The sequence below is a fragment of the Gorilla gorilla genome, chromosome 1, assembly GCF_029281585.2.
Source record: "Gorilla gorilla gorilla isolate KB3781 chromosome 1, NHGRI_mGorGor1-v2.1_pri, whole genome shotgun sequence".
Lineage (NCBI taxonomy): Eukaryota > Metazoa > Chordata > Mammalia > Primates > Hominidae > Gorilla > Gorilla gorilla.
In genome coordinates, this window is record NC_073224.2 from 183,391,751 (window position 1) to 183,535,929 (window position 144,179).

The window sequence follows — 144,179 nt, forward strand, 5'->3', positions numbered from 1 at the left end:
CTCTACTAAAAATACAAAAATAGCCGTGTGTGGTGGCACGAGCCTGTAATCTCAGCTACTCAGGAGGCTGAGGCAAGAGAATCCCTTGAATCCGGGAGGCGGAGATTGCAGTGAGCCAAGATTGAGGCACTGCACTCCAGCCTGGGCGACAGAGTGAGACGCCATCTTGGGGAAAAAAAAAATAGTTATAAGCAAAGAGTTGACAGTGAAGTTAATTCTGTGCAGGAATGAAGAAAGTACTCAGAGAGGAGGTGACATTTCAGAGGATACTAAAGCAAGAGAAGCATTTCCCTAACTAGAGGAGGAAAGGGTATGCATTATAGGCAGAGCGTGCAGGAGAGCAGGGGTGTGGAGTGTGAAAGGATTGTACCAGAAAGGGCAATTGTACCAGAAAGGGTTGATGGTGGCTGCATATAAAGTTATCAAAACCCAAAACAAGTCAGTGTAAGAAAGAACATGATTCATATAATGTATCAAAAAGCTACAAATATTTCCATTTCTGAATGCACACAAAGAACCACCTGGAAAAAACATCCATTTATTGTCCACTGTGCCCAGGTCCATGCTAGGCACTATAGAAGATACAAGGGAAGGCCCTTGCCCTGGAAATGTTTATTCTCTATCTGGAAAAAAGATTAACTCACATAAAATAATTAAAAATAAGATGCCAGCCTCTAAGGAAAAATGTTAGATTGTCTGAAACTCAAGCAGGGAGCATTTTGGCTGCCCTGGAATTCCCCATAGTAGTAGAATTACTCTTGGTGCCAAGAGAGGGGTTGCCTGAGACTCCTTCACCCAGAAAAAAGGTAATTGCTAACCCTCATAGAGCACTTCCTATGTACTGGGCACTGTTCTAGGAGCTTATACGGATTAACAAATTAAGTCTTCACAACCACCCTATATGAAAAGGAACAGTTATCTCTAGTTACATACAGGGAAACTGAGGCACAGAGTCACAGGATTGAAATCCAGGAGATGTGGTTCCACAGTCGTGCAGTCTTTTTCATTTTAGTATTCTCAAAATCTAGCATAGTACCCGCTGCTGGATGTTAAGATCTTAAACAAACAACTCGTTTTCCTTAAAAATTATATTTTCAGGGTAATACAATTCAAGTCACAATAAAGACCTGAAAGCCTCAGGTTTGTAGGTGAGGAAAAATGCATTTTAGCTGTACAGCCCTAACTTTTACTTGACCCAAGGCCTGCAAGAAAATGTTTCTTTTTATTTATGTATATTTTTTCTTTGGTGACAATTTGGTGTTTCTGAACGCTAGGGGCTCCCGGTTTCTCTGGTTTGAGAGTAACTTTTCCTTTTAGGACTTTTTTTTTTTTTTTGAAGGGGGTGGGGGAAAATGTGGCCTTAATTATCCTACGTCTTAGGCAGCTTAAGGAAGGGGCTGTGCTTTCGGAATCCCATCCGAGCCAAGTAAGGAGGTCCCTCTCTCTCTCTCCCCCCACGTCTTCTCTTTTTAAAGGACCTCGTGAAATAAAAGTGCAGAAAACAAACCCAGGCGATCACAGCAGCAGCCGCCGCGGCAGCAGCACCAACAGCAGGAGGAGCAGGAGGAGCCGGAGGAGGAGGAGGAGGCAAAGTTAGAGTTGGGGCTGGCGCTCCGGAGTTGCTGGGCTCAGCGCAGCTCCCATTCATTAAGGAACCAGCTGCGGAGGAAGGTGGCCGAGCGCCCGCGCTGCCCACTCGCTCGCTCGCGCACTCAGACGCGCGCCAGAACAGCGCGCCCCAAGCTGCGCAGCTCTGCAAAAGTTTCTGCTCGGGATCTGGCTCTCTTCCCCTTGGACTTTCGAACGATTTAGGGTTGAGAGAGGAAAGCAGAGGCGCGCAGGAGGAGCAGAAAACACCACCTTCTGCAGTTGGAGGCAGGCAGCCCCGGCTGCACTCTAGCCGCCGCGCCCGGAGCCGGGGCCGACCCGCCACTATCCGCAGCAGCCTCGGCCAGGAGGCGACCCGGGCGCCTGGGTGTGTGGCTGCTGTTGCGGGACGTCTTCGCGGGGCGGGAGGCTCGCGCCGCAGCCAGCGCCATGCAAAACTACAAGTACGACAAAGCGATCGTCCCGGAGAGCAAGAACGGCGGCAGCCCGGCGCTCAACAACAACCCGAGGAGGAGCGGCAGCAAGCGGGTGCTGCTCATCTGCCTCGACCTCTTCTGCCTCTTCATGGGTGAGCCCAGCCCCGCTGTCTCTCGGCCCCTCGGCCCCTCGGCCCCTCTTCCCTCGGCGCGCGTCCCAGCCCAGTCCGGGGCCGCGCAGCGCCGCGCCGCGCCGTCAGCTCCGGGGGGCCCCCGCAGCCTTCCTGGGGAGCCTTCGCGCCGCCCAGGCCCGAAGCCCCCGCCCTCCCCGATCCCACCGACTTCTTGGCCTGTACTTGAGTGGGTCTGGGCGTGCTTAAGCGTTCGTGGGCAACTGTTAAACCAGCTCAGTAAAAGTCGTCTCCACGTTGGAAGCCCGGGCAGAATCCCGCGGAAGGTGTGGGTTCGTCCTTTTAGCGTAGGGGAAGTTGGTTGAGCCGTGCTCTACAGCCAGCGTATAGCTAGCTGGTCGCCCTCCATCCGAGTGAAATGGATCGCCCCGAGAGTCGGGCTCCTGCCTGGAGCCGAGCTGCCTTCCCGGCGGCTGTATGTAAACATCCAACCCTTCCGCCTTTGCTGCCCAGGCTCGCCAGACTGGCTAGCCGGCCTTTTCACTTGCTTCTCTCCTGTAGGTGCTTTCCCCGGGCTTGGTGCTGGGCACGGCTTCAGCAACCACTTGAGTGCCTACTGTGTGCCAGGTGGTAGGCGGCTTCACGGGCATCAGTTTTAGCTCGCCCACTCTCTGACTTGGTGCAGCAGGGGTGATGAGCCCCATTTCCCTGATGGGCACATTGAGGCACTGGGAAGGCCAGCTGCGATCTTGTTTGGGACCACAAATTTAATTGCGCTCCCAGAAAGTTGAGGCGATGGTCCACTTCTGTTTTCCAAAGTCGTTGGAAGCCACAGCTGGAAGAGCGGTGGGAGTTAAAGGAATTGGAGTGGGAGGGTGAGGAGGATTTATGAACTCGGTAGGGGAGGGAGAAAGCGCTTCACACGAATGAACAGGACTTCCAAGGTTGAAGTCAGCCTAGGATTTTTTTTTTAAAAGCGAATCATGGTGTAATGGAAAACGCACAGTACTTGTCATCAGAACACTGCCACTCTTGCCACTTGCTGGGTGTGCCACTTAACTGCCTCATGGGCCTCAGTTTCCTCAGCAGTTGAATGAGTGGGTTGAAGTAGATGCTCTCCAAGGCCCCTTCCCGCATTAAGAACTCGGATTTGGTCCAGAAGCTGTTCTGCCAACTCTGCTAACTGAAGAAACATCTGTGTTCCCAATTCAGTTCCCTTAAAACACAGCTCCTGCACAGACTTAAGTCCCCTTTGAAATGGATTTGTCCATGCAGATTTTGCAGACCAGAGACTTCTTAGGCTGGAGTTATACCTCCCTGGTATTCATGACTCTTTCTGTAGCACTGTCCTTACTGTGCAGTGTCCTCTTGATGGTCCATAGTAAAGAAAGATAGGATTCTTAGAGTTTAAAAATAAGAACGGCCCCCTTCAGGTAAGAAGAGACAGCTGAAGGTGTAATTGTGCTCTGTGGAAGGGTGGAGGGGTGGAAAGGAAGAAAAGTCACTGTAGTTAAGGTGGCACATCCCATTTCCACATCTCTCAACATTAATTCAACATTAAGATGCTATGTAAAGGAATTGTCACTGGGGGGCCTACCTTCCTGAAGGCAGCTGGCTTATTATCATGCACAGTGGGACAGATTACTACTTAAAGTCTTGTAATCAAGCTGTTGAATTTTTAAAAGACCCTCCCTGGTCCCAGGGGAGTACAAGGAAGCACTAAACACATGGAAGCTGTTTGCTGTAAACTTGCCTGGAACTCCCTGTGTTTACTCAGTGTGTTTTGTTGGTGGCAGGGTAAGCTCTTTCTAGAGTGCCTGTGCAGGATACCCTCCTACCTCCTACTTTGTGATTAAGAAAGCAGAGCTAGAACATGCTTGACAGCCTTTGTACAATTTCCTTTCCACCCTTGTGATTTTAGAAGGCAGTCCCAAGAGATGGTGTCTTATGAAAGTGAAAAGGAAAGAGATGTAAAGGAATTTGCAAAAAGGCACAACCATCAGCTATAGTTTAGCCAGGGATGTAAAAACCCAAGCTACTCTGTTGTACATTGAAGGTGTAAAAAAGGTGTGTGTGCCTGCATGCATGTGTGCACATGCACGTTTCAGTTCTTCATTTGCCCCACTATCCCCCGTCCCCCCAAAGCTAATATTCTAACCTGTTTATTATATTTATTCACTGTTGGTCTTATGTTTGAACAAAATGATTTCGTTTATCTCCAAAAAGCAATAAGGTGTCAGGACCATGTATTTTGTTATAGAGGCACATAGCTACTTGTTTTAAGGGGTGCTTTGCCATTAAACCATGGCAACATTTTCAAAGTGACTTATTGATCAATGTTTCCCCTGAGCACAGGCCAATTACAATATCACTAATTAAATGTCTCTCAAACACCTTTAACAGGAAAAATTCTTTGTAAGAGAAATATTTAGGTGAGATATTTATGCAGGAGAACTCTATTTGGCTTCCAAAAGAAAAATTAATAGCACAACATGTGATTTTAATATTCCGCACACCACAGTCCTAAAAAAAATTGTTTCCACTTTTTGCCTAAGACCGTCAGTATAATTTAATTTTTATATAGTTTATTGATCATATGGTCTGGATTACAGGGCACTAATATATTAAGAAGAGAGACAGTTTTCTGTTTATTCTCTCACAGGAATATATACGAAACTTCATCTAGTATCTGGAAAAAATAAAAGCTGATGTGCTATGTCAGTGTTATGTAAGTGGAAATATGCAAGTAGTTTAACTTGTTTCACATACCTTTTTAGAACGTTAAATTCTTGGTGAAAAAGCAGAAGTCTACTCTTGTTTGAAAGCCAAGACAATCTGGTGTCAAATAACACCAGTGGGAGTTTACCTTTCATTGGACAGCTATCTTTACCGATTAATTGCTTTTAAATACAGTTATGAATCTTTGCGTGATAGTTTTCCTGAAATTGATTTTGTTTTCCTTTTAATTAAGTAATATTTATCACCTCCTGGTTTTTGTACATTGATTGTGGTGTATGGGGTTACAGGAGAGCGACAGACGATTCCCAGGTAAGAAGGGAGGAACAATTATTGTCTTTCTAAGCTCTGTTAGTCTCTTTTTTATATAAATTCATATATGCATGCTTTAATGCAACCCCTATGAATAAATTATCTCCATTTTATAAACCAGAAACCATGTCTCAGAAAAGGGAAGGATAGACTAACACTGAAGTCGATTTGAATTGATCCGCAATTCTCAGTTTAGCATGAGTGGAGTCCTTTCCCCACCTGAAGAATCTTGAAATTAGGTTCTTATCAGAAAATTCTGAAGCTCGGTTTGCAGAAAGTTCTGCCTGTCCCGATTTCCCAGTTACCCATTTGCACCAAAGCAGAAAAATAAAGTTGGTCCCAGTCTTCCAGTCAGTGATACAGAATTTGGGTGGTCAGCAACCGTGCTATTTAATTTGGTTGCTCCACCACGTTTTTGGATGTTTTTTGATTTCCAACTAAATGGTTGGGCTAAAATTCTAGAACTGGTTCTATATATGGGATACATTAGAGTCATCATTTATTATTATTTACTTTAAATAGTGAGAGAGGGGCAGCATGGTATAGTGAAAAAAAGACACTTAAGAGTCAGAAGCTTCAGGTTTCAGGTTGGCCAGTGCCACTATCGAGTTGCATTGTGTGGATGAGTTGGTTTTCTGTGTGTCTCAGTTTTTTTCCACCTGCAAAATGACTGTGTGGGATTATGTCTATTATTGCCATTAAACATGCGGTGACCGATTTCTAGTAGAGGCTTGACATTAGAGACTTGACATATGCTGAATGTCTACCCTATGCATCTACTCTGCTGAGCTCTTCATTATATATTAGCTCTGTGAATCATCACAAACTAGAGACAGTCATTATAGTCTTGTACTGCCACTGCACTGTACAGCTTTGGAAAAATTCATTTAAATTTTCTGAGTCTCAGTTTCTTTACCATTGCGAAAAAGGGAAGGAACTAGACCATCTTTCAGTGTCCTTCTAGCTGTAACAATTTTATAAGTCTAGGCTGGTAGATATTGTGATGTAGAAACCTACCCACTGCCCCTCTTAGACCATTTGTCATTAATTGAATTGTTATATATGTATGACCAAAGAATTAATGTTGAAAATTAGCTTAAGTTGGTGTTAATTCTGGAGGGGAGGTAAGCACTGCTTTTACTAAGGTTAAGGCAATACGTTGAGAAACTGACTAGATTTTTCCTACGCCGGATGTGTCCTTTCACCTGCTTCCTGAAATTTACATATTTTCATTAATCAACCGGTAAATTGCCTAGCCAACCATCCTTCGTAGATTAAAATAAAGAAAAGAGCCTCGTTGGGTGCAGTGGCTTACTCCTGTAATCCCAGCACTTTGGGAGGCAGAGGCAGGAGGATTACTTGAGCTAAGGAGTTCGATATCAGCTTGGGCAATATAGTGAGACCTTGTCTCTACAAAAAAATAAAAAATTAACCGGGCGTGGTGGTGCAAGCCTGTAGCTGTAGCCCAGCTTCTTGGGAGGCTGAGGCAGGAGGATACCTTGAGACTAGGAGTTGGAGGCTACAGTGAGCCATGATTGTGTCACTGCACTCCAGCCTAGGATCATTTAGTAGGTAAGCCCTGTTGACTTTTCTAGTATGGTTAAAAGCTTTTTATTCACTGTCCATAATGGTTAGGGTTTTTTTTTTTTTTTTTTTTTTTTTTTGAGGCAGAGTCTTCTCTGTCACCCAGGCTGGAGTGCAATGGCGTGATCTTGGCTCGCTGCAACCTCTGCCTCCCGGGTTCAAGCGATTCTCCTGCCTCAGCCTCCTGAGTAGCTGGGACTACAGGCACGTGCCACCATGCTTAGCTAAGTTTTTGTATTTTAGTAGAGGCAGGGTTTCACCATGTTAGCCAAGATGGTCTCGATCTCCTGACTTTGTGATCTGCCCACTTCAGCCTCCCAAAGTGCTGGGATTACAGGTGTGAGCCACCGTGCCAGGCCCCTTTTCTGCTTTTAACCCTTTTGATTACCTGTCAATTTTAGATTCTTCCTTTACCCTTTCCTGTGCAGTTGTTTGGGCTAGGAAGCCCAGTTGGTCACAGCGTGATGCTAATGAGACCGTAGTCAAGGGCTTCTTCCCTGTGTAGGCAGTTATATTTATGGAGAAACCCTGTCCTGTGTGTCAGTTCAATCCAGTACACGTTATTTGAGGAGTAATACTTCGTTTTGGGGTTGCCTATTACACCAATATTTCATAAACTCACCTAACATGGGGCCTATCTGGTATGAAATACAGATTCTCGGACTCTTCTCCAGGATATTCAGATTCAGCTGGCTTTGAGCCAGGACCTGGGAGTCTGTTTCATAAACACTGCCGGTGATTCTTATCAGGCCAATTTTAGAATCACTATGTTGTTTAACAGCTGATATCTTAAGGGCAATTTAATTATGTAGTAGGCTTTTTGTCCCTGCACTGAATGTTCTGGCATTTTCTGCATTGTTAGGTTGTCTGTACTTTTTTTGTTTGTTTGTGACCAGTGCACCTGTCTTTTTCAGTAAAGATAATCAAGTTTGCATGAATTCTTCCGAATGGAAAATTACCCCTGGATGCAGACCTGAAGGTGTCCTGTGTCTTTCAGTGCAAAAACTTGGTGTTGTTTCTAATGCCAAGAGGCTAAAATCTTTATGTATTTTCTGGTTGTAAACCGAACTCTATGTAATTGAAGTTGCCAGCCATGTGACCCCTTTGGATAAATGAGGTGTTAATTTTAAATATTTTCTTTTGAGATATTGAAGTTTGTGCATGAGTGCAGGGTGAAGCAGGAATAAATTAGATTCCTAAATAGAGCCTTTAGAAGATAAAATAAGCTTGGCAAAGTAGTGTAGAAACAATACAAGCTTTGGATTTCCCCAAATCTGTGTTTGAATCCTGACATAAAGCTAACAGCCACCTTTTGCCAGTACGTAATTTTGGGCAAAAATTATTTAACCTCCTCCAGGCTTCAGTTTTCTCATCTGTAAAATAAGCAAACCTGGTAATACGTGTTTGTTGTGAAACCCAGGTGAGATAATGAAACTGAAAGCATTTTGAAAAGTTCAAAATCACGTTATCATTATCAGGTAGGAATGAAGTTGCTATTGTTCTTCATAGAGTCGAATTTTCATTTTCCTCCCAGTTTTCTTACTCCTCAATGGTTCTATAAAATCCTCTTATTTCTTGGCAGCAAAGTTGCCTCAACTATATTAAGGAAAAAGATTCTGAGAAGAATCCCAAGAAAACACCAAGCAGAGTGGACACAAATGTTTTCCATTAGCTGAAGAAAAGCAGTGGCAGGTTTCCTGACCCTTTCTGGGAAAGTCAAAGTGCAGGAACCTCAATAGGCTTTGGTGGTTGCATTCTTCCCCTTTGAAAGGGAGAAGGCCATATTATCTTGAGAGAAAGACAGATATGCCTTAGGAAGGGTGGGAGAGAATTTAGACACGTGGTCTGTTTTAGGGTCAACTCTCACTTGGGTCATTTGTGTCATTCAACAGCCCAGAGGAAAACCAAACTAAAAGAACAGCAAGGCCAGGCGTGGTGGCTCACGCCTGTAATCCTAGCACTTTGGGAGGCTGAGGCAGGTGGATCACCTGAGGTCAGAATTTCGAGACTAGCCTGGTCAACATGGTGAAACCCCGTCTCTACTAAAAATACAAAAATTAGCCGGGCATGGTGGTGTGTGCCTGTAATCCCAGCTACTCCGGAGGCTGAGGCAGGAGAATTGCTGGAACCCAGTTGGCAGAGGCTGCAGTGAGCCAAGATCACGCCACTGCACTCCAGGCTGGGTGATAGAGCGAGACTCTGTCTCAAAAAAAAAAAAAAAGAACAGAAATGATTGGAAATGATCGAAACGCTGGTCATCTAGGGGACCCTCTGTATTTGCTGAGGAAGGAAGGTACTGAGCTAGGCTACCGTATTTATTATACAGGCCAATCATGTGGTATAGAGACGATCCCTTTTATAGATGAGGGAACTGTAGCTCAGAGATGTTAAGTAACTTGCACAAGGGTACCCAGCTGGAAAGCAGTCACCAACTTTTCCAGAGCTCTTGTCAGGTTACCTTGCTGCCCCACTTTTCAATTCGCAATTAATTGATTGCAATTAATGCAATCAAAGCAGTCTTTTTCATTTCTTTCCATTTTATTTATTTTGGTCTTAAGGATATTATTGGGCAGTGGAGTAGACAGAGTAATATATAAATAATTGCAAAACAGCTTAAAGCTTGATGAATAAGCTTCTCTGTAGACATAATAAAGAGAATACCATTGGAGAAATTCCTCATTGCCTAGATTCATGGAATCTTTAGAATTTGGAAGTACCTTGGAGATTTCATTATCAACGATACCAAGGTCATTTTTTAATGTCAGTTAGAAAAATAGGCCTTTTTGAGCTGGGGAAGGGAGAGAGGTGTGAGGGGAATAGCACGGGCTTTGGAGTCAGACTGGAGTTTGCTCACTATTATTAGCCATAGAAGCCTAAGCAAGTTTACTTGATCTCTGTGATGCCTCATAAATCCTCATTTACGAAATGAGATTTTGTGTGCACTGTGACGTGGTGGGGACATGCCTAGTACAGTGCCTGGTGCATAGAGACACTCAAGAGGTAGTTGCTGCAGTCATTATCATCACCACATCCTCGTCAATGCCCTTGGTTCACAAATGGGAACTAGAGGTCTTGGTTGGTTAGTAATTGTCCAGTGATAGTGAAAGAGGAGGACCTAGAACCAAGGTCTTGCCTTTCTACCATTCTGCTTTTCGGATGTGGACTTGTTGGTTTGAAATTTGATGTTATTCATGAGGAGAGTTCCCCGGAGAGCTCTCTCTCTTGCGTGCGTCAGTAGAAAAAGGAACAAGACAAACAGATTTAACTTTTAATCCATATCAGTGGATGTTAGCTGAGTGAAGCCAAAGATACATGGGACAAATGTGAAGGACTAGGCAGTGTTTTGAAATATTACTTTTCTTCAAACTGGTATTTTTTCAGGAAAGTACTTATTACCAAGATCACTGCTGAATGAGTTGAGCTGGAACAGGTGCCACCTTTTTCAAATGATGTATCTCAGGGGAGAAAAAAGAGACTCCATGTTTTCAAAGTTTTTGCTTTTTATTTTATTATTTATTTATTTATTTTTGCTTTTTAAAAGCCTCTCAACAAACTCTCCTTATTCTCATGTGACTGAGGATGAAACAGTCTCAGATTAAACAGACTTCTCAAGGTCACGCATTGTCAGTGCCAACATTCAAAAGAAGGCTAGGTCAGGTTCTTGAACATCCTTGTGAAACTATTCTTCCCTTAAGTCTGGGTTAAATTATAAATTATGATCTGCATTTAAATTCCCAAATTTAAAACAAACCAAACAAAACAACGCACTTCAGACTCTTTTGGAAACCTTTGAAAGGAACTTGATTTCTGTGTACTTTGAAAGTATATATTGCAATCAAGGTATTGGTGGTAAGTGTGTTTTTGAGGTTTGTCACAAATTAACAAAATTATATGCCTAAAGAGTTTTGCAGAGAAATGCAAATCATTGTAAGCGCCTTGTCATAATAAGTAGTGTGCTTTGGTTCCTGTTTATGTATCCCTAAAACACATAATACACTATTACATTGACACGAAGGAAGCCATTCTCATTGATGGTTTCTTTATATTTGGCTCCCAAATTAGTTTGTGGTATCAATCAGTATAATTTCTAGAGAGCCTATTAAGCCTGTGTTTGTACCTGTCTTTCAGGTATAAGCCTTGTCTTCTGCAGATGATTCTTGAGCACCTACTATATGCCAGGCGCCAGGGTTTCCATGGCCTTAAGGAATTCCCAGGCTGGTGAAAGTGGAACAGGCTTTTGCCTAATGACAAACACTATATAAGTGATGACTTTGGAGCCTTAAGGGAGGGCCTACTCTAGCAGCACAGTGAAGAGAGATGAAGCTTGCCTGAGGGTGTGGAGCTGGGTCTTGCAAGATAAATAATAGCTCACAAGCCAGGAAGGGGGAGAAGGTATTGCAGCAGAGTGAAGTACAGGTGCTGAGACTTGGAAGCAGGGACGTATTTGGGAAGAGTGAGTAGCTGGAGGCTGGAATGTCAATATTGTGTGTTTGTACTGTGCGGGGGAAGAAAGGAGGACATTGGAGATGAGGCTGGAGAGATAGGTTAGAGCTAGATTATGAAAGGGGACTGGGTATGGCAGGCAGCTAAGGAATTTGAGTTTTATTTTGGTGAACCAGGAGAGCAAATGAAGTTTTCTTTTTGTTTTTCTTTTTCTTTTTGTCTTGGAAGATTTCATAGAGAAACCTACTACCTAGGAGTGAAATTGCTGGGTCCTATGGTAACTCCACATTTACCTTTTTGAGGAACTGCCAAACTGTTTTTCATAGTGGCTGCACTATTTTAGAAATATCTAAAGGCGGCTGGGTGCAGGGGCTCACACCTGTAATCCCAGCACTTTGGGAGGACGAGGCGGGCAGATCACGAGGTCAGGAGTCTGAGACCAGCCTGGCCAACATAGTGAAACCCCGTCTCTAACAAAAATACAAAAAATTAGCCAGGTGTGGTGGCGGGCGCCTGTAATTCCAGCTAATCAGGAGGCTGAGGCAGGAGAATCACTTGAACCTGGGAGGCAGAGGTTGCAGTGAGCTGAGAGAGCCATTGCACTCCAGCCCGGGTGACAGTGCGAGACTACATCTCAAAAAAACAAAAACAAAAAACTAAAGGCTAGTTACAGTATGTAAGAAAAATACAATAGTTTTATAAAAGACCTTTGGAATGAACATATTCATGGAAAGATTGGAGGAGGGAATTAATTTAATCTTATTTGGGTTTGGGAGAGATGACTGGATTTGAGGGTAGGCAAATGGGAGGCAGAGGAGCTAAAGACCAGTGGGGTGGCAAGTGCAAGCTGAACTGAGGGTACTGTGTGGGAGCAGAGAGGGCTGGATAAGAAAGACGTGATAGGGCCGGGCGCGGTGGCTCACGCTTGTAATCCCAGCACTTTGGGAGGCCGAGTCGGGTGGATCACAAGGTCAGGAGTTCAAGACCAGCCTGGCCAAGATGGTGAAACCCCATGTCTACTAAAAATACAAAGAAATTAGCCAGGCATGGTGGTGGGCACCTGTAATCCCAGCCACTCGGGAGGCTGAGGCAGAGAATTGCTTGAACCCGGGAGGCGGAGGTTGCAGTAAGCCGAGATCACGCCACTGCACTCCAGCCTGGGCGACAGAGCGAGACTCGTCTCAAAAAGAAAAAAAAAAGAAAGACATGACAGGTACTTCCTGAACTCCAGGTTGGGAGCCTCTGAACTATGGTGAGGCCACTCCTTCCAGAAACACTTTAAATGCAGGATTTATAGGAGATTTATGAAATCTATTAGTAAATGCTTTTTTATGTGCATAGCCTTATTATGAAGACGAGGCTGTGAGTTATATTCTTTTGTTGTTGTTCTGGACTTTTTAAGTTTCTCAAATGCCCCTTAAAATAAGTGGGCTGTAAATCCTCTTGGCTTAGAGAAAGGGTTTTTCCTGGGTTGCAGTGGTATTTTTTTCAAAGAGCTTTATTGAGATATTCACATACTATGCAATTCATTTCTTTAAAGCACACGATTCATTGGTTTTTAGTATCTTTTCCTTTTTTTTTGGTTTTTAGTATCTTCACGGTTAGGTTAACTATCACCACAACCAATTTTAGAACATTTCGTCACTGCAAAAAGAAACGATACCCACTACCAGTCACTCCCCATTTTTCCTCCACCTTCCCACATCTTATGGCAACCACGAATCCAATTTCTTTCTCCATAGATTTGCCTGTTCTGAATATTTCATGTAAGTATAATCATATAATATGTGGTCTTTCGTGACTGGCTTCTTCCGCTTGGCATACTGTTTTTAAGGTTCATTCATATTGCAGCATGTATCCTTCATTTCTTTTTATTGTCAAATAATACTCCATTATGTAGATATAACACATTTCATTTTTACCTTCACCACTTGATGAACATTTGGGTGATTTCCACTTTTTGGCCATTACGAATAGTGCTGCTATGAATATCCATATAAATGCTTTCAGTTCTCTTGGGACTGTATACCTAGGAGTGGAATTCCTGGATCATATAGTAACTCCATGTTTACCTTTTTGAGGAACTGCCAAACTGTTTTCCGTTGCGGCTGCATCATTTTAGAAATACCTTAAGATTGGGCTGGGCGCAGTGGCTCACGCCTGTAATCCCGGCACTTTGGGAGGCCGAGGCGGGTGGATCACGAGGTCAGGAGATTGAGACCATCCTGGCTAACACAGTGAAACCCCGTCTCTACTAAAAATACAAAAAATTAGCCAGGCGTGGTGGCGGGTGCCTGTAGTCCCAGCTACGTGGGAGGCTGAGGCAGGAGAATGGCGTGAACCCGGGAGGCAGAGCTTGCAGTGAGCCGAGATCGCACCACTGCACTCCAGCCTGGGTGACAGAGCGAGACTCCGTCTCAAAAAAAAAAAAAGAAATACCTTAAGATTAATGCAAACATGTAAGGGAAACAATGCCAGAATTTTCCTGAAGATTTGGAATTAACATATTCATAAAACCACTAAACGTCACTTTGTATTTAGAGGGATTTTTCACAAAGAAACACGTTTTGAATCAGTTTAGTGGTGCCACTGGGTTTAAGATGAGTGAGCAGAGAACAATAAGCTGACTGGGAAATCGATGCTGGGTGGTCAGCTAGACCCGCTCACCCACTGAGTAGCACTTCCACAAAGCAGGCTGTGACTGTGACATACAGACTCTTGTCTCAGCAGAACAAAGAATGGATCTTCAGAGTACTTTGAAAACAGTTAAACATGCTAATAGTAAAACCTGTATATCCCTGGGATCTGCTTTACAATATTTTAAAGGCATGAAATAGAAACCCATCTATTTTCAGTTCCTGATGAGGCTGATTTTTCACCCTTTTCCCCACCTCTGGATATATGGCTGTGTATCTGTAGTTGTCATCTTAGGAACTAAAATTACCATGTATCTTTTAGACTCATGTGCTGGATGCCAAGAAATATTAAAGAATATAAGACACAAATACAAATCCTGAATAATGAGGTGAGCTATAAATGCACTAAAAAATCAAGTTGTAAGTATGTGAAAATTAAACCTCAAATATTACGAAAGGGTGAGGAAAAGGGATCCCCATTTATTGTTAGGTGCTTCACATGATATCTCACTTAACCTTTTTAATAACAGAATAAGGGAAATGTTTCAAACCTGGTTTTGCAGCTCAGAGAGGGTAAATGATTTGCCCAAGTTCTTACAGCTGATATGTATCGGGGCTGGAATTTGGACTCAGGCTTGACTAAATAATGACGATTGCTGACATTTATTGAGTGCTAGCTAGGTACCTCTCACCAGGTTAAGCAGCGTGTGTACATTCTCTTATTTAATCCTCCCAATGAGCCTATAAAGTACTTGTTACTATTGTCTCCATTTTACAGAACGGAGGTAAGAGAGGTTAAAAATAACTTACCAAAGGTGGTGCAGTGAGTGAGTTTGAGAGGTGGGGTCAGACGTCTGCCTGGTGAGGTCATTCTTAACTACTAGGCCCTACTGCCTATATTCTCCACGTGTTTCTGAATCCCACGCTTTTCTCCACTACTCCATGCTGGCTTTCGCATTGGCAACCCCTGAAGCGTCACCCAAAATGAGTTGGACTAGTGGTTCTCTGGACCTGTGAAGGTTTGTTAGGTCAATCATGGGGCATCCTCTGCTATTTTCAGTACTTCAGAAATATCTAGGCATACTGAACTTTCACCAGTGATTAACTTGTCAAGCCTAACTCACAGCATCAGCCTCTGCCTAGACTAGTCAAAGTATCAGCATGCTGTGTTTGTGATGTGAATGACTGCTGTCAGTTCACTCTGGTCTTGTTTATTTCTGCTAATCATGAGATGAGACACTTTTTGTGCTTGGATTAGCAAAAATAAATAAACGATGTGAAATATAGTTTACTTGGTAAGTACGGATGTCTTCTAGATGTGTCATAGAGGGGCAAGAATTAACTATGAGGGATTTTTGTTGGTGAAAAGGCTGGACACCCTAGAATGGACCATCAGCTCTGAATTTTGAGGTAAGGAAGACCACTGGGTCCTGGATCCTATAGAAGGCTTTCTAAAGAAAGGAGGGGCTTTAGGCCAGGCGCAGTGGCTCACGCCTGTAATCCCAGCACTTTGGGAGGCTGAGGCGGGCAGATCACCTGAGGTCAGGAGTTCGAGACCAACCTGGCCAACATGGTGAAACCCTGTCTCTAATAAAAATACAAAAATTAGCCGGGTGTGGTTGTGGGTGCCTGTAATCCCAGCTACTCGGGAGGCTGAGGCAGGAGCATCGCCTGAGCCTGGGAGGCAGAGGTTGCAGTGAGCCGCGACTGTGCCACTGCACTCCAGTCTGGACAACAGAGGGAGACTCTGTATCATTTAAAAAAAAAAAAAGAAAGAAAGAAGGGACTTTAGGCCTTTTATCATTCACATCAGGCAGTGGTAATGGGTCACTCTGTTTGTGACCCTTTTTGTACCTTAGGCTCGAGCTACTGTCCTTGTGGTTTGGTGTAACCTTTAAGTCACATTGAAAGATTTTGAGCTTCTCTGGTTAGTGGCTGCGGATGCAGCTCCTTCATTAATTGCAGTACATGGAACTTCTACCAGTAGCCTCTTCCCCACAAATGACCCACATTGTTGTAAAGTTAGGAACCACTGACAGGAAGTGGCAGAATGCGTCTCAGCCACACAGCAGATTTCATTAGACACTCTCCCAAAGTAGCTGTTTGGGTCAGTTTGGCCTCAGTAGGTTTATAGAGAAGAATGGCCTAATCCATTATTTCTCATTGTTACATTTGTCTTGCTGTCATCTTAGGCTTAATGGATGTTTTGATTAGAAGCACAGTGTCTTCCTTGGAAGCAAGTGCACATATGATCAGAGAGAGGAACTTCCAGCAAGCTGAGATTTTAAAAATATTTCCAAAGTTGTTACCAACTTACTGGAGAATCTTTTGTTTATTGGGTTTGTCATTTAAATCTGTCTGGAGAGTAGCAGCTCCAGTGACACCGCAGGAGGGATGGTGGGCTGCACTCACCTTTGTGACTGATTGCTTTGAAAGGTCAGCTCTATAGATGTTATATGAAAGCAGAATTCCTAGGGACTGGCTGGGAAATTAAAATATACTTCTTGAGTCAAAGCATTCAAAATACAGGGCTTTCAATTCGAGGGGAATAATAAGCTGTCTTGATTTTAGGTTTAATTTTCCTAAGGCTATTAATGGAGTTGAGGGACCTTTACTTATGATTTTGCCATAAATTTGTTGTTGCAGTTGTGCTTGCCCTAGCTGTGAAATCCAAGGATTTATTATTAATTAATAATCCCTTTTACTGAACAATCCTACCAAATGATAACGTTTGCATCTGAGAGTTTGAATTTATATATTCTTTCTTGCCTCAATTAATTTTTCTCATTGTAGATCTCCAGTTACCTAGCCCCTCAAAGCAAACAAAACATCAGTACCACCACATGCAAAATGTCATTGTTCACATGTCAGTTGGAACAAAGCTGGGAAACTAACCTTTTTGAGCATTGACAGCATAGTCAGACACATCCACGAATCTCATCAAATCATACAAGCCTGAAGGGGAGGTATTCCTCTAACTGGTTTTATAGATGAGACAGTCGTTGTGCAGAGAGATTGAGGGGCTTGCTCAGGATCTTGGGACTAGAAAATGGTGGAGCTTGTAGGCTATGACCCAACCAACACCTATGCTCTTTCCTCCAAGAATTAAGATTGCAATTTGAATTTTCACTATTAGTTTCAATAATGAGCATATGAAGAAAGCAAGCAAGTCAGAAAATTTAAAAATGGAATTATCACACCTTGTAAAGTGTTCAGATTTGACTTGAAGTTTAAAGTCTTTTGTCCATTTCAGTATTTCCTGTTTCTTTTTAAATCCGTAGAGGATAGACGTGAACTCCAAACCTTTACACTGGAAGGGAGAGGCATGAACTTTACTGAATACTTCATATGTGGCAGGCAGTGAACTAGGGGCTTTTCATACGTTATTAACTCACTTGGATTTCACAACAACACTATGAAGGTGGAGGTTGAAGTTCATTCTGTTTTTCTCAAAACTTGGTCAGCAATGTCTATAGCAATCCTCATTGATGGGTTGGTGACACGCTGTTAATAATTCAGCTAATCAGTAGCAGAGGTCATTTACTAACATTTCAGGGAAAATGCTCTGCTAGAATCTGCTTTGAGCTGGTCACTTGGGCCATCTATCCACTTTTACTGAAAATATATCAGAGAGAATCTCAGTTCCAGTTCTGTAGAGCCTTAGAAGAAAAGGTCAGGAGCCATGGTAGGAGAATACTTGGCCAATTTTCTACAGAAATGGAATATCTTTTCTGCAGAGACAGCAATATCAGATTGTATTGTTAATTCTTCTTATCAGTCTTCTCCAAAGGTGTTAAAAAGCCAGGGAAATGAAACATTTTGAGTGAAGGAGCCTGCACTTTGGAAAACGCTCCGTGTATTTCCCAGGCTATTGTAGGGCCTGTATTCAGTTGGGATTTGAATGGTGGTGTGATTAGCATGAAAGCAAGTGTATAAAGTAGGTCTTTTCTCCCTTTCCTAAAAGAAGTTTTGTGGCATTTCTTTTTCTGACAGAGTTGGCATGAAGCTTTGACAAACACAGACCCATGGAAAAGTTAAATAGGACTTAGAGTGGGTCCATTTTGTACAGATCCTTCACACTTAGAATGCAGAGCAGGAAAGCAGCTGGCAAGAGGCCCCTCAAACCATAGGAATCATAGCAAGGGCTCTTCCTCCACTGTGGACCAAGGATGAATAGGAAACACCCACAAGACCAATGGGAAAGTATATCCTGGGCTGTTGATCATTTTCTGTATTACCAGAAAATGACAGATAAGCACATGCCTGTGAGTCCACTGCCTATCTTATCTCTCTCCCAGTATTTGTGGAGATAAATACAAAGTGCTGAGGGAAAGTCTAAGAAATATAAGAGGTGGAACCTGCCCTAAGGAAGAAGGTGACAAGATGAGAAGATGGACACACAGATGGAAAAAACATGGCCAGGTGTCGTGAACTGATAATTAAATGAAATTTTAAAAATATAGAGTCTAAGAGATAGCTTGATGCTGATCTTGCCTCCAGTCTCAGCTTTGCTAAATTAGCTGAGTGACCTTGGGCAAATGTTTTCTATTTTATGAATGATAAAATGGGGATGATGATTTGTTCCCTGCCTACCTCACAGAGCTTTTGAGACCAAATGGTATAGTATCTCACAGGTATAGAAAAATATTTTGCAACTGCAAGCTCTTGTTTGTACAATGAATATTTTTTTTTGTTGTTTCTGAATTTGCTGTCTCTTCTCCATTCTTCCTTTTCGACTGCATTTTAGGCACATGCTATCATTTACCCAGATCTGAAAAAATGTCTTTACAGATTTTATTTCTAGGTTGATAGTCTCTCCTCCCCCATGTATTCTTTATGCAGTGAGTCTACAGGATCATTTGTTACTACTACAATCCCGATCACATAGGCCTGTCTCTTCAGAACAGGACTTTCTGACCCCTTGTTGACTACAGAATCCATTTCTCAGCGTATTTGAGACTCTTCAGAATCTAACCCTAACCAAACCTTTCAATTTCTTGCTTCTCATCCCCTCTACCCCACTCTCTCCCAACCCCTTCACACCCTTCTCCCAGACATCTCCACTCTGGGGCTTTTCCAGGTCCTTTTCTACCATGCCATTCTTTCTCTTTGCTTGGTATGTGCTACTTACTTCCTTTTTTTTTTTTTTTTTTGAAACGGAGTCTTGCTTTGTCACTTAGGCTGGAGTACAATGGTACGATCTTGGCTCACTGCAACCTCCGCCTCCCAGGTTCAAGTGATTCTCCTGCCTCAGCCTCCCGAGTAGCTGGGATTACAGGCGTGTGCTACCATGCCCGGCTAATGTTTTTATTTTTAATAAGGGCAGGGTTTCACCATGTTGCCCAGGCTGGTCTTGAACTCCTGACCTCAGGTGATTCACCCGCCTTGGCCTCCCAGAGTGCTGGGATTACAGGCGTGAGCCACCGTGCTCGGCCAAAAAAGAAGCTACTTACTTCTTGATAGTCACTTCAAATCCTGCCTGCCTCCTCTCTGAAATCTCTTCTAAATAGATTTTGAACTCCTTGTACATAATAGGTGCTGAAAAATTTTCGTTGAAAAAAAGTATATAAAGTTATTTTAGAAAATATAAACAAGAAGTAAAAAGAAAAATAAAAATTTTGTTGCCTATAACACCACAATCCTGAGGTAGCCACTGGTACAGTTTATCTTTTCTATAAATAGTTGAATTATTATTAAGTATAATTATAAAGCTAAACACTGGGTGCTTAAGGCCTGCTTCCTGTAAGTCAGTGTGATGAAATGGAAAAACCCTTTACTTGCTAGAGTTTGCAGCGGTCAATAATAAAGTATTAACTAACCTGAGAGAATTGAGAATATGTAACTAACCTAAGAACGGCTAGGTATTTTACATTCAGTTTTGCATTCATGTGTAGTATTTTGAACTTGTTTAACAAACAAAATTTGTGCTAACCATGATAGCTTCTATTAAAAAAAAAATTCTAACCTACCCTAAAAGCTAGGGTTGTATTTAGAAGGCATTACTTTTTTCATCCTCCTCTCTTGCCTTAAAGAGGGCTCTGGGCAGGGTGCAGTGGCTCACGCCTGTAATCCCAGCACTTTGGGAGGCTGAGGCGGGCGGATCACAAGGTCAGGAGATCAAGACCATCCTTGCTAACACGGTGAAACCCCATCTCTACTAAAAATACAAAAAAAAAAAAAAAAAAATTACCTGGGCATGGTGGCAGGCGCCTGTAATCCCAGCTGCTCGGGAGGCTGAGGCAGGAGAATGGTGTGAACCCTGGAGGCGGAGCTTGCAGTGGGCCGAGATCAGGCCACTGCACTCCAGCTTGGGCGACAGAGGAGGACTCTGTCTCAAAAAAAAAAAAAAAAAAAAACAAAAAAAAAAGGACTCTGAATGGGGAGAGGAAAACCCCCTGAAGGGAAAACATAGGCAAGGTGGGAGACAAGAAATCTGAGTTTACATCTTAACTTTGTTACTAACTGCTGTGGTCTGAATGTCTGTGTTCCGCCAAAATTCATATCCTGAAACCTAATCACCAAGGTGATGGAAGGTGGGGGGGCTTTAAGAGGTCATGAGGGCAGAGTGCTGGTGAATGGGATTAGTGCCCTTATAAAACAGGCCTGAGGGAGCTTTTTAGCCCCTCTGCCCTTCCATCATGTGAGAACACAGCTAGAAGGGGCCATCTTTGAAATAGAAAGCAAGTCCTCACCAGACACTGAATCTACTGGCACATACTTTCAGTGATGCTGAGTTTATTCCATGGAGGCAGTTCTAATTGTTCAAAAGGTTATGTTGATATAAAATCAACCTTCCCATAATTTTAACCCAGCATCAGCTATGTTTGGTACAGTTTTGGTAATTAGTAGCATTAATAATAGTATCTATCAATTTTATAATTAAAAGCACCTGAATAAATGATGGTGATGAGTCATTTCCACAAATTTGCATTGAGCACCTTTAATGCACCAGGTTCTGTGCTGGGTGTCGAGGTCTAATGATGAATGGGGAGAGGTTTCAGTCCTTGAATCTTCTGGAGTAGATGTTGGGCAGGTGCAGTTCTAGAAATACAATGTATACTCTGTATAGAGGTAGCCGAGTTGAAGGGATTATTAACACTATGTTTGAGGGGCTCTGGGGGAAGGCTTCTGAAAGTGGTAACATCACGGTTGTTTGGACAGGCAAATTAGCAGAATGCTTTTAGGCACCATTGTCAAGGAAGGGACTGCACTGAAGAATTCCCTTTAGCAGAATGGTTTCTTTGCCTCAGCTCTGCCCAGTACCAGTGACCATCCTTTAGAATAATCTTAGAATACAGGAGATGAAGGGGACAAGCATCAAAAGTTCTTCCTTCCTCATCCCCATTTTCCAGATGGGAAAACCAGGCTCAGAGAAATTAACTGTCTTGGAAAATGAGTAAAATATAGAGAAAACAAAACTCTTACCTTGTGCAGGTTCAAGTTCAAATCCAGTAAATACCATAGTTTAAAGCATCCCTTTACACAATGGATTTGGTTATTTTGCAAAACAGATATTAGCCCCATGTGTCAGTAATCTACAGTCATTTGTACCTTAACATAAAATGCCAAAGCACAGTAATATATTCTTAGTGTAAAAAAAAAAAAAAAAAAATTCAAGGCTGGGGGTGGTGGCTCACACCTGTAATCCCAGCATTTTGGGAGGCCGAGGTGGGAGGATCACTTGAGCTCAGGAGTTCAAGACCAGCCTGGGCAACATAGTGAGACCTAGTCTCTTAAAAAAAAAATTAACCATATGATTATGTTTAAAAGGAATAGCCCCTTGCTTACTGTTCCGCTAAATTCCACTCCCCAGAGGCATCTATTGTTAACAGTTTTTGGTTCTGCTATCCTTATTTTGCATGCACAGGTATTCTCATTGATAACTACCTTTATCCATATTAGTCTCCTTGCTTCCTGGAAGCAACACACAGAAATCTGTATTCCAGCCTTTGTTTATGCTCTTTCCTCTGCTAATGCACCCGCTCCTTCTTCTCTGCCTATACAAAGAGTTTCCATTCTTTAAGCTGGGTTCTGCTCACCCTACCCCCTCACTACTCCAACCTGAGGTAATTTCACCTCCTAATCTCAACCCATTCCAGCTCTGGCACTAGTTAGTGACCTTAAACAAGTCACTTGAACTCTGTTCGTTTAAATTTTCTTCCCTAAATAATGAGGCAGTTGAATTAAATGGTCTTTCAGAACTGCAGAGGTCATCAAGTATAAAAGACTCTAGGACAGTGCCTGATAGTTGGAGGTCTTGACTGTGTTGAATTAACCCTGTCACAAGGTACAAATAGGAGGAAAGATGAAGAGATTCACCACCACGAGTTACCACAATTTTAACCCAGAATCAAAGTTTTGAAGTTTAGGAGACATTGGAACACAGTGGAAAGAGGATATGTCTTAGGGCCAGACAGTTCTGGGTTCCGATCCTGGCCCCATCACTTGGTAGCTTATAACCTGGATCAAATGTTGTAGTAAACTTCAGTTTCCTCACCTGTAAAATGGAGACAATGATTTCTACTTTACAGGTGTCTGGAGAGAAAAAAATACCTCACAGACAGTGGGCTCTTTGACATGAATATACCCTGACCCTTAAGTGTTTAGAAACTGTTATCTGTCATAAATAATTGGCAAGCTTTGGAACAAATAAATGCATAAGAGAGTGCTACCTGGGTTTATAAAATGTGTAAGTACAAAGTATGGATTAGACATAGTTTATCTGATCTTTGAAAAGTTACCTTGGAGTCCTGCCAGAGAATCATATGGCAGCTGCACAGATGGAGCTACCTTTCCATTTGTGCTTACTAAAGCATGTGTTTTCCAGTTGGGAAGGAAGATGCTGGAAATTTGTCTTTAATGCATTCCAGTGTTGGGAGACGAAACCTACCTGAGAGATTGAGCAGAGCTTATTAACCAATATCATTTCAAATTAATTAAAACTATCATCTTAATTAAATACCAGAGAACAAGAAGTTCTCAGTCTTCTGGTAGCAATGAAAGACCAAAGAGTCAATCTGAAGTTGTTTTTGCAACTCTTAAAATAATACTCCCTCTCCTCCCTCCCGTGAAAAGAGTTTCTTAGCTGTAGACATGCCCTCACATTGAGGTTTCTGAAAGCTGTTAAGGACCACAAACCTGCTGGCAAAGCCTTCTGCTGCCAAGGCATCAGAGTTCTCAAAAGCAAGGGGGTTCAAGCTCAGGATACGCTGATTTGGAAAGAGAGCCCAAACAAAGGGCCTTTTGAGGCAAGAAACTGGGCTTTGGCTGCAGCGCAGAGCAATATGGGGTTGGAAAAGCGCCCTGGGGACTTGCAGAGAAGAAGGACTATGAGATCGATGGAGGAAGTATAAGGTTTCTCCATACAGTGAGGGTTTAGATTTCAAAACCCTCGAAAGTTGGTTTCAGAAGCTATCTTTCCTGTCAGCTTCACCAGCATGTCTATAAAATGTGGACTTGACAACGTTATATGTCTTTGAGCAGAAAAGGGAAATGATCCATGGAGGTACATACACATAACCATTCTAGTAAAGATGTCTGACCTGAAAGCCAGTGGTTTTCTTACAAGACCCAAAGCAACTGCATTCATTAGTGCATTCATTCACCCACTTAATTATACGTGTATCAATTGCCTACTGTATGCCAGGTTGCTATAGCTATGAAGTTAAAAGATACGATTCTATCAATTCTGATTCAGCTCAAAGAACTCAAAATCTAGTTGATCAAAACTGGAGGATTGAAGTAAAGGAGACAATCTTTCTTTCTCTTCCTTTCCTTTCCTTTTTCTTTTTCTTTTGAGGAGGAGTCTCGCTTTGTCACCAGGCTGGAGTGCAGTGGTGCGTCCTTGGCTCACTGCAACCTCCGCCTCCCAGGTTCAAGCGATTCTCCTGCCTCAACCTCCCGAGTAGCTGGGGTTACAGGTGCCTACCACCATGCCCAGCTAATTTTTGTATTTTTAGTAGAGATGGGGTTTCACCATGTTGTCCAGGATTGTCTTGATCTCTTGACCTCATGATCCACCCGCCTCGGCCTCCCAAAGTGTTGGGATTACAGGCATGAGCCACCGCGCCCAGCCTCTTTCTCTGTCTCTCTCATTTTTTCTTTCTTTCTTTCTCTCTTTCTTTCTTTCTTTCTTTCTTTCTTTCTTTCTTTCTTTCTTTCTTTCTTTCTTTCTTTCTTTCCTTCTCTCTGTCTCTCTCTCTCTCTCTTTCTTTCTCCCTCCCCTCCCCTCCCCTCTTTTTCTTTCTTCTCTCACTATGTTGGCCAGTCTGGCCTCAAACTCTTGACCTCAAGCAATCTATCCACCTCAGCCTCCCAAAATGCTGGGATTACAAGCGCGAGCTACTGCACCTGCCTGCCCAGGGACAGTCCTTCTTGATAAATACTTCACACTACATTCACCTATACTGTCCCTCCCTGAACCACCCAGACCAGTTTTTAAATTTGGCCTTTCCTGAAGTGAAACTTTTTTTTTTTCTTTTGAGACAGGGTCTCAAAAACCCAAGTCATTTTTGACACTAGCATAAAAATGTTGCTTTTTTCTAAAGGTAAATTCATTTATCATTATTGATGCTTTAAACTATACCACCTAAGATTTGGAAAAGACAGGGAACATCACTCATAATCTACCACAAATACTATTGCCATTTTCCATATTTCTTTTTACTCATGTTGATTTTGTTTCAGTTATTAGGTATATATACATATGATCTTCTATGTTCTAATAGTCTTCATAATTAAAATTATTTTATCATTACTTGATCAATGACCCTTTAACATCATTCATAATGAAGTATTCCTGTATCTTTGTGTAATCTCACCTCTCTATATATCTCTGTGACCAAATTCCCCCATTTTATAGGGACACCAGTCATATGGGGTTACAGCCCGCCCTAATGCCCTCACTTTAACTTCTATGAAGACCCTATCTCCAAATAACTTCATACTCTAAGGTGCTGGGGGTGACCACTTCAACATGAATTTGGTGGGAGAGGGCACAATTTACCTTTAAACCTCTTCTCTCTACCCCTCAAATTATGTGTGAGGAAATTGAGGCCCAAGCCAAGTAGTTTGATTTGAATTTAGGCCTGACTCTAAAATGGTACATTTTCATCACATCCTGTTTCCTACTCATGAATAGAAAATACTGTGAACCGGGGGAAAAAAATGTCTTCCTCGATCTGAATTTGATTAGTGTGAGACTGTTTGATGGTTATTAACTGCTAAATTTAACTAAGTTTGGCCAGTTGAAGCCTGCATCATCATGTTATTTAAAAAGCAGGTTAAGCACACACACTAGACTTACCTAAAACTTTTTATTGAATTTAAAGTATGTGGCTCACACGTGTAATCCCCAGCGATGTGGGAGGCTGAAGCAGGAGGATTGCTTGAGCTTAGGAGTTCAAGATCAGCCTTGGCAACATAGCAAGACCTTGTTTCTACAAAAAATTAAGAAATTAGCCAAGCATGATGGCCCTTGTTAAGCATGTTTCACAAATTGTTCTGTTCAGGGACACAGTGACCTAGAGGCTAACTGGCATGCCAATAATTCCCTGGTAATTGGACCACATTCCATAGTAAAAGTAGGCAGTGTTGGATACTTATCATCGATTTTTGTCTTGTTTCTTCATCTTGGGTTTTTGGGTGTTTTTGTTTGTTTGTTTTTGGTTTTGTTTTGTTTTGTTTTGTTTTAGTGTTTGGCCTTCCTTCTCCTGCGTAAGTGATTATGGCAAATTGCACACACACACCCCAACAGGCACTAGGGAAGGCCAGAACCAGTATAACAATAACGAGCTAATGTAACCAGCCAGCCCATGGTCCTTACGGTGTCCATGTGCAGGGGACAGACAAAAGTCCCCGGGGAAGTCACCAAGCAGGAGGGATTAGATGGGGCCGGTTCAGCTGCTTCCATGATGGAGGAGTGGAAGTGGCAACAGCATTGGTTTCAGCCCTAACTGAGATTGAAGCCTGTGAGTGGTGTTCCTCGGAGTTGTGCAGGGCATGGCCACCTCTGTCCCTTTCCACTAAGTATCATTTGGCAAATTAAAATTCCTTTTCTTAATTTCCTCACATGAATACAAAATAACATTTGAACTGTGATCACCACATATACCCCATTGCTCCTAAGTCTGTGCTCTGTTCATCGTAGGTGCTTCATAAATATTTATTGGGAAAAAATAAATGAATGAAGGGAGAGTGAAAAATACTGCGAAACAGAGATAGGGATTGACTATGAGTGTGAAGTGAACTTGGGAAGTTCCAAGACACATTTTATTTAAACCAATGTGGAGTGCTAAGAAAATCCCCAGTTATTTTCCTTTAGCTGGAAATAATGGAACATTGAAAAGACATTGGTATCTTTAAAACTCTACATAGGCTGTTTCCCTTGCCTGCTTTAAAGGGAGGGAAATACTCTCACACAGAGACAAAGAGCTATCCTAGTCATCTTTCTTTATTCTAATGTATTTTGAGAGAAGACCATGAATAATAACAATACTTTCCGTGGATTGAGTATACTTTATATATGACACTGTATTTCTTTTTTTTTTTTTGAGATGCAGTCTTGCTCTGTCACCCAGGCTGGAGTGCAGAGGCGCGATCTCGGCTCACTGCAAGCTCCACCTCCTGGGTTCACGCCATTCTCCTGCCTCAGCCTCCCGAGTAGCTGGGATTACAGGTGCCCGCCACCACGCCCGGCTCATTTTTTGTTATTTTTAGTAGAGTCAGGGTTTCACCGTGTTAGCCAGGATGGTCTGTATCTCCTAACCTCATAATCCACCCGCCTCGGCCTCCCAAAGCACTGGGATTACAGGCGTCAGCCACCGCGCCCGGCCATGGCACTGTATTTCTAAACTTCACAGTAACCCATCAAGATTGATTCTAGCCTGTTTTACAGATGCCCTAGAGAGGTTAGCAGCCTGCTTAATATCACAGGACTAAAAAAAAAGGTAGATCTAAGCTTTAAGCTTTAAACACAAATCTATTTGACCCCAAAACCTGTGCTTTTTCTGCTATCCATATTCTCAATCACCCACTCGAGTCTCATAAAAAAAAAAAGCCAAAGTCGGGGGGAAAAGCCAAAGGCTTGATGACTTGCATAATACGTGGTCAGTATGTGAAATAAATAATGGATCTCTTTATGGGCCAAGACAACACTTGTCTCTTTCCTTCTTACAGAAGGCACATCATTCCATATTCATACGAGTAACATTTACTGAGCATTTTCTGTGTGCCAGGCATTGTATGAACCTTCTTCGCACACTCGGTTTTATTCCTCCCACATCACTGTGAGAGGTTAGTTGGCTTGTTTTAGGTTAAAATTAGGACCGAAGTGTATCTGACTCCAAAATCCACATACACAACTGTATACATGCTACTGTTTGCCATTGTACGTCAGTTGCCAGTGGATAGATTGCCCTTCTCTTGCTATTTAGTGCGAATTTAGTCTTAGGTATGGTCCTGAATATATGTGTTAAGATAACCTGAGGGAGTCTATGTAGGGAAACTCCAGCAATGAGTTTCAGAGAGGTGTTTGAAGGGAAGAGGCAACCAGCCCCAGATGCTCTTGGAGAGCAGGCAGTGTTTATTTGAGCTGTGCTGTCCAGGACCTGGTGTGGTGTCATGGCTGTAAGAGGCCTTAATGCACCTCATTCAGGGTGATGGGATGTGTCTCCAAGTGCAGAAGGCTTTTCCTTGGAAAGGTGGTTGGTCACACCTGGGTTAGCAGGAGCCAGCTAACTAAAGCTCCCATACCCCAGTTTATCTTCCACATGTCTGGCTGGCAGGGTGTACTTTCTAAAACACAGCCTTGCCGTGCCACTCCCTTCCCCAGACATAGTCATATTTTGAGTCCCTGCTGGGATATCCAGGACTGTGGAGAGGATAAATATTAAACATTGGCCCTGCAGCTAGGAAATCAGTCTTGTTTGAAAGCCACACACATGAATCATATTTTTAGGACTGATTAGAGGTTATTTAGGCCAGCATTTCTCAGAATGCTCTGAGGAAACCAAGTTCTTCTGGGTTGCACATCTCCCAGGTAAAACTTAACAATAAACTCTGATGAAGGCCCTAGGATGAAATGTCCATGTTGAATTTGCTTTGGGACATGACCAGCTAGTCTAGCCTCTTCTCTTTAATACAGGCTCAGCGAAGAAAAGGGACTTTCTTCATTCGCAGAAGAATCCAACCTTGAACTCCTGAGACCCCCAGCCCAGGACTTTTTCTGCTGCGCAGAGGGCCTCTGCATTTTACTCCCCTCTTTCAGTTTTTGTCTTTAGGCAGTCCTGAGGCACATATTTTCTCCTGTATCTTGAAGCCATATGTTTCTCAGGCTTTTCTCCTCTTCTAAGATAGGCTGCTAATGTTTAGCATCTGAAATCATCCTGTTTCTTTCTTAAAGTTGTCCTGGGAAAGATACTGGAAAGCTAAGTTCCCAACTAGGCTGATGAGAAAGGGAGAGGAGAACTGCAGGTTTGAGTCCTCACAGGGTCCCTGTAGGGGAAAGATCAATTTTTCTATGAGAACCAGGAGCTCTCTGAGGGCAGAAACCCTGTTTTACTCATCTCAGTATTTCCCACTCCTGGCACACAATAAGGTTCTCAGTAAATATTGTATATTCAGTGTGGTTTAAAATTGTGTTGACTTGGTATATGCATATGTAAATTGCATGCTATGTAAATTATATATCAATTTTTTTAAGCCCTTTTATTTAAAAATGAAATTTTTAAGTTTTAGAGTAGTGATTCTCAAATCACCTTGGGATAAAATCACTTGGAGGTCTTATTAAAAATCAGAATTCTCATGCCCTTCCCCTGAAATTCAGGTCAAGTAGATCTGGGCAGGGCCCGGAATCAGTCTATCTATCTATCTCTCCTTCTTTCTTTTTTTTTTTTTAATAAGTGCCTCTGATGGTGAATGGCTAAATCTGAAAATCACTGTCCAGAGGGTAATCCCCAATTTTACATTTAGGAGGCAGACATGAAAATATGCCTTAGCCTTCAGGTCTGGAACCTTAAAACAAACAAACAAAAACCAATGTGCATAGGAATATAGAAAGAACATATCCGGAACAGTCAGCCAGTAATACCTTGTGTCAGATGCAAGGGGCTATGGAGAGAAATGATTTGCAAGCCTAATTAGACCTGCTCCCCAGTTCTCAAACCTGCAGCTCTAAGCCTTCTGCTAATTGGCAGTCCCTTAATAGATTAGGACTTGGCATCAGGTTTGCATGTTATTATAAACCACACACAGAAAAACCCAGTGGCTGAGGAACTCCTGCCAAACCCTGGCCTGGGTTTTGTGAGGCTTTTGAAGTGCACTGGTCTTTTCAGTATTTTGTATAGTCAGTGCACTGAAAGGCATCAAACCATTTCTTTGGATGGGATTTGCGAAGGGCAAGTTTGTTGAATAATTAATTCGCCAAGACCTATTCTATCATCTTGATGGACAAGTAGGAGCTCACATATGCCGTTTGCTCTCAGAAGTACTTGGGGTATGATAGGAGAGATTGTTTCTCACGGATCCTGTCCCATTCCCAGGCATCTTCTCCTTCCCCTTCATGCTTTGAGTGGGGAGGGGAGGAGGAAACGTGTGTGTGCATCTGTTCCAGGCAGGCTGCTTACCACACCATCTCTTCTGCCATCCTCATGTCAGCTCTTCTAGACTGCAGGACCTGTCTTGAAGATGAGCAAACGAAGGTCCTGAGAATTCACTAATCAAGTGTCACACTGCCACGACTTGGCAGAGGTGGAAGGGGAGGGACTTGTATCTAGGTCTGCTAATTGCACACCACCACCAAACCAAACCAAACCAAACCCAGAAAGCCATTTTTGATTTCTCTGGTGTTCGCTTGATTAACATGGGCTGTGAAATGGTTTTCTGCAGTTCACATTGTGCGCAAGGATACCTGTGTACATCTGTGGATAATATGTATATACTGTAAGTGCTTCCCTCCCCCTCACATTATATTATAGAGTTTCCATTCTGAGGTGAGGCTACCCACGACAGAGTACAACACTGTGCAGTAGGACAGGGAGGGAGGGTGGAGAGTGGGGCTTTGCCAGAGTTCGCAAAGGCCTATGGGTTCCCAAAGCCACAGTCAAGTATTCCTCAGGCCTTTGAACAATTCCGGGGGCCTTGCTCTCCCCTCTTGTCCTTCCAATTAGATTCCAGTTGGGGATTCTTCCACTTCTTTTCAAGGCCACTTCCACAAAGGGGGAGCTGTCATGGAAGCTGATATTTCCATGAAAACTTTCCATTTCTCAGGCAAACATACCAGGCAGCTCTCATGGCAATACCATGGTGAAGGGGAATAATGTTATTTGGCATTTCGCCCTTTAAAAAAGTGTATGTGTGGGGGTGGGTGGGAGGAGGAGGATGGGCAGAGAGAACAGTGGGGGCTTTGTAATTTACTGCAATAGAGGGGTCAGGTGGGCTGGGTTACAAGGGGAGGAAGGGCATAGAGAAGGCCTGAACCCCCCTTGGGCTTCGCAACCCTCTTCCTCCCCTCTGCCTGATTCACACGTTTTGAGAGGTTGTAAAGGGCAAGCTGGGGAGTTTTTATGTTTTGATTTGGAAGAGGGACTCTAGACATTCTGTCCCTCTGAGAGAAGCTGGCTCCTTGCTGCTTTGCAAGGATTAAGGGCCTGGCTTCCAGAACCATTGAAGAAACATCCCAGGAACTACCCTTTTCTCTCAACAGCTGAAAAATGCATTACCCAGCAGTGGCTTCCTGGAGAGTTCTGGCAAAAGAGCCTCCCTCTGGAACAATAGGGTTCCTATAGCAAACCACCTAGGAGTTGTTTACTGTAGCCAGTTCTCCCAGTGTATCCAAATGCCTTACATTTTGTTATTCCCATTCTGGTGGGGGAAGGGGCGGTGCTGCAGGAGCAACTGAGGATGGTCCCAGAGTACCTGGATTTCTGACTACAGGAAGCAGCTGCCCAGTTTGTGAGTGGCTCCCCTCCTTAGCTCCAGTTAAAAGCACCTAAAGATAGAATATCTGGTGGCTTCACAGTTCCATGGAAAGTCAGCTGGACCCAGCGTCCTTTTCTGGCCTACTTCTCTGTGGCCTTATCACTATTCTTCATTTCCAGTCTTTGTAAAATCAAGCTCATACTCCTTACCCGGAAAGGATTATTGGTCAGAATAAGGGAGGTGCAGCAATAAAGTGACCAGGAAAGTGTCTAGCGGTAGCTAATGTTAATTCCCACCTCCCTCCAACCCACCGCCCATTTTTGCTGATGCCTACTACTTCAACAGAGCCAAGAGCTGCCAAACATTCGTTCAATTTTTATCTGAAGGTCTGCAGATTTTGGGGTGTTTTCTGGAGCTGTTCTTTATCAATGAGCATCTTTGAAGTCCAGAGGTCTCTACTCAGCCAGTCTGCCTTCACAAACCTAAAAGAAAGTTGAGTGCTCCTCAGTTACCCCAGCTGGGACAAAGGTAGGTGGTGAAGCCCCTCTATCATGTAAAGATGCTATGGAAATGAAACCTTGCTTACAAAATACTCTGCAGTCCTTGGATAAAGACGAAAACTCTTAAAATTAGAAAGGTCCACAAGACACCTGGGAAAACCAGCCCTTTCATTTTGCACATGAAGAAAATGAACCCCAGAGAGCAGTTGAGGAAGTGTGATCCTGTGATCACACTGGTAGTTGGTGGCAGAGCTAAAACTGATGGTAATAATAACATAAAGTTATTACTTAACTCCCAGACTTGCTTGTGCAGTCTTACTGATATCAGACATTTCTTCATTGAACCAATGACTAGTGTTGACTTACTTTCCCTGCCAGGATATTGACGGAGCTGATCCACCTTGGACCACTTGAGGTTTCCATTACCCAGTAGGCGAAAAGAATGGCCACACAGAATAGAACGCCTCCAGTGGATTTCAATTTATTTCATTTTACAATAATCCTAGTGATGACTAAAGTAGAAACCTTTTTTCCCAAGTAAGAAAATTCTTCTGGATTTAACAACATTAACATCTTTCACTGCCAGTTCGCTTCCTTTTTAGCAAGCATCTTTTCAGCATCTATTGTTTTAGGAACTAGACAGGCTCCCTCAAAGTACTTTTCTAATTTTTTTCCTTAGCATTAAAGGTTGGGAGATAGTAAGAACTGAACAAAGCAGCAGTTTTGTTAACTTCTTGGGAAGAAAACCTTTTCAGTTCTGGATCTTTTTTTTTTGTTTTTTTTTTTGGTATAGCCTTAAATTGGCTATACCAATTGGCATTCAAATGACATGGCATTCAAATGACAGCAAGGAGTATTTCAAATTCATTTACTGGATTAGTCAGTAAATAGGTATTGCATGCCAGCTGGCTGCCAGGTCATGTGCTGAGGGTGTCCTCAGTGCTCTCACTTTAGTAATGCCCCTGTGGAAGTTCTTGTCACATTGTTGATGGGTGGTTGTTCCCAGAGTATGCATTTTTAGGGGGGCAGAGACCACATCTTATTAACTTCTGTAGCTCATAATTCTCCCAGTGAGGAGTTTCCCCTTCAAAAGAGGAATTTTCTCCCTCATTTTCTTGCCACCCATTGCCATTTGGAAAACTCAGTGGGCCATGGAGAAGCCTTAGATCTCTGGGAAAAGAAGTTTGAGTTGTACTTCAGTTGGGTATTTTGTAATGCCATTTACTCCCTGGATACTTCTAAAATGAAAATGTAGCCTGTAAGGACAGCACAGAGAGAGGAAATCAACTACAAATTAAAAAGTGATTAGTGAGTGTTTAGGCAGAAGGTCAAAGGGATTAGTTTGGACTTCAAACTTTTCAGCTTTCAAGGTTTGTATTCAGTTACAAAATTACATCCCTGAATTATTTGTGCAGGTGGCAGCTGTCAGATTTGAAGAAAGTTTCTGTGTTTTACAAAAGGAACATTGACAGGACTGGGAATGGGGAGTGTGCTCCCAGGGTGAGGGTTGTCCTATCCACAGCACCCTGGAACGGCTCCAGTCTTGCTCAATGCAAGTGACAGTCCTTGTCTGAGCTGACACAGCCCTGTCCAGGTTACTCCAACCACCTTAGTGAGGAAACCAGTCAAGCCAGTTGATTGGCATCATGTAAACAGCTTGATAGTAGATTTTCAGGACTGGGAAGGAAGAGAACTAATCTTTGTTAAATACCTGCCTTCTGATATTTCATCCTCACAGCTTTTCAAAGTGGATATTGGCATCCTCTTTTTAGAGTTGAGGCTCAGAGAAATTAGGCAACTTGCTGAAGATCACATAGAGTGTCAGTGGCAAAACTGGTTTTCAAACCCAGGTCTGAGTTGCTTTCTTGAGATCTGTGCTCTTCCTCTTACTTGGAGCTTTCTTTAGGGCAGAAATTCCCAAGAGGATCCCAGCAAATGGGTTAGGGGTGTGCTGAAATGGATCCCTTAGCCCTTGGGCAGCTGGGCAGGGTGGGGCATGGCAGCTGAATCACTGAGCAGCAGTCTCCTCAGCTTGCCTAGGAGTGCCCTATAGAGTATTTTCTAATAGTATCACTATGTGGAAAAGGCTGGAAACTGAAGATAAGTGTCTTATTCTTAGCCATCCGCCCTAACCACCCATCTGAGACTTGAAGCTGGTTAGGATCCCTGTAAACAATTCCTGATGGAATTGTCTACTCTTTATTAGGGTATGGGATGTTGTGCTGTTTTGGGGGATTGCATTAAAAAACAGGATTTGGGATGTGGGAGAGATTAGGTTAAAATTTAGAAAGTGGGGAGAAAACGATCCACAAGTCCTAGAGTGTATTTGGTAGGGAGCCAGGTCTTCCAGATTTTGGTTTGTTTCCTATGCATTTATTCAGTACACATTTGTTGAACTCCCACTATGTGCCAGGAATCCTTCCTTGTATCAGGGACACAGAGATAAATAACGTGAACCCTTTTCTGAGGATCTTAGCTAGTGCAGGAGATTTATGGGAAAGGAATAATTACGATGTTAGACAGTGGGGGCCCTCAACCTTCCCATCTATTAAATGAGAACAAATGACATTAAGATCTCTTACAGTTCTAAACTTTCATCAGGATATTACTGATATGCACCTAACTCCATTCTGAGTAAGATTTATGATGCCAACAAATATCTGATGGACTTTAATTTTTAACTCCCTTCTCACCTTGCTTTTATTTTTTAATCTTTAGAATTAGTGGGCTTCTATCAGAAGATTGTTTTTGTTTTGATTTTAGATAGCTATTGCTTTTAAAAATAAAACTCTCTGATATTCCCATTTAGTATCACATAGAGAGCTATAAGTTGGGTCCACTGTATCTTCTGAAGCATAACCATGCAATTTATTAAGATAAGCTACCTTACCTGGCCAGTAAGGTAGATGTTCATTTTGACCTAACCACCAGCCTCATGGAGTCAATTTGGTAAGGGCTTTCTATTTCAGCAAGGCTTTGTTTCACATCCCTGTTCATTTTACTGTGTGACCTTTGGCAAGTTACTTAGCTTCTAAGCCTCAGTTTCCCCATAACTAAAATGCAGAAATGAACTACCTTGCCCTGGTGACTTGACATGATCTTTGGGTTTATAATTGAAAACATAGATAGGAGGCTCAGTCTTGGGTTAAGATTAAGACATACGCATAAATCCACACACACACATAACCATATACACATATATATACATGTCTAATGTGGCCATTACTTACTATGGGAGACATTACGGAATCGAGTTATTTCTATTTTCATAGGTTTATCCAAGGGTCATTAACCAAGGACTCTTACTCTCTACAGCAAGGATAAAGTCAAATGTTTACAAAGCCAGGCAATTAACATAGATGACTACAGTGGACCAGGTATAAGAAAATTGACAGTGCAAGCTCAATGAGAATGGCAACCCACAGACAGCCTTCATGTCAGGGAGATAGTGGGGAGTAGGTGGCTCCTGGAGAATGTGTATATGCTTCCTGCAGGAAGGCAGCCGCTGTTATTACTGCCTGCATTGCCACACACTTTAGAGCTGGTTTAAGAAGCTGGGAATCTGGATGTTATCTGCCTGTTATTAAATGTTAACAACTAATTTAAAACATTTTAAACCCTAGGTGGGCCAAACGGAACATCTCTACAGGCCAGATTTGGCCATGGGCTGCCAGCTTGTGACCTTTGACCTAGATCGCGGGCCATGTAGCTCAGTGGCATACCTGGAGTGCCCTTGGATTGCTCACCAGGGTGATTTTGTTCTTGCAGGGCCTCCCATAATGCTCACCTCTCCACTTTTGGCACTGCATCTGGCTCCAGTCTTGCCTTTTGACTATCTCGAACTTTGGCTGTCCCTGGTGTCTGATGTCCTGCCAGTCCACGTGTTGTTTATTCTGCCACGTAGACGGGGTGTTTTGTGTACACCTGGGTAGCATGGCTTGGATGGGAGTGCACATGCTGACGAATGAATTTTTAACTGCTGGAAAAATAAAAATAAATGTATTTTTCTCAACCTTATTATAGACTTGCCTCCCATACAGCATCATGTGATCTTTTGAGAATATATGGCAGGGTTCCCACTGTGATATTTCTTCCCTATGTCAGGGTTCCGGGTCTTGCTAACCACTGTCAAAGCCCCATTTGTCTACCCAATCCCAAGAAGTTCCTGGAATTATAGGACTTTATGAGCATGCTTTTCCCTGCAGATTAGATTGCGTATGGGAAGTGGCTGGTGGGCCCATGGCTACTTGCATGAGCTTTGGACAGAAATCTGGTCACATCTTACCCCCACATAAAAGCTTTTGGTGGCTCCCTGTCACATATAAGAGCAAGAAATAACTTATTTTATAAACTACATCTTAGTCCTCCTAATCAACTCGGTACATTGGGAATTAATGTGCCAACTCTTATTGTACAGTGACAAAAATAAAGTTCAGAGAGTTAAGGTCATACAGCAAGAATGACAGTTGATAGGAGTGGAATATGAAATCTTGTCTGCCTGACTCCAAAGATCATGATTAAATTGGAAAAAATAAAGAAGCAATTAATCCTGTTAGAGTGGGTTACATGGCTAAGTAAATCCTTTGTTGGAGAGATTTAAGTCTTGAAGGATATTTAAGTCTTGAAAGATAAATAGGAGTTGTTTTAATTCAGATGTTAAAGACATTACTTCATGGAGTTTTTAGGAAGATCAAATGTGATGATTTATGTAAGAGCTCAGAAATACTTTGCATGGATGGGACTATTGCTGTGTCTTAACTCTGGGCAACCGTGTTGCAAATGAATGCCTTTGGGTCATAAGGGAGACTTATGAGGCAGAGAGAGAGTGGCTGGATCTGTATGGTTCCATCTTAACATCTAAAGAGGAGCCTTGGTTTCTGCCCTTGTCCACTTTCAAGAGTTTCGTAGCTGACTTTCTAGGTTGCTAATATGTGAATAGACATAGTTCATGTATCCTTAGCAATAAAGGCTAACTGGTCCCATCTCTGAATGAATTCTAGAGTCAGACAGTTCTATTATGTATCTTGTTTATGCCTCTTATCCTCAGAGTGGATACTGAAACAAATTACAACCTCTCTGACCCTTGGTCTTTTGTCTATATTGTAATAATTAATTTAGAAAATTGTTTTGAGAATTAAATCAATTGATGTATCCAAAGCTCCTAGCACATAGTGGGTGCCCAATAAATGTATACTTACTCTCCCTTATTTAAAGAGGATCCAAAAGGAAGGAGGTCTTGGGAAGTGACTCAGCTTTACCTGGGATGGAAGGATTATGAGTCCTGTTGGCTCTGGTAGTTGTGTTTCACTAGAAATAAAACACCTCATTTGTGAAATATATAATGATGACAAAAGAGGTTTGGAGTTCTTTCAATTAAAGATATGAACCATGAGTTGCTGGTCAGTTTGTTTTATTTGCAGATGAATGTGGCAACCCTTTAAAAATCCAACAGAAAGGGCCGAAACAGCTAGAGCTGGGGATTTTAAGGAGGCTGATGTTAATTATTTTAAAAATAAAATGTTTTCACTGTAAGCACTTTCAAATAAGAATGGACATCCAAAGTTCTTTTTAACGCCCATGGTTAAACTAAAACAGATTTCTCTTTGTCATGGAAACTGAGACTTTCAGAAGGCAGGGAACTCAAAAGCACTGCAGTATTTTACTCACCTTTGTTTTCCCCAGCACCTAACACGGTACTCAGTACTTAGGAAAGAGCCATACTTGTTTGTTGAGTTGGACTAAAGACCTTGATTTGGGGTCAGGAAACCCAAGTACTAGGACTAGATCTGCCACTGGTTTCTCCATTTCTACCACGTAGTTGCTTTTGGTTCCAACAGTCTTCTTTTTGTGGAGAAAGGGCCTGAACTTTCCAGTACTGAAGAATGAGCGATTGCCAAGGAAGACCTCTAGACCCAGAATATTGCGTGTTCACACCAGCCAACAGCAAGTGTTTTTCATGGCAGCCTGTTTCAAAGGTAGAAAAATGCCTTCATAGTAAACTTAGTTTTGTCTCATCTGGATTGTGTCCAGTCTGAAAATCTGGACAAATATCGTAAACCAAAGAAAGTTTGCACACTTCTAAGACCAGTAGCAATTAATTACTTTAAATAGAAGCCCTGTCACTTACAAGCAACATAAATATTTGTATTTTGAACCTCTAAGTAATAGTTGTGTTGACCATTCTGGCCTTAAGTGATTTAAAAAAATCAGTGAGTGATATTTTAACAGGGAATATGTTTATAAAGAAAGGGAGGGTCAGGTCGTAGAGTAAGAAAATATAAGCCAAAAGACAGACAGATGTGGGTTCAAAACCCAGTGACCAATTTACTCACTTGGGGACCTTGTACCAGTTATAAAACTTCTGGCCTCAGTTTTCTGTTGGGTATACATGAAAATAATAACCCACAATGTTTCATAGCTATCGTGGAGATTAAATTAATTAATTCCTAAAGTCTAAACTCCTTCAAGGTCCAGGGTCTTCAGTCTATATTTTGAATAGGTGGTCCAAATTGGGACCATTGCTAGCTCTGCATTTTAGGTGAACTGATGAACATTTCTGATCCTCAGTTTTTCCATTTGTAAGATGGGTAGAACAGTACCTACTCATAACTCTGTACTGTAGGTAAGATGTATAAACTTTTTATCACAGAGTTCTTTTTTTTTTTTTTTTTTTGGAAACAAGATCTGGCTCTGTCACCCAGACTGGAGTGCAGTGGTGCAATCTTGGCTTACTGCAACCTCCGCCTTCTGGGCTCAAGTTATCCTCTTACCTCCTGAGTAGCTGGGACTACAGGCATGCACCACCACACTCGGCTAATTTTTGTTTTTTTGGTAGAGATGGAGTTTCATCATGTTGCCAAGGCTGGTCTCGGACTTATGAGCTCAAGCAATGCAACTGCCTCAGCCTCCCAAAGGGCTAGGATTACAGAAATGAGCCACCGCAGCTGGCCTTGTCACAGAGTTCTAATAGCTGCCCAATTTGAGTAATTATGCTATACCAGATGCCTATTTTTGTGCAACCAGTATTATTTTGTGGATAGATGTGTAGGCTTTCTGCAGATGTTAGTTTAATTATTATTCTCGCAGATCTTGGACTTCACGTATTTTATAATGACTATGGATTGTTTTGAGTGGAAAATTGAACAACTCTGGAAAATGACATGAAGGACCTGGTATGTAGAAGACATAAAAGTCCTCTCCTGGTGCTCTGATTTTGGTCAAAAAATGCAAAGATTCCTTCTTCACCCTTCCCATCATTCTCTTCTTAGCCTCACCAAGGGCTTTCTAAAAAGCACTTTGTGAGAAGGAGGCTGTGTTTAATTTTGTGCAAAGGTGAACTGTGGCTGCAGGGAGCAGGGCTTTGGGGCCAGGTCACTTGGGTAACACTTCCCACATGAGTTTATCAATGGGTGGGCCACAAAAACTTAGTCTGTGTTTTTTTACACTCCACCCCCAAACCACCCAACCTGCCCCAGTGTTAGTTTTTCAAAGCCAGAGAAGTTTCAAAGGCCTGAACCCAACACAGGGGCCTTTCTTCATGCTTTGATTTTATGCCCATTAAGTGTTTGTCAGTGAGTTCGTATTTCACCTCCTCTGCAACCTACACATCCCAAGAAATCCCCAGAGGTATAGGAAGTTAATTGATCCTTGATTAAAGGAAGGAGAAATGCTTGGGTCTGGGTCTCGGTCTGCACTCACTAGATTCTTTTTTTTTTGGTCACGCTTTGCAAAAATGTTGTAATGCACCTTTTATTACGAATACATTTAAACTCCAGGCTATTGCCTTCAGAGTTTGATGAAATTAGTTACCTAGCACATGTGTGATACACAGTGAAAGTTCAGTGAACTTGAGCCAGTGCCATTCCCTTGATTGTTCTGAACAGTGCCTTTTTCATCAGAGGCCATGAGATTTGCTGAGCTTCAGTTAATTTACTAATACTTATAGGTGCTTCCTTCTCTGAAGAGTGACTCACTTTATAGAAAGCACCCAAAATCAGAGTCAGATCATTTGAAACCTGTTCAGCTCCATAACTTACTTGCAGAGTGACTGGTAAGTCACTTTAATCTCTTTGAACCTTAGGGTGGCTTAATGTATTAGTTTTTATGACTGTTTATCCTATTAGCCTTTGGGCCACTTGAAGGTTGGAACGTAGCCTCTTTCATTTCAGTGGCCCAGTCAATGCCTAGACCGTGGTAGGCAGCCAGGTTTGTCAGTCTACAATAGTTTATATGGGGACCCTCAAGACAGTTTGGGCACATACTAACTGTTTAGTAAATATTACCTATTATTTATGCTTTGTGGTATTTTCGCCTTTCTTTCCTTCATTCCCTTCATCTCCTCTAGCTCTATAGCAAACTTTAAAATTGTATTCGTTTAATAGCCATGTTTTGTGACTGACAATATTGAAATCCCTAAACTGCACTGATTTTTTTATGGTTGTACTTAGCCCGTGGACTCTAGAAACCCCTCCTACTTATATAAGGGTTAACTGAAGTCTCCCACCCTCTGTTGGACACCTTGAAAGACTAGTAGAATAGTCTTTGTGTCCTTGGTGTACTCTATGCATATGTCAGTCATCACACTAGAAATAATTCAGGGTTCTTGCTTTTTTGACTGTCTTACAACACTGTGAACTCCTCTGGGGCAGGTACTATGATGTATTCACTTCCAGAATTCCAGTGTCTAGCACTGGGAAATTTCTCCAAATGAAGTGATAAGGGACTATAGTAATTGGTAATAAAGATGGTGACGGTATTGGAACTAAAGGTTGTTGGAGAAGAACAGCCTCTTCTCTGTGTCCTGGAAGGGCAAGGCACAGTGTTATATCTCTGCCTAGTTGCCTAGTTGGACTAGCTGCCTAGTTGGGGGGTTGTTTATGCTTTTCCCATCAACTGAAGGAAATCTGTGGTTACTCTTCCTGGATCAAAATCAAGATTTGACTGGCATCACCCTCAATAATACCACAAGTTTATAGGGGAGACAAAAAAAAGCCATCGGGTTTTGTAAATGCCATCTGCATGCCTTTCAAGAAAATAAACAGAACATATTCAGCTCCAATTTCTTGTCTGTTTGTGGTCTTCATCCACATAATCAGAACCGGAAACCCTCCCCAAGCCATAGGCAAAGAAAGAGGAAAAAGGATTTGGACTGTTCTCAGTTTAAAAGTGGGCAAAGGACTGACCAGATTTTTTTCCCTTGCCTTCTCTGTGAGGCTTTTTTCCCTTCTCTTTTTAACATTCATTGAGTGTCCACAGTGTGTCCCGGACTCTATGCTGGCATTACTTAGTGCTATTGCCTTGACTTTCTTCTCAACTGATTTTGATGATATGTGTCTTCCCCTGCTGGATTGTAAGCTTCTTGAGGGCAGGGTCTGGGTCATCTTTGTGTTCCTTGTAACTTAATATATATAGTTAAGCCTCAGTAAATATTTGTTGAATGAATGCTTTAATTTTTATATAATCCCAACCACCCTAAAGTTAGATTTCATTCTTCCCATTAAACAGATGAGAAAGGGAGTTTTGGAGATGTGAAATAACTTACTCAAGTAGTAGGGAGCAGAGTCAAGATCATTAACCCAGTTCTGTCTAACTCCAAAACTCTTTTATATGTGTTTTATTGTCCATAGAAACATATGTTTTACAGGCCTATCATGTGAGCACTATTAAAAATAGAAGCTGGAGGTCTGAGAGTGGAGTGCAAATGTAAGGAACTTGGGGTCTGTTCCCTTCCTGAGTTTATTAGCAACACTTTGGCTCCTAGGCACCAGAGCAACTGCAGCTCAACTTTTAAATCTCAATATGTGGAACTTTAAAAGCAGACTATTAATAATATCATACTGCTGGCTTCTCAGCTACTTTTCATAGCCAACTTGGTTGCATTTCAAAATGTTCAGGCAGTGGCATGAAGATGGTTCGGGACCATATGATTTCTCTCCCAGGCTCCTAACCCCTAAAGATCATTTCTAAGCCAGAACGTTTATCCACTGCCTTTCCCTGCCCCCCTCTCCTCCATTGCAGAGACAAAGTTTTAAAACCTAATGGCTATTGCCTGTCACGGCCCCTCTGTGTTTACTTTGAGAAGGTCAGGCACAATACTGTGGTGTGTTGCTGTTCTTTCTTTTCAAAGCACCAGTATGAATTTGATAAAGTAAATTGTTGTTCTAGCAGGAAGCAGTTAGGGGTCACAAAATAAATAGCCATAGAATTCAAATAAATCCAAAGAATAAAACCAAATAAATCCATGTGTGTATGCACAGTGATACATAAATACACTTTTTAGAAAGTGAGCATTTTTATCACTGCCGGTCTGGACCAAAGTAATTGAAAAATTGTGGAGTTCATGGTGCTTTTTTTTAGAGGTGGTCTGGGACTTCAAGCAACATGACATGAATTTAATTCCTTTTGAAAAACATGAAAAATGGGATTTTATCTTTTAAACAACTGTTTATCTTGGGATTTTTCAGCTAATGAAATTCACATTTGAATGAAATCCATTTGCAAAGTTAAATTAGGGATTTAAGCATTTGGAGGTGGACTAAGAGACCCTGAATGAGCTCAGTATTCTCTCTGAGCCTCTGTTCCCTCCACCTGAAGATGGGTGGTAGTGCTTAAATAATACTTCAATGCAAAAATGGGTATAAAGAACCCAACACATTGTGAGTATGTATTCAATAGTGGCTGTATTATCCACTGTGTGTGTGTGTGTGTTTTTTTTTTTTTACAGTCCAGAAGTCTTGTATTTATTTTATTATTTTTTTTAACATCTACTATGCCATGAGTTCATAGGGAATACGTTCCAGCAGCAGGCTCCTTCCCCTTGGTTCTCACAAAGTTGCGCTTCTCTCAGTAGAGCAGGCCGGCACTTCAGTTGAACTCTTTGGCTTTCTTTTTCTGATCATTTTCCTTCATGTTTTTTAGGAAGTTATCTCAGCTCTTGGAGTGCTTAATGTGCTCAATATGCACATTAATTCTCTTGGCAAGAATCTTCCCCTTAACTTTTTTGTTTACAACAATACCAACGGCATGCTGGGGAACACTGCAGACTCTTCCAGTTTAGCCATGGTAACACTTGTGGGGCATTCTTTTTAGAACAGTACCCATTCCCTTAGATGTCTACAACATCACCTTTCTCATAGATTCTCATATACGTGGCCAAATAAACAACTCCATGTTTTCTAAAAGGTCTAGAGAACATCTATCGGGTGCCTCTTCTCTTTCCCTTTGTGTTCATCATTTTGGTGAATTACTGGAAGATGGCAGTTCCAGCTGAAAGGCCACTGTGTTTTTGGTGGTCTTCGCTAGTTCCAAGATTTGTAAAAGAGCTGGTCCTTTTACTTTGCGAAGTGTCATTGGAGCTTGGTATTGCAGTTGGATAGTTGGGGAGGAAGAGGTATTTTGGTCTAAGAGAATAGCATGAATCCACAGTCTCTGTGTACTGGTTTCTTGGAGGCTTACTGAAGAGGAGCAGCAGAGCATGAAGCTGGAGAGATGTCCAGGTCATGGGAACTCCTAAAGTCATACTTAGGGACTTTATTTCACCCTGTGTCATGGGGAGCCATTGAAGAGGCTTTAGCAAGGCTTTGACGTGCTCATGGTCCAAGCCCTTCAGGAAGCAAACTGGTGGCTATCTGTAGAAGGGAATGGGGGCCGTGAGCCTGATTAGGAGGCTTTTGTAGCATCCAGACAAGAGTTATCATGGGCCTTTGCTTTTTAAGTCAAGGTTGTGAGGGACTTTTCTTGGCAGGTGATGGAATCCATTTGCCATGACCTTTGAGAGAATAGTATCTGAGCTGGCCACTGATAACCAGCAGCAACTGCAAGAGCCACTTGGTTCTCCTGGGTGCCCTGGGCCCTCTATCCAGGTCTGCAGGCAGCAGGGCCAAGCTCAGCTCTGCTCACTCTTATTGGTAGTTCTTTGAACAGTGAAAGAAAAGCCTGGAAAATGGCATTCATGAAGCAGCTACTATGTGCCAGGCACTGTGCTAGAGGTTGTGTGTGCGTTGATCTCCTTTAGTCATCACCACAACTCATTTTACTGTGGGAAAAAACTGGGACTCAGGGAAATGGAGTGGGAACCAGAGGAAGTGCTGGATCTGGGGTTCACATCCAGATTTTTTTACTCCAAGGCCTTCACTACCCCAGGCAGCACAGCCTTAGTGAGCTTCTCAAAGGGGAAATGGTTAAGAGCTAAGAAATCAATGCCCTTGGAAGCATAAATCATGAGATTTGGGGCTATATTAGTAAATGTTGCGATTTGGGTTTTAATTTTTAGCAGGGTATTGTAGAACAGTGGGAAAACCCCTGCTCTGGCTCTTTCACTGCCTACCTCCGAGCTCTTGGGGAAGAGAAGAGGATAATGCCTCTCTCCTCATGGGGGTGTGGAAAGGAGGAATGGGGTTGTGCATAGCGAAAGCTCTCTCTAGGCAGTAGATCTCTACAAATGGAAGGAATGATTATCACTCTCAGTGATATTTGGGATGGTCTTTTCTTTAAGTTCCTCTTTGGCACTGATGTTTTCCCCTTCCTTTTTTTCTTTTTTTTTCTGGTATATGCCATGGTTCCACCTGGAACAGCGGGCCTCCCCTTCCTCATCATCGAGACAAGCACCATCAAGCCTTACCACCGAGGGTTTTACTGCAATGATGAGAGCATCAAGTACCCACTGAAAACTGGTGAGACAATAAATGACGCTGTGCTCTGTGCCGTGGGGATCGTCATTGCCATCCTCGCGGTAAGTGTCCAGACTCTGCTATGGTGGATCCTGTCTGACTTCTTCCTGTATTGTCATATTATAGAATGTCTGAGCCAACAGAGACTTATACCAAGTAGAAGCCAACTTTCTCTGGCCTGTATTTAGCCAAGAAGGAAGGTAGCTAATCCTGAGAACACTAAATATGAAGTAAGTGCTATCACCCCCGTTATACAGATGGGAGAGTTAAATGACATACTCAAAGACTACAGCTATAAAAAATTCAGGTTCAGCCTGTGCCTGGCTGATTTCAAAGCCCCCTTTCCATCTCGCAGACTTACAGTTCAGGAAGGCTAACCTGTCCAAATGAACTGCTCAAGGGGATAGGCAGTTAGCTTATCTTGCCTACTCTGGATCAAATGTAAGCTGCTGATGTTATATGTACACATTTCATGTAGTTTTCTTTTGACTTGCCCACTCTGGAGGTTGGTTGTAAACTTTGAGACCCCTCTTTGTCTTTTAATAACATCGTAAACCAGGCACACAATCAACAGCTTGAATTTGGGGAGGGGGAAGGGAGGCTAGTAGAATTCTTTCCAACCTTTAAAAGAAAAATAGTCCGTTTGGCAGTAGTTTCTTAAAGGTGGACTAAGGATCTTTGTGTTTGAAAACTGAAAAATGAAAGGCCTAGTTTTCCTGTGTGCTCCAAATTGACAGTTGTGGGTTTGAGTTTCTAGGAAGAATGGCTTTCCCTGAAAAAGGTGTTTGTCGTGGAAGGCAAATAATTGCACAGTATCATGTACTGAGGTTTGAACAGGTGTTTTTGAAAGTTGGAGGATCAGTTAATTGAACGCTTCAAAGGAGCCCACTATACCCAAGAGTGTGGTGAGATAAGAAAAGCACAGGGACAGGAATGTCACATGCTTGTCACTCTCTGTGGCATTATTCCCAGCTTGCCTAGTGGGCTGCTCCCAGACACAGGGCAGTGGAAAGAGACACTCTTCAGAGCCTCTCGTAGCTATGTGAATTAGGTGGATCATTGATTTCTTTAACCTTCAATTTCCTCATCTGTAAAATGAGATTGCTGTTTGGATTCCCTCAAGGGGATCGCTGTAAGAATCAAATGAATGCCATAATGCCTGGAATTGCACTCTGCAGCAGTGGGCTCACTGGAACGTTCAGAGTCTTTTAGTTGGGAATGGTTCTGGTTTTCTAACCTGGCCCCAGGATGGGCAAAGGAAAATGCTAAAGTAGCTTCTTTAGAGTTCATGTGTCTCCTCCCATCCTTCCTTCCCCAAGCAGAGCTTCAGGTCAGCAGCTCTTCACTTGCTGCTTGCCAAGGCCAATCCCTTTCTCCTTAAGGGATGTCAGCATTTCTTAGAAAAAAATGTGCTATTGAGAGCTTCTTTGTGGCTTGCCCCTTTCCTTGTGTTATGTTGATATTTTAATTACAGTGCTTCCTGACCTCCCAGGTTTTCTTGAAGCAGTCATGTGCTGTGGCCTCATTATACAATGAGCAACAGCATTGCTTCCCCAACCCATACAATGGCAGCAAGATGGATTAGATAGCGCTTTCCTATAGTTCCGGAGAAACACAAGCCAAGAAGTTACTGCAATAATTGTTATCTCTTGTCCAGTGCTACTGTGTATGGGAGATACACGTGAAAAATGTGGATGCATTTCACCCTTGAAACCCCAAGAGCTAGATATTCTTAGGGTTTTCAGTTTAGCACAGGGTTAAAAGCACATGCCCTGGTTCAGACCTGAACCCCTCTGCTGTGGACCATGTGGCAAATTAACCTTATGGCGCCTCCGGAAATACATCTGTTACATAGAGATACTATGTCTACTTACTAAGGTTTTGAGAATTAAATGAGCTAATGTATATAAAGTAACTCAGTGCTTGGCACATGTGGTATGCCCAGTAAATGTTAACTATTTTTATTCTAATTGAGTAAACAGAGTCAAAAAATGGTGAAGTGACAGCCAGATGTTATATCTGGCAAAAATACAGTAAGGAAAGGAACCCCAGCCTTAGCTACACCCCGCACTCTTATCTTATAGTTATTTAATTAGAACCCAGGTCTCTTGATTCTCACTCCTCTTTGCAGTAGGACTTTCTTACCTCTTGGTCCAACTGCTGTTGCATTTCAGCTGGAGACAGGTGAATTGGGGGCTCCTAATGAAGCCTCCTAGCCTGCTTACCTGTCATAACTATCAAGGGTACTCACAGAAAAAGGTAAAAGCAAAGACCTCAGAGGTGGAGGGGATAATTCACTTTTGCATTCTCAGTTCTGGAAAAGCTATAGAGTTTAAATTTAACAACAACAACAACGATGACGGCGACACATTTCTCAGTTTCCCAGCTGGCCCCATCCAGAACCCGGTTCTGATTAGAGGGCAGGAGTGACAGTCGTGGAGGGTGGAGGGGCCCAGAGCTGGAAATTGAACCATCATCCTGCTGCTTGCTGTCCTGAGCCTTCTCCTGCTGAATGTCAGGTTTGTTTAAAACAGCAAGAGAGGCCTTGACTGAGTTGGATGCCCCTGCTCCCATTCGGATGGTCCCCACAACAAAGGAACGGAATGGCAGTGGAGGAGACCAGTGTGGTTTAGAGATGCAAATCATCAGGCGTTATGGAGAAAGCAGACACCTTTCAATGGCAGGAGATATGGAAAAACCTAGTCATGTTGACCTCTTTTTCAGATGTATCTCAGATTCTGGAATTATAGCATAATAGGAATTCCTTCCAAATCCACAAAGCAATGGTTCCTATCCCTGCCTTGCAAAGGCTTAATGACTCTAGCAGCAGTAAGACTAGGAGCAAACAGTAAAATATCATCTCCTATCTCTCAGTTTTGTCTTGCACTGTATTACAAAGAGTATCATGGGCAAAGATTTAAAATGGGAAGAAATGCTAAGTATTCATTTTAAATATACATGGGCTCAGTGCTTGCCTCGCTCAGAACCTAAAAGGGGTTTATACAGATTCTTAATATCTAGGAATTGATGCATGGTTGAGTCACGGATGAATCCCCTTCTCTCCCTAGCCATAAAAATGCTACCTAACTTCACTCTGACTTCTGTAATAATATTCCTAACTAGAGAAAAAGTCAAACTTAGGCATCATCTGACTTAGGTACATGTCCCAACTTGCGTGCTTACTCATTCTGTGACTTGTCCTTCAACCTCAGAAGAGCCATTGGACCCCTTGGAGCTATACTTTGCTTTTCTATAAATTGGTCACAATGGTTCACCAATGCCATAGGCTTGTTTTGGTTGTCAAATCATGTGATATTACGTGTGTGATAAGTGAGAATCATCCTTCATATTTCTGTAGTGTTGTACAGTTTACAGCATGGCTTTTATGTGCACGCTCTTCTTTGCACCTGGTAGTAATCCTGGGAGGTTGATTCTTACAGCTAACTCAACCGGGGCTCAAGGATATTAAGTGACTCTCTCATAGCTAAGTAGTGGCATGGCCAGACCAGGAGTCCTCTGATTCCTACTGCTGTCTTCTGCAGCCTACCCTCCTTCCACAATTACTTATCAAGTGCCTATGATGTGTCAGGTGTTCACCACACAGTAGTGAACCTCAGCACAACCAGCTGCATGTTGTCTCTTGTCATGAAACTTAGCAGCTACCCCATCTCGAGCAGGCAAATAACACCTTAATACAAACTGTCATAGGCCAAGGCAGGTGGATCACTTGAGGTCAGGAGTCCGAGACCAGCCTGGTCAACATGGTGAAAACCTGTCTCTACTAAAAGTATAAAAATAAGCTGGGCTTGGTGGCATGTGCCTGTAATTCCAGCTACTTGGGAGACTGAGGCAGGAGAATCGCTTGAATCCAGGGGGTGGATGTTGCAGTGAGCCGAGATCATGCCACTGCACTCCAGCCTGGGTGACAGGACGAGACAACGTATCAAAAAGAAAAAAAAAAAAGCTACATAATAGGTTGCTGGAAGACAGGGGCCAGGTCTTTTCCTCTGGGCACATGGTAGGTACTTAAGCACCAGGCGGACATTTCTCCAGGAAGCATTCCGTAGCTGTCTCCTCCCCCACCTTCCAAAGGTCACAGAGAATCCTGGGCCCACCTCTGTGGCTGCAGTCACTGTGCTGATTGTCATGTCTGTTTACTTGTATATTTCTTGGCTACCCTGTTAGCTGCACAGGGGAGAGACAGATCTGATTTGATTTGGTATTGCTAGTGTGAGACATAGACCTTGGTGCTCAATATATGTTTGTGAAAAATCACAGAAGAGGCCATAAACTGGGGGCAGAAAATCAAAAGCATTAGGTCAAAAGATATCAGAGGATTCACAGAGCAGGGGAAAATGTCCTGTTTTCTTCCTTAAAATCTCAACTATGCTCCAGGAGGCACATGGGAACACACTCTGTACCACATGCAAATTTCTTGCTGGAGAGACGAGAAGAAGAGCTTAGTACCTGCAGGACTTGTTTATTCAGTATCATGCTTCACTTTGCCCACATCTGGACTTCATTAGTTCCTCCCCACCCCTCCATCTCCCTTTATCTACAAGAGCCCTGCCAAGAAAACAAGGTTCCCCAACATTGCCTCCTCATTAAAGGCTAGTCGAGTTTTCAACTCTGAAAAATGTGCAGTTGTGCTGGCCCAGTGGTGCATTAGTGGGAGACCCAGTCCCCCAGTTTACAATCCACTACATCTGTGCAATTACCAAGACCACCAACAGAGAGAGGCCACATTAATCCTTCAACTTCGTTGTCCCCTGATCAGATGGCTACAGAGTTCTTCTGAGACCTTCTTATCCCTGGGGGAACAGTGGGAGGGGGCATCTATTTGTGATTTAACAACACAGGCATGGAGATTGCGCTAAATTTTCATCTGTTCCCTTTCTCCACCACCCGCACTCACTCTCATGTCCTGGAAGAAGTGAGAACAGCAGCAATTCTTCCTTAGTTAGGTACAGCTCTTAGGGATTCATGACTATTTGAAAAACGGAGGTGATGATATGCTCCATTTGAAGTCATAATGCTTAGGAGGCCGAGAAATACTTTCTGTGAGGGGCAGTGTGTGTTGGGGATGGGGTGGAGAGTCAGATAACATTTATGAGCTATTTAATGGACCAGAAACTCATGTCTTATCTTAAATCCTCTTCAACAGCTATGTGAGGTTGCTATTATTTACCACATTTGACAAATGAGGGAGGACACTGAGGCTTATAAGGGTGAAGTGACTAGCCCGAGGTTACTCTGCTTAGTGAATGGGGGAACACGAATTAAAACCTAGGTCTGTTTGGCTTTCAAGCCTAAGTGCTTTAACAGATGCTAATGAAGGCCCACTCTGGTCGGTGCTATGTAGAGTGCTCTTTATTTAGTTAGCTATAAAAGCTTTTAGTTACTGGGCTTGGAGAGTTAAATGTATGGAGGAAGATAAAACATCTAGACCACTGGGCAGATGACTGCCCAAGATTGACAGTGTGCATCAATGGTTTGTAGAGATGGTGATCACCTGCTGTGTGTAGGTAGGTGCAGGGTGATACCTCCCTTATAGCAAGCAGGCTTTGTGGTAGGCACCTCGGCCTATAAGCTGATGTGTAAAATACAAATCTTGCCTTTGGATGTTATGGTTTAAAGGGAATTCAAGACAAGTACAAGTCTGACTATAGGATTAGACCCTCAAGGAAAGGAAATAATTAGTCTAAGAGGAGAGTCAGGGCAGTGCATGCTGGTGGCTGCTAGGGAGGGGAGAGCTTCAAGGATGAAACATATATCAAATGCTGCAGATTGTCTGAGGTCTAAATAAAGTGCTATGGGAGTTCAGAGGAAGAGCACTTAAGGCTAAGGCTTATGCCAAGGCTTCATCATCATCATCATTCGCTGAGCACTCGTCCCATTTAGTTTTCACCACAACCCTGCTTTCGATACTGTCATCATCTTCATTTTTAGAGATGAGGAAACTGAGACTTAGAGAGCTCAGTTGTACAAGACTCATAAGTCAAAGAGCCAAACTCTAACCCAGAACACTAGTTGGCACTTGAGCTCTACTTTAAGGCATAAGTAGGATTTTCATCAGAGAACCTGACCTAGGCAGAAGGAGTTGCTTCAGCCATTTTAGAGACTTCAAAACAATGAAGTGTTTTCAGGGAATGTAGAGCAGACCTGTTTGGCTGAATGAATGGAATATAAGGGAGTAGACAAGGTTACAGTAGGAAAAGAAGATTGTGGCAAGATCGTGAAGACCCTTGAATGCTGAGGAATTTTTACTCCAGCTAATTGGCTAGAGGTTGATGAGAGTATTTTAAGTGAGCTTGGTCAATTTTCTAATCAAGGTAAAGATGAGGCCTGAACCACAGTGGTGGCAATGCAAGGGAAATAGAAAAAGATGGATGCAAAAGACCTTGCAAAAGCCGGATGGACAATGGGATAAGGGAGAGGAAGGAGTCTAAGATTGCACATCTTTGTCAGTCATATGCTTGGTGGCATCTTGAGCAGAAATAGAGGGAAGAGAAGTGAAGTTTGGGACAGGAGTGGGAATGGGTGTGACCTTAGACTTGGTTAATTTGAAATGCTAATAACATCTCCAGTTGGGAGAGTTAGCAGAAGATTGGAATTGGGCCAATTAGGGGAAAGGGGTAGGCTGAAGCTAGAGAGAGACAGAGAGATGCCCTTTTGAAGGTCATCTTCACAGAGGTAACAATTGAAGCTATTGAAGCAGCTGAGATCACAGCAGAAAGCCAGGAACACAATCCTAGGGAAGACCCACATTTATTGGGTAGAAGTCAGATGTGGAACCACTAGAAGAAGCAGACATACATTTAGAAATAGTAACAAAAGCATGGTGGTGTGATATTAAGGAAGCCTAGGAAATTCAAGGTAAAAAAAAAAAAAAAGAGTAAGAGGTTGCAGTAGGCAATGCTGCAGAAAGAATAGCCAGGAGATTCTTGCGTGGACTGGCAGAGTTGGGCATTCGGGAGGCCCATGACTCTGAGTCCCTGACTTTTGGGAAAACAATGATGCTTTATGCCTCAGACTCTCTTCTTCATGAGACTTGTGGGCACAGGGCAGCCACTGCTAATTTCAACCATAAATAACTTCTGTAGCCCCTCTCTGGCCTCTTTGCTGTCTTTATTCTAGATATTGGAGTTCTGACTTACCCATAAAGCCTAGAAATTATACTGGTGTCTTTGGACAGATCTATGTCTTCATTACCTTTCCCAGACGGTGAGGCACTGATCTCCTGAAAAAGGCTGAAGATGATAACCAAGTGACAGAAGAATCAGAGAATAAATTTCCAATCAACTATTTCTAGTTACTAAAGACGCTGCACTTTATTGCAGTAGATGGAGCAATCAGTGCTAGAGAAAATACAGCCATACATCTGTCTCCATCCTTAGAAACAGGACCCAGTACATTATATTTTTCCTTTCCTTCGGGACTGAGAACTAAAGTGAGAAATGTGATTCTCCCTTCACGATTCTCCATCATCAACAGTTTGTTGAATTAATCTTTTCTGGGCAAAAGAAGTTCATCAATTCATGTAACCGAGATGTAAAAGAACAACTTGACCCTCTGTGGCTAGCAGGAACTTAGAGGTGCAGGTGCCTTTCAAGATGGCAGGCCCTTACTGGGTGTTCTGTGAACATCTGTCTCTCTGGAGACATACATACTACTGCCTAGTAGGACTTCTAAGAGAAAGCCAGCTCGATGCCATTGGGAACAGCACAGGAATTAGAACGAGGAAGCCCCAGCTTCAGTGATGGTCTTCTTGCTGTCTCATTTTTATCAGAGTGATTCACTGCCCTCTCTGGCCTTCATCATACTCATTTATATAAGTGTTGGTAATAATTTAGTAATTCATATGGTGTTGTGAGAAGCAAACAGTATAGTGGATGTGAAAGTGCTTTGAAAGCTGTAAAGTACTAAGCCAATGTTATTAAAGCAGATCAGAGTATAGGAAAGTTTGTCCTTCAGACTCAGCGGTGGAAGATGAGTTCTCAGTCTCTGAAAGAGAGATTGTTAGGCTGCTGTGCAAAAATATTACTTTTCTTGGGATAATTTACAAATAGAGTGGAATGTTAAAAATAACACAAAACAGTAGAGTAGGGTTGTCCCTTCTGCTTTGGGTTTAGACTTTGCTTCTGTCTTGATCTGCTGAAAAATACATACTAGATAAAATGATCAAAAGCAATGTCATCCATACATACATTTTCTGGTCCTACCCTGGAGAGGTGGTATTTCCAAACTCTTCATTTAGGTATGGTATCGTCCAAGGAGCTCTTGGAAGAGATATTCTCTACAAAACATGTTTTTTATTTGTTTGTTTGCTTTCCTCTTCTGCAATGGAGGGAAGAAAAAAGTTAACTTTTGGAGGGCTCTCCTGCTAGGTGCCAGGTGATTGACATATCACCTTATCTAATTCCCTGGCAATCCTGCCACATAGATATTATTAACCTTATTTTATAGATGAGGACATCTAAGCCCAGAGAGGTAAAGTCACATGCCTAAGGTAATAGACAAGATTCAGACAGGTTTTTCTGGCTACAACGTTGTTGCTTTTTTCACCACCTCTTGCTCTATCTTTTCCCAAAAATCTATCCTAATTTTTCTTCATATTTCCTCTCCATAACAGTTAAATATTTGTAAATATGTGGGCAGTTGAGCTCTTTTTCACCAGAAAAGACAGGAAGAGGAGCTGTCTTGCAGTTGGAGCCAACCTCTCTCCAAACTGCAGCCCTTCTCAGGCAAGGACTGATCCCTTTCTGTCCCCTTGTAGCTTAATTGCAATGCTTTCCCATTTTATTAGTTTCCAGATTCTGTGCCAAGTGCTTTAAAAGGCAGGTAGGGGAGAATTCTCTGCTTGCCTGGCGGCCTGCCATCACCCCCAGAATCTGTTGCTTGCTGTTTCAGAAACGGATCAACATTGAAGGCATTTTTCTCAGCAGTGAAATTTACATATCAGAACCTTGCTGACTGAGGCAGAAATGAGGGCTCTAGGGGCAGGAGTCTGAGAGTGGGGACAGCGTCTTTGTAGGAGGAGGGGGAGGGACGAGCTTATTTTCTTACCCAGGAATAAAAACATTGTGAGTAATGAATAAAGTCCGAAAGCAGTAAATCTGGGACTCGAGAGTTAGGTGTGTAATGTGTCGGAGAACAATTTTAAGCCTTCGCCTCGTCTGTAGAGGTGAGGTATTCAGGCTGCCTTTCACAACCCAAATTTCATTAAATAGACTTTTAAGGGTTAGGATTACAAGAAGCCAAGTCCGGCTGGTTCATAATGATGATTTATGGCTGTGTTGTCGACTCCCCGACCCTTCTGTACAAGGGGATAGAGAAAATACATAATTTGTTGCTCATTCACTCTAAAATCTGTCAAGGCTGCCCCAGAAGCCATGTGGTCCTGGAGTCATGTGTCTGCTAAATGGCTTCAGCCTGGCCCTCTCCTTAAAAATCTGCAATTGCTCTTCTGCAGTGGAAATTGGTTTTAATAACAATAGAAATGATAAAATTATCTCAGTGTAGTCTGCTGTGGGTCTTTGAGCTTAAGAGTCAGAATACCTGGGCTCTACTCTTAACTCTGTCACTTACTGGCCTCAAATCCTTCAGAAAAGTCACTGTCTCCCAGAGCCTTAGTATCTCCATCTGTAGATGGAATATCTTCTTCACAGAGAAGATTCAATGAAACTACAGTACAAAATAAATGTAAGAGATGGCTGCTGTTAGCATTATTATTAGGAATTTGAGGTACTGCAAAATGTTCTTTTCATCTCCTTGTTTTCCCTTGAGTGAAGGAAACATTTTACTTTGCAATTTACTATCTTAAGACTGTGGCACTAAAAATGGAAGTTTTAGAGATGGGACATTAGAGCTGAAAAGAATCCCTGAATTGTAATCAAACCCCGTCTCCCTAAAGTAACTGGAGCAGAAAGGTGACTCATCTGAGATTAATCAGTAAATTCATAAAAGAGATGCTAATTTGCATTGGAAACTCACATGTTCTTTCTCAGCATCAAACAGGAAATCGTGTTGACTGATCCTCAGGCCACACCTGCTTAGAAACAGTTCCTTAATCTGTAGCAGTGGCTGGTTCAGGGAACCAGAGAGCAATCTGAGGTCAGGGATTTTTATCTGGGACCTTGGTTCTGCTCCCTGCTTCTGGTGTCATCTCTGAGCAAGTAACTTTCCTCTGCCATTGCTTATTACCTGTGCTTGGTTGGCAGGCTAGTGGTGGATGGTGGACGTAGCCCAGGAGAGTTGAGAATAAATGTCATTGCAGTTATGAAGTCATAAATCAGAGTCTAGCACCCTCGTTTTGCAAATGCAGAAACCAATTTATCCCAAATTCACTAAACAAGTAGGGACTTGAACCTTGGCTACTTGACTCCTAGTTCAGTGCTCTTCCTCCTGCATAAAAAATCTCGTATGACTTATAAATAAGGAAGAATAAAAAAGATTAAGAGAACATGACTGTGGTAATAAACATCTGGAACTTGTTTGCCTGTGAGGTTACATAGGGTAAATGTATAAACAGGTTCAAAAGGGGAATTAGATCATGAATGGTAGGAAAGAATGCTGGGCAGGGAGTCAGTACACCTGGGTTTAATCTTTAGATGGGAGCTAATTTGGACCTAAGTTTCTTCTAAATATAATGGTCCCTTTCATTAATGACTTGCCATGCTTCCTGGAGTTTAATCTCTGCAACGTGTTATCAAAGCATTCTTGGTAATGTTGAGGGGATACTTCCAATTTTGTAATAAGGCAACTCTGAGGACTACCGTCCTGCTCCCTTTCATTCATTTGTTTCTTCAACTGATAGTCTTTGAGCATCTATGCAGGGTCCCATACTAGTTTTGCTCTCTCAGGAAACGGCTATGCCAAGATGCTGGCTAGAGTGGCCTTTGCCTATGTTCCTCTAATACAGAATTGTACTCAATATGTTCTGGGAAAACAAAATGTAGCTCTTATATATAAAGCATTTATGAACACAGAGTCACTGTGTCAATGTTGGCAGTGATAGTAGCTGTTCTCACTGCTGCACCTGTTTGTCCCTGGGCCCAGCTGGTGTTTTCTTCCTACGTGGTCGTCCTCCCCCAGACTTTGGAGCCCTTGAGGACCTTGATCAGACCTCATGCCTTGATGCCTTCCTCCACTGTAAAAGAATATTGGGAGCCTTTGCAAAGGAGTGTCCGGATATGCCAGACTATTGCTTCCCTTGTGGCTGTGCACATGCTGTCTTCCCTCTGAAAGGGCAAGTGTAACTCATCATCCTGCCCTGGGAGGAAGTGTGAAGGGACTTTTGTGGTGAGTGATGAGTTGACCATCACTGTCTCTGGGCTGTGGTTACAAGCAGGAAGTGGCCACGGCTGGGCTGTGGAGTTAAGACAAAGGCAGCAGGGTGTGTGGTTGTGCACATCATAGGCATTTACCTTACAGAACATCAGCTGTCCCCCATCCTTAATGTAAATGATGTCACTATATCTATCTTGAGCATCAGGATTTCATGACATAAAGAATATAAAAGCAATGTCTGGTATATAATAGGTAATCAGTAATTGGTGGATTGTTTTCAGTAGTGATAAATCTCTAAGCATCATATCATAGATACAGTATGAAAATCAAGAAAGATTTGAGAAGGATCTTCAGGCTCAGAGAAGACAGCACAGGCTGACTGGAGGAAATTCACAAACACTGAAGGGCATCGTACTACAAGTTTCTTAGTTGTTAGACTGGTATTCTATTCATCACACTCTGCTTCTAAAAAGTAAAAGCATCACTTTCTGTGATCCAGGTCATTTCCCATTCATGTTATCCTATTTGAACCAACAACTGCAAAGGTGAGCAGCCTCCTTTTATGGAGCGGGAGGCCAAAGCTTGGAGGATGTAGATTATTGCTGAAGGATACCAGATTGGTGGCAGAGTCTGAATTCCCCAGGACTTAACCATGGTGTGTCCAGCTCTTCATACAGAAACTCTCACCATGGCCAATGTCGGCACAAGGCTGAGGCCCTTACTAGAGTCAGGTCATTGTTGGTGATCCTTTACCCCAAATCTCAGAATCTCGAGATTTGCTCAGACCCTGTGACATCATAGCTACCCTTTACCTTGTCCTTGATTCTTCATTTAGTATTCTTTTCTATAGTTAAGTTCTTGTCTCTCCCTTAAAAAAAAAGATACACACACACACACACACACACACACACATACATACATATAAACATATTTGGTTGTATATTTTTGTTGTTACAAAGGGGCTTAAAACACCCAACTATATTAGCGCTTTGATCTTTTCTTCTGTGCATATTTGTGTCTGTATATTTCATAAATAGAAAATTAGGACACTCCTTTGCAAATACTGAATATTCTCCTGTGTTGTTGAATATCCTCCTGTGTTGTTGAATATCCTTTATGGCATCAGTGTTGGTGATGAATCTTGATACTGCCTAATTCCCCTGTTGGATTCCTTTTAGATCATCACGGGGGAATTCTACCGGATCTATTACCTGAAGAAGTCACGGTCGACGATTCAGAACCCCTACGTGGCAGCACTCTATAAGCAAGTGGGCTGCTTCCTCTTTGGCTGTGCCATCAGCCAGTCTTTCACAGACATTGCCAAAGTGTCCATAGGGCGCCTGCGTCCTCACTTCTTGAGTGTCTGCAACCCTGATTTCAGCCAGATCAACTGCTCTGAAGGCTACATTCAGAACTACAGATGCAGAGGTGATGACAGCAAAGTCCAGGAAGCCAGGTGAGACACCACCTCCCCATGGCCAGAGCCTGGACCCCTTTGATACAGTGCAGTTCAGTGAGCACTTACTAGCTGGGCCCTGGTTTAGATGGGTGAATAAGGCATAGTTCCTATTCTTGAGGAACTCACAGTCAGATGATTGAGGCAGATATGTAAATCAATACTTCCAATATAGCATGGGTAAGTACATTCATTCATTCATTCTTTTGTTTATTCATGAATTCATGGGTGCCTGCTAAGTTCCAGGCATGGGTCCAAAGCACTACCAAGGATGCAAAAATGAACAGGGCGTAGTGCCTGCTCTCAAGGTTACAGTCTAGGGAGGGAAGACAGACAGACAAGTGTGTATCAGGGATGTGAATACGGCCCTTTCATGGCCCTCTCTTGCTCTTGCAGGAAGTCCTTCTTCTCTGGCCATGCCTCCTTCTCCATGTACACTATGCTGTATTTGGTGGTAAGTACCCACCCTTTGATTTGAGCAGTGCTCAGTTCCAGCTTCGATCCCTTCTGATATGATAGCCCTCAAAATAGTGTAGGGGCATGACATCACTGTGAAATCCTTGAAAAAGAGGTTAGCTAGAAAAGTTAGGTTTAATTCTGAGCGCTGCCACTGCCTTAGCAGAAGTTATTTTACTTTCTAGTTTTTTCCCCCATTTTTCAAATAAAAATAGTATTTGCCATAGCTGCTTGATAAGCATTGTGGACACATTTTGGAATTTTAAAGTGATAAAGACACTTGTATTAGGTTGGTGCAAGAGTAATTGAGGGTTTTGCCATTACAAAAACCCCTGGACTACATTACTTAAATGGCAAAAACCACTTACTCTTGCACCAACCTAAATATAACATTTTAGGGTACAAGCACTGTTTTCTGAAAATCTATGGTGGGAAAAGATTGCTAAGTAAGGCTCAGAGAATTAAAGTGAACTGCCAAAATGTACATAACAGCAGGACTGTTGCTCAAGTCCAAGCCTTCTGATAAATTTTTTTGCAACGTTCACCATGTCAGTCCTCTATATTCTACAGATGGAAGGGCTTTAAGGATCATCATTACCTAAGTATTTAGAATAATTTTGAGTTTTGCAAAATACTTCTGCTCCATGAGGACGCATGACTTCATAACAACACTGTGAAGTATAAAATCCATGCCCCATTTCTCAAATCCACAGACCAAGGCCCAGAGAGGATAAGCAGCATGTTTGAGTTCCTTCAACCAGTAGTGGAACCATGATTTGATTCCCATGCTCTTCTCATGGCCATGTCTGCTCTGATTTCCTGGAGACGGTTGGGTAATGCAGGTGAAGTTCCCTGCTTGCCTCCAGCTGCTGGACAGACAGAGGGCTGGTCTGTTTTTCTTTGTCAGTTACATGTGGGTTTCCCTGCCTTGCCTTTCCCCTTGAATGAGGTCCGTGTGTGCCAAGGCACTTCCTGCTTTCAGCCGCTTTGATAGAATTCAGAGCGAGAAGGTGCTGAGAGGTCAGACATAGCTCAGAGGAGCACAAGCTGTTTGAAAAAAGAACATTTTGATTTCAACTTATTGAAAAAGCACAATTAGGAATTGGGAAAAACAGCAGAAAGTTTGTTTTATTTATTTATTTTTCCCCCCAATCCTTTCTAAGTTTAGAGGCCTCTAAACTAAGCCAACATTGGCTTCCCATTACCAAGGATGCAGAGCTGAAAGATGAGCCCCAACCTATGACAACATTAAACATGGATTTTATGTGTTCATGAATAGCACTTCCCTCCATTCTTCGTCTTTTTTTTTTTGTTTTGCTCTTAGAAAGGAAAATTTAGCAAAGATATTTAGGTTCCTGCTCCCTGTGTGTATTTTACCCAGGGCTGGAAACAATTTTAAAAATGTAATTTCGATGTTTTATAAAAGTGCTTAGAGGAACTGGGTATGTGTTCATTTTTTTCATATCCCTTCATTTTATTCCAAATGAAAAATACTGGATTGTTTTGAAGCCAGCACTGTGCACTGTAGCCTTCACAGCTGCGCAGCAGGTGAAGATGCTGACACACTTTGGATGCCTTCTGTGTGCCAGGCACCATATCTACTTACTCTGTGACGTTTGCTTCTCAGTGACCTGATGAGGTGCATTTTGATTATGCTATCCAATTTGAATCTAAGAAGTTCAGTAACAAAAGTTCTACCATCAGTCAGAGGCAGAAAAGGTATTTGCAGGTCAGACTCCAGCATTGTTTTATGTTCTTTTCATTGTACTGTGCTACAAAACTCAAAACAAACAAAAACCAGACCTCTTCAGGTTGAACTTAAGGAATATTACCTCTTAACCCTAACTTAAATTTTGCCTGAAGGAGACCTGTCTCCTTTTGCTTTGATGGTTGAGATGTCCCCTCCCTCCCGTCCCCAACTCCAATTACCTCCTTACCAGCTAGAGATCTCTGTGGGGATGATGGGTGAGAGGTATATTTTGATTGAAGGTTTATTTGCATCCCTCAGAGGGAGGAAAAAGTTGTAGTGCTTCCATATTGCTGGAAGGAAGGAAGAGAAAGAGGGAAGGAAGAGAAAAGGGAGAGAGGAAAGGAAGAGAGAGGGAGGGAGGAGAGCCTCCTTTGGCTGGATGGTGGCTTATACCTGTAATCTCGGCACTTTAAGAGGCCAAGATAAGAGGATCCCCTGAGGCCAGCAGTTCGAGACAAGTCTGGACAGCATAGGGAGACCCTGTCTCTTTAAAAAAATAAAAGAAGGAGAGCCTCCTTAATCCATCCTCTCCTCAGCATATTATTATATCCCCCACCTCCCACCCCACTGTGCACATACACTCTTCAGAACTCTTGTACAAACACACATTCAACACTCACAACTCACATATACAACATATATATACACAGCTCTATTTTTAGCTCTAAGGTTATCTTGCCCTAAAACAACCTGTGAAGATAAGGGTCAAAAAGTGAGGACAGCACTCTCTGCCAGGGCATGTGTTTATGTGATATTACAGAGAAATCCCAGCTCTTGTAACATCTGATCTGCAAAACTTTCTTTGTTCTTCTTCTTCTTCTTCTTCTTTTTTTTTTTTTTTTTTTGAGACAAAGTCTCATTCTGTCACCCAGGATGGAGCACAGTGGCACCATCTTGGCTCACTGCAACCTCTGCCTCCTAGACTCAGGTGATCCTTCCACCTCAGCCACCTGAGTAGCTGGGACCACAGGCACATGCCACCACACCCAGCTAATTTTTGTATTTTTTTGTAGAGACGAGGCTTTGCCATGTTGGCCAGGCTGGTTTTGAACTCCTGGGCTCAAGCAATCCAACCACCTTGGCCTCCCAAAGTGCTGGGACTACAGATGTGAGCCTCCATGCTAGGCCGATTTGCAAAAGTTTCTTTTTTTTTTTTTTTTTTTTGAGATGGAGTCTCGCTCTGTTGCACAGGCTGGAGTGCAGTGGTGCAATCTCGGCTCACTGCAACCTCTGCCTCCCAGATTCAAGCAATTCTCCTGCCTTAGACTCCCAAGTAGCTGGGATTACAGGTGTGTGGCACCACACCCAGCAAATTTTTGTATTTTTAATAGAGACAGGGTTTCACCATGTTGGCCAGGCTGGTCTTGAACTCCTGACCTCAGGTGATCCACCCACCTCAGCCTCCCAAAGTGTTGGGATTACAGGCATGAGCCACTAGGCTTGGCTGATTTGCAAAACTTTCTAAAGAAAATTGAAAGGACACCATTTCGGCCCACCAGAGGAGGTGGGAAACTCTGCAGTCAGTCCAAGAAGCCCTTAGACCCTCCCCCAGGGCTTTTATGTTGGGCTTCAGGAAGTTCTGGAGTTGGGCAAAGAGACTGGACTCCCCGGTGTACCCAGTGCTGTTTTTTTGTTCATGCAGCCTGTGATTCATAGCTTCCCTGGGGTGTTGGGGAGAATCACATTTGGGTCAGCCAGGTTTAGCATTGACAGTTTTGTCTTTAGAATCAAGCAGATGTGGAATCAAATCTGGCTGTATCCATGACCAGCTCTGAAGCCATGAGTGGGTTACATAGCTTTAGAGCCTCAGCATACTCATCTGGAAAGTGGAAGTGATCATGTCTATTTTGCAGAGTTGTTGCCACTTTTCCTCTCTGGACCCCACTTTCCCCATCCGTCAGATGAAAGAGTGGGATGAGATGGCCTGTCTATTTATCTCTCAATCACAATGGCTCTATTTGAAAAAAGTTTGAACTGCCCTAAGTGCTAAAAAGGAAGTTGGGGAGCCATCAAGACAAACTTAGGCCTACATTACCATGGAATTCAGAGAATGGCAGACCGGAAGCACCAGCCACCTCCACTCCAGGCCTTTCAGCAGCAGCCACTTCTAGAGCCTCCATAACTTAAAGGGCACTTCATGTTAGGTCAATGAATAAATTTTGCCAAATGATGAGCTTGGAAAAACCATGCCCCAAACACCAAATTATCCTGCACACAGAAGCTTAAGGGTGAGGTTAAGGCTTGTTAGAGATTAATGCAAGTTCTAATTTAAAAAAAAAAAAACAACCCACAGCATATATAAGCATAAAGTATGCTTTATACCTCTGAGCCCTGACCTGAACCCCAGAGGACCACGTCTGTGTTGACCCTGCACCTCCATGGTCGGAGACTGAGGATGACATGCTATCTGGATAAAACGTCAACACCAGGGCAGACACCAATTCATGCAGCTGAATGTCTGCTGTGTTGTGCTGAGCCCTGCCCTTAAGGAACTCACCTGTGCATCCAACATTGAGCATTTGGTATATGCTTAGTGAGGGACTATGATGCACCAAGCACCAGGCTAGGAGTGGGAATGGGGAGATGGTTACAGCCCTTGCATAATTTAGTCTAGAGAAACAGTACACAATGATAATAGTCTGATATATTGTCCCTCAGGGGCAAGGGGATATGCAGGTTATATTACGGACTCTCAGAATTATGACCCCTAGGCTCACCTGGAGCAGAGAGTGGCAGTAGAGGTAGTCACATGAAGATAGAGGAGACTGGAAGAACTACATGTGTGAAGGTGAAAAGGAGAAGGTGATTTGGAGAACTGCAGGTATTCAGTTCAGTACAGCTTGGATGGCTGCTAGGAACCAGGGAATGGAGGGCACGCTTGAGAGTGGAAAATACTTTTGGGATCAGTCCCAGCTCCTCATTTTGCAGGTGCATTAGGCAGCCACTTTGTGTCAAGGCTTTTCCTTAGCTGCTGTTCTCCCCGCACCCCACCCCGAAATCTGCACCTTGCCCCCCCTCACCTTCTTTAGAAGCCTTTCCTGACTACCCTGTTTAAAATGACAACCCCCTCCTCTGACACTGTTCTCCCTATGCCCCTTTGCAGCCTTGTGTCTCACCATCTGACATACTACATACTTACTTGCTTTTTTGCTTCTTCCAACTAAATTATAAATTCTGGCTGGGTGCAGTGGTTCATGCCTGTAATCCCAGCACTTTGGGAGGCCAAGGCAGGAGAATTGCTTGAGCCCAGGAGTTCAGGATCAGCCTGGGCAACATAGTGAGACCCTGTCTATATATATATATATATAAAAATGATTTAAAAAGGCTGTAAATTCCCCGGGGGAGAGATTTTTTGGTCTCTTCATTCACTACTATATCCTACTTCCCAAAATAATGCCTGATACCTAGTAAGTGTGCAATAAATATTTGATGGATGAATGAATGAATGAATTTCAGGTGTTCTGACACTCGGGCCATCCGCCTTTCCATTCCGATCAAAACTTTTTTTGTCTCCTCATCACGGACTTGATAGATTGCTAAGGGCCTGTGTAATGTAGGGAAAGTCTTTGCTGCCTCTTTGCTGAGCTCGCTCCCTATTGACCCTTTACCGTGCTGTCCCATGAGAACTGTTTGTGTGTCAGAGGGTTTGTTGAGTGCCAAGGAAATGGAAGTGGCTGTGCTCTGACAGCCCTTTCTCTGGGCTGTGCTTGTTAGCCATTGAGGTTTTGTTCAGCATGTATGGCGCCCTGGAGCCTGGGGTCTGGTATGCCCACGAGGTGTACCCACAGATCCTGGGAGCGTCTGTAGAAACTCCTTTGGGGAGCAAGATTGTTGTTTCCAAGGGGAATCTGTACCAGATGTTTTTCCTCTTTTTTCTCCCTATATCATTCACTCACCCCACCACACATCCATCTACTTCTGAGTACCTATTCTGTGACAGACCCTGTGTGAGTGCCTGGGGACACCAAAAGAGCTCATAATTTTGTGTGGAAAGCCAGAGAAGTAAATAGTGGCCAAACAGCTGGATGCATTCTCTGCTTAGGGGTGGACTGAGGGGATGGAAGTGGCCCTCACCTCTGCTATGAGGTATAATGAGTCAGCTCTTAGGCTCCCTTCAGCTTCAGATCAGGTCAGAGATTATTCCACTGTAACTCTTACAAAAGCTGTACACTTGTGTTTCAAATGTGGAGGTTGATGGAAGTGTGTGCAGGTGAATTAGAGGAGTCTGAAGTTCTAAATGTCCCCTGGAGGTTGTCCTTTGGTGTAGTGCCCTCAAACTGCCTCTTTTCTCCAAAGACAGAGGTCCAGTATAAAAAGACTAAGACTTTATGTGAAGCAGTAATTCCCTAAGGAAGCCAGGCGGTTCTGTGCTTAGAGCACAGACTCAGAAAGAGGCAAATATACTCAATGTACATCATATCTCTTGGTTACCTTGAGCAAGTACTGTGGCCTCTTTTAGCCTTGATTTCTTCGTCTGTAGAATGGGCACAGTGGTATCCACCTAACAGGATTATTGTGACAATTGCAGGTAATGTAATTTAAAGCACCTGGCCCAGGGGCTACACCAATGCTCAGCAAAATGGTGGTTTTCTTTCCTCCCTCTGATAGTGACAGAAGATAAGATAGGATTTTCTTCTAAAGGAAAAGTCAATCGAAAATTCTTTTGTCCTGAAAGTAGTTAAAGAACATTCCAGAGAGATTCTACAATATGTTTGCAAGCTACCCACCAGGCACATGAACCAGAGCCCAGTGAAAGCCATAGAGGAAATTAGAGAAGGGAGAAAGTTTCTCACTGGGTGTCAGTGGTCTGGACTGGCTTCCAGGAAGAGGGTAGGCAGGGACCTAAGGAAGGACAAAAGCCTTCTTTTCACTCTTAGCAGAGCTGTCCCAAGAGCAATGGAAATGAAGTGAGAGGACAGTACAGACCTGTTCCACCAGTATGCAAATCATGTAATGAAACACAAATGACTTAGCAAGAACGAATGTGACTCACACAGTCATCTGACTCTGCTGGTTCAGACCAGAGGAACAGCCTCAAGTTCAGTCGGACCTTTCTAAGGAGGTTTTGTTGGAATTCCACAAGACCCCAGTTCTGAAGGTAGGACAAAGAAGGAGAAGAGAACTCCACTGACAGAGTGAGTTCTACATGCCAGGGCCTTACATACATCATTTTGGGGCATGGGAAACAGACATACACCTTTCTTTTTCTCATATCCACAATCAGCAATTTTTTTTTTTTTTTTTTTAGCAACGGAAAGTGAAATCTTAATACAAGAAAAGGCCTTTAAGATTATATACAAGCTGTACGTAGCAGAGAAAAGGTTCCAATCTAGTTGCTGTGGCTGCAAATCACTTTCTGCGGTGTCATTGTGGGGCTTGGGAAGTAGTTTCAGAGGGCTGATTCTCTAGCCCAGAGGCCTTCATGCAGATGGGGAAGTGAATGCAGATAAGCCAGAATGTCAGTAGTAGACTAGAAGAGGTCAAGATGATTAGACTTTCAGGTTTTGTCCAGCTCTACTTACCCTTTCAGGGCACCTAGGACTTTACTAAAGCCCCTCTGGGTATTCTGATCTGGGAAAGTGTGTTTTGGCCCATAATAGGGGGATGACATCATCTATCAGCAGGGCTTGATTTCCTTTCTTGAATAAGTTGTACCTGTCTCCTGTGGAGTGGGAATAAATGGAGCCTCCAGAGTTACTTGTCCCCAGGCTCCAGAATGTACTCACTGATCCTAGTGAGGCCCAAACCTGTGGCCTGGAGTGGCTTGTGTGAACTGGGTTCTACACTGGCAAAATCCAATCCATTTGGCAGCAGTGAAATTGGAGTGGGATGGAGAAGGTCATTGTATCCTTTCATCAATCTCAAAGCCTGTTGCTACCGGCTTATTTCTCATATCAGATGTAGCCACTGGATGGAAAGTCATTGTGCAATCTCATTCTTGACTCTTCTTTTAAGTTTCACCAAAACTTACTTGTTTTGGTGACATTGCCACAGTCATTGAGTAAATGTCATTCACCAGGGCAGAAAGGTAACCTGGATTTCTGAAAAGTATCCTGAGTGCCCGTCCTGTGCCGGACAGGTTCCTTTCCATGTCATCTCCTTTGATCCTGGAAACCCAGAGAAGGAGATAGTACTGTTCTACCTATTTTACAGATAAGGAGACTGAGGCTTATAGAAGTAAACTGACCACCCACTTAGTAAGTGACAGAGCCAGGACTGGAATCAGGGCTGTTGTACCCCAAAATGCACTTTACTATTGCACTGCTTTCCCCAAAATCCCCTGCTACAGACACCAGGATCAGTGCTGACCTTGAGGCATTCCTCCATAAATGTATTAGTTACTGATGGATATCAGGGAACAAGCTCTCATCTGCTTACTGTGATGTCTGACTGACTGCTTCCCAAAGGCGTTCTTTTCCCTTGGCTCCCTACTCCTTTCTCATTCATAAGCACTCCCTTCCTTTCTGGAGCTATTCTGATGACTGGTCTCTTCCTCTCTTCTCAAATTCTTCTGGTGTATTTATTTTTTTCTTGTATTAAGCTCCAACCTTAAGTATCTGAATCAGGGGAAGGGGAGATGTGGGCTTTGTCCGGTTGGGAAACACGCCCTTCCTCTGCCCCACCCTTGATTTCCAAGGCTTGTGATCTAAGCCTGCATGCAGGGGCAGGGGGAATGGTTGAAGGACTCGTAACAAGCATTTTCCGAGGACCTACAGATTTTTCAGCAAGGGAAGTTAGAAAATCTTGCCGCTCCAAATTAAGAAATGTGATTAAAGAATAAAATCACCTATTTATTGAGTAGTATTTCATGCTATCCTCTTGATCTACATTATCAACCAACCTGGACCACAGCCTCTAAGAGAGTGGTTGCTACACTTATTTTATATGTGAGAAAATGGAGGCTCAGGGAGGTTTTCCTGATTAAAATCTGTGCTCTGTCTGTTATGCACCCCACCCTTGTCCACTGCCAAGAATAGCTGAGGGAAGGCCAAACATACTGAGTACACTGCAAGTGGATGATTCCTTGTTCTTGAATTTGCCATTGTCCTGAAGACTTGTGTTGAGTTGGAGCTAGACTAACACCGTCTTCATCCCCATTTCCAAAAGGAGGCATATTTTCATCCACTGGTAGGTCATTAAGGGAGTAGTCTTTGGCCTATAGCTCCAATTCACTGACTTTGGTATTGCCTATAGTGACCCAGTCTTGCCTAGAGCTCTTGAAAAGCACTGAGAGTGTGGTACTCAGTGCTTTGCATGAAATCACTTAATTTTTCACCATTGCTTACAGTAATATTTTCCAATTGTGATTCAAATAGGTAGATGTTCTCTGAAAATAGTGATTAAAGGTCAAATAAGTATTCTTTCCTTCAGGACTTCTCAGAGCCTTTAGTAATCTTATAAGCATGATAATTGACAAAAATAAGGATTTAGTATAGAACATTCACCTATCTTTTTTGAAGAAACCCTTAATATTCAGTGGAATATGGTTTGGGAAAGACCGGCCTCCAAAATAAGGTCTGGGTTGCTTAGTTTAACACTGAAAGCCCTTCGTGAACTAGGCCCTCCTTGTCCCTGCAGCCCTATTTCTCACCACTGCTCACCCCCCTTCCCCAACACCCTCTTCTCCAGCTATACTGAACTATTTGAAGTTTTGGGGAACTTCTGTGGAAGGCCTCTGAGCCACCCCTCTGCCTGGAATATATATCCCCCACTCCTGCCCCCTTAAACCCAGCAAATACTCATTCACCTTTAGGATTCTGGTCAAGTATCCCTTCCAAATAGTAATTGACCCCAGCCTCTAACTTCTTTCATAGCTCCTATAAAACACATTAGTATACTTATTTATTTTCTTGTATCCCTCAACTGTCTGCTCTATATGTCAGGATTTATAAATCCTCATTTTTCTTTGTCTTTAGCACTTTTCATAGTGCCTAGCTTCTTTCTTTTTTTTAAATTTAATTTAACGTATTTATTTATTTATTTATTTATTTTGCCTAGTACCACAGATTTGGTCTTTTAGATTATTTTTAATTTTTTTCCCCGCATCTTTTTCGGATGTCCATGGCAATCTAATAGTATTTACATATCAATTTCTGAATTTAAAAGTTTAGTGTTCTAAGTAAAATTCTCACTCTCTGTCTCTTCAAATTGTCCTTTACCTCCTTTATTCCATAAAGGCTCTATGCTATCTTCTTTTACATTTTTAACTGGTTATTATTTATATATGAGAAAACCATTGTTTTTATCCCTTGTTTAGCAGGCAACGGCCTCAGTGTGATCTTTTTTGTCAGTATTCTTATTTTTTCCTCTTAAAGTTTTTCCAATAATACATTTATATAATTTCAAAATGATTATAAAGTAGTCTGCTGTCTTCCATGTCTGCTTATTTGAAATAGCGTTCCATGTAGTTGAGGATTCAGTCCTAGACACTTATGGCTAAGAATGATTCTGGGATCTTCCACTCTTCTGTCTCATCAAGACTGGCCACTGACTTGCTCTTTTCTTGCCACCGAAGGAAGGTGTCCATCTGTCCCAGGAAGGACAAACTCATGTCTTCAGCACTGCCGCAGGTCTATCTTTAGGCAATCAGCCTCCTCCCCTCCGCTCTCTTCCCTTCTCCTGCCTCTCCAAATGCTTTGATTTGTAGTCGGAAGTTCCTCTTGTCCACTTGCCTCTTCCCCCTCATTTCCCAAGTTCCCACAGGAACCTGGGAATAGGTTGTGCCCAGAGGTTAGAACGGAAACTGCAGCAAGATAACTCTGAGGGGACAATGCCCAGTTGACGTCATTTCAACTACTTTGCTTCAGCTAGAGGTGGTTTTTTTTTTTAATCTTCCATTTTTCTTCAGGTTACTCTTCTACTCCACCCTGTCTAGTGTCTGTCAACTTCTATTTGAAAATTCCCTGGCATTGTCTCGTTGGTTTATTGTTTCCTTATATTCTCATTCAATATCCATAGTTCCAAGTGGTGACTTAGAAATGTGTCCTTGATAGAGTTGCTTTCTTCTGAAGCAGAAGCATCTCATTGGGGATATAATAACTTCCTCTTATCATTGCATATTTAATTTCTGTGCTGACACCAGGTAGTGTAGGGATTATATAGCCATAATCCCCAGGGAAATACACAAATGTGTTAAGTAAGTTGTCATCAGTTGTAAAAAAAGAAACCTTTACAAGCCCTGGTTACTGCTCTTTAATTATTAGTTTCAGTCAAGAGGAAGATAAAAGGAAACTATCATTTATTACGTTCCTAGTATGTGGCAGTGTGCTAAGGCCATTTACATATATTCTATTGCTTAGCTTTCCCTAGTTTATCTCCCTAGATAAACTCTATTTTTCCTATTTTTTAGTGTGAGAACTAAGACTCAGCATTTATTTATTTATTTATTTACTTACTTACTTATTTATTTTTTTGAGGCAGAGTCTCACTCTGTTGCCCAGACCGAACTGCAGTGGTGCGATCTCGGCTCACTGCAACCTCCGCCTCCTGGGTTCAAGTGATTTTCCTGCCTCAGCCTCCTGAGTAGCTGGGACTATAGGCACATGCCATCACACCCAGATAATTTTTGTATTTTTATTACAGATGAGGTTTCACTATGTTGGCCAGACTGGTCTCAAACTCCTGACCTCAGGTGATCTGCCCACCTCAGCCACACAAAGTGCTGGGATTACAGGCGTGAGCCACCACGCCTAGCCAGGCTCAGCATTTAAATAACTGGCTTGAGGTCATGTTCAAATTGCTGTATCTACAACATGCCACCCAAGGTCCAGATGATCCCTGTTCGTAGAAATGTAGTGTGTGTCACCTGGGGTTATAGTGCATGTGAGTGGGGAGTCACTTAATGTCTGTTCCTTTTGTCTCCTTTCTCCAGCTATACCTGCAGGCCCGCTTCACTTGGCGAGGAGCCCGCCTGCTCCGGCCCCTCCTGCAGTTCACCTTGATCATGATGGCCTTCTACACGGGACTGTCTCGCGTATCAGACCACAAGCACCATCCCAGTGATGTGCTGGCAGGATTTGCTCAAGGAGCCCTGGTGGCCTGCTGCATAGTAAGTAGCATCTTGTCCTCAGTATGCAAGTGGAGCCCTGGACTGTTGCTTGTTAAATGTTTCCAGCTCAGTGACTAAAGCTGGAGAGCCCTCGTTCCCGTCCTCTGCTTGGTGTCTGAAGAGTCACCTGGCCTTAGGCCTTAGGACTCCTTCAGTAAAATGAGAATAATTCCTGCTTCTTCCCAGCCTGTGAGTTTTGATCCGATAGGGTCTGTAAATCTCTGCAAATACAGAGGGTTTGGGCTCGTAGAATGTTGCAATTGGAAGGGAGCTGAGGTATTGTCCAACTGGCTCATGTTATAGATGAGGAAATTTAGGGAAGAAACTTACCCAAGGTCATGTGTCAGCAGGTCATGCTTAGTGTCATGCTAAGTCTGTTGACCTAGTAGCAAGATCTAAGTCTCCTGACTCGAGTGCTCACATGCTGTTTTGGTGGACACAGTACGAAATGGGACTTCTCGGCTTCTTGGAAAATGCCTCCTCTTCCCTCTGTGACCTTGGGAGTGACTCACACAGACCCTAAACTCAGTGTTCATTGGAGAAGAGGAGGTTATCTGAAGGCTGAGCCCTCTCTCAGCCTGAGGGCCTCATACATCGAGTCACAGACTTCCTAGGGATAACTTGGGATGGACCACATACTGATTTGCCCCAAATGAATGGGTTACCTTTTCACATACTTCATCTCTGACTCCCGGTGAAGGTGGGAGAAGGCATTGCACTTCTCTGAGCCTCCATCTGTAGGCACTGCTTTTCCTGCCTGCTAAGAGTTTTGAGGGGCTAATTCAGCGAACATGACTGAGCACCTACTTTGATATTGTGACTTCCTGGGCCCTACTGAGGGGAGCTCACCCCAGCCCAGCAGGAATCCCAGAATACAATAATGGCTGGATATTTAAGCACCACACGTGTAGGTTGTATTGTTGTTAGTATTATCCTTGCTCATTCACAGTAAGAATTATGAACAATAGAGAGATCTAAACCAGCTTCTTATCCTTTCCTGGTTTCTGAGCCTGGTTGCAGGCTTATGTCTCCCTATGCAGCCTCTCCCCAGCTCCTCTGTAACAGCACTTAACACTCTGGATTGAAATTGTCGATGGGTGTCTTCCTTTAGGCTGTAAGTTCTTGGGGGCAGGGACCATGTGTAATATATATGTTACTCTCCCTGTCTTATCAAGGCCTCTCAGGGATTCTAGCTCAGACTAAGCAAATGTGTGCCTAACAAGCAAAAAGCCAGAATCAATGAGTTGATCTAACCTTTCTTGAGAACACTGTAGGGAGTATTTCTTGAAGGTATAGGAATGAATAAGGCTCAGCCCTCCCAAGGAAATCCCATTCTTGCTCCTCTCACAGCCAGGCCAAGCACAGGAGCTCAATGCCATGGGGGCTGTCATAGTGACATGTGTAGGGGGCTTCAGCAGGCAGGGAAGCACCTGACTCCATGTGCAGGGGTCAAGAAGAGGGAGAAGGAGTTGCAGCAATCAGAGTGGGTGCCACGAAGAAAGCAGTGTGTGAACTGCCTGCAGCCTTTGACATGGGAATCCCAGCCTACTGGACTGGCTGTTTTAATGGCTTTCTCCCTTGCTTTATTTTTCTTTTTTTCTTTTTAAAAGTAAAGGCCAGAAGGGAGAGAACCTGGGGGAGCAAACCGTTAATGAGAGCAGCTGTCACTGACCGGCTTGTTCTCTGGTGCCCGGCCCTTTAATGTGAGGTGACAGTGGGGGATGGGTGTTTGCACTGAAGGGTAACCCTTTGCTGACTGTGCCCTTCTGAGCTTTGCTCTCAGCAGGAGGACAGCCCGCGGGGGCCTGCTGTTGTGGTTCCTTCTTGGCGCCACTGCCCTAATTGGAGTCCCCTGCACCCCCAATTAAAAAAATTAAAAGGTTGGGGGATCCTTACTAGCCTTCCTCTCTTTTATATCCTAAAACATGGGCCATAAGCAATTAGACAGAGTGTTCGGGAGGACTATGGCTTATTTCCAAGAAGTGAAATGAGGGTTCTGACTTGTGTCCTGTTTGGCTCTCGCTGACTGTAGCACAGTATAGGAATTTGATCCTAGCGTTTACAAAGCACCTACTCTCTGCTGGTACCATTCTGATGCTTTACCCATTGTTTTCCTTTTTTTTTTTTTTTTTTTTTTGAGAGTCTCGCTCTGTCACCCAGGCTAGAGTGCAATGGCACGATCTCGGCTCACTGCAACCTCTGCCTCCCAGGTTGAAGATTCTTCCCCCTCAGCCTCCCAAGTAGCTGGGATTACAGGCACCCACCATCATGCCTGGCTAATTTTTGTATTTCTGTAGAGATGGGGTTTCACTGTGTTGGCCAGTCTGGTCTTGAACTCCTGACCTCAGGTGATCCGCCCGCCTCAGCCTCCGAAAGTGCTGGGTTTACAGGTGTGAGCCACTGTGCCCAGCTGCCCACTGTCTTCTTTTAGTCACATTAAGCCATTGTACTACAGCCATTTTACAGAAGTAACTAGCTCAGAGAGGTAACTTAAGTTATCCAGGGTCAGAGAGCTAATAGACAGCTGCACCACGATTCTCATGGACTCAAAGCTATGCCCTCTGCACTCTGCAAGGAGAGGGGGTCCCTGAAGCTGAAGGCCCTGCAGTTAACCCGAAACAGAAGCTCCATAGTTAGCTGCTTAAAGAGTATCATTTAATTGTGTCACGGAGTCCTTCCTAACCCTTTGGGTGGATCCAGTTATTGCTTTGAGTTTGAAAGCCTGATTTACAATGTAAAGATAGTTTGGAAAGGGGTGATAAATCTCTTTCCCTGCCTTTCACTCACTCACCTGTGAACATGCAAGAACAGGGACTCAATCTTACTTATCATTTTTCTCCAAATGCCTGACACCCAGCCTTGTGCTCAGTGGGACCTCATGGTCCAGAATGGCTTGGAATCACAGCACTGAGAGATTCATTTCATTGAAGCCATCTGAGAGGCCAGGACAGGGAAGTGCCTGGAAGCTGTGGCTACTCAGAATAAAAGTTTGGAAATGTTCAGCTGGGAGGAAAGAAGGTAGTGTCTTTTCCAGCCGTAAGCTCCCAGGATTCTGTTGTCCTGGGTTTGATTGTGAGGGAGACAGAAGCAAAGCTCAGGACCCTGGATTGAGCAGAGATGGGTAGATCTGTGAGGAGGTGTGGGGAACCAGAGACCACGTGATGAAGGCACCAGGTGCCCGGGAGAGGGAACTGTGAGTAGGATGACAGGCATCTGCCTCATGGGTTTTGCAGCTTTATCAGGGTTGTGCAATGTAGCTGTCACGTGCCAGGCAGGAGTCTGTGGCCTCTGCTCTGCTTGTGCCACATGACAGAACTCTTCCCCGCGAATCAGGGCAGCTGTCCCAGGGAATCCCAGGAAGGACCAAAGTTCTCTTCTTACTCACAACTATGGCTGTATTGAATGGTTTTTGAAACACAGAGACATCACCTGAGGTTAAGAGGATTGATAAAAAAGCAGCATGTATGGCACAAAGGCCACCACTTGAGGTGCCAAGAAACACAGAATCCATTTTCCAGTCTGCCAGATAACCTCCTGAGCCAAGCCTCTACGGACTCCCTGTTAATTGAGTTGTAATCTTTGCTGACATTTGCTGAGAGCCCAAGCACTCAGAGAGAAGGTAGCAAAGCTGGAGTTGACCCCAGACAGCCTGACACAGAGCTGGCACTCCAAGACCCAGGCTTTGGCAGGTCTCCTCTCATCTCTCCACCCCTTCACCTCCCGGCATGTCAAACATTTCAATATTTTCCAACACCTGAGTTTCTATATTAGATACCTGTCCCCTTTGATGGAACACAGTTCCAGTGTCACCTCATCTCTGATGAAACCTTCTGTATTAGTTGCCTCTGGCTGCTGTAACAAATTACCACAAATTTAGTGGCTTAAAAGAATGCAAGTTTCTTTTCTTACAGTTCTGGAAGTTGGGAGTTGGAAAAGGGTCTCACTGAGCTAAAATCAAGGTGGAACACATTCCGTCTAGAGGATCTAAGGGGAGATCTGTTTTCTTGCTTTTTCTAGCTTTCTGGAGCTACCTGAGTTCCTTGACTCATGGCCCCATTCTCCACTTTCAAAGCTAGCAGCATAGAATCTTCACTTCTCCCTCTCTCTCACACACACATATACTTTCTCTGGCCTTTGCATCCATTGTCACACCTTCTTCTGTGACTTTTGTCCCTTTGCCTCCCTCTTTTACAGATGCTGGGACCACCTTGATAACCCAGGATGATCTCTCCATCTCAAGATCTTAACTTAATCTCATTTTGTCATGTAGCATCATTCATTGCTTCTGGGACTTAGGATGCGGGCATCTTTGGGGGACATTGTTCAGCTTTCCACAACTTCCCCAGTCCCTGGAGACAGTATTGTCTCACTTCCTTCCAGTCTCCCATGGCCTTTTGCACTTTCTTCCTGCCATGGCTTTAGGCCTCATCTACTCATGGCCTGCTCATATGTCTGTCTCTTCAGCTAGATTGTGGGTGCCTTAATAGCAGAATCCATGGCTTAACCTTCTGATTATTTATTCTCGGTACGTAGTACAGCAGCTAACACAATAGGTGCTTCGTCAGCATTGGGTAAATGGTGAATGATGAATTAGCTTGTGGCTTCAGGCCAGACACTTCCCTTCTGGGCCTAGTTTCCTCACCTGTGAATTGAAGCTGGAGGCCTTGTAGCTCCATGACCTTTGTGCACAGACATTCTATGGCACAGCTGACTTTGTAGTAACTGACTGAGGTACAGTGCATTAACCCTAGAATGCTGGTTCCATAACTGCAGAGCCTTAGGCAACAGGCATGACAGCCAAGAACTTTTACCTGGGTCTGTTGAGGGTAGATCCTGTCACAACAGGCAGACTTGTCTAGACAAAAATCACATGTCAAATGGAAGCCTGGTTTCCTCCTCCATTGCTTACTAATTGAATGCTTTCCAGAAAAGGAAGACAATGGAAGCCAGCACAGACAGAAAACCTATACAGTGTCATGAACTCAACACAAAGACACAAGCACTTAGGGTCGGATAGGCCTGCCTGCACACCTTCAGAGATCTGGACAGAGGTACACAGGACAAAGGAGAGGGCCACAGCCCAGATAGACCATGAGGTGCATGGGCAGACCCAATCGTACTCAGAACCACAGACACACATAAACAGACAGACGAAAAAAAAAAAAAACACAGGCTCATATTGACTCTCCCAGCCCCCTCCCGCCTACACACTCACTAAGTTACCCCTACCAAAGATGTGAACTTTACAGTTGGACTCACACAGGGACTAGGACGAAGGAACAGACATCGGTTCATTTCCTGTCTGGTGACAACTTGCATATCTGGTCACCTCCTCCCTGACCCTCTAACAGATGGCAAATTAGGGGCCCCTGGGAGGGGTCAGGGGAGGGCCCGGCTGCCATTGCTGTGGGTTCAGCAGAGGAAGCAGCTGCTCATGGATTTCGTAAATACACAGCAGAGTCTTTCCTGGTTTTCCTCTTCCCGGGGGTGTGGCTCCGCTTGCCGTTGCTCTTTTGTGAGCTGCTATCTTCCTCCAGATGTAGGGAAGGGCGAGGGCGTTCTTTGTCTCTGCCCCAGTGAGGTGACCTTGGGAAAAGACACCAGCAAGAATGCCAGTGTGAAGAAGAGTTCAGCGATGACAACCCCTGCAAAAGGAAACTGCAGTGCAGGGAGAGGCCAGGACACGCCCAAGGACACATAGTAGCAGAGTAGGAACCAAATCCCCAGTTTCTTGATTCCATCTAAAGGGCTAAACAGTAAATTCCAAGCATGCTTGGCCATGGATTTGCAAGGCCTCTTCCTTCTCCAACAGGAGAGAGTCCCATCTATTCCCTTCTGATTTACTCCAGGGCTGCCTGGGCACAGGGGAATGGATGAAATGAGCTCCCAAACCTCTTCTGGCCCTGCAAAAGTCTAGCTCTTTGCCCAGTAATGTGACCCTGAGGTAATGTGATCTTGCCACTGCTGCCCCCCACTCTTAGGCAGGCAGAAACATGGATGTGGGAGAGAGAAGGAAGCAAAGAAATAAACTTTGGCCGCTAATAGATAACGACAGTATCTTTGTAGTACTCTACAACTGTTCAAAATACAGTTGACCTTGAACAACATGGGGACTAGAGGTTCCGACCTCCAGCACAATAAAAAGTCCAAATAGAACTTTTGACTCCCTCAAAACTTAAAACTACTAACAGCCTACTGTTGACTGGAAGCCTTACTGATAACATAAACAGTCAATTAACATATATTTTGTATGTTTTATGTATTATATACAGTATTCTTACAATAAAGTAAGCTAGAGAAAAGAAAATGTTATCAAGAAAATTATAAGGAAGAGGAAATATATTTACTATACATTAGGTGGAAGTGATCACCATAAAAGTCTTCATGCTGGTTGTTTCCATGTTGAGTAGGCTCACGAGGAGGAAGAAGAGGAGGGGTTGGTCTCGCTGTCTCAGGGTTGGCAGAAGCAGAAGAAAATTTATGTTTAAGTGGACCCATGCAGTTCAAGCTCATGTTATTCAAGGATCAACTGTACTTATAAAACTTCCTTTCTTGTTCCCCTGCTAAGATGGATGAGCTGACGAAGCAGAGGTTCAGAGAGGGAAGTTGTATTCCTGCCACTTGCTAGGTAGGCTGTCAGGGCAAGTCACTTCACCTCTCAGCCACCTTTTCCAGTCCCATGAGGTTGGGATGATAATACCTAACATGATTTTTGGATTGAGGATTCAGAGAATTAAAGATACATCATGCTTGGCACATTCAACATATTGATTGTGAATTGTGCGTTAAGTACTATGCTTTGTTTAAAGATTCAGAGCTAAAAGGAGTTGGTCCTTAAAGAGCTTATCTAGTGCAGTAGCTTTCCAAGACTTGACCACCATCTATAATAAGAAATACACTTTATATCATAACCCAATAGAGGCACCCACACATAACTAAAACAAATATTTCACAAAAATAAGACTTGCCCTTACTGTGTGAGAAATTCTGATATTTTCTATTAACCTTCAAAAATGCTGGTGGTGACCACCTAGTTAGTTGATTTTGTAGCTTGCTAATGGCTTGAGAATGATCTAGTAGGAATAGACATGTAAACAGACAAGTATGATAGAAGGGCACGGCTGCTGGGATGGGATACACTACTGAGGACAGTGGGGTTACAAGAGAAGGGGTGATTAATTCTTCTTGAGGGTGTTGGAAGACTAGAAAGAATTTTTAGAGTAGGTAATTCTTTAAAAAATGAATGGTCATTTGCTGTAAGATACAAAAGATAAGGAAGGGAATTCCACGCAGAAGGAATACCACAAAGACATGGCGATGGGTGAAAACATGATATGTTTTGTGATCCTAGAAATGCAGAACAATGAAACTTGGGGGATAATGGGGAGAGGTGACCTCAATGAATAGTAGCCTCATTCTCCCTTTCAGCTTCAAAATTGGATGGTTTCTGGGAATGGGGTCCCCTGCCTTTGTTGAACCTTGGTCATCTTTGGGTACTATGTTCCTAAGCTCCAGCTCCTACTGCATTTAGCACCCCATAGACAGAGCTGTCAGTCCCCTGGGTACTCCTTACCAGACACCCTCCCTAATAGCCTATGAATATTTTCCTGGAAGGTTCCTTGGCATAGATTCCTGTTCTCCATCAGTATTGCCCACAACTTTCTTTAAAGGGCGGGGGCGGGTCTTCCTATGTTGCCCAGGCTGGCCTTAAACTCTTGGGCTCAAGCCGTCCTCCCACTTCAACTTCCTGACTAGCTGGGACCACAGGCACACAGCAGCATGCTCCGCAAAATTGCTCTCAACTTTCTTTGCTCCTCTAAACCCTCTTTGTTCGTTTTGTGGGACTAATTTCCTTCACATTCCTCAATAGCAGTGATGATGTGAATAGTCCTCCATAAGGCTGGGTGCGTAGTGGCTTACACCTGTAATCCCAGCGCTTTAGGAGGCCGAGGTGGGTGGATCACTTGACTTCAGAAGTTCAAGACCAGGCCGGCCAACATCCTGTCTCTACTAAAAAAAAAATACAAAAATTGGCCAGGTGCGGTGGTGCACACCTGTAATCCCAGCTACTCGGAGGCTGAGGCACAAGAATACTTGGACTGGGGAGGTGGAGGCTGCAGTGAGTGGAGATCGTGCACTGCACTCCAGCCTGAGCGACAGAGCGAGACTCTGTCTCAAAATAAATAACTGAATGAATGAATGAGTAGTTCTTCATAGCTACAAAGTGTTTTCACATATATTCCATGTAAGCCTTACAGGAACCACAGGTAGGTGGATTTTTTTTTTTTTTTGGAGATGGAGTTTCACTCTTGTTGCCCAGGCTGGAGTGCAGTCTCAGCTCACCACAGCCTCCATCTCCCAGGTTCAAGTGATTCTCCTGCCTCAGCCTCCCAAGTAGTTGGGATTACAGTCGTGTGCAATCATGCCCGGCTAATTTTTGTATTTGTAGTAGAGATAGGGTTTCTCCATGTTGGTCAGGCTGGTCTCGAACTCCCCACCTCAAGTGATCCGCCCACTTCGGCCTCCCAAAGTGCTGGGATTACAGGTGTGAGCCACCGCGGCCAGCCGGTGGATTTTAAAAATAACATTTGCACACAAATACAGGGCAGACCCATCATCTGCAACTATAAAACCTTTTAATCTTGTATAAATTCAAGACAAGTGTAACAGCTTGGATCACACACCAGTAGAAATTTTGGGACTATATTCTGCTGTCTGATTTCCAGTGTCACACTCTTTTCCACCTCATCATTTTCCCTCTCAGATATACTAGGAAGTCACTCAACAGAAATGCTCACAAATTCCCAGTGCCAAAAGCCGCTGAAAGCCCTTTATTGAGGTCAAAAAATAATGATTGCAGTTGGATAATCCCATCTAGTTAAAAAAAAACGGCTGCCAAAGATGGCTTTTCTTTAGATAGCACTTACTGTACTTAGGGCATGAGGGTGAGCCAGGTCCCAAGGCTTTCTCCTCCAAAGAGGGTTATTCCTTCCTTAATCCATGAGATTGTTCAGTATGGTAGACCAGAAAGCTAAAAGGAAATCCCAGGGCCAAATCACATGGGAATGCATGCAAAAGGAGCAACAGCCATGGTCTTTATGCTCACATGGTGGAGCTCTAGTAAGAGCTACAATTTTTGAACTCTGAAAACAGGGATGACTCAACACAATCCATGCCCTTGAGTAGCTAGCTCAGTCTAGAAGGGGAAATATGACACAGCATTTAAAGCGTCACGTGTCAAAGCCTATGGCCTAACACTAAGATGGAAGGTTATTAAAAGTTCAATATGGGTACCAAAGAGAGAAGAGAAGGGTGGTTCAAGAAAGGTAATGTTGTGCCCAGTGTAGATTGTCTAAGACACACAGCCATGCAATGGCAGATCTAGGATTTGAGCCCATCTGTTCATCTCCACAGATTGTCCACTAATGGCTCTTTTAACTGTACTCTGGATAACAAATAACTGTAGTGTTTGCTAAAATGCAGATTCCAGATTCTCAGTAGGTCTTAGATGGGCCCAGGAATCTGCTATTTCAGGAAGCTCCCAGGTGATTCTGAAACAGATGGTTTGAGGACAACACTTTAAGAAATACCAGAATAGATGATGCTCAATTTTCTTGAGGTTCTAAGATTCTAAAATTCTTCTGCTTTTATAGTTATCTACCTTTGCTAGCATTTTAGCTCAATGTGTTATGTAAGGATGGGATTCCTATTTTCAAGGAGTTCACTTACACTCAGGGACCCTAGGAACATTTAAAGGATAATTTTATTGTCATAATCTGCCCTTAACAAAATTAACAAAATGACCCTCAAAATTTGCTGATTCAGCCATTCCTAGCAATGAAAGGAGGAACCTGGCTACCTACCAGACTTCTTGTTTCTGGTGTACTTGGTTCTTGGTGACCTCTAGGCAGGCAGCACCCCAGCAGGCTGGACTGTGTGTGCTCCCTGGAAGGCTGACATTTCCGGAGTGTGAATGCTGGCAGTAAGACATTGGAAGCATCTTCCTCTTTGAGTGTGCCAACTCTTGGCCAAAGATAGCTCTAGAAATTGTAAGAACTTCGAGAGCAGATTCTTTTTGTCCTATAGAAAACTCCCATCAGCATATTGCGTCTACATCCAGCTAGAATGTGTCAGATTTCACATGTTCATTCATAGTCTCAACCACTCTTTTTTCCCCCCTCTCTTTTTTTCTTTTTCCCATTTTTTGTTTGTTTGTTTGTTTGTTGTATCTCTTCATCACGGTGAATGGGGTTCTTACAGCTTAGAGTTGTCTTGTTTGTGTGTACTCATGCTCTTGAAGGAAGGGGCTACATTGTCCACAGTGCTTGGGTAAATTAGATCATATTCCACCCTGGGATCACAGAACAGTTTACTCCTTTTGACTCAGGAGGAGGTCAGAATCACTTCCCCATAGATAAATCCATAGAAACAGAAAGCAGATTGATGGTTACCAGGGGCTGGGGGAGAGAAGGGAATGGGACATGACTGCTTAAAGTTTATGGAGTTTTATTTTGGGGTAATGAAATGTCTTGGAATTAGATAAAAGTGATGGTGGTACAACACTATACAGTACTACATGCCACTGGCATGGGGGGCAATCACTCCCCCAAGACAATGTCACAGGCATAGGAAAGCAGAGTTATATATATTTCTTTCCTAGCATAGTTATCGACATTTTAAGAGTTTTTATGGGAATAAGTGCAAAGATTTCTAGAGTTGAAAACAGAACTAGAAAGAAAAACATTGCCTCCCTCGCACACATACCCACCCCAAACATATCGCCTCTACCAGCTGCAGTCCTGTCCTCAACATTTCAAAATCCATCTCTTCTTCTTTGTCTTTACTGTATAGGTGTTGTTCAGGACTCATCCTCTCCTAGACTCTGTAATCCCTGCCTCCAGGCTCACACTGCATGCTTTTTGACTCCATCTCCATTTTAGTTACCAACATGATTTTTTTTTTTTTTTTTTTTTGTCTGAGACAGAGTCTCGCTGTCTTGCCCAGGCTGGAGTGCAATGGCACCATCTTGGCTCACTGAAACCTCCGCCTCCCAGGTCCAAGTGATTCTTCCGCCTCAGCCTCCCGAGTAGCTGGGATTATAGGCACCCACCATCATGCCCACCTGATTTTTGTACTTTTGTAGAGAGGGGGTTTCACCATGTTGGCCAGGCTGGTCTCTAACTCCTGACCTCAGATGATCCACCCGCCTCGGCCTCCCAAAGTCCTGGGATTTTAGGCGTGAGCAACTGCACCTGACTTCCAACATGATCTTAATGCAGGTCTTTCCAACGTGTTGCTTCCCCGCTTTCACCTTGACAATGATTCCTAGGGCCAAAAGAATGAGATCTTAACTTTTAACATGTCCCAAGATGCTTTTCAATATCTAGTCCTCTCCTCTCCAGCGTCTTTGACTGCTCCGCCTTAGATATACTGAGCTTCCTGCAGCTCCCGGATGTGCTGTACTCCCTTTCTCCTGTGCCTTTGCACACACTATTCCCTTTGCCTATAACATCCTAGCATTCACTGCCTGGTTAACTCCTCCTTATCCTTCAAAGCTAAGATCAAATAGACAACCTTTAGGAGAAGCCTTCTAAGGCCTGCTTCCCACTCCCCTTCAGTCTGGGTTAAATGCCACATTCTTTGTGCTTCCTCAATTCAACACCCTTGCTTCCCTCCATCATAATCCTTAATATGCTGTATTGTGGTCATCTGTTTACCTGGCTGTCTAACTCATTGGCCTATAAACTCCTTGAGGGTAAAAGACTGTCTTATGTATATTCATTTTCATATTTTTGGAGTTTAACACATAGCAGGAATCCAATAAGTATCTATTGATTGCATTCATTCATTTTCCAAAAAAAGAGTAATTTATAAAATTCAAAGAACTGGAGAAACAGAATTGAAAACAAATGTTCTGCGCATTGTAACTTAGATCTCTTCTCTGTGCTTAGGGTATAGTTTTTCTTGTTTGTTGGAACTGTATTTATTGTCCAATGTGTCCTTTCACACAGCAGAGATCTGTGGAGTAGGATTGTGGGCTGGGAGTGGGTTTATCCCACAGACCTAAGACAGCTACTTAATTTGTATAGACCCTTCCCAGCCTGGGCCTCTGGGTTTTCCTTCTGGGTGGAGATCATCTTCTGTAGGAAATGGAACTGCTTCAAGCCAAGAAGCTTTTACTTTTACTAGGTCTTTTTGTGTCCTGCTGTTCAAATATTAGGAAGACTGAGCCCTGTTTCGGTCTTGACAATATTACGTTTCGTGATCCCAAAAAAAAGTGTTTGTGTAACCTCAAGTCATGCTGAAAGTGAAATACAGCTTAAAGTGGGATTCTGCTGGACCTGACTCAACTTTTCACCTCACCGCTTGGCTCCGTGCAGGCAGTATTTGAGTATGTGGTTCCCCCTCAAGTCTGTAGGAGTTGTATTGTCAATAAAGTCCAAGGCCAGAGTGCTTGCTTTCTAGTAAGTAGAGAGAATTTTTGAAATTCAACGACAAACATTTATTAAGCCCTTATTGTGTACAGGGCTCAAAGCTAAGTGCTTTGGGTGATTCAGGGTGATTAGGGATAGGATTCCATCTTCAAGAAGCCTCCCATCTAGGAAGAAAGGTCGATAAGCATAGTTTTGGACACATGGGGACCATGGCTTTCTCTGGGCCCAGTAATTACTTTGGTATCCAGATCATTAGAGAACGGAATGCCTTCTATTGAACTATGTAACAGTCACAGGTTTAGATCTTCTCAAGTTATTATTGCCTTTAATCTTCATATGATTCCTATCCTGCAGTTAGGGAATGGAAACCCTAGGATGTAGTGACTATGAGCTCAGAAAATTAGGTTGGGAGATAAGCCAGTAGATTGAGGTGGTAGATTGTTCAAGATCTTGAAGGGGGGAAGGTGGGGGGAGGGACGGGGGAGCTGTCCCCAGCTATATTTGCCCTTGGCAGATGGGATGGATTCTGGGAGAAAGCTCTAAGAAATTAGGCCTGTACGACTTATTTTCATGAGTCTAGCTGCTAAGCTGGAATAAGTGAAGTTAAAAGTAGTGATGGGCCAGGCACGGTGGCTCACACCTGTAATCCCAGTTCTTTGGAAGGCTGAGGCAGGCGGATCATGAGGTCAGGAGTTCCAGACCAGCCTGGTCAGCTTGGTGAAACCCCGTCTCTACTAAAAATATAAAAATTAGCCAGGCACAGTGGCACGTGCCTGTAATCCCAGCTACTCAGGAGGCTGAGGCAGGAGAATCCCTTGAACCTGGGTGGCAGAAGTTGCAGTGAGCTGAGATCGTGCCACTGCACTCCAGCCTGGGTGACAGAGTGAGACTCTGTCTTAAAAAAAAAAAAGAAAGTAGTGATGGGGAGGGATTGATCAAAACCTCTTCCTCTGAGACAAAGTGAAGGATAAAGGGGAGGATAATTTTGAGCTACAGATGAGGACATTGTTGTCTGCACCCCTCAGATGATAACATCATTTTAGTACAAAAAGAAGTAAGGCCACTGGGGGAGATAAGGGAAAATGTGGAGCTGGGGCTGGGGCTGGGGCTGGGGCGGAGAAGAGTTGAAAAGTTTAATTATCTTCTCATTGAACTTTAATCGAGTCTGTTTCCTTATACTGGGGACACTTGAAAACAGTTTCCCAAACCAACTACAAAGAATTTTCTGGCAGGGGAGCCTAGAGCCTACTGGCAGGTTGTGCACAGATCTTTTCTTTCCTGATCCTCAAGTTTGACTCTGACTAGGAGACAAATCTTTTGGTACCATGGTTTTCACTGTTCAAACCTCCTGACAAAAGAGAGAAAAGACTTAATTTTTTCCTTTGCAAAGTGGTACATCAATAGCACTCAAACTGTGAATGTATTAAGATGTTACACTTCTTGGCTAATATTTCATTTTCTTGTAGTAGCATAGAAATAGCCTAGCTTTTTTTTTTTTTTACAACAAAATAATACTTATTATATGTTTTGGTAGGTAATATATGCAATGGGTACAAAATTCAAAAGGTACAACAGGTTTTACAGTGACCAGTAAATGTCTGTTTCACCTTTGCCTTCTAGCCACCCAGTTCCCTTCTCTTGAAGTAACCAGCATCACCAATTTCTTGCTGTGATTTTTATAGCACTTTCTTGATTGCCGTGTTGCTACAGAAGGGACATTGTGAAAATGAGTTTAACAAATAATTCAAGTCCCTACTGTGGCCAGGCCCTGGATCGCTAGAGCCTTAGTTTTGGTAAAATCTTATTAAGAACTTCATTTTCTTGCCTATAATGTGGCCAGAGTGAAACCACAGTGCTGTCGTTAGTAGTGAGCACATTACCATCTGCAGGACAAAGACTCATCAATTCAGAAGGCTGTTGGGTGTAGAAACTTTGATAGTGTTTTAGTCGCTATTTTGAAATCCAGCCAAGTGTTTCCTATTAAATTACATGACTGATAGCTGCTGCTTATGGTTACTTAGTAAAAACTCCTGTTGCTAAATGGCTCAAATGGATGTCTGTGTGTTTATTTTGCCATCTAATACAAAGCATAAATTTTTCTTACTCCAGTAGCTCATCAAGCCCTTGAATCTTTCATCATAAGCTCATTGAGGCGGGAACTATGCCTGTGCCATCCTCACACCTTTGCAAGTGGCATTCAATAAATGTTTCTCAAGTATTGTTCAGACTCAGTGAGGTCACATCCCCAGGAGGAAAAAGGACGCTGGGAATAAGTGATAGGAGATTTGTCATTAACCGTTCCTCCACGTTAGTTGCCAACTTTCTTAGCTACGAGAACCTGGTTTCTTGACCCCCATCAAATGGTTGATATCACTAAGTTTTCAGGAAAAAGTAGTCACCACTGCCTGACTTCAGCTCTTGCTGATAGGAGTTCATGTTAGCTGATCTTTTTCGGTTACACCCTGGATTCCTTTGTGAGGAAAGGGAAAGTAGTGTGAATTAATGACTATAACTAATTATGACCTGCTTCCTTTGTTTAGGAACTTATCTTTCATTGCTATTCGTTTGCCTTGAGAAATAAGGAAGTATGGGTTGCAGATATGGGCAATGGACTGAGAGTCCTTAGAAGTGGATTCTACTGAACCAGTGTTGTGCAACCTGGGACAGTCACTGCCTTTTCCCGGGTCTCAGTTTCCCTATCTGTACAATAAACCTTGATGATATGATCTCTGTTGTCCTTCCCTATTCAAAGAGTTATGATTTGGGGCCCCTTTTCCTGAAGTCTGCGCTCCTCTGACCTTCCTTTTCCCTCTGTACCCAGACCCCCGATGTTAGTTACTGACTTAGATCTCTGATTTGTGCTTCTAGGTTTTCTTCGTGTCTGACCTCTTCAAGACTAAGACGACGCTCTCCCTGCCTGCTCCTGCTATCCGGAAGGAAATCCTTTCACCTGTGGACATTATTGACAGGAACAATCACCACAACATGGTGTAGGTGCCACCCACCTCCTGAGCTGTTTTTGTAAAATGACTGCTGACAGCAAGTTCTTGCTGCTCTCCAATCTCATCAGACAGTAGAATGTAGGGAAAAACTTTTGCCCGACTGATTTTTAAAAAGGAAAAAAAAAATGTTTTACTATGTGGCCTTCCAAAATAGGTAGTGTTCGCCTATGTGGAAACAACAGCAAACTAACACCAAGTGCCAGAGTCCTGGATGTGCAATTGGTTTAAGTGTTCATGTTCTAGTGAACACAGCTTGTTCAGGAACAAACACTAAAATGATTTGAGTAGAGGCTGCTGGTCACCTTTTGTGACCTGAGGAATCCCAGGCCTGTGAGAAAAGCAAAAATTCACATTGTAGCACATGATGCCAGAAATAGCACTGAATCAAGAAAATAGCCATTGCGGAGCTGCCCTCTTGAGTCTTTCTGTCCATCCCATTCTATTCTGTACTGTGACTTTAGTTCAGGAAGTTTTGTTTTGTGTTTTAAATAAAAGGAAAGAGCAAGTTTGCTCAGTCAAGTGATCAGATCCCGAATCTAGATTCCCACTTCAAGGCTTTATCACCTCCCCTGCCCATAGGCCAACAACCATAGTTCCTCACATTAGTGATTAGCAGACTCTTTGTGGACGAGTGAATTTCACAAACAGCACAATTTCAGAAGAAATCGAGGGCACAGGCCCTCACTTTTCTTCTTTTGACGCATCATCCTGTGATGTTGAAATGTCAATTGCAGGATGCTGATGTTGTGCACGTCAATCACCGGGCACTTGCACACTCTTAGAAACAGTTCGACTTCGGTTACTGCCTTCTCCCTTGAAATCCTTGCTGCCTGCCCACCAGGATTTCCTGTGAGGGCCTGGGAATGAGCAAGGCATGGTCTGCCACCAGCTGATGGAAAGCAGCCTTCTGTACAACAGATGGGAGGGTGAAGGGGGCAGAATGAAAATCGAACCAACCTTTTAGCTGTTGCAAATCAGAAGGAGCCAGAGAAGCAGGCATGAGAGGTTACCCTTCAGGATGACAGAGCTGAGGGTCTTTGTAGGAGTTGCTCTTGCTGTGTAAAGCACTATTGTCTTGGGGTTGAGCCCTAGGGCAGTTCTTGGTAGGTTCTGCTGGGCAGAACATATGGGTTAAATCTCGGTAGAGAGTTTTCCTCATCCTCTATCCGTAAGTGTCCTTCCATGCAAGGTCCCACTCTAGGTGATAGACAGGGACCCCTTCTACTGAACCTTTGAGGAAAGGAGGAAGGAAGAAATGCGTTTAGATCTTGGATGCAGACCTTTCAAAGGGTTAAATGTAACCATATGGATCAACCACATGCACATCCTTACTACAGAATCCGTCCTTTCATTTCAACTTATAGCAAGCTATGATTTTTATATATAAATATTATATAAATAATGTATAAAACATTAAAAGTTAACTATGTAAGATATTATTTCTGAAACAATTTAGCTATATCCACTATGATTATAAACTGTGTCTCGACCTGTGTTATTTACATTAGCTGCTTAAAAAAGCATTGAGTTAATTTTTTTAAATATCAACTAAAATATCATAGTTCTGTGGTAGACATTGTTTTATAATGAAAGAAATAACTGCAACTAGAGAAAACTGTATAAAAACATTAAATTGTCAGTATTTTTGTAAGGTTCCATTTTGTAAAGAGAATAATATTCAAAGACTTTTGTAGCATACAAAGTGAAAACTTGTATCTGCGAAACTATACTTGTATTAAATGTGCTTTTTAAATAAAAGCTCGTAACACAACTAATTAAGGACTTGCAAGCCTGGAGTGTTTGAGAGATGTTTGTCTCAGGTGTGTGGGTAGGAGAAGGAAGCATCGCGGGCTGGCCTCCTTGAGTGGGCTTGCCTCATCTCAGCGCACCAACTCCTGATTTTTTTCAGTGGGAAATGTGGTGGTCATAGGGTAGATACTGATGTCTGCCCTGCTCTTTCATCTCTGAAAGCCTGTTTGCAGAACGAGGCCCTGGCTCTACCCTCATCTCAGGCTCTTCTAAAGAGCTTTTGTATTCTAAAGAGGATTTTTCCATCAGAGAGGTAGGAGCTGTAGGAACCCCGAGGGCAGATAAGCAGCCCTCACTCTAGATAAGGTATGCTGGGGGAGCTTACTGAGGGAATCCTGTACACAGCCCACATCAAAGGAAGGCTGAGAATGGCCTGTGGCTCCTGCTTCCCTTCCTTGTGTTTCTCCAACCTGGAAGAAAAGGGGAAGCTAGAAATTCACATTTATTGAGCACCTGTGTGCCAGGGATTTCTGCCTATTTGTTCTGTCTGATCTTCACAGCAGTTATTTTGAGAAAGAAGGAATACTAAAGAATGCAAAGATGAAATGATTAGTCTAAGATCCTAGAGCATTAAATTGTAGGATAGGTCTTATATTAATTTGCTATAGCGGCTGTAACAAATTACCACAAACGTAAAACAACATAGATGTATTGTCTTACAATCTTGGAGGCTCTAGGCAAGAAGCTGTTTCCTTGCCTTTTCCATTTTTAGAGGCCACCCACTTTCCCTGGCTTGTGGCCCTCTTCATGTTCACATGGAGGAAGCAACATTGGGTAGAGTCCTCACTCTGCCATCTCTTTGGTTCTCCTCTTCTGCCACCCCTTTCACATGTAAGGGCCCTCCTTGGTGATTACACAGACCTGCTCATAATCTAGGATAATCACCTATAGTAAAGTCAGTTCACTGGCAAACTTAATTCAGTCTGCTGCCTTAATTCCTCTTTGCCATGGAACATATATTCACAGATGCCAGGGATCTAAGACATGGCCATATTTCGGGAACCATTATTCGGAGTACCAGAGTTCACCCTCTGGCCCTCAAAAGATTCACATCCATCCCAAATGCAAAACAGATCACCCTATCCCCACATCCCCTAAAGACCTAGGATATGGCAGTATCAAGTCAAAATCCTAAATCTTAACAACTTAAACACCCCAAATCTCATCATCTAAACTAACCCATTCAAATTAGGTAAAAAGGAGGCTCCATGTTTAATCCACCCTGGAATACATTGCTCTCTATGAACCTGTGAAACTTAAGAAACAAGTTGTCTGCTCCCTAAATTCACTGGTGGAACAGGCATAGAATAACAGTTATAGACATTCCTATTTAAAAAGGGAGAGAAGCCAGGCGTGGTGTCTCACTCCTGTAATCCCAGCACTTTGGGAGGCTGAGGCAGGCGGACCACGAGTTCAGGAGATCGAGATCATCCTGGCTAATATGGTGAAACCCCATCTCTACTAAAAATACAAAAAAATTAGCCGGGCGTGGTGGTGGGCGCCTGAAGTCCCAGCTACTTGGGAAGCTGAGGCAGGAGAATGGCGTGAACCCGGGAGAGGGAGCTTGCAGTGAGCCGAGATCCCGCCACTGCACTCCAGCCTGGGCGACAGAGTGAGACTGTCTCAAAAAAAAAAAAAAAAAAAAAGGAGAGAGAGAAATAGACGGAAAAAAGAAGTCATCAGTCCCCAGCAACTTCAGAATCCAGCAGGGACCAGGCATGATGGCTCACTCATGCCTGTAATCCCAGCACTTTGGGAGGCCGAGGCAGGCAGATCACTTGAGGTCAGGAGTTCAAGACCAGCCTGGCCAACGTGGTGAAATCTCATCTACTAAAAATACGAAAGATTAGCTGGGTGTGGTGGCACACTCCTGTAATCCCAGCTACTCTGGAGGCTGAGGCAGGAGAATCACTTGAACCCAGGAGGCAGAGGTTGCACTGAGCCGAGATTGCACCACTGCACTCCAGCCTGGGCAGTGGAGTGAGACTCTGTCTAAAATAAAAAGAAAAGAAAAATCCAGCCAGGGATGCTCCATTTGGCTTCAAGGCCTGGAAATAGACCCAAGTGGCTCATGTCTGGTTTCTTGCCACCAAGGTCAGCCTGCTCTTTGCTGCTGGACAATGCAGTTCTCTCCAGCCCCTGGAATAGCTCAGCAATTTCACAGCATTTTTATATAAGTGGTGATGTCCCTTTGAGCCCCAAAATGTAGCTAGTAAGATCCTTAAGGCCAGAGGCCAAATTTTCACTTCAAATCTGAAGAACCAATGTCCAGAGGGGCAGAACAACTCTTGTTGGTGGGGGTAGGAGAGGGAAGGCACCCAGGGAGTGGAGCGACTGGTGAGACCAGAGCCCAAGCCTCCTGATCCGAGTACCCCAGTCTTTCCATTTTATCTTCCAACAATACATGACAAACCAAACTTGAGAAGTAGCCCCATTTCATGCGGACTTAAGGAAACAATGGAGCTGCGTGGTATTGTGAGGAGCAGCATGATGTGGAGAAGGAAACAAGGACCTGGGGACTCAGACCCAGGTTGCAGTCTTGGCTCTGACACTTCCTGGCTATGTGATGTGACTTTGGACACGTTTCTTAACCTCTCTGAGCCTTGGGTTATTGCTCGTTAAAGATGAGATTTACAAGATCTGTTTTTATACCTCTTTGCTCATGGCAGTCTGTGAGCCTTGACTTGCTTCTTTAAATGGGGTTCACTGACTAACAACATTTGTATCCCTGGGGAGCTTGGTAGAAATATAGACCTAGGAGACCCCTGCCCCACCCCAACCTACAGAATCAGAATCTTCCTTTGGGTAGGATCCCCAGGTGATCTACATGCACAATAAAGTTTGAGAAATACCCCCACTATTTGCTCATTAAACCTGCAGACTCTGTTCAGGTGTGCTTCCCCCAAGCCACACTCCTCCGGGGCTTGGCTCGGAGCATGCTGGGTGCAGACATCAGTAACCTCTTAGCTTAATGTACCAAAATTGCATACATAAAGATCTGTATCAAGACTGTCAGATTCTCGGGGGCAGAAGCAAGTCTTATCCTCTGCAAATCCTGCATGTCTGCCTGGCACTGAATAGTTCCCGGCAATTTTGAACCAATTAATCATCACCCGGGTCAAAAAGTCACACGATTCTTGGTAACCATCCAATTAAACAGGCTGCAGGGACATAGAGAATTGCAAAACATTGACCCTGTCCTTAGGAATTAATGAGGACTTAAATTTCCTCCGAGGTAGAGATGGAAAAAAACAAAAACTTTAACAGCTAGAAATCTGCATAAGATTCCTGCCAGTTAGAATAAATTCGTACATTCATTCGTTGATTCCAAAGTATTTCCAAAGAACTGTTTATGTACAAAATCCTGACGCAGGTACTTTCATGCAGTCTGCTTCATTTAAATCTTCAAAAACCACTGTTAAAGTAGATAGGATTGGGGGGAAATGAAGAGAAGTTGGTTGATAGGTAAAAAAATACAATTGATAGAAGGAGTAAGTTCTAATATTGGATAGTATATTAGAGAAATTGTAGTTAACAATAATTTATTGTGTATTTCAAAATAACTAGAAGAGAAGAATTGCAATGTTCCCAACATAAAGAAAAGATAAATGTTTTAGGTGATGGATATCCCCATTACCCTGATTTGATCATTGTATATCACACACATGTATCAAAGTATCACATATACTCCAAATGTTTGTACAACTATGATATATCAATAAAAAAATACAAAATAAAAAATGTAGCTATGAATAGTCTCATTTTACTGAGTGAGAAACTGAAGCTGTTAAGAATCTTGTTTCAGTTCACACATCTAATATGGGATAGATCTGGGATTCTGATCTAAATGACTTCAATTATCCATTGACTAATATTTATTAATCACTTCCTGTGTACCAGGCACTGGTAAACACCAGAAGTAAAACAGTAGATAAAATGGGATGCCAGCTTCAAGGAGCTTATAGTCTAAAGGGGAATACAAACAGTCAAATTACAAATATGTAATTAAGAACTGGGATGAATGTTCTGAAGAAAGAATGCAGGAGGAGCTATGAGAGCTCTCAGCAGGAGGACCTGCTATTGAGGAGGGCTTCCCTGAGACCCACCTAGGGCTAAAGTCTGGTTACCGCACTGACCCAACAAAATGAATGAAAAGAGCCCAGCCTTTCAGGAGCCGAGAGCCTAGAATGTAGGTCTGGTAAATAATGAGTAAATAATCCCAGTAGTGTGATGGGGAGGAGGGGCCTTTATGAAGTGCTGTGACATGCAAGGAATCAGAAAGACCTGGATCTGGCCGGGCGCAATGGCTCATGCCTGTAATCCCAGCACTTTGGGAGGCCCAGGCGGGCGGATCACGAGGTCAGGAGATCGAGACCATCCTGGCTAACACGGTGAAACCTCGTCTCTACTAAAAATACAAAAAATTAGCCGGGCATGATGGCGGGCGCCTGTAGTCCCAGCTACTCGGGAGGCTGAGGTAGGAGAATGGCGTGAACCTGGGAGGCGGAGCTTGCAGTGAGCCGAAATCGCACCACTGCACTCCAGCCTGGACAACAGAGCAAGATACTGTCTCAAAAAAAAAAAAAAAAAAAAGAAAAGAAAGACCTGGATCTGCTCCCTACCCTGTGACCCTGTGTAAGCATCCCTTCTAGAACATCTGACTCTGACAAGAAATGTCAGGTTTGTTTGTTTGTTTTTGCATAAACCCCTCTGATACGGTTTGGCTGTGTCCCCACCCAAATCTCATCTTGAATTCCCACGTGTTGTGGGAGGAAGCCGGTGGGAAGTGATTGAATTATAGGGGCGGGTCTTTCCTGCACTGTTCTCGTGATAGTGAATACGTCTCACGAGATCAGATGGTTTTAAAAAGGGGAGTTTCCCTGTGAAATCCCTGTTCTCTTGTCTGCTGCCATGTGAGATGTTCTTTTCACCTTTCGCCATGACTGTGAGGCCTCCCCAGACATGTGGAACTGTAAGTCCCATAAACCTCTTTCTTTTATAAATTGTCCCGTCTCAGGTAGGTCTTTATCAGCAGCATGAAAATGGGCTAATACAGTAAATTGGCACCAGTAGAGTGGGGTGCTGCTGATCCAGGCCTCCTGCTTTTTTGAGACAGATTCTTGCTCTGTCACCCAGGCTGGAGTACAGTGGTGCAATCTCATCTCACTGCCACTTCCACCTCCCAGGTTCAAGCAATTCTCCTGCCTCAGCCTCCCTAGTAGCTGGGATTACAGGCACGCGCCACCACGCCCAGCTAATTTTTTGTATTTTAATAGAGACAGGATTTCACCATGTTGGCCAGGCTGGTCTCGAACTCCTGACCTCAGGTGATCCACCCACCTCAGCCTCTCCAAGTCTTCTAAAAGAACACAACAAATGAGTGAATTATCAGATATAAATATTAGTATCAGGGAGGCTTTGGTGGTATTCTTTTGATTCTCAAACTGTGTAAATAATAAGAACAAGAGAGACAACCTATTTTTAAAACTTCATAACAGGATACACAAGTGGGAGATAAACATATAAAAGCATGCTCAACTTTTTAGTCATGGGAAAATGCAAATTAAAATTACAGTGAAATATCATTGCATATCTATGATATTCTTGTCTAAAGTCAAAAAACAGAAAACAAAAAACAGCGAGTGGTACCAAGTGTTGGTGTGGATGTGAAACAACTGGAACTCTCATTCACTGCTGCTGGGCATGTACACTTGTACTATCACTTCGGAAAACCTTTCCAGTATTTACTGAAGCCAATAATACACATACGCTATTCTCCAGAAATTTCACTCCTAAAATACATATCCAACAGAAGGAAATATGTGTGCACAACAAGACATGTACATGAGTGCTCATGACAATACTGTCCCAAACTGGAAGAAACCGAAGTCCCCATTCGCAACTGAGCACCAATTAAATAATGGAATTAAATATTCACTTGAAGAAATACTATTTAGCAATAAAAACCAACAAACTCTTAGACATACAACAATATGAGTGAATTGCACAAAAAGAATATTGAATGAATGAAACCAGGCACAAAACAATACATACTATATGGGCTCATTTTTATAAAGTTTTATAAAGTTTTAAACAGGCAAAACTAATCTATGGTGATAGAACTCTGATTTGTGGTTACCTTTGGGGCTATACATTGACTGGGAGAAGACTTGATCTGGGTGGTGGTCACCGTGTGAAAATGTGTTAAGCTGCATACTTATGATTTATGCACTTGTCTATTTGTAGGTCATACTTCATTGAAAAGGAGAAATGAGGGAAACTTGTATAAACAAAATTTTTAAACGCCAAAAGAAAAAGGAGACTGATAGTATGTTGGCAATATTACCGCTTAAATAGCTTTCAAATCCATCCCTGACCACTAACCTGAGCCAGACCTCATTAACTCTTTCTTAGCCTATTGCAAACAGCCTTCTTACGGGGTCTTCCTGCCTCCATTTACCGTCTGCTAAGACCTCTTCCACTCAGAGGTTGGGGGAGCTTTCCAAAGCACAAATCTAAACTATGTCACTCACTTGCTTAGGGAATAAAATGCTTAGCATGGAATTTATTCTTATTTTTAAATTGTTTTATTTTGAAAATATACTATAATACAGAGAATAACAGGAGACCCCTGTGCCTAGCACTCAGCTATAACAAATTAGCATTGGGCCCTATTTTTCTGAATCAAATGTTGTTGTTAGGAAATAAACCATGGAGATAACATTTAAGCCCATTTACTCCATTCCACACAGTCCCTCCCCAAGGTAACCATTATCCTGAATTTTGGTATGTGTCTTTTAAATTCAGGTTTTCTTACTTGATCCAAAATATGTATGCATCCACGTGCCATATAAAGAACCAGTTGTGAGTTTTAAATGCATATACATGTAAATATGATTAAAGTAGTATGTATTTTGACTATATATTCTGATCATTCCATGTTGTATTTTGCACTGTATACATGATGGCACGCAGACCTGGTGTGGTTCATTTTAGCCACTCTGTGGTGTTATTATATATGAATAAACCATAACTTATTCATTATAATATTGATGGACATTTAGGTTGTTTCTAGTTTTTCACTGTTACAAACAACGAAGTAACAGAAACCTTAAGTTTTCTCCTTATCCAAGTAAGAGAGAGTTTTAGTCTCAATGGATTTAGCAATGAAATCACTGCATGGTAAAGTATATACATCTCGACTTTAATAAATATTGCCAAAGTGCTCTTCAAAACAGTTGTATCAAATTTATACTTTTAGCAGCAGCATCTGAGATTGACAATTGACTTCCATTCTCAACTGTTTGAAAGTATGACAAAGTTATTGTCATACTTTTAAATATTACCAGTCTGATAAGGATGAATAAGAAAAATCTTTTTGGGTTTTAATTTTCATTTTCGACACTAAATAGGATGCACTTGTATGGTTTATAATTTTTTATTATGAGCTTATCTATAGCAGGGCTTGTGTTTTCTCTGCGAGTCTCATATGGCCTGATCTCTAGAAAGCAGTTTTGTGTTTGCTTCTGTCAGGAAGGAGACACAGGGGTTTCTTTGGCCCTGGGCTAGGCAAATCTAATCATGCCATTCTCTTTCAAAACTCTTTACAGAAAACTTACAAAAAATAGTTCATACTGCTTAGATAGATACATAACACTGAATGATTTGGCCTCTACTTCTCTAACTTCAACTTTAGCCTGAAGGTATTACTTAGGTTTTTGTTGCTGTTGTTGTTTTGAGAAAGAGTCTTGCTCTATAGCCCAGGCTGGAGTGCAGTGGTGTGACCTGGGCTCACTGCAACCTCCGCCTACCAGGTTCATGGATTCTCATGCCTCAGCCTCCTGAGTAGCTGGGATTACAGGCACGTTCCGCCATGCCTGGCTAATTTTTGTATTTTTAGCAGAGACGGGGTTTTACCATGTTGGCCAGGCTGGTCTGCAACTCTTAGCCTCAAGTGATCAGCCCCCAAGGCATGAATCACTGCACTCGGCCTTACTTTGGTTTTATACTCCTCTTTTCTTTCTGATTTATGAAGCTTCTTTAGATCTGGTCATATATTAATAGGAAGAGAAAGTTGTTTTTTTATGTATTTTTTTTTTCTTTCTGGAGAAGGTAGTTCTGGATTAGCTAAGTCTGCCATGTTATTAGGTTTGGAATTTCAGGCCAGGCGCTGTGGCTCATGCCTATGATCCCAACACTTTGGGAGGCAGAGGCGGAAGGATCACCTGAGGTTAGGAGTTCAAGACCAGCCTGGCCAACATGGAGAAACCCCGTTTGTACTAAACGTACAAAAATTAGCCATGTGTGGCACATGCCTGTAATCCCAGCTACTCAGGAGGCTGAGGCAGGAGAATCGCTTGAACCCCGGAGGTGGTGGTTGCAGTGAGTGGAGATTGTGCCATGGTACTCCATCCTGGACAACATGGCAAGACTGTCTCAAAAAAAAAAGATTTGGAATTTCAGCATGAGATTCCTTTCATGATTTAGAACTTGCCTATCTCTCTACCACTATTTCTTTCAACACATCCTCCTTTCCTTTTGTCCCCTAAAATCCAGCCATTCTGAACTACTTGCAGTTTTCCCAAACTCATACCACTTTGCTTTGGCATATGTATTTACTTCTTCCTAGTCCTCTTCAAGGAGATCCACCTCCACCTTCACCAGGAAAACTGAGCCCTGAGGTTAGATTGAATGGCTTTGCTGGCCTTCTACTTCTTTCTTGCTCTGTAATTGACTATCTATCTATCTATCTATCTATCTATCTATCTATCTATCTATTTATCTATCTATCTATCTATCTCTTCTATTGACTGTGAACTCTTTGAGGGCAATGACAAAGTCTTTTTTTTTCCCCAAACTTTTACTTATTTATTTATTTTGAGACAGAGTTTTGGAGTCTTGCTCCGTCGCCCAGGTTGGAGTGCAGCGGCGCGATCTCGGCTCATTGCAACCTCTGCCTCCCGGGTTTAAGCAATTCTCCTGCCTCAGCCTCCTGAGTAGCTGGGATTACAGGCGCGTGCCACCATGCCCAGCTAATTTTTGTATTTTTAGTAGAGACGGGGGTTTCACCATGTTGGCCAGGCTGGTCTCGAACTCCTGACCTCGTGATCCGCCCACCTCAGCCTCCCAAAGTTCTGTGATTACAGGAATGAGACATCATGCCTGGCCACCTAACTTTTATTTTAAATTCAGGGGGTACCTATGAAGGTTTGCTACCCGGGTATATTGCATGATGCTAAGGTTTGGGGTACAAATTATCCCACTGCTCAGGTATGAGCAGAGTACCCAATAGTTTGTTTTTCATATCTTGCCCTCTTCTGTCCCTGCCTGCTCTGGTTGTCCTCAATGTCTATTGTTGCCATCCTTATGCTCATGAGTACTCAATGTTTAGCTCCCACATTTAAGTGAGAAGATCTAGTATTTAGTTTTCTGTTCCTGCATTAGTAACTTAGGGTAATGACCTCCAGCTGCAGACACATTGCTGCAAAGAACATGATTCCATTTTTTTAATGGCTGCATACTATTCCATGGTGTATATGTATCACATTTTCTTTATCCAGTTCACCATTGATGGGCACCTGGGTTCATTCCATGCCTTTGCTATTGTGAATAGTGCTGCAATGAACATGTGAACACATGTGTCTTTTTGGTAGAAAGATTTGTTTTCTTTTGGATATATACTCAGTATTGGGATTGCTGGGTTGAATAGTAGTTCTGTTTTAAGTTCTTTGAAAAACCTCCAGACTGCTTTCCACAGTGGCTGAACTAATTTACATTCCTACCCACAGTGTATAAGTGCTCCCTTTTCTCCACAGCATTGCCAACATCTGTTTTGTTTTTTTTTTTACTTTTTAATAATAGCCATTCTGACTGGTATGAGATGGTTATCTCACTGTGGTTTTGACTTACATTTCTCTGATGATTAGTGATGTTGAACATTTTCTCATATGTTTGTTGGTCACTTGTGTGTCTTCTTTTGAGAAGTGTTTGTTTATGTCTTTTGTCCATTTTTTAATGGGTTTTTTTTTTGTTTGTTTGTTGAGTTGTTTAAGTTCCTTATAGATTCTGGATATTAGGCCTTTGTCAGATGCATAATTGGTGAATATTTTCTCCTGTTCTGTGGTTGTCTGTTTACTATGTTGATCATTTCTTTTTGTTGTGCAGCAATTCTATAGTTTAATTAGGTACCACTTGTCAATTTTTGTTTTTGTTACAATTGCTTTTGAAGACTTAGTCATCAATTCTTTCCCAAGACCAATGTCCAGAAGGTGCTTCCTAGATTTTCTTCCACAATTCTTATAGTTTGGGTTCTTACATTTAAATCTTTAATGCATCTTGAGTATGGTGAAAGGTAGGGGTCCAGTTTCAATCTTCTAGATATGGCTAACCAGCTATCCCAGCACCATTTATCGAATAAGGAGTCCTTTCTCCATTGCTTATTTTTGTCAACTTTGTTGATCAGATGGCTGTAAGTGTGAGGCTTTATTTCTGGTCAATGACAGTGTCTTATCCTTCATTTTTTCCTTAGGCTAGAACATAGTAGCTGGCACAGAGTAGGTTCTTGTTAAATACTTTTTGATTGAATAGATGACTGAAGAGTCTCCCCTTTAGTTTATATGCAGAAGTGTATGTGTGTGTTATGTTATTATATGTGCAAATATGTATACATACTTGTAAATATATTATGATTGGATATCCACACAACTTTGTGTGTCTGTGTGTGTGTGTCTAAGTATACATGTGTATGCATATGTTCACTCTCCTTCTCCTGAGTGGGTGACACAAACTATTAGGTGGCATTTGTGGAGATGCTGCATGCAATGTTTGTGGTGAAAGTGGAGAAGGGAAATAAAGGATAATTGCCACTTTAGTGGCCAAACCATGGAATATGTGGTCCAAGCAGCTTTCATTCAGAAACTCTTGCTATGGAAGGTGACTGCTATGGAAGTCGGGGGTCCAGAATTATTTGTATCTATGTGAACACCACACTGCTCTTGGGTTCAGGGTGTTGGGAGGACAGGGTAGAATGAGTTTTGACACAAATGGACAGCCTTGGTGGACAATGGTTCCCATAGACCTGATCTCTTCAAATCCAATTAAAATTTGTATGCCTAGTTTTCACTTTTCATTTTCTCTTTAATCCTTTGAGGCCAGTTCCTGCTGCACACAGGGGTCTCTTTCTAACCCGTTAAGCCTCTGCCTTCTATTTCTGTGGGGTTTTTCCTCTCATTCTCTGGCACGTGTGGGCAAACAGAAACTTAACTGCTGGCACTCTCTCTTTCAGCTTGATTCATGGGATGCTGTCTGGGGTCCACCTTTATTGGCAGAGGAGTTTCATGACCATGATGTTATGTCTGCTCAGTTGGAAGACCCCAACATGAATCAAGACATCAGAGGAAATGAGTGCTGATCCTCCAAGAAGACAAGCTCATGAAGTCATCATCAGTGACGGCAAAGGAAATTAAGGAAAACCAAGGTCAGAGTTCTAAGAGTACAATCAGTGTTTGTTTATTCATTCATCATTCATTCAATAAGTGTTCACTGGGTCCTACATTGAGAATTAGCCATAGTTCCTTCCCTTAAGAAATTTGCAGTCTAACCAGCAAGATTGACCTATGGACAAAAAGAAAGACAAAAGTAAGCCTAGGATGCTATGAAAAACGCAGATAAGATGAATCTAAAATACAGGGAGATCAGAGAGGAAGCAAATTGCACTGATAAAGTGCATGGGCTTACAGTGAGATAAACTTGATTTTAAATCTCCTCTCTACCACTTAACTACATAAGCCACTCACTAATCAAGCATCCATTTCTTCAGTTGGACATTGGACATAATACCTATGCAGAATGGTGGTGATGATTAAATAAAGTGAACTTTCTAGCATAGAAATTAACTCACTGCAAGTATTAAAATGGAAGATATTTTATTATATATTTTATATAGATGGTGCTTAATGTTAAATTTTGAAGCAACAAGTATAAATTGGCTAGATGAAGGAAATAAAGCATGGTGTTCTAGACAAAGAACACAACATCGTCCAAAGGTCATGTTATGCAGTTTGATGTGGTTGAGGTAAAGGGCTCATGTGCACAAGTGGTAGAAGCTGAAGTCAGAGTAAATAGAGGACAAATCATGCAGGATATCTACCTAAGAAGTCTGAATTATTTTCTGAAATCTATATTTAGATATTTTAAAAAGAGAATAACATGTTTAGATTTGCATTTTTTAAAAGTTACTTTGAGGCAACTTGGCAAACTTACCAAGAACCTTTGATCTAATAATTTTACATCTAGGAATTTATAAGGAAATAATCAGAGATTAAGAAAAAAATTATGTACAAGAATTGAAACATTTTATAATAATGAAATTGTAAACAATCTAAATGTTAAATAATTGGGAAATGATCAAATGAATTATGACATAGTCAACTGATGTAATATTTTAAAGATTTCAAATGTATTCAACAACATTTAAGGGTATAGAAAAGCATTCATAATAAAATGTCAACAAAAATTTCAAAGCTCAATACAATGACCCAGTTTGAGTTTAAAAGAGAGAAAGAAAAAGAAATATCTATATGTACAGCCAAACTATTAGCAGTAGCAGTATAAAAAATTTTTTAAACCTGTAGTTACTTCTGTATAGTGAGATTATTGGTGATTTCTATTTTTTTTTCAAAATTTTCTGCATTTTCCATATAAGAATTAATGTGTAGCTTTTACAAATTAATAAAATATTTTTTAAAGTGATCACCCTGGTAGGTATTATACGGAATAGTTGAAAAATGGTTTACATAGGAGAGACAGAAAGAAATGAACAATTAAATGACTATCATAATAATTCAGGGGAGAAGTGATGAGATTTTTAGCCAAGGCATACCCAAAAGGTAGGGAGAACCAGATATGGATTCTAGAAATATAAAGAGTTAGAATTGAGAAGACTATTGGATACAGGTAGAAAAAGAACAACTCAAACATGTTGCTCATGTTTCTGTCTTGTTTCTCTCCTAGACTTGGTGGAGTTTGTACTGATCTCAGAGACAGAGGGAAAACAGGGAAAGGGTAATTTGGAGGAGAAAGTGGTAGAGATCATTACTGTTTTGGATATGTTGAACTTGAGGTGTTTGTGGGATCTTAAGGTGGACAAATCTGGTAAAGAGTTGGATAAATAGGTCTGAAGTTCATTATTCATGTATTCATTCAAATATATTTATTGAGCAACTACTATGTACCAGACAGATACAAATTCAGAGTTGCGTTTGGACACACAGCAATGTACAAAAGAGAATAATGCTTGCATTCCAGTTTGGAGCTGGAACTTCCAGCTCACAATAGACATCTGGGATTGGAGATAGGCTTTTAGGAGTCAACAACTCAGAGACGGTAGGGGGAGATAAGCCTTGAGAGGTGGATGAAACAGATGGCCCAGTGTGGGGGGCAGTAAAATGAGAAGAGTGGGTTTAGTTTGGATCAAGTTCAGACAGGCTATTTCTTTTCTACAGCTCAGAGGATTGAACTGCTTTGTTAAATATCTGCTAACCCCTTAACTATGATAACTACTTTCTGATTATACTCAATTCCCTTCTGTGAGAGGTGAACAAATCACTGTCTGTCTCCTAGACTTGGTTGCCACACCTCTAAACTAAGAAAACGATAAATTTTACCTGCTTCAATATGATCTTCCTGCCGCAGGGCCTCTGCATACTCTGTGTCTTCTGCCTAGCATGCTCTTCCCTGTGACCTTCCCCTCCTTCATTCCTTCTTGTCATTCATATCTCTGCTCAACGAACACTTCTGCGGAGAAGACTTTCCTGTTCTTCCCTGTATAAAGCAGGATGAACCCAAGCCCCTATGACTCCAGCACCCTATTCTAATCATTTCTCTTTCTGATATTTCTTTTATTATTTTTACTTATTATTGGTTCTTCTAACCCCCAACTAGAATGTGTGATAAGAGTATGGATCAAGCTTGTTTTGTTCTTTGTTTTAGTTCTGACTCCTGGAATAGGGCCTGACACATAGTAGCAAGAAATAATTTTGGGATTATTTTAAATTCGAATTTTGAATTATTTGAATAATTTTAAACAAATAAGACCAGCTTTAGGAGTAAACATTAAAAAACAATTATTGAGCATTTCTAGGTGCCAAGCACCTTGTTAAAGACTGATGATATAGAACAAAGTCACAGTTGTTTCTTATTTGCAAAGAGCTTTACATATCATGAGAGATACAGACACATATGCAGCCCTTATAAGGGAGCCCTTATGAGGGAGTGAGTTGGTACAGGGAAGGATCTCAAGATGTGTTTGTATTCATGGAGTCTGGAACTAGATTGTCTCGGGTTCTAAATTGGAACACTGGGATTTGGGATTAAGGTGCGAACTTGATATTCTGACCCACAGGCTCGAGTGATGAATCAAAAGATGGGACAGGAGAGTGAGTCTCCTTTTAAATCTTTGCTAGATTTTGAGCTTTTTATCTTTCTGGTTCACATTGTCCATCCAGAGCTATATATACACAAACATAGTAGGTACTCAGTAAATATTTGTTGAATAAACAAAAACCTCATTTCAGAGTGAAATAAAATTCAGACTTGGTGTATACATGTAATGGAGTATCATTCAGCCACAAAAAGGATATACATTTTGACACGTGTCACTCCATGGATGACCTTTGACGACATTATGTTTAGTAAAGTAAGCCAGTCACCAAAAAGACAAATACTATATGATTTTTCTTATATGAGATATCCAGAACAGTCAAACTCGTATAAACAGAAAGTAGAATGGTTGCTGCCAAGGGCTGGGGAAAAGAGGGAATGGAAAGTTGTCACTTAATGGGATTAGGGTTTGAATTTTGCAAGATAAAAAATCCCAGAGACTGGTTGCACAACAATGCGACTATTACTTAGCTTAACACTACCCAACTGTACACTTAAAAATGGTTAAGACGGTAAATTTTTACGTCGTGGGTATGTTACTAAGCTTAATAATAATAATAATGATAATAATAATAATAATAAAATTCAGAGTGTGTGGCTGATTATTTAGCTGCACCTGGATCTTATATGTAAATTTATACTGAGCAGTTTTAGATACAACTTACAAATGTGTGTTAGAGTACACAATATTTCTTTTTTCTTTTTCCCCTGCAAAGCAGAGTCTTGCTCTGTCACTCAGGAAGGAATGCAGTGGCGCAATCTCGGCTCACTGCAACTTTCGCCTCCCGGGTTCAAGCTATTCTTCTGCCTCAGCCTCCCGAGTAGCTGGGATTACAGGTGCCTGCCATCACGCCCGGATGATTTTTGTATTTTTAGTAGAGATGGGGTTTCACCATGTTGGCCAGGCTAGCCTCGAACTCCTGACCTCATGATCCGCCCTTCTTGGCCTCCCACAGTGCTGGGATTACAGGTGTGAGTCACCGCGCCCGGCCAGAGTACACAATTTTTCAAAATTCTCTTCTGCAGGCAGGTGAACCATACAAGTTTGAAGCCCCTTAACATAGACAATTCTTGAAGAGCTGGCCTGTAAATGGAAGCTGAGAAATGGGTTAAGTAGCTGGAGGAAGATAGGGAGCCAAAAGAGACTCTTGTTTTTGGTTTGCTTTTGTTTTTAAGATGGTAGAAATGTTAGTGTCTGTGAGCTGAGGAGAATGATCCAGACAGAGGAAAAGTGATGGTGCAGAAGAGAAGAGCTCTGGGAGGGGTTTCAGAGCTGTGAAGGGCTTGGGCGTCGAATGCAGGTGGAGGTTCGGCCTATGGCAGGGCAAGACAGCTTTCATGCGAAATCACAGGTCGGAGGGCAACACAGGATGGCCACCAGGCAAGCCGCGCTACAAATCAGGTGGGTGCCTGGGGAAAGCTTGCAGAAGTTCTGGCCTGATTGCGTCTATTTCCTCAATAAAATAGCAACAAAGCTAGCAGCAGTGAGGAAGGATGGGGGAGCAGAGGGGGGAGCTGAGAAAAGAGAAAATGTAAAATATTTGTTTAGAAGAGTGGAAGAGAATCCACTGGGAAAATGTAGTAGGGATGTAAGTCAGCATTAACCACCCATTTGGGGTTAGTGTCAAGAATTTATTGGGAATAGTCAGCAAGGTGGTGTGCCTTGCCCGGCAGACGCAGGTGAGGGTGGACAAGAGTTGAATTTAACCTGCTTGGGGTTTGGCAGGTGCGTACACCTATGGGTTCGAGTGGCAAGGGAGTTTAGACCGAATAATTAAAATGACAGAGCATGGACTTTATGCTGAGGAAGCAGAGAAACCGATGGCATAGGGATGGGTGGGGGGCAGTGAAAAGGCGGGTAGGATCAACGGATTGTTGTGTCCCTATGGGCTGTCGAATGCTGCGGCTGGAGTGTTGACTTTTATTTTGTAGATTTCAGCATATATACATATACGCTGAAATTATATATTACATGCTATATATGTTATTATATGTTATATATTATCTGCATATATACACACACATATTCCCAGAGGAAGTTAAACTTAACCTGGTCTCATATATACTGCACATATAAAATATGTATATACACATATGTATGTATACACACACAGACATGTAAAGACACATATATACATATGTATATATAAAAATATATACAGATATTTTAAATTTCATATATATTTCCCGTCCCCTCCAAGAGCCCTTTCTGACCCCTGACCCCCTTCTTTAGCAGCCCCCAAATGGTTTCCGTGGGTGGAACATCTCCCTGCGTTTCTGAGGACATCAGCGCACGTGGTTTCTTTCCCGGCCGCCGCAGCCCACTTGGTCGGTTTCCTCCTAGTTTTGGCCTGGGGCCCTCCCGCCGGGGCTCTGCCGGGTCTGCGGGTCGGGGCCGTCCTTTCACCCTGGAGGAGAGAAAGCAGAGATGGGAAGCTTGCGCGCTCGGGCGGGGCCTGTCCACCGAGCCCGACGAGGCTCGGACGGCCCCGGAGGTGGGCGCGCCTCGGCCGTTCCTCCGCGGCGGGGGCTGCTCCGGACGCCCCACGTCTCGGGCCTGGGATTCAGCCTGCGAGGTGGGGGCGGCCGGGGCGGCGGCTGCCGGGAGGGGCTCATTGTTCTGCCGGCCGCTTTGACTTCATTTTCTGCTTTTCATCCCAGGCCGGGACGGTTTAGAATGCAAATGCGGGCTGCTTTTGTAGCTGTGCGTTTGTCTGGGAGCCGTGCGTTTGTCTGGGGTGAGATCACAGCAAAAGGGTTTTGTTTGGCTTTTTAAATTCTTCTGGGGAGAGCAAAAGAAGCTGGAGGAGCGCTGGGCGCAGAAGACCTACCGGGCGGGAAGGCGGGGCAGGCATGGGCCCAATGGGAGCAGCCGTCGGCTTCTGCAGGCCTGGTTTGGAAAGGAACCGGGTCAGAAGGGTGTTGAACATTAACTCCTTGTGGCCTGGCGGATGGGGAGTTGGGGGTTCCAAGCTGCTTACCCCAGAACATGCAATCCACTAATACTGTATTTCGTGCTTCCTTTGTGCCACACCTTGGGGACATTTCCAAAGAGAAAGGTGACGTCCAGCCCTTTCACGTGACTGCATCTAAGTGTCCTCTGCCAGAAGTGGATATTCGGGCACTTCATCCTCACGACCCTGTGTTGTAGGTATTACTGTCTCCATTTTATAGATGAGGCCGTTGAGAGTTAGAACATCATCCAGATAGTATGGGACAGAGCTTTCTTGAGGCTGGGATGTGCCTTCAAAGCCCGGGCACTTTGTTACTCCAGGCCCACCAGGCCCTCGAGGGGTACCCAGCTTGGTAAGCAGGGAGAGAACGAGGGAAACTAAGAATGATAAGTCAGATTCAGAAGAGTGGTATCCAGGTAAATGCTCGAAGCATAGGAAGAAGCCAATGGAGTGTGTTTGTTTGTTTTTGAGAAGGAGTCTTGCTCAGGCTGGAGTGCAGTGACCTGATCTTGGCTCACTGCAACATTTGCCTCCCGGGTTCAAATGATTCTCCTGCCTCAACCTCCTGAGTAGCTAGGATTACAGGCATGCACCACCATGCCTGGCTAATTTTTATATTTTTAGTAGAGACGGGGTTTCACCATGTTGTCCAGGCTGGTCTTGAACTCCTGACCTCAGGCGATCCACCTGCCTGGGCCTCCCAAAGTGCTAGGATTACAGGCGTGAGCCACTTGTGCCAAGCCTGTTTGTTTGTTTTGAGATGAAGTCTTGCTCTGTCTTCCAGGCTGGAGTGCAGTGGCGAGATCTCGGCTCACTGCAACCTCCACCTTCCAGGTTCAAGTGATTCTCCTACCTCAGCCTCCCAAGTAGCTGGGATTACAGGCGTGTGCCACCACAGCCAGCTAATTTTTGTATTTTTAGTATAGACAGGGTTTCACAATTTTGGCAAGCTGGTCTTGAACTCCTGACCTCAGGTGATCTGCCCCTCTCGGCCTCCCAAAGTGCTGGGATTACAGGTGTGAGCCACCGCACCCGGCCTGTTTGTTTGTTTTTGAGTGACTCAGGGAAATACTCCCATAGGAGGTTAAACTTAACCTGGCCAGAGGATGAGAAGGGAGTAGGTTTTCCACAAGCACTGCTAGACATATCAGGTCCAGGGAGCAGCAGGTTCAAAGATGGATTCTGTACCAGAATCTCTGTACACAATTCTTGTACACAGAATGCAAGAACTAGAAGGCCCTTAGGAAGCTCCCACCCTTTCATTTTACTGAAGACGTAAAAGGAGACCCAGAGAGGGTAAGTAATTATTTAAGATCACAAAGCAAGCGAGTGACAAAACTGGAACTGGAACCCAGATGCTCTACCCTTTAATCTGTGGTATTTCTTAACTCAGTAGTCACACATACAATGTAAGCGAGTTCACACTTGTGTAGCACTTAACAGTGGGCCAAGTACTTGATATACTTTCCTCTCTTTTAGTCCTTGTAACAAATTCATGAGGTAGCCACTGTTTTACAAAGGAGAAAACTGAGACACACAGAAGCAACTGACTCAAGATCACACTGCAAATCATGCCCTAGAACCCATGCCCTTTCCTACTCTGCCACAGCGCTGATAAGTAGGTAAGGAAAGAAGGGAGGCCCAGAGAAGGCAGTTAACAATTTTAAGATCATAAAACAGGCAAGTGAAGGAAAACCATTTCAATGTAGAAATTTTGACCCCTGTATTCAGATGAGGAAACGGAGACTCAGAGATGTCCAGTGACTTGCCCAAGAACACAGTGAGAAAGTGGTGGGCCTAGCACTGGAGACTATACCTGAGTTCTTTCTACTCTGTCTAGCTCAGCCCCCACCTTGGATGGAGAAGCAATCAAAGCTCCCCTTCTCTTGGTATCTTTCAGATCTTTTACAGATAGTCCTAGTCCTGGTCCAGGTGCATGTTCAAATCTCCTTCGCCTCCTGGATGAAAAATTACCTGCGTAAATGACTCACTGCGTGAATAGCTGGGCAGGGATCAGAACCCCGGTCTCCCTGCTGCCAATGTAGTGATTTTCTATACTCTTCGCTATCCCTTGTTCAGCATGGCATAAGGGAATCTGGATCACATTATCCCCCAGAGACCAAAATGTGAGTCGCTTTTGGCTCTTGGGGTCTTTTAGAGAAGCCACTTGGTGTAGCAGCTTTTTAGGTTTGCAGGATAAGAACTGAAGGGGCAAAGCTGGGTCAGGACAGCCTGCATTGGAGGCATGGGACCTGCTTGAACTTAGTTAGCATGTCTTTTTTGTTGTTGTGGTTGTGTTTTTTTTTTTTTTTTTTTTTTGAGACGTAGTCTTGCATTGTCACCCAGGCTGGAGTGCAATGGCCCGATCTTGGCACAGTGCAACCTCGGCCTCCCGGGTTCAAACAATTCTCCTGCCTCAGCCTCCCGAGTAGCTGGGATTACAGGTGCCCACTACCATGCCCAGCTAATTTTTGTATTTTTAGTAGAGACAGGGTTTCACCATGTTGGCCATGCTGGTCTCGAACTCCTGACCTTATGATCCACCCTCCTCGGCCTCCCAAAGTGCTGGGATTACAGGTGTGAGCCACCACTCCCGGCCCAGCATGTCTTAATTCTGGGTGAAGAGTGACGAGCAGACAGAAATAAGAATTGAGGTAGAAAAATGAGTCTCCCTAAATATTTCTGAATGCCCTCACTGACCTGGCGAATAGGATGCATGAGAGTGTTCAAAATTAATTAAGTTCGTCTGACTTGTCTTCACCACTAGTTAAGGTGTCTCTGAGGACTTGACTTCCAGAAGGAATATTTGGAAGGAAGATTTCCACTATGGAAGAAAGCTCTAGACTAGATTTCAGGAGGTTTAGGGGACTCAAGCCAGCTGTGCCGCTTACTGGCCGTTTGACTCTGGAAAAGTCAGTTCACCTCTCTAGCCCTCTCTCATCATTCATTCATTTACTCTGTCATTCAATAAACATTTCTTGAACCCCTCCTGTGGGCCTGGCATGGTACTGATGCCTGAGAACTTCTAACCAGACAGCCCCTGCCGTGGAAGAACTCATCGCCTTGAGAGGGAAACAGACAAGTCCAGAGATTGTGAGTGGACTCCAAACTATTTTGGGGTGTGAACAAAAACCCCCAGAGGAACTTGTCAACAGGACCACAGTTAGCTCTGTGGGAGCCTTTGTGAAAATTTGAAAAAGGCACCCCTTTTTGTGGGTGACTGTAGCTCCATGGCAGGATGCCCAGCTTGGCAAGCAGAGCACAAGTGGAGATTTTTCACCCTTAGTTGTCCCCTAGGCTGGTTGCTCTTGCCTGGTGAGGCATCTGTAGCCCAGAATGTCAAGACTGAGACATAAAGGTCCAATAGAGGCTAAGTTGGAGGAGCCCACTTCAGGCTGAGGAAAAAAACTCATGCAAAAACTGCAGGCTTGGGGAGGAGTTTCTCACACTTGGGCACCTGGATGTGGTTCAGTATGATCACAGTCAGTGGCATATGGCAAAAGTGAAGAGAGATGAGATTAGGAAGATTGGCAAGGGCTGTTTATTACTCATTCGTTAAATAAATAGGTATTGAACATCATTCCAAGTTGAGTGTTGTAAACACTAGGGAAATAGCAGTGAACAAAATAGACAAAATCTTCTGCCCTTGAAAGTCTCATTCTGGTGAGATCCTGATGGGCCTCCAGCTATAGAAGGGCATATTAATTTCTGCCCAGTGTTCCTTGTAACATTGTGTGAGTCCCCAAATGACATAATGCATGTAAAAGCCCTCTGAGAACTGGGAACATCTGGATTATTCTTATGAATAATCACTTTTAACTTTAATCTGTGTGACCAACACTAATGCCTAAGAATTTGGAAGCCTGTTCTTGACACCAGGCACCTACCTGACCCTTCCTTCTGGGAAGTAGACACTTTTGGTCATGATGCTGCAGGAACTGTCTGGGTCAGCTGAGATGGCTGGCTGGCCCCTGACTTCCCTGGCCTGTTTAGGAGTCTACCAGCACATCCTCAGGGTATGGTACCTGCAGTGGTTAAAGGCACTTTCTCTTCTGAGTGAAATACAGATGGAGACAAGATAGTCACTGAAAAATTATGAGCAAAAGGGAAGCTCTCTCTATGGGGTAAAAGTGGGTTGAGGGACTTCAAGAAGCCTTGTCGGGTTGTTTCCAGGTTAGGCACTGGGTCTGGCTTGATCGGTAGGTCTGATTCAGGTGAAAGGCTGGTTTCTAGGCATGGGGAACTTGGCCTCCCCCTTACTGTGAAACTTCGGGCAAACCACTTCCCCTTTCTGGACTCTAGCTCCTTCCTCTGTTAACCAGGAGGTTGGACATATTTGAACTTAAACAACAGAGCCTTTTGAACTCTCCTATAAAACCCTAGTTTATAAACTAGATTAAAGCAGTGGTGCTGTGGTTGAAGCGAGGATGGGGACCCAAGGTTCTCCTTCTTCTGCCTCCACCTTGTCCTGCCTCCTGCTCTCAGGACTTCTGTCTCCACCAGATACTGCCCTGGAGTCACTGAGAAATTTCTTTTAGAACAAATGGATTAGATCATTTTTTTTTCTCTCTCTAATTGAGTTCCTTGGGCCTCCAGGCTCAGGGTAGGGGTGAGGGCAATTTAAAAGTTCTGCAGTAATTTGTATAAATTTGTGTTTACATTGAAATGATTATCCAAACCTCTTCTCATTCAATATAAAACAATCAGAATTATTTAAGGACCCTTCCCCTCGATTTCCATTTATAGACATGAGGTTTCAGCAGTCCTGTTTGAATTTGTATTTATGGCTCTAGCAGCACCACGAAAACATCTGGAGTATTAGCATTTAACTTTCCATGTGGTATGTTTCCCAAATTGGGAAATTAGAGAGTTTTTTTTTTCTTTAAAAGGAATGAATTTGTTAGGAGACAATGGCATAAACAAGATAGGAATTTATTTCTCTCTCAAATAAAAAGTCGAGGTAGGTGATCCAGAGCTAGAACGATGGCTCCACAATCATCAAGACCCCTGCTCTTTCCTTCATGTTGCTCTGTAGTGCTCAACACTTGACTTCCACCTTGTGATCCGAGACTGCAGCTCCAGCTCCTGCCATCAAGTCTGCATTCCATCCAGCAGGAAGGAGGAAAGGGGGAGAGCCTACTGTTTTCTTTCAGGGACAGAAGTTGCCCAAATCACTTCTTTTCACATCCTATAATTTGGTCATATGGCTACACCTAGCTGCAAGAAATCTCTTTAGCTGCAAAGCCTTGCGACCAGCTAAAAATTCTATCACTATGTAAAAGAAGAGAACAGATAAAGGGGGCAAATAAAAATCTCTCCTCCAAGGTCTGTCTACTTCTCAAGCTTGAGAAACACTTATTCCTATAGTCCTTTCCAGGTATGAGATTCTGTGATGTGAGTAGAATCAAGGGCTTAAAGCTGAAGGGGATCTCAAGAGGTTAGCGAATGCAGTCTCCTTCATCAAATGGTGACAATATTACACACCCATTTTGCAGATAACTGGGGGTCCAGAGAGGTGCAGTGACTTGCCTAGGGTTAACTCAGTCAATAAATAGCAAAGGGAGAGGTGAATCTTGCGTAGCTAATCACAGGAGTGGTGGAATTCTCTGGGCACCTGGAAGGGCTCTTATTTCTGTTTCTTTTATTCCCATTCTTATGAGGTCCTGGCTACTGCTTTTTGGACTATACTTTACAATTATACCATCATTTGGGGGATACACTGGACTCTGCCCTGGTGATTAGGATATTCTGAAAGGAGCACAAGCTTTGAAATCAGACATAGCTGGCTTTGAATCCTGGTTCTGCTTCTTATTATCTGTGTGGCCTGTGCGAGGCATTTCATCTGTTGGCTTTAGTTTTCTCACGTTTAAAAGGAAGGTAATATCCATCTTGCAGGTTTCTTCCATTTCTTTTTCTACCTTCTCTTCGCTTCCCTTCTTCCCTTCCTTCACTCCTCTTGTCCCTCCTTCTTCCCTTCTCTCCATCCTCCCTGTCCGTACCCCACACCTCTCTTCCCCTTCTTTCCTCTCTCCTTCTTTTCTTTCATTCATGGAATAATATCAGTGAAGGGGCCTGGTATGGAACTGAGTACATAGAAGTGTAAACCAAAGTTACTTTCCTTCCTTCCTTTCCTCATCTTCCTTTTCTTCCATCTCTTCCTTTTCTTTCTTTCTTTCTTTCTTTCTTTCTTTCTTTCTTTCTTTCTTTCTTTCTCTCTCTCTTTCCAGTATCGTATGGTTTTGTATTTTTTTTTCCTACCAAGCTTAACCATAGAACCTAGAAGACTGAATACATTTAGTAGTTGGTATGCCTTAGATTTCCTTCAGAATATTTGGTGCCTGTAAATAATTTGCCCTGAGTGGTGAACTTTTACTTCCTTTTAACACTTGTGTGTACTTTTTAATCAGACAAGAGCTACAGTACTTTGTGTGTTTCCCCCTCTGATTGTCTCATCAGTAGACTCTGACGTGGCTATTTTCCCCTTTCTCTACTTGACATCTGAACTCTTTAAAATAGTTATATAAATTGCATGCCTACTGTAGGTTCTTCCCCCTTGTCTTCAGCTACAATTTTTCTGTGAGCTTGTGGAGGACAGGGAGTGTAAATCTATCTATCCGTGTAGCTTAGCTCAGGATCTGGCTGAAAAGAGGTGCTTGGTAATCTGTGCTGACTACGTATGTACACGTGTTACTGCAGAGAAATTGGTGAGGGGAGGACATATCTGGAGAAGTTATCCATTCCCACCTTCACATTTTATAGATGAGGAAACTGAAGCCACCTGGAGATTAACTTCCTTTGAGCAAGGATCCTCTGTTAAGCTTCTTTGTATTCATGACAGTACTTGTTAAGAACAGAGGAAGAAAGAAAGCATGGAAGCAAGGGAAAAGAAAAGAAGGGATAGAAAGAGAGAGGAAGGAAGAAAGGAAAAAGGTGGGAAACTAACAATTATTAAGCACTGAAAGTAACAGTTTTAATTCAATGCTTTTTCATTTCCTCTTGATAACACATGTGTGAAATAAATGTTATTATCGCATCTTTTGAAGGATGAAATTGAGGTTCAGGAGGTGAAGTCACTTGTCCAAGTTCACACAGTGCATAGGAAGCAGAAAGAGAAACTGGAACAAGGTCTGGGAAGTGGAAGCAAGCTCTTCTTGAATCATGAGTCAGTCACTGGCACGGTCAAGTGTGATGATTAATGAACTGAATAGAAAGCTAAATAATCCTTTTTTAAAAAAAAAGTTTTATTTTATAGATTCAGGGGTACATGTGCAGGTTTGTTATGTGGATATATTGTGTAGTGGTAGGGTTTGGACTTTTAGGGTACCTGTCACCCAAACAGTGAACATTGTACCCAACAGGTAATTTTTCAACCCTCTCTTCCTCTGACGCTTCCCCCTTTTGGAGCCCTTAGTTCTGTTATTCCTCTCTAGATGTTCATGTGTACTGATTCTTTAGCTCCCACTTGTAAGTGAGAACATGCAGTATTTGGTTTTCTGTTTCTGAGTTATTTCTTTTAAGATAATTGCCTCTAGCTCCATCCATGTTGCTGCAAAAGACATGATTTCATTCTTTTTAATTGGTGGTGTAGTATTCCATGGCATATATGTACCATACACATCTATTTTTGAGACAGAGCCTTGCTCTGTCACCCAGGGTAGAGTGCAGTGGTGTGAACTCAGCTAGCTCACTGCAGCCCTCCACCACCTGAGTTCAAGTGATTCTCCTGCCTCAGCCTCCTGAGTAGCTGGGATTACAGGTGCGCACTACCAGGCCTGGTTAATTTTTGTATTTTTAGTAGAGATGGGATTTCGCCATGTTGGCCAGGCTGGTCTCAAACTCCTGGCCTCAAGTGATCCACCCACATCGGCCTCTCAAAGTGCTGGGATTATAGGTGTGAGCCACCGCACCCAGCCATGTTTTCTTTATCAGTTCAGCTGCTGATGGACACTTAGGTTGATTCCATGACTTTGCTGTTGAGAATAGTGCTGCAATAGACATACAAGTACAGGTACAAGTACTGGGTAGATACCCAGTAGTGGGGTTGTTGGGTCAAATGATAGTTTTATTTTTAGTTCTTTGAGAAATCTCCATACTGTTTTTCCTAGATGTTGTACTAGTTTACTAATTTCTTCCCCACTAACAGTGTATAAACATTCCCTTTTTTCCACATCCACACCAACATCTGTTGTTTTTTGACTTTTTAATCATAGCCATTCTGACTGGTGTAAGGAATACCTTTTCACAACAATAATCGCCAAGTTATATGACCTCAAGAAAGGTAGTCGCTGTCTCTGAGCCTCAGTTTCCTCTTCTGTAGTGAAAAATGGACTCTGAGTGCCGAGGTCCCTCTCAGCTCTCGGGTGCTGGGATTCAGTCTAACTCTCCCTGAATTCCTCAGCCATCATGTGAGCCATTTAAAAATGATAGATTCTTCCAGGAGGAGCGATGTCTCTTTAACTAGAATCATCAAGGTCAGGCCAAGCAAACTTATTTGGGGTTTTTGATGGGATCGCTCTTAATTGATTGGGGTGAAGAGTTCAGAGCTAAGTTGGAGGATTGGCTTTTCAGCTCGGTGCTGGCAGAGACTGGGGCTTGACATGATTTGAGGTTGTCTAATGACAGCAATGCTCTTAAACAGCTGACGGGAGAGGCTTTCGTCCAGAACTCAGCAACACTTTCCACTCCTTGGAGAATAAGAAGGGAGCTGCTGAACAATGAATAAATATGCTGTCTTGGTCACCAGTGAAGCCATGTCAAATTTCTGGGGCTTTCCTATCTTTTTACTCAACTTACTGCCTGAAGGATTTTCGGTGTTCCTTGTGTGGATACGTGTGTATTGTTCCTTTGTTTGCTTTTCTCTTTCTTTCTTTCTTTCTTTCTTTCTTTCTTTCTTTCTTTCTTTCTTTCTTTCTTTCTTTCTTTCTCTTGCTTTCTTGCTTTCTTGCTTTCTTGCTTTCTTGCTTTCTTGCTTTCTTGCTTTCTTGCTTTCTTTCTTTCTTTCTTGATGGAGTCTCGCTCTGTTGCCCAGGCTGGAGTGCAGTGGCACGATCTCAGCTCACTGCAAGCTCTGCCCCCTGGGTTCATGCCATTCTCCTGCCTCAGCCTTCTGAGTAGCTGGGACTACAGGCACCCGCCACCATGCCCAGCTAATTTTTTTTGTATTTTTAGTAGAGACAGGGTTTCACCATGTTAGCCAAGGTGGTCTCAATCTCCTGACCTCGTGATCTGCCTGCCTCAGCCTCCGATCTTTTTTTTTTTAAAGATTTTTTAAAAAAATTCTAGGTCTGAAAACATTTAGGATCATATGAAATTTGATTTACTTTGCTCTCCAGAGTCTATGAGTGGTTTTTATCTCTTCTGATATTTGTATTTTCTTTCTCCTTATTACTCATTTAACTAAAGTTTATTAATAATAGTAAAAGTTAAAATTGGGAGAACTTAACCTATCAATGGATACCAGGCACCATTGTTTCAGATATGAGGAGGTACTATATTGTTTCAATCAATAAACATTCACTGAACACCCAACAATTTCTAGACATTATTCTAGACAAGAGGCATTCAGCAATGATGAAGGAAAAGTCTCTTTCTTCATGGGGTTTAGACTGTGGTGGGGAACACAGACAATAAGCAAGTAAACAAATATTTGGTATATTTTCAGGTTACCTAAATACATCTTCAATGCAAAACAACCTTAACACGGCAGGTATTATAAATTCATTTTTACATATGCAGAAATACCAATATGCAGATAATGAACTCACCTGCCCAAAGGGAAATGAGAGATTGGATTTAAATCCAGTCTTTCTAGTACATATTGAGGCTGTTGAAGCTTTTTATTGTGATACATCTTTACTGAGCCCAGAGACAGATAAAGTATGAAGCTCCGAGGCTTGAACTCCGGGGCGCTTCACTTGCATGGGACCTTTCTAAATTCACCTTATACCTAATTTTTAATCTTTTTCCCAATGAGGGCCTACCGCATTTTGTAAGCCTGGGGCAGGGAGGATGGGTCTCACAAAATCTAGATGGACCCTCACTGAGCTACAGATTCAAAGGCGTTCCAGGTTCCCTCAGAAGCCAGTGGAAGAGACAGATGTGAAAACAAATAATCTTTTTTCTTTCTTTTTTTTTTTGTGAGATGGAGTCTTGCTTTGTCACCCAGGCTGGAGTGCAATGGCATGATCTCGGCTCACTGCAGCCTCCACTTCCCAGGTTCAAGTGATTCTTGTGCCTCAGCCTCCCAAGCAGCTGGGATTACAGGTGCCCACCACTGTGCCTGGCTAATTTTTGTATTTTTAGTAGAGACGTGGTTTCGTCATGCTGGCCAGGCTGGTCTCCAACTCCTGATCTCAGGTGATCCGCCTGCCTCGGCCTCCCAAAGTGCTGGGATTACAAGCGTGAGCCACCGAGCCCAGCTGAAAACAAATAAACTTAATACATAAAAATAAAAGCTATAATAGAAGTGTTACAGGCTTAATTATTCCCTTGCCCCACTTCATATGTTGAAACCCTAACTCTTAATGTGACTGCATTTGGAGATAAGGCTGTTAGAGAGATAGTTAAGGTTAAATGAGGTCACATTTAACTTTAATTATAACCCTAATTTCATAGTGCTCTTAAAATAAAAGGAAGAGACACCAAAGACACTTGCACAAAGAAGGAAGTCCCTGTGAGGACATAGGGAGGAGGTGGCTGTCTGCAAGCCAGGAAGAGAGCCCTTAGCAGGAATTGAATTTGCTGACACCATGATCATGAACTTCTAGCCTCCAGAACTGTGAAGGAATCAATTTCTGTTGTTTAAGCTACCCAGTTTGTGTATTTTGTTTTGGCAACCCAAGCAGAGTGATACAAATCGGATGGATTTGAGGATGGGGGAAGCAATTCTGGCAGGGAAAATAGCCCCAGCAAAGGTAGGGAGACTTGAGAGAACATAATATATTTGTGGAACCATAAATAATAATAGTGTATTTTTGTGGAGGATGAAGGCAGAGCAGGAATGGCTGAAAGATGAATGATGACAAGCGGGCAGGGAAAAGTCACAAAAGGCGTGGCATGCCAGGCTGAAGAATTTGGGCTTCATCTGATAGGTATGGGGTGCACCTGATTTGCCTTTAAGCAGAGGGAGAGTCAGAATCCTCATGGTGGCAGAAGGGGTCTGGGTGAGAAGAGGGAGATTAATTAGGTGACTAATGTAAGAGCTCAGGTAAGAAAGTGTGTGGCCCTGAAGTAGGTCAGTGGGGATAGAGTTAGGGATATGTTTTGGAACTGGAATGAGAGCAAGGGAAAGAGGAGGGGAAGAGCTAGAACAACACATGGGTTCCTCGTTTGGGTACCTGGGGTGGATAGTGCTTGGAATATTCTGACCTATGTCTAAAATGATTTAAATATATTCATGGAATTCATTTACTTATGTTAGGACAAGAGCTTGGATTTCTCATATTTCAAAGAACTATCAAGTGGAGGTGTGCTATTCTCCTAGATCTGCAGGTCAACAGCATGCTGTGCTGTTTGGGAGCCAGCAAAGTAGAAACAGGATGGCCAGGAGGTGTGGGAGAAGATCTACTGGCAGGCTTTCCTAGCAACATTACACTTCTTAATAGGATGCTGGTTTTGCCTCGTACTTTGTTTTTTTTTTTTTTTTTTTTTTTCAATAAACCCAAAACTTGGGTGAAGGAGGTTACAATATCTTGGAGAGAGTTGAGGTCAAACTTGGGAACTACTTGGCTTGGGGCAAAGAACACTTCTGTCTTGACCTGAGTCTTGACCCAACTTGCTGAATCATTTACTGTCTCTGGCCTCAGTCTCATCTTCTCAAAAATGAACCACTTGGGTTAAATGATCTTTAGTTTCCCTTTTAGTGTTAATATTCCATGTGCCAATGTTTAACTAACTTTTATAAAAAATGCACAGAGATTAAGAGTCAGGGGAAGATTAAGGTCTCATTTCCAAAGACAATGCCTAATTCATTCCTGAAATGACAAGCTTTAACTCCAAGTCCCATTTTATGTCAGTCTGGATGCGTAGACTCATAGAAGACACTAGAGAGGAGAGGATATTTGGAAACCATCCAGTCCAACCTCTTTATTCCACACTTAAAGAGACTGCCACTGCACTCCAGCATGGGAAAGAAGAGTGAAACTCCGTCTCAAAAAAAAAAAAAGAGACTGGGAAATGTGAAAAACATCATCCAAGGTCATACAGCTAGTTAATATCAGAGCCAGGAATCAAACCCAGGTCTCCTGACTAGGGCCACTTGGGGTACACGGCCACCAGGTTATGCCCTGCATGACTCCATACACTCCCATGTGACTGGTGCTCCCCTGGAGTTGTGTAAGGTGGAGGCCCTGCTCTTGACCCTCATTTTAGCACTCCTCTCACTCTACGTGTCTAATTGTGTAAAGTGCCTCCTCCACCCACTGAGTACCTGGGCATCCTCCTTCCTCCTTTGTACCTTCCTGGTGAAATTCTATTGATCCTTCAAAACTCAGTACAAATATTACCTCCATGACAGCTCTTTCTTCCTTTGGTACATACCTCTATGGCTGTAAATACTTAAATATCACAAAGGAATTGGTTTTTTATCTCTCCAACGTTGACCCAATAAAGGTGTTAACCATGTCTTATCTATCTTTTTATTTCCGGCATCCTGCCCAGGTGCTTAATTAATGGCCTCGGAATTAATGGACACAACAGATAAGTGATGGAATGAATATAAAGTGAGGTCCTGGAAAATATAGAATCAAACAGAAAAGGCCTAGGAAGCCACATCCCATGAGGTGTAAATAAGACCAGGGTTTCCCTCTCATCTGGTTATTTCTTGGACCTATAGGTCATCACCCTCATTAAGGACAGCTCCCCTAAGCTGTAAGCAGGAAATGCCTTGGTATCAGGCCCAATGGCCCATATTGAACACATAATCCCTTGGCCGGTGACTCACCAATGGATTCCAGAAGGCACGGTGTGGGTGGCCTTCTTCTATCAATCAATAGTTGAGTGTCCTGGCCTGTGATTGGAGCTCCTTCTTGCCACCCAAGCTTATAGGTCTCTCAGATGCAGGCTATATGGAGACCTCTGGCCATCAGTCCTGCTCAATTTCTAACCACCCACCAGGAGACGCAGGGAAGCATCCATAAAAACTAGCTTTTATGACCACTGACACCCCCTTGAGCATGGTCATTATGATTATTTAACATTTATGAGACACCCTTGCTGCAGTGGGGGCAAGAGAAAGGCAGTTTGGCAGCTTCAACACAAGCGGATGTTTCTATATAACCCCCGAAGGTGCTCCCTCCCACCCAGATGAGTTCATTTGTAACTACATTCAGGAGCTCATAGAGGCCAGGGCAAAAGCCACTTAATGCATCTTGTATAATATTAACCCAGGCATTTCCAAGGAACCTCAGTCAACCAAAAACCAACAGAGGAGATGGGCAATTAATCAGATTTTGAGTTGTGCACTTCTATTGATTTGTTCTCTGAGTGAGGTTGATGTGCAAAGTCTTTTATTCTTTCTTTCTCTCTCAGTAGAATATATAGACTTCTGACTTTATGGCAGACCCTGTGTCTGGTCTTGGCATTGTCTAGACAAATAAGGCAAGCTGTGCCCCCAGAGAACTCAAATTTGTGGAGAAAATAGGCATGAAAAGAAAACTCTTATTACAGCGGATGCATAAGAGCCAAGTTCATAGAAAAGTGGAGGTCTAGAGGACGGGGTGGTCAACTCACCACTGGGCAGGGGCAGGTTAGGAAGGATTTGCGAGAGGAAAAGCTCAAATGGTGTTTGATGGATGATGACAGTTTGGGGGTGTGTGGTTGTGGAACTTGCTGGCAGAGGGAATGACTAAGCAAAGGTATGGGAAGGTGAATGGTGTGGCCTGTTCAGGGAACCCTAAACCAGGCAGACAGGCTGGAACCCACAGTGTGAGGGGATGAAGTCTTGCCCATCATTGAAGAAGGGTGGCCATGCCTGCTGCATTTGGAAACACTGGTCACTTCTTGGAATGCACTCCTCCCCTGGTTTGGAGTGCACTCCCCTCAATGGAGCAGCTCCTACCTCTCTGGATGCTTCCCCTCTGTTGTTTGTACGAGATTGTCTTTCTCTGCCCACTCTTTAATACCAGTGTTCCTCAGGGTTCTCTCCATGGTTTTTCTCACTCTAGACTCCTCTCTAGGAATTTTTCCACAGCAGCGATACCCCAGATGACATATCTCATCCAGATGAGCTCTATCCTGAACTCCAGATGTGTACATGGATCCAGCTAGTGGACATCTCTACCTGATAGGAGTGGCCATCTGCTCCCTAAACTTTCATGCATTCTCTACTTCCCATGCTTATGGAAAGCATTCATGGCCAGGCGCGGTGGCTCACGCCTGTAATCCCAGCATGTTGGGAGGCCAAGGTGGGTGGATCACCTGAGGTCAGGAGTTTGAGACCACCCTGGCCAACATGGTGAAACCTCATCTCTACTAAAAATACAAAAAAATTAGCTGGGTGTGGTGGCAGGTGCCTGCAATCCCAGCTACTCAGGAGGCTGAGGCAGGAGAATCACTGGAACCTGGGAGGCGGAGGTTGCAGAGAGATGAGATCATGCCATTGCACTCCAGCCTGGGCAATAAAGCGGGACTCCATCTCAAAAAAAAAAAAAAAACAGGCCGGGCACGGTGGCTCACGCCTGTAATCCCAGCACTTTGGGAGGCTGAGGCGGGTGGATCACGAGGTCAGGAGATCGAGACCATCCTGGCTAACACGGTGAAACCCCGTCTCTACTAAAAATACTAAAAATTAGCCGGGCGTGGTGGCGGGCACCTGTAGTCCCAGCTACTCGGGAGGCTGAGGCAGGAGAATGGCGTGAACCCAGGAGGCGGAGCTTGCAGTGAGCCGAGATCGCGCCACTGCACTCCAGCCTGGGCGACAGAGCGAGACTCCGTCTCAAAAAAAAAAAAAAAACAAAAGAAGTAGAAGAAAGAAAGAAAGATGAGCATTCATATCCAGCTATTCACTGTATCCTCAAACATCAAGTTATCCTAGACTCTACACTTTCCCTCATAGGTTACACCAAGTCTATCAACCATTCATTCACTCACTTATTCAATATTTATTTAATTCTTCCTTTTGCCAGGGCTTTGGCTAACAGCAGGTGATATAGAGATGAGTGAAATAGAGTCCTGGCTCTTGAGGAGCTCACAGTCAAATGGGAACAAATGCACATGAACAGGTGGCTGTCACTCTTGGTGCACAGTGCAGCAACAGAGGACCATGGGAAAAGACACCTACACCAACGATGGTGGGTGGGGTGGGGTGACAGAGGTCGAGCAAAGCTCCCTCAAGCAGGTGATGCCTGTGCTGATCCTCAAAGGATGAGTAGGAGTTTGGCAGGGCAACAGGGGGTGTGAGATGGTGAGGAAAGGGAGGCATTCCAGGGAAAGGGAATAACATGAGGCAATGAATGGGGGTGATACATGGTTTCTCTCCTGCAGCTCTGACTTGCGTTTAATTACAAGCAAGTCAGAGCTGCAGGAGAGAAAAATGAAATGCAGAAGTGGCTGGGGATGAGGAGAGGAGATTGAATGATGTAGGGCCTTGTGTTCCCTGATAAAGAGTTTGGATGTATCCCATTGGAAATAGTGATCCAACAATTTGAGCAGGGACTGATTTGACCAGGTTAATTGTTGCAGGAAGATCATGATAACAGGTAAAGAAGGTTGGCAAGGGAAGCAGGGCTGGCTGCAATTAGAAGGCCCAGAGAGCGAGGAACAGGCCTAAACTAGGGCAGGTGCTCCAGGGAGATTACAGGAAGTGATATTGGCGAGTGATACTGGGAAGACGTTTCTCAAGTAGAGTCGGTTGCTTTTGCTCATCATTTGAATGTAGGAATGACACAGAGGTAGAATAAAGATAGTGAGGTTTTTTTCTAGCTGAATGACAGGTGAAAATCAGTGTGGTTTACTGAAAACACAGGTGTGGAAACAAGCTGAGCATGATGAGTGAGTACCTTTAATTTTAAACCAGTTTTGAGATATTATACCCCAGAATGCTTTGTAAGCTTGAAAGATGTTTTTCACACAGGGAATGGGGCTGACTGCAGCTCCTGGATCTGACCTTGTCCTCTGGGGGTTGAATCCACACCCTTGAAGTGGGGACAAAAGCTCAGGGCAGACCATAGACTATTAAGCAACGTGGACAGCCAGGATCGAAGTCACAGGGACTGTCAGACTGAGAGGAGCCTTTGGTAACTTTGCAGGACGGCTGTGCTGGGCCTCCTGCGCTTTGCCTCTTCCCGCTAGGAATGCTGGGATGTTTGGGTTACACAACAAATCCCCCTCTACACCAGAAGGGGGAGGAACCTTTTGAACTCTGCCCATCCGTGCCTTCATTCCCCTCCACTTCCACGTGCTTCTCATTAAACGACTGATAGAAGGGGCTGGGGTTGTTGGTAGATTTATCATCACTCTGTCCTCCTCCAACTCAATCCTCCAGAAGAGCTTATGGTCTTAAAGTAAAAGGGGCTTTGAAGAATAAAGTGCAGCTATCAGGGAAAAATGGATTTTAGGGCTATGTCTAGATATTGGTTTCCTTTTCTTTCTCTTTTTGCCTCTTTATTTTGTTTTAAAGGGCAGGTGTTTTCTGGTGTTTTGGGGCAGAACAGCATCTCTGGTATTTCTTTGGAGCTAGTGAAATCCTGAGACACCTCTTCCTGGTCTGGTGGAGGTTGGACTAGATGAAGTTGAAGGTCCTCTCGGTCCTGAGCATCTAAGATACGGTTCTAGGCGTCAGTTAGTTGAGGAGGCACCACCATGAATGGAAAAAGCAGTAGGTCAGGAGTTCTTGCTCTATGTGACTGCTTTGAGACCCTGGGAAATTCATTTTACCTCTCTAAATCTAGATTTTCTGATTTTTCAAATGAGGACAATTATCCTGTGTGTATACATTGTAGGCTGTTGTGAGGATCAAATGGAAATGTTAAAGTTTAGTCTGTAAAAGGCTATGTGCTTCCAAGGAACTTGCACGTAACTGGTGACTTTACCCAGACATCTGCTTCACCAGTTTATGCCAGTTGAACTGTGCCTGGAGGCCTAGAACTTGGGCAGTGTGTAAATAACCAGGACCCATCTTCATGGGGACCCAGATCTCCTCATCTGTACCATAAGTCTAATAGTAACTATCTTATAAGGCTGTAGTGAGTAATAAATAACATAATTCCACCCGCCTCTTCTTCCATCCATCTGTCCATCTGTCAATCTATGTATCTATCTATGTATCTATCTATCTATCTATCTATCTATCTATCTATCTATCTATCTATCTATCCATCCACCCATAGATTTGTGTTGAACCTTGTTCTTTACCCTTGTTTCTATGCTGAGTTCTGGGGATACAAAAATAAGACATGATCCTGTCCTCTAGGAAAGCACAATCCAGGCACGGAGATACAAAACCAACCAAAAAGTTATAAAAGAACATGAGAATTCAGGGAAACACCTCCATTGGAGGTATGGGAGATCCCAAGGGAGAGTAGCATTTAGATTAGCCTGGGGGCCTGGGGGGTGTCGTCGGAGGCTCCTCACAGGAGATGGCACCTGAGCTGAGACTTTTTAATTGTAATTTAAAATTTATGTGGGTATGTAGGAGGTGTATATATTTATGGGGTATACTAGATGTTCTGATACAGACATGCAATGTGAAATAAGAACACCATGGAGAATGGGGTGTCCATCCCCTCAAGCATTTATCCTTTGAGTTACAAACAATCCACTTACACTCTTAAGTTATTTAAAAGTATATAATTATTGTTGACTATAGTCACCCTATTGTGCTATCAAATAGTAGGTCTTATTCATTCTTTCTAATTTTCTTTTTTTTTTTTGGTACCCACTGAACTGAGACCTGAAGGATGAGTCGGCCAGATGTGGGGCTTGGCAGGGCATCAGAAAAGTGAATCACTGTTCAGGAAAAAGGGCTGGCATAGAATGTTCTTCCTCCATAACTTCACACGGCTCGCCTCTGACTTCTTCCAGGCCTTTGCTCAAAATGTCGTCTCATTATAGGCATTTTCTCTATGCACCCTGGTCACACTCCATCCTTTTACTTTGCTTTAGTGTCCTTTTTATCACTGAAATCATACTATATACACTTTGTGTACTTATAGTCTGTCTTCCCTATTGAAACGTAAGCTCTATGTGGACAGGGACCTTATCTGTCTTATTTAGTGTGATATCCCTGTCACTTAGGATCTGACAGTGTCTTGGTTTGTTAGGGCTGACGTAATAAGGTGCTATAGACTGTGTGGCTCAAACAGCAGAAATTTATTGTTTCATAGTTCTTGTATTAGTCAGGGTTCTCTAGTGGGGCAGAACTAATAGGATAGATGTATATGTGGAAGGGAGTTCATTAAGGAGAATTGACTCACAAGATCACAAGGTGAAGTCCCACAGTAGGCCGTCTGCAAGCTGAGGAGCAAAGAAGCCAGTCCGAGTCCCAAAACTTCAAAGTAGGGAAGCTGACTGTGCAGTCTTCAGTCTGTGGCCGAAGGTCCAAGAGCCCCTGGCAAACCACTGGTGTAGGTCCAAGAGTCTAAAAGCTGAAGAACTTGGAGTCTGATGTTCAAGGGCAGAAAGCATTCAGCATGGGAGAAAGATGAAGCCTGGGAGACTCAGCGAGTCTGCCCCTTCCACATTCTTCTGCCTGCTTTATTCTAGCCTTGCTGGTAGCTGATTAGATGGTGCCCACCCAGATCAATGGTGGGTCTGCCTCTCCCATTCCACTGACTCAAATGTTAATCTCCTTCGGCATCACCCTAACAGACACACCCAGGAACAATACTTTGCATCCTTCAGTTCAGTCAAGTTGACACTCAATATTAACTGTCACGGTTCTGGAAGCTAGAAGTCCAAGATCAAGGTGTGGGCACGGCTGGTTTCTTCTAGGGGCCATGAGGGAGACTCTGTTCCTTGCCTCCCTCCTATCTCCTAGTGGTTCCTTCAGTGTTCCTTGGCTTATAGTCACATTACTCCACTCTCTGCCTTCATCTTCACATTGACATTTCACCTGTGAGTGTGTGTCTATGTTCAAATTTTCCCTTCTTATAAAGTCACTATTCATATGGAATTAGGGGCCCAGCATATTTCATTTTATTACACCTGCAATGACTGTATTTCCAAATAAGATCACGCTCTGAGATATCAGATGTTAAGACTCCAGCATATGAATGCTGGAGGGACACAATTCAACCCATAAGCGACACATAGTAAATATGTCTGTTGAATGGAGGAATGAATGGACAAAGGCATGGAGGCAAGAACTAGCATGGAGCCTGTAGAGGGCTCTGGGTTGTTTGGGATTCTTGGCTCAAAAAGAGCAAGCCAGGGAGTGGTGAGGGCTGACACCTGGAGGTGTATGTAGCGCCTCCTTGGCACATGGGGAGCACTCAGACGGTAGCTGCTACAATTTTCATTTTTACTTGTCATTAGGTGAATGCATGACTCTCTCTGGGGCAATGCATCCCTGCTCCTAGAAGACTCAGTTCACAGCAAGCGGGGCTGACCTGTCAGCAATTTGGGCTGGCATCATCCTGTTTTCCAAAAGCCACGTGTTCACCAGCTTACTCAGCAGGTCCTTGAAGCACACATCTTGTACGGAGGCCTTCTAACCTGGTCGCTGTTCCTTTATACTCCAACAATAGGTTGTATTCTGCCCACTGATAAATAGTCTATTATTCATGAGCTGAGATCAGGGAAGGGTTGGTGGGAGTTCCGGAATGTTTCCTTTAGGGTCATAACCACTGACACACAATTTCTGACTAATAACCCTTGTGATACAGCATGGGCAAGGTAACAACATAAATAGCAAAGGAAACCGAGATTAATGTGGAAATGTCCCTGGATATCAGGATAGGAAGTTGCGAAGGAGCCAAGGGGGCTCCTTGGAGAATGAGTTGGAAGTCGGGAGAGATAACCTAATGGTGGAGTGAAAAAGGGGCTCTGGTGTTGACACAGCCTGACATGAATCCAGCCTCTTCCTCCTATTAGCTGTGGGATCTGAGGCGAGTCACCTTCCCACTGTGAATCAGTTTCCCCTGCTCAAAGGTGGGAATAATATAACCCATTGTGAAAATGGGAGAATGCATGAGAATTTAACATAGGGCCTGGCATTTGAAGGAGCTCAATGCATGGTAACAGTCATAATAACAGCTCACACCAATGGAGGGATTATAATGGGCAAGGCATTATTCCGATTGCTCACCCATGAGGTCGGCGCATCATAAAACTCTTTTTGCAGTTGACAAAACAAGTTTGGAGGGTTTAAGTAAAAGCCTAAAATCACATGGTTACTAAGTGGTGGAGCTGAGATTCCAACTCAGGCAGTCTATGCTAAGAGCTTGTGCATTTAACTGTTATTCTAGGTAGTTGTAGGCATAATTATAACTGATGTGAATGTTCACTAGCCACAAGGTAAACATTTGGGGCTTTTTCAGTCAAGAAAACTGGAAAGAAGCTAAATAATAAAAGTGATTAAAAGTTATTAAACAATTCTCAGGTTCCAGGTTATAAAAATACTTAGATTATCTCAATAATGCTCATGTTTGGCCTGGAAAAGATGTATTCTCACCTGCATTTTAGAAACAAGGAAACTAAGACTCAGAAGTATGGCACAGCTAAGATTCAAATCCAAATCTGTTTGAGTCCAAAGCCCAGCCTCTCTCCATCATACCTGCTGCCTCCAGGAAATTAGCTAGAGGTCACCTTCTAGGGGCTGCATGACATCCCAGAGCAGGGATGACTAATACCTGGGAGGCTTTTCCTGACTTGCGTCAGAGCTGACAGGGACGGAGAACCATGAACAAGTTCCCAGTATAGTGGGTCCAAAATGAGTAACAAATCAGACACCCAAAGGAAGTTTAAAAGGCAATAGGAAAAATACTACTGGGATCTGATGGACCATGGAGTGCAGAGGAAACATAGCAGAGCAAGGAAGATGGATAGGAGAGCCTATATTTAAAACTGGCTCGAGGTAAGGAAGGAAGCGATCGACCTAATTTTAGAAAGACTCAGACTCTGAGGCTCCTAAGGTATGAGACGTGGAAACTTGGGTGAGGATTATTTATCATTTATCAGCCTTGGCTTCCAGAGGAGGGGTTGGGGCTGATTCAGCTGAAAAGCATCCCCCATGGGCTTTGAAGTCAGATAGATCTAGGGTCGAGCTGAACTTGGCTGAGTGACTAATTTCACCAGTCTGAGCCTTGGTTTCCTCATCTATAATATGGGGCAATAGTATCTACCCAATAGCGTTTTTTTCCCCAGAGTTAAATGAGAAAATATAGAAAGGGTCTAATAAATTACGTGGCCCAGATGGATACTCAATTAATGTCATTGAATGAATCTTCATGGAGAGAGCACATGTTTATAAAAAAAAGTCTTCAGTGAATCATGATAAGAGTATTGCCAGTGGTCTCTAATTTCTTTAGATTAGAAAAGAGGTTTTCATGTTGCTTGCATTTGGTCTTTTCCTTATTTAATGTCTGCCACACTCTGAAGACTTTAAGAATGTTTAATAATTGAATGATTCTGTATTTATATACTCAAACCCTGGCATAAAATATTCTTGCTAATTACATAATGCGCTCTGGTTTACATTATAGGACTTTTGGTTTTTTTTTTTTTTAATACCATAATCTCTTTTTTCTTCAAAATTGAGATAGCTTTATTTATTTTTTCCTGGTTCTAAGAATAATAAAATTTTGTTGATTTTTTTTTTTTTTTTTTTAGTCAGAGTCTTGCTCTGTAGTCCAGACTGCAGTGCAATAGCACAATCTCAGCTTACTGCAACCTCTCCCTCCTGGGTTCAAGCGATTCCCCTGCCTCAGCCTCCTGAGTAGCTGGGATTACAGGTGTACATACACCCTCAGCTAATCTTTGTATTTTTCATAGAGATGGGGTTTCACTATCTTGGCCAGGCTGGTCTCGAACTCCTCCCCTCAAGTGATCCCCCTGCCTCAGCCTCCCAAAGTGCTTGGATTACAGGTGTAAGCCACCGTGCCCGGCCAAAAATAATTTATGAACTCACTGTGCTATGAAGTAGAAAGTGGAAGAATACCCTCTAATTTGACTTCCTAGATATAACCATCTTTTATGCATATATGCTTTTAGATTTTATTCTATACTCATATAAGCACATATGTTGCATTGCCTTCTACACACACTCACACACACACACATTTAGTGCAGTCTTGACTTTTAGCTGAATACATTGCCACCTAAAATAAAGACAACATGTCCTAGCCTCCCCTCCAGCTAGATGTGTCCATGTGGTTAATATCTGGCCGTTGACAGAACAGAAGACATGTTGTGGAGCACCATAGAAGTAGCTTTCTTGGATGAGAGGTGTGTCTTTTTATGCTTTTTTCTGCCCTCTTTCTTCTGGACTACAGAACAGATGTGAAGCAATCAACTTTTTTTTTTTTTTTTTCTTGAGATGGAGTTTCGCTCTTGTTGTCCAAGCTGGAGTGCAATAGCTCAATCTCGGCTCACTGCAACCCACGCCTCCCAGGTTCAAGCGATTCTCCTGCCTCAGCCTCCTGACTAGCTGTGATTCAGTCATGCGCCACCACACCCAGCTTATTTTGTGTTTTTAGTAGAGATGGGGTTTCTCCATGTTGGTCAGGCTGGTCTCGAACTCTCGACCTCAGGTGATCTGCCCACCTCAGCCTCCCAAAATGCTGGGATTATAGGCTGAGCCACTGCACCCAGCCTGAAGCAATCATCTTAAGCCATGAAGTGACCCTGAGGAGGCAACCACACACTGGACACCGAGGGAAAGGCACATGAATCATGATAACTTAATGGAATAGCCATGCCAGACCTGATTGCCCTTCCTCAGGCCTTCCTTATCACTGGAGAATAATTCTCTGTGATTTTATGTCACTGCGGTCAGGTCTTCTATGACTTGTACTTGGTACTTGGATACAATCTCTAAATGATACACAGTCCTCCTGCCCTCTTAAATTAAATTTGTATTATAGATATTTTCCACTGTCAATGCATAAAAAATCTACCATATTCTTTTTAATAGCATAATATTCATAATAGTCCATTGCAAGGATTTATCAAAATTTACTCAATTCTTTATTGACAAAACTCAAAATTTCTTTGGAAATTATAAACACTGTGGTATAGAAATCTTTGTGCACAATTTAATATTCTCTTAGGATAAGAAGAGGAATTTTAAGGCTAAAAGATTTGTGCATTTTAAATGGATAGGTATTGCCAAATTGTCTCTAGAAAAGTTGTTCCAAGCTATACTTCTTAGGTAGAATTATATATTTATGTAATTACATATATATATGTTATACATTCAAAGCATGAAGAATAGCATAAGAAATGTGGTATGCCTTAAGGCCGGGCGCGGTGGCTCACGCCTGTAATCCCAGCACTTTGGGAGGCTGAGGCGGGCGGATCATGAGGTCAGGAGATCAAGACCATCCTGGCTAACACGATGAAACCCCGTCTCTACTAAAAATACAAAACATTATCCTGGCGTGGTGGTGGGTGCCTGTAGTCCCAGCTACTCGGGGGGCTGAGGCAGGAGAATGGCGTGAACCCGGGAGGCGGAGCTTGCAGTGAGTCAAGATGGCGCCACTGCACTCCAGCCTGGGCGACAGAGCAAGACTCCATCTCAAAAAATAAATAAATAAATAAATTTGGTACGCCCACTATCCAGTTGAAGAAATAGAACATTTCCACAGCCCTTCTGAAAAGTCCTGTGCACCAACCCTCATCAACCAGCAGGCTAGTATCTCTTTGGCTCTTTCGACAACCCTTGAAGCGAGTGGAACTCTTTCAGGAGCAAGTGATAGACAACAGTGATAGATAACGCACACCCCTGCTCTGCAAAAGAATGTATCAGTTCATACAGTTTCAAGATCCTGGGCTGGGACTGGCTGGAGGGGTCTCACATGATCTCTCTTCCTCTCTCAGGACTCCTTTCTTCCATGTTGGCTTCAGTCTCAGTTTCCACATAGCACCAGGATGGGCCAGCAGCTCCAGGCCTGCATTCCCCAGGTTTATATCTAGAGGAAAAAAATACTGCATCTTCCCTTTAGCTCCCACACACGACCTGGCTTCACTCTGATTAGATTAACCAGAGTACCGAGCCAGTCCTGAGCATACTAGCTCCCACTATGGCTTTGTCATCTGGAGTCTATCAAAGCCTTTCTGATGCTAATTTATACTTTCTGCCTGTATTGGAATAACAAACCCCGGGAGTTAACTGCTTTTTTTTGTAATGCACTCCCTGGTAGAGGACAGTACAGAGATAATGTCTGCTAACATTTACTGAGTGCTGTAAAGTCCCAGATGCCTCACCTTATTCAATCTGCCTAATGTCTCTGCAAGGTGTGTATAATGCCCATTTTATAAATGAGGAAAGTAGAGAAGATAAGTAACTTTGAGCTCACATGTGTGTGTTGAGGCTGGGATCCAGCCCCAGGTTGACCTCACTCCAATGTCTAGTGGCCATGCGGCAGGCCACATGGCCTCCCTTGCAATAGGCATGTGTTTACCTCACAGGGCTGTTGAAAATGTCACATGAAAACACTGTGTCAGCTGAAGCACTTCACAAACATCAGTTCACCGAACTCACTGATATGCCCTAGATTTACCTCCTTCGAGCCCCCAGGGGGAAAGGAAGAGGACAGATTGGTCACTGGCCTTGTCATCCTGAGATCAAAAAATTAAGCAGGGGAAGAAAGAGACAAATTATTCCCCAAACTGTTTTTCTGTATTTCTACAAAGGCTGTTACAACTCTTCAGGATTTTAAGAATTATACAAACCACTTTTAAAAGAACTGTGTACTCTAGACAAACAAAGTGCTGGGAGGACCCTGTGAGGGGTGGTAGAAAGAATTAGAATTCAGAGTGGACAGATCTGGGTTCCAGCCCTGCCTCTGGCCATTGCTGGCCCTACTGTGTGCCTTGGAGCATGGCCCAGTCTTCTTGCTGGCCTCAGTTTCCCCATTGGTTCAACAAGGGGTTTGAATAGAGACATTTCCCATCCTGAAGTTTTTCATCTGTAGAATAAATACGGGGTGGGGGTGATGAGGAGGTGATAGTGGCCCCAGGCTCACCAGGTTATCATCTCTGAAGGTTTCAGAGAAAAAAGAAAGTATCTTCCGTTGACATTAGAACAACCTCCTTGTGGGCTGAGGAGGAGCTGAGGAATGGGACCCTAGGGGTTTTCCTGCCTCTGGAAATATTTGGCATTGGTTATTCCCCAGCCAAAAGCTTTGTGACTCCTGCAAGGAGTTGCTTGGAGTACATGGCCAAGCTCCAGTTTGGATGTGAGGAATATAGGTCATTAGTAAGAGATTTTAATGTCCCGTAAACTGGCTTCCTGGAGGGGAGTGCTCACTCCAGTGTAATTGAGCTGTTAGTGAGAAACTCAGCCTGTTTGCGGCCAAGGACATGCAGAGTTTGGGGAGAGAGTCTGGGGAAGTGCAGTGTCAGGAGATGAGATGAGCACTGGCCTGGGAGTCAGGGGCTGTATTCCAGGCTCTGTCACTGACCCGGGCAAATCACTCACTTCTTCTCTCTGGGCCTCATTTTCTTTGTTTTCAAAATGAGGGGTAGTATTGAATGTGCTTTGGGGTTTTCCAGTTCAGACAAAAAGCATATGAGGAGGTTAAGCCAACAGATGCTGGAGCCACCCTGCCTGAATTCTGATCCAGCCCTGCTACTCACTGTCTTTGTGTCCTTGGGTGATTTATTTTAACTCTCTGCACTTCAGTTTTCTCATCTGTAGAATGGGAATAGACTCACCACATGTGGTTTTGTAACAATTAAATGTAAAGCACTTAAAATAATGCCTGGCATAAAGTAAATGCTCTCCAAGTACAAGCCATTATGTGACTAAATTGCCAAACACATTATGAAGGCTCACCCATTCCAGAGCAGGCAATGCCCTCTGTGCAGGAGGATGGGAGGAGCAGCGCTTCTGCTGTGGGGATGGCCAGCCTGCGAGGCTTCAGCCATGCACCAGGCTTTCTATGGCAGGGGGAAGAGGACTTTGTACCCAACCAACTCTGTCCATTGAGGACTGTACAGGGAGGAGGCATCTTGCTAAGGAAAACTCTCTGGGGTCAAAGTCTAAGACACACTGTCTCATGGCAGGGAAGAGGGAAAAGTAAAAGAAAGGAGGGGCAGAGGAGGTGGTTTCCTCTGCATACAGTCGGAGTATGGTGTGCTTTGGGTGAGACATGGGTTGACATCCTGGCTATGTTACACTCACTTTTTGTGGGAGGCTTGGACGAGTCTGTGGATTTTTCTGTCCTTCTTGTCACTCATTTGTCAGATGAGAACATAGTATCCAGATCTGTGATCTGCAGATAGTGTGAATGGAATAATGGCACAGTGTCAGCTACGATGAGGATGCTGAAGTGTGAGTGGAATCAGAATCAGAAGACAGGAGGCTATGGCCTGTGACAGCACCAGGGCAGGCCAAAGAGCGGGGGGTGGTTGGTGGTGGTGGTGGTAATATGTGTGTGTGTGTGTGTGTGTGTGTGTGTGTGTATAAGGGTGTGTTACAGTGTCAGTGGGGAAGGAGAAAGAGGGATGGTTTGCAGTTTCTTGAGGTTTGGTAAGGCCTTATCCAACGACATGTCCAAGTATCTTTAGCTTAAATTTCCCTGCCAGGGCTCAGGCCCACACCCCTTCCACGTGGACACCTGTACCAGCCTCTTCCCTGGTCCCCTGCCTTCACTCTTGCTGTGATCAGAGTCATCCTTTTAAAATGGAGGCCAGGCACAGTGGCTCATGACTATAATCCCAGCACTTTGGGAGGCCGAGGCAGGCAGATCACTTGAGGCCAGGAGTTCAAGACCAGCCTGTCCAACATGGCAAAACCCTGTCTCTACTAAAAATACAAAAATTAGCTGGGTGTAGTGGCACGCGCCTGTAGTCCCAGCTACTTGGGAGGCTGAGGCAGGAGAATTGCTTGAATCCGGGAGGCAGAAGTTGCAGTGAGCCCATTGTGCTACTGCACTCCAGCCTGGACAACAGAGCAAGACTCTGTTTCAAAAAAAGAAAAAAAAGAAAAAAAACCAGTAGAGATTTGATAGCATCACTATGATGGCTCCCCCTGTCCTTGGGATAAAAAATAAGCCTCTGAGTAAGAGTATCTTCTGACTGTTGGCAGAGGTCCATTGTCCTCCCTTCCCCACCCTGCTGTGTGCCCCAAGACTCTGACCTGTGTGGAGTGCATTCCTGGACCCACACACATTTGCATTTTCAGTTGGATTCAGCCAGTGAAGCCCAGCAAGAGACGGGAGGGCAGGAGGAGAGCAGTCAGTGTTTACCTTTCGCCTCCCTCTTATCTGGTCTTCCCTCTACCTGGAGGCCACAGCTCCTGCCATAGTGTTCCCTATGCTGCTTCCTCCTCTTGCCCCTCCAGGCTTCGGGGTGGTAATGGCTACTAGCCCAGGAGTGGTGCAGCATCCATTATTACTTCTCATCTTCCCTGCCCACAGTTTGTGCAAAGTTCCTTTGCTAAACTTTTCTTAAACCACTCAGGTGAGCATGCCATCTCTTTGCCGCTGGGTCCCTGACTGACAACAGCTTACAAGGTCCCGCAGGATCTGCCCCCTGCCTATCTTTGCCCCTGCACCCAGTGTTCCAACTTCTCTCCACTATTCAAAGGCAACAGCCTCTTTCTCAGCCCAGAGCTCTCCCGCAACTAGTGCTTTGCCCAGGATGACTTCATTTCTCTGTGTTGACTTCCTCCAAGAAGTCTTCCTTAATCCCCCTGGGCTGGGTGTGAGCCCCTTCTCTGGCTCTGATCCCCTGCACTCCCCATCACAACATGCACCGTATATACTATGATTGTCTGCTTACTCTGTCTTTCCTACCAGACTGTAACCCCCTGTGGGCAGGACAGGAACCATGTCTCACCCTCAGAGAAGGGAGAGGTGAAGAGCACAGACTCCAGAGCGAGGCTACCTGCTTTGTCACTCATCAGCTGTGTTTGTGTAGCCCTAAGCAAGGTCTTTAGCCTCTATATGAATGGTTACCTCATCTGTAAAATGGGGATACAGATAATATCTACCTATAGTATTGTGAGGATTAAATTAGCTCATATACATAAAATACTTAGTTTTACATATGGGATTACTACATGGAAAATGTTAGGTATTGTAGTCAGTTTGTGACACAAAGTGTGTGCTCGATGAATAGAGAATGAATGAATTATGTCTAATAGGTATGTCATAGCACAATACTCTTTCTCATTTAGTTTTTATAGCAGCCATATATAACAGAAGGCAGAAATTCTATTCCCACTTTTCAGACAGGGACCCTAAAACTTGGAGGGACTTGCCCAGAGACCCACAATTAACACAGAGCTGAGGGACACATGGAACCTGGGAAGTGAGACCCCCTAGCTGGCTGCCCTCTCCTGAGGGTTGGGCAGCCTCTCCTTCAGCTGCCCCAGGGTATGAGGAGGCTGGTGGGATTCAGCTCCAGCCCGTTCTCCTGCTCTGGGATAGGGGAAGCTGCAGAGTATAGAATCCAGTGCGCTTAGGGTCCTCAGCTTTGATCACTTTCCCTGAAAGTCTCTGAGTCACCTTTGGGATTTTCCGGGCCGTAAGGTCCTGGAGGGTTAAAAACAAAAGTCCAATGTGTCGCAAGTTGACCCAGGCGTCCATCTGGGAAACTAGCGGGAGCTAGTGGGAGAACCCCAGGAAGTGAGACTCAGAAGGGAATATGCCTTTAATGTTTCAATGAATAGCAATGATAATAATAATAATTTATTTAAGGTCTGTCATAACTAAGAACATTTATTTGGTGCTTCCGGGAGTGCACGCATGCTCTGATGGCACTCGGCATGCTGCACTCTGATCAGTCACATCTGTGCCTTTTGTACTTGTCAGTGGAGATTCTCATTTAACCCCTGAATCCCAGAACTCAGCTCTGTGCCTGATAACCCAAAGGAGTCCCAGTGGTTGTGGAATGATGGACCAAATACATGACTGGATCTAGCATCTTCCTTGTTCCCCACACAACTCCATTTTGCAGATAAGGAAACTGAGGTTCAGAGAGGATAAATGCTTCAATGAAGGTAATACTTGTGAATCCAGTTTCTCCAGGACACCTCATGGTTTAATGACAAGGAGCCAAAGTTTTCAGATCAAATGGACCTAGGTTCATATTCTCAATCTGCCAGCTACCTGCTGTGTGATATAAGTGACTCAACCTCTCCGAGCTTCAAGAGTGTTATTGGTGAAATGGACACAGTAATAGTAAATATTTTATCTGGTTGTTTTAAGGATCAGCCTAATGCATGCAAAAAGACTGGCACACTGGCACAAAGAAAGAGCTCCGCAAATGTTGGTTACTGTTACCACTATTCTTATTGCCTTTATTATCCTTTTCATTGTTATTTTTTCTTATTTTGTAAAAGAAAGTACTGCACTATGGGTTATTTTGATTATTGAATATGCACCTGGCATATACTAGGACGATGACCAATTAGTGACTGTCCTTTCTTTTTGGGAGTTTCATTTTATTAGTCCTTTTCTTTCTGGGGGTTAGTCTAGTGTAGGCTCTACTATGACTCATGGCCCCAGAGCTGAATGTTTTCAAGGGGTTCATGAAGCCCCAACTCTTGCTGATATGGGAGCATGGAAAAGGATGATGAAATTGGGGGTGATGACCTGGGAGTAGGCTTGCTGCAGGCAGGTGGGTAGAAAATATTGCTCAGCTTCTAAGCAAGCTGAGAATCACTTCAGGAGAGCCCCAAATTGCCACACTTATCCTGCTGTGCTTGAGAGAGGTGGCCATATGAGCTATTTCAGGGACTTTCCAAGGAATTCTGGAAGCTTCTTGCCAGTCCCTCTCTCAATCTTTCCTTGGGGAATGAGGCTAATTCTTTTTATGTCTTCTGAGATATGTTTTCTCTGAATTCAATTCAAGGGCCAGCAACTTGAATACTATTTTATAATTCAGTTAGGAGCCATGTTGTCTCTCCAACATGGGGAGACTGTACTGATGGGCCTATGCTATATCAGGTTTATAAACCTGGGAGATGCTTATGCCCTTTTCATGATACAGAAGAGGAAACTGAGGTCAAGTGTCATGGTTGGGAAGAGACCCAGACTGTGGGACTCATCACTAAAGAGTCAGCGTGAAGGAGTAGGAAATGTAAACCAGCCTGGGCTATAGCCTGGTTTTACTATTTATTACCTGAGTGATCTTGGGCAAAAACTCCAATATCCTGGACCTCAGTTTTCTTACCTGTGAAATAAGCGTAATGATACCTTCCTCCCAGGAGCAGCAGAAAGCATAGAAAAGATAATGGAAAGAGAAGCCCCTAGCATATACTTGGCATAAAATAAGTCCCCCTTTCCTCCTGCCTCTCCTTCCTTCCTGAAATAAAGAGGGGCTTTGGAATCAGACTGGCCTGGGTTCAAATCCTGTGTGAACTTGAGAAAAGAATTAAATTTTATGGGTCTTGGTTTTCTCATTTGTGAAATGGCAACAAGAACAACCACGTTGAGGATCTTTGAGGAATCAGAGATGACAGATGTCACATAGGAGGCCCTCCTAGACAACGCTGCTCTCCTTCCTTCCACTATCCTCCGGGATTCCTTCTGCAGCCTCACAGGCTAGGGTTCCCTACTCTGAGCTAAGGGAACAGGGAAATGTGTCTGCAAGTCTCTAGCCTCTCTGGGCAGGTACAGTGTACCCAGCTCAGGGCTCATCAGCAGAGCTGGTGGTGCTGGGGACAGGACACTCCCTTCCAGCCCTCAGGCCACTTCAGGACACAGATCCCTCAGGGGGTGTCAAACCCAAAAAGGATCACTGCAACAGTTTCCAGAGGGGTTGTTGGAGACTTGGACACATAAATAACCCCTATGAGACAGCCCCTTGGCATGCCTTCCTTTTGGGGAGTAAACATTACGTTATTCAGAGAGACACTTAGGTTTCAAACCACTTCATATTTAATCAGCAATCATGCTCCCTTCCAAAAGCCATTCCAGGAAAAACATGTTTAGTTTTTGACAAGAAACAAGGCGTTCTGAAAACTTGTGCACATAGCCCGAGCCTCAAGGGACAAACTCATGGCTCTGTTTGGAGTCAGAGGTGGTGTTTCGACCTGGGACACTGTGGCCAAAATGATGCACTTCCGTCTGGTGTTTGCAGTTGTCCTGAGGAGCAGTGGTGGATTGCTGGAGAACAGAGGGAGGAACCAAGGCTGGAGGCAGAAGAGACTTGCACTGGAATCCCACCTGTGCCTTTAATTAGAGCTGTGCCCTTCAGCAAGATGTTTAACCCCTTGGAGTTTCATGGTCTTTACTGTAAACCAGGAATAACTATGTCTGCTTGGAAGGTTGGGATGGGATCTAGCCAATGCATTAGGTTGAGCCATATGAAATTGCCATTTTTAAAGGTCAAAAATGATAGACTATTGGCAATTGGCAATTTCGTATGCTTCCAGCTACTAGATAAGGTGCCTGGCATATGTGAACAGTCTCTTAACTGTGCTAAGCATTTTACATAATCTAAAACTTTAGTAGGCTTAAGAAATGGGGGCTGAGGCCGGGTGTGGTGGCTCACGCCTGTAATCCCAGCACTTTGGGAGGCCGAGGCACGTGGATCACCTGAGGTCAGGAGTTTGAGACAAGCCTGGCCAACATGGCAAAACCCTGTCTCTACTAAAAATACAAAAATTAGCCAGGCGTGGTGGCAGGTGCCTGTAATCCCAGCTACTCAGGAGGCTGAGGCAGGAGAACTGCTTGAACCTGGGAGGCGGAGGTGGCAGTGAGCAGAGATTGCGCCACTGCACTCCAGCTTGGGTAACAAGAGCGAGACTCTGTCTCAAAAAAAAAAAAAAAAAAAAAAAAAAAAGAAGTGAGGGTAGTGAGGTATGGGTAAAAAATCTGATTTAGAAGATCTTTGGGGGAGCCTAAAATCTGCATTTTAACGAACTTGTTATTACTCCTCCAGGTGATTTTTTTTTTTTTTTTGAGACAGGGTCTCGCTCTATCACCCAGGCTGGAGCACAGTAGTGTAGTCATAGCTCACTGCAGCCTCCAACTGCACTCCAGGTGATTTTGATGAGGTGATGCTTAGTGCTCAGTTGATCAAGGCTTTGAATGAATAAAGACCTGAAAAGAAGGGAATAGATAGAATAGTAAATTGCAAATCCCTCTCGCAACTCACTGTCTAGGTCTGTTTGTTTGTTTTCTTTTTTTGGTCCAGATGGGTGTAGCAAGATTAGCGTGTGTGTGTGTGTGTGTGTGTGTGTGTGTGACAGAGAGAGAAAGGGAGAGAGAGAGTTCGCGCAGGCACTCACAAGAGGGCACTTGGAAGTCCCTCTGATGGCATTTAAGCCACCTAACTCTAATATCTGGGACTTCTCTTCCCCTTTGAATTACCTCAGTCTTTGGATCATTCTGAGGTAGAGGTTGGTCATATGTGTTATACCTTCAGTAGCTGTCTTCAATATTCTAATATTTAGAACAGTTTCAACTATTTCAAAATGTCCTTAAAAATTGGAGGAAGAGGTATTAGCCAAGAAGTATTAGCCAATAGGGAAATGTAAATATCAGATCTGGAAGCAAGTTGTGAGCCTGATCCAAGCTCTGCACATCTCAGGTGAGGAAGACATGAGCCAGGAAGGTGATGGCACCTCCCAAGGTTATGCAATGTGAGTTGGGGCAGAGGTGGAGGTGGAACTCAGGTGGAGCTTTGCTCTCGTGGGAGCCTGTAACTAACCTTACCTTAGTCTCCTTATCGCTGTATGGACTTAACAAATCCTGGCCAGCGGGGTCTGAGTTTCCCCAATGTGTACCTACCTGACTTCTTTCAAATGCTCCTTCCTGTTGCAATTTATACTGTACACACATCTTCCAGGTAAAACAGTCCTATTAATTCTTCTATTTATTCAATAAGTATAAATCAAGTACACTGAGGATGCAGTGGTGAGCAAATCAGGCATTATTCTTACCCTCATGAATTCTACAGGCTTCATCTTCCCGATAGGTGTAATTATGACTGCTCTAAGGTAAATGCAATGGAACTTATGTATAATGGCGAGACCTGCTCTAGTTAAGACTTCGTAGAGGTTGCCTGTTCTTTACCTTATGATGGGTACCTGGTGATGAGTCCAGGCTCCAAAATATTTTTGCAAAGTTTTTTGAATCCATAGTAATCCCAGGCACCATACTGGTCTTTATAGCTTAGCTGTAGATGTAGAAGAAAGGAGGATGAAACCAGAAAGAGTACCGATACTCAAGCCAAGCTGATGTTGGCAAAAGCTTTGTACCTCACACAGTTAGGAGGGAGTCCTACTTCCTGTGGGTAGGTGGTCTTGGGGTCCCCACCAACCTCAGAGGTGCTACCTGTGTTTCTTGGTCTCCAGCTCTGTCCCCACACCTGCAAAACAGGGACAATAAGACTCTTTCCCTCACAGGGGTTATTGTGAGAATCAATTGAAATAACATGAAGAAGTGGCTAACTCTGTGTCTTATCTTATAGTGCCTGAAGAATATTAACTCGTTTCCCACAGGAAATTTGCTCCACACAAATTAGACACTATGTGGCATGGGCCAGGCTGGAGCTAGGTGTGTTGGACTCCTAGTCCAGAGCCCTCTGACTCTACGATGTCCTGAGCTCTCATCAGGATAAGCTGTGGAACGTTCCAGAAAACCTTAACTTTATGCTTTAAGTCTGAACTTTTATTTAGGAGATATTAGGGATCCACTCTGCTCTTTGAGCAAGGTGTCATATGACATAGCTGCTTTTAGGTCATGAACGACCAGGTGAATGTGGGGGTTGAGGAGGAGATGAAAGCTAGAGGCCAAGAGGCCGTTTGATTTTGACTATCTCATGAATTCCGTTCTACGGGAACCCTCAACCCCTAAAGCAGGGCAGGAAGCAGCTGGGAGGGACAGATGGGAGAGTGATCATCTCCCCAGTAGAAGCACTTAGTGGCTGCCTGGGTCATTTGAGCCTGGTTCTGATTTCATTTGAGCCTGGTTCTGATTTCATGGACACGGCTCATCGCCTGCATCCTCAGTGTCTACTTCAGTGCCTGTTGCTGCTGGGTTGGCTGGTGACCATCTTGTTTTACCCTTTGAAGGAGGCAGTGGCTTCAGGCACCAGATTTAAATTGCTGTCACTCAAAATTAAGGCGGTAATCACTCTGCCAGTCACCTATTAGAAATCATGTCATAGTTGTTTTTCATGCAATATCCTTTCCAGACATGGTCTGTAGTTTTCACAGCAACCCTGAAAAATGGGCATTATTATCTATATTTTACAAATAAGGAACTCAAAGGTCTGAGACATTAAACCAATAAACAGTGTGCCAAGGAAACATAGTTTACCAACTGAAAGAAGTAGAAAATGAGCCCAGCCTGCTCTGAGTTTGAAACCTCTTGCTTCCTTCTCAGCCACCTTTTATAGATGCTCCCCTTTTCCAGATGAGGAAACCGAGGCTCAGTAAAGCGAACTGACTTGCCTAAAATCATGCAGCCAGCACAAGAGCTAAGTACCAGATAACTTTAATAGAGGGTTCACTATGTCTTGGGCAGTGGGCTAAGACCCTAATGTACACTATCTCATTTAATTCACATAACAGCTTGCTTTATGTTACATAATAAATGTGAGAACTGGTATTTATGATAAGGCTTATCTGGCTTCGGGGTTTTCAGTGGTCTGATTCTGCTTTAAAGAAGACAATCTCAAGTCTTCAATGGGAGAGAGGTCATGTTGGCTAAGAAAGCACCTAATCAGAATTTATGGGGTGAAGCTGCTATAAGCCACCACTTCCTCTGAATGCAATTCCTGTCCATTCTTTAATGATGGATAGAAACCTATGCAGTGAGGATCAGGAATGTCTGGCCTCATGTAATGGGCATTTGAGTGAAGTGCACCAGTTACTTGTTATGATCAATAAAGAGATAAAACCCTGAAGACACGAGGATGGCTGAGATGAGATGGATGGGTGCAGCCTGCCTCTCTGGGATCTTTCTTTCCCAAGGAAACTGATGGAAGATGTGTCAGGCTGAGCTCACAGCATTCCAGCCCAGAGGGTCAGCTGTCCGAAACCTGTGCATGCCCTCCACCAGAGATGAGGGGGCTGGGGAAGGGTCTTCACAGTCCCTGACCCAGTAGTGGAGATAAGGCCCTGTCTGCTCTGTAAATACTGCAGACATTCCTGGGAGATGAAAGACAGTTCCACAGGCAGCATCCTAAGCCCCTCCAAACTCCAGGCATGCACTGGCCATCTTAGCCAGCTCGCTCTTTAAACAACACTGTACCATACAGTGACTGCTGTGAAGGGCCCTGGAGGCTGGATGGCAGCAGTTTTATCAGAAGCACAATTTATTTTCTATGTGCATCCCCAGGAGAGCAATCACATTATTGATTTAGAACAATCATAAAGTTAATGGATATTGTTAGAAAGTTTTGCAGCTATATTGAGAGCTTACATATCCACAATCTCTTTTCTCCCTTCTAATAGCCCCATAAGGAGTGCATTGTTATTATCCCCACTTTACGAACTAGGCACTAAGGCCTGGAAAGAGTAAGTTGTTTGTCCTTATGCCTCAGCTACTAAGTAATAGAATAAGGTCTTTTGCTCAGGATGCCTAACTCTGTCTCAGTTTTTTCCTATCATGTGACTTAGAGATCACTTGGTTCAACTTCTGTCTGCCTCCACCACATATTGGACAGATGGGTATCCCACCTACTTGAATATTCAATGTAGCCCATTCCAGGGTTGGACAGCCATAATTTAGTGTTAAAAGTAATGGTAACCATTTTTTGAACTCCTAATAGATACCAACCCATATACTCAATCATACTGCTTCGAATCCTCTGATCAACTTCACATGGTCTAAATTTAAATAAAATGAGTCTTATAGAGCTCAAGTGACTTGCCCAACATCACCCAATCAGGAAGGAATGGAGCAGGGGTTCACATTCAAGTCTGTTATATGACAAACTTCCTGTATTTATCCATAGCCTCACACTTCCTTCTTATGGTGAATGGAAATCAACTCTAATTGCCGTATTGATGTCATAGTTCTGCCCTCTAAAAGCGCAGGACAAGCCTGCTTGCTTTTTCACCAGTGTGTCCACCTGGCTGATGCCAGAAGACATCTTTGCCTTCCAAGTCTTTTCTCCTCCAGGTGCAGAATTTCCAGTCCCTCCATCTCTTCATAATGGGATCAACTGTCGGATGGTTCATGTTCCCACTGTTCACCTTTTAACACGAAGCATAAAGCAGTAGAAAGAGCATGGGGCTTGAGGTCTCATAAAGCGGGCTCTTTTCCAGTTTGGAGTCTTTATTTTTTTTATTTTTTTTATTTTTGAGACGGAGTCTTGCCCTGTCGCCCAGGCTGGAGTGCAGTGGTGCTATCTCGGCTCACTGCAACCTCTGCCTCCGGGTTAAAGCGATTCTCCTGCCCCAGCCTCCCGAGTAGCTAGGATTACAGGCACGCGCCTCCATGCCCAGCTAATTTTTGCATTTTTAGTAGAGACAGGGTTTCACCATGTTGGTCAGGCTGGTCTTGAACTTCTGACTTCGTGATCCGCCCACCTTGGCCTCCCAAAGTGCTGGGATTACAGGCGTGAGCCACCGTGCCCAGCAGTTTGGAGTTTAATAGCTGTCTTTCATCACGTGGCTTCTGTGAGCCTAATTCATTACATGCAAATACTACCTAATTCTCAAGGTTGTTTTAAGAATGCAGCATGGCTGGGCACGGTGGCTCATGCCTGTAATCCCAGCACTTCGGTAGGCCGAGGCGGGTGGATCACTAGAGGTCAGGAGTTCGAGACCAGCCTAGCCAACATGGTGAAACTCCGTCTTTATTAAAAATACAAAAAATTAGCCGCGCATGGTGGTGGGCATCTGTAATCCCAGCAACTTAGGAGGCTGCGGCAGGAGAATCACTTGAACCCAGGAGGTGGAGGTTGCAGTGAGCTGAGATCGCGTCATTGCACTCCAGCCTGGGGACAGAGTGAGACTCTGTCTCAAAAAAAAAAAAAAAAAAAATGCAGCATATGAAATTAATGATGTGATATTTTCTTAGAAAAAGGTAGATAAAAATAGATAGATGTCCAGGTAGCATTGTTTATAAAAGCCCAACAAATCAGAGGAAACTATCCCTTAAAAGAGAAACAGAACCAATGTAAATATCCATGACAAGAGAATGGTTAGGTCACAGCAGTACATCAATGTACTGGAATATTATACAGACATTAAAGTTTTTCTTGAAAAGAAATGCCTTTGATAGAATGCAAATTAAAATAACAGAGATATAAAACTTTATCTCTAGTATGATCTCAACTTCACAAGAAGTGAGACTAGAGTAAAACATATCCCAACATTAACAGCAATTATCTTAATAATTATCTTAAGACAACAGACTTATGGGTTGTATGTGTGTGCATGTGTACATATGTATATATATATTATGCTTCTTTGCATTTTTCTATTTTCCAAGTTTTCTGCAATGAGCATGAGTCCTTTTGAAAATCAATGCAAAATATGAGGCTCAGAGTGGAGCACAAAGAACACCCCCCAAATAAGGCCTCACTGGCCTAAAGATCAATTAGTGCCTTTTCAAAACTCATTTGTTTTTTTGCAGTGTCAAAGTGCCATTTCAGCGTCTCTCCTCTGCTCACTCATCTCTTTTGGCTTCACTATCTTGATTTGACTGTGTTCAAAGAGGAAGCAAATACAATAGACTAAAGCCAGTCTTTAGGAACTGCCTGGGTTCATGCTACAAATAGGATGTGCTGATATAGTCTTTAAAAAAAAAAACCCACAACACCAACAACCTCTTTAACATCTCAGTGAATAAGGAGCACAAGGAGAAAATTACCTCCAAGGTGATATTCTGGCCGTGTTCACCTGCTCCTGGAGCATCAGCTGTCCCGGGCATGCCAGGGCAGGGCAGGCTGCCAGATGAATGAATCTGGCCTAAGATGCCAGTGGGTAATCCGGGGACAATGGGTCTTATCAGGATGTCTCCCTAAGTTATGTGTTCTGTGTCCAAAAATATTTTAGCTGATTGCCTTTGGGAAAACTGCTGTCTCCTACCTTCTGGGAAAGGCAGTAGGGGAAAGGCAAGGTAAGAGAATGTTTTCTGAAGTTGCTTCCACTCACATGTACAGAAGCAGCAGCAGCAAGCTGCACCTTCTGTGAGTAAATAGTACTGAAAATGGCAGGATTTTTGCCTCCTTTCTGTCCTGCTCTTAGAGTGGCAAGCTTTGGGGCCTTACAATGGAACTATGTGAGAAGGGAAGGAGCACAGATAGTATGGGGTGCATCTCCTTTGTTGTTACTAAACAGAAGGCACCAAGATCTTTCCAAGGTCATCCAGGCAGCGAGGCAGGATTAGAACCAAGCGTGCCTGGCCCCAGTTGTCCTTTAGAGCACAAGAGGGAGAACCAGCAGTCATCTGTTCCACAGTCCCTCCCAGAAATGCCAATGTCAATGCCACCTATCACCTACCCAGTATCTGCTGTGCACCAGGCACGGTGCAGAAATGTAGAAACCTGATTCCATCTGTTATGGGCTGCATTATGTTCCCCCACAAATAAATATGTTGAAGCCCTAACTCCTAGTACCCTAGAATGTGGCTATATTTGGAGAAAGAGTCTTTAAAAAGGTATTTAAAATGAGGTCATTCGAGTGGGCCCTAATCCAATACAACTGGTGCCCTCATAAGAAGAGGAGATTAGGACACAGAGGTAGGACCATGTAGGTCACCAGGAGAAGATAACCATCTATGAGCCAAGGAGAGAAGGCTCAGAAGAAGCCAACAGTGCCAACACCTTGATCTCAAACATCTCGCCTGGAGAACTGTGAGATAATACATTTTTGTTGTTTAAGCCACCCAGGTCTGTGATACTTTGCTATGGAGCCCTAGCAAACTAATGCACCATTTTAGCCATAGCCTTGCTAGAAAGACCACTGGTCCCAAATGAAGAAACTCAGGCACAGCATGGTGAAATAACTTGCCCAAAGTCACAGTTAATAGGAAGACTTTGATTAGAACTCGGTCTCATTGACCCCAAAGCCTGGGGCTTGACCCTTACTCTGAGAAGAAATGGGACCATTTATGTGAAAGTGCATTGCAAACTGTAAATAGTTATTGAACGAACACAACATCAGAAGGCATTGCTTCTTATTTCTACCATGGTAAAGTAGCATTCTCTTTATAGGAAATTCCAGGTTGAACCTGGTCTTTCTTCTAGAAGGGCATTTCCTGGGGATACTTTGCCCTTTAATCCCAGGGGCCTCTTTTCAGATTAGAGAGCGTCTTCCCAAATAATCTAAGAGTTGCAAGGCATTGTGAGGCAGCGATTTGGAGCTAGGACTCTGTTTCTCTCCATCTACCAGAGGCATGGGGGTGACCTTGGGCAAATCACAGAGTCTCTCTGGGCCTTTGAATCTGACCTTCACACATTTTGGATTGTTCTGCCAACTTCTGCTGTCAAGTTCTCTGTGGGCATTTTAGTGAAGTACTCTATTTTCCTGTAGGCAACCCCATCTCACTACCAATCATCAAATAACGTTCATTGTTCCCACCCTCTGCCCTTGCCTCCTTAATGGTGACTCATCCCTTAAATCATGGCTCAGCAATCACTTCCTCTGGAAAGCCTTCCCAGCCTGGACCAGTTTCCCCTGTTATAGGATAGGTTAGCTCCAGAAAGGATGCATCTCTGCCAGAGCCTCAAACTCAGCCTAGTACATGGTGAACTCTCAACAAATATTGGTGCATAAATTAATCTCCTCTTTTATTGCCCTGTCCTGTGCTTTCCTTCCACAGTCCTTATAGTTTTTAAATTATGCAGCTAATTAATGTCTGTCTACCTGACCCCAACCACTAGACTGTAACTCCATGAGGGCAGGATTGTTGTTTTGGCTCATCATTCCATTCTAAGCACCTAGCAGTGTCCTCAGAATAGTAGGCACTTAAAAAATATTAACTGAAACAATTAAAGTAAGGAGATAGGGAGGTTTTGATTCATCCAGAAGACATGTCACCCAGGTGAATTTCCAGGGCTTAGGAGAGCTCACTCTACAACATTCATTAACATACTTTTTGTTTGCCCATCAGTCTTCTCTTGTGTCTGGCAATGCATTTACAACATTGTTAAGAAATTATCTTGGCCTCCATGTGGTCACGACCTGGAGGGAGAGGCTGGCATTGGAGGTGGTAGTAATAATTCAGTGCTCTAACTCCAGGCAGGAGCTGGGTTCTGAGCAAATGCACAGCTGCGTGCAATCCATGTAGGTGTCAAAGGATCAGGGAGGGCAGAGGGGAGGCAATTTTTGAGCAAAAATATTGAAGTCTGAGTAAGTGTACACTTAAGGGGGAAGGAGGGAAAATTCATGGTAGGCAGATGAAACACTTAAGCAAAGGCCTAGCATGTTAAAGAACGAGGCTCGCTGAGGGAAGAGCAATTAGCCTGCATTCCTGGAGCTCTGCTGTGTGGGGGAGGGGAGAGGAGTTGGGAGGTGAGGCTGGGAAGGTGGGGTGGACTCTCTGGAGACTTTTCTAAAAGGAGGGGAAGAGCCGGT

General features: G+C 43.3%; 1 protein-coding gene and 1 pseudogene across 1 annotated transcript; one reads left to right on the top strand and one right to left on the bottom strand.

Annotated features, from left to right (window-relative positions):
- The first annotated feature begins 1,341 nt into the window (after positions 1-1,341).
- PLPP3 (phospholipid phosphatase 3) lies at positions 1,342-86,161 on the top strand. The gene is made up of 6 exons (XM_004025865.5): positions 1,342-2,176; positions 43,856-44,013; positions 56,419-56,696; positions 57,093-57,150; positions 68,774-68,950; positions 84,253-86,161. Exons 1-6 carry the CDS (start codon positions 2,038-2,040, stop codon positions 84,376-84,378), a joined length of 936 nt encoding a protein of 311 aa, XP_004025914.1. The 5' UTR covers positions 1,342-2,037; the 3' UTR covers positions 84,379-86,161.
- Positions 42,050-42,516, bottom strand: LOC129526180 (large ribosomal subunit protein eL21-like; annotated as a pseudogene).
- Positions 86,162-144,179: the final 58,018 nt, after the last annotated feature.

What these genes read in the sequence shown, in the direction of transcription:
- PLPP3 (XM_004025865.5), top strand. Translation starts at nt 2,038, where the DNA reads ATGCAAAACTACAAGTACGACAAAGCGATCGTCCCGGAGAGCAAGAAC. An exon ending in TCGTCATTGCCATCCTCGCG is followed by an intron (nt 44,014 to 56,418) that starts GTAAGTGTCCAG and finishes GATTCCTTTTAG; the next exon opens with ATCATCACGGGGGAATTCTA. An exon ending in ACACTATGCTGTATTTGGTG is followed by an intron (nt 57,151 to 68,773) that starts GTAAGTACCCAC and finishes TCCTTTCTCCAG; the next exon opens with CTATACCTGCAGGCCCGCTT.